The sequence below is a fragment of the Xenopus laevis genome, chromosome 8S (genome assembly GCF_017654675.1).
Source record: "Xenopus laevis strain J_2021 chromosome 8S, Xenopus_laevis_v10.1, whole genome shotgun sequence".
Taxonomy (NCBI): Eukaryota; Metazoa; Chordata; class Amphibia; order Anura; family Pipidae; genus Xenopus; species Xenopus laevis.
In genome coordinates, this window is record NC_054386.1 from 82,120,953 (window position 1) to 82,242,848 (window position 121,896).

General features: G+C 39.0%; 4 protein-coding genes across 8 annotated transcripts; 1 reads left to right on the top strand and 3 right to left on the bottom strand.

Annotated features, from left to right (window-relative positions):
- Positions 1-6,795: 6,795 nt before the first annotated feature.
- flot1.S (flotillin 1 S homeolog) lies at positions 6,796-24,879 on the bottom strand. 2 transcript variants are annotated; one of them, XM_018231907.2, is made up of 13 exons: positions 24,784-24,879; positions 19,908-19,953; positions 18,521-18,596; positions 18,358-18,448; positions 18,037-18,180; positions 16,317-16,436; positions 16,135-16,230; positions 15,860-16,012; positions 14,160-14,341; positions 13,806-13,851; positions 13,566-13,703; positions 9,950-10,114; positions 6,796-7,752 (listed from the first exon to the last, which is right to left on the bottom strand). In XM_018231907.2, the coding sequence occupies exons 1-13, from the start codon at positions 24,862-24,864 to the stop codon at positions 7,720-7,722; spliced, it is 1,371 nt and encodes a 456-aa protein (XP_018087396.1). In that variant the 5' UTR covers positions 24,865-24,879; the 3' UTR covers positions 6,796-7,719.
- Positions 24,880-32,933: 8,054 nt separating this feature from the next.
- LOC108700240 (probable E3 ubiquitin-protein ligase TRIML1) lies at positions 32,934-37,671 on the bottom strand. Of its 2 annotated transcripts, none has more exons than XR_001932967.2 (2): positions 37,089-37,671; positions 32,934-33,491 (listed from the first exon to the last, which is right to left on the bottom strand). XR_001932967.2 is itself a non-coding variant. In XM_041575271.1 (2 exons), exons 1-2 carry the CDS (start codon positions 37,422-37,424, stop codon positions 33,428-33,430), a joined length of 360 nt encoding a protein of 119 aa, XP_041431205.1. In that variant the 5' UTR covers positions 37,425-37,658; the 3' UTR covers positions 32,934-33,427. The 2 variants fall into 2 exon arrangements, 1 of the variants encoding a protein (XP_041431205.1); XM_041575271.1 differs by having other exon boundaries at positions 37,129-37,658.
- A 9,071-nt stretch (positions 37,672-46,742) lies between these two features.
- On the top strand, positions 46,743-96,113 carry ddr1.S (discoidin domain receptor tyrosine kinase 1 S homeolog). Of its 3 annotated transcripts, none has more exons than XM_018233263.2 (18): positions 46,743-47,234; positions 73,825-73,946; positions 74,127-74,229; positions 80,155-80,383; positions 80,576-80,723; positions 83,310-83,412; positions 84,520-84,706; positions 84,910-85,156; positions 86,427-86,576; positions 88,134-88,297; positions 88,412-88,619; positions 89,623-89,724; positions 90,539-90,768; positions 91,351-91,478; positions 92,013-92,213; positions 92,482-92,716; positions 94,198-94,347; positions 95,108-96,113. In XM_018233263.2, the coding sequence occupies exons 2-18, from the start codon at positions 73,847-73,849 to the stop codon at positions 95,264-95,266; spliced, it is 2,844 nt and encodes a 947-aa protein (XP_018088752.1). In that variant the 5' UTR covers positions 46,743-47,234; positions 73,825-73,846; the 3' UTR covers positions 95,267-96,113. The 3 variants fall into 3 exon arrangements, with proteins under 3 accessions (XP_018088752.1, XP_018088751.1, XP_018088753.1); XM_018233262.2 differs by lacking the exon at positions 46,743-47,234 and adding an exon at positions 66,913-67,065; XM_018233264.2 differs by lacking the exons at positions 46,743-47,234; positions 89,623-89,724 and adding an exon at positions 66,913-67,065.
- An 8,082-nt stretch (positions 96,114-104,195) lies between these two features.
- Positions 104,196-121,467, bottom strand: gnl1.S (G protein nucleolar 1 (putative) S homeolog). The gene is made up of 12 exons (XM_018233265.2): positions 120,321-121,467; positions 119,872-120,040; positions 116,483-116,619; positions 114,618-114,769; positions 114,320-114,391; positions 111,420-111,627; positions 111,150-111,245; positions 109,565-109,753; positions 109,072-109,250; positions 107,558-107,708; positions 107,342-107,482; positions 104,196-105,553 (listed from the first exon to the last, which is right to left on the bottom strand). The coding sequence occupies exons 1-12, from the start codon at positions 120,391-120,393 to the stop codon at positions 105,294-105,296; spliced, it is 1,827 nt and encodes a 608-aa protein (XP_018088754.1). The 5' UTR covers positions 120,394-121,467; the 3' UTR covers positions 104,196-105,293.
- Positions 121,468-121,896: the final 429 nt, after the last annotated feature.

The window sequence follows — 121,896 nt, forward strand, 5'->3', positions numbered from 1 at the left end:
GTCAACAAGTAATGGTGGCAGCCTGTTTGTTTATATAAACCTGTGCCAACATTGTAGCAGATGTGTATTACTCTTTTTTTATGTCGTTTAGAGATGTAAATGTAGGATTAATACATTCCCTTAATCCATAATTTTTCCCTGCTGTTAAAAGCTCATTTATGTTTTTTGGCATTTAATCATTCTTCTTCATTGGCATTCAACTATCTTACCTGTGCAAGAACGAGCCTTTTACATCTTGTTACATCAGCCTGCTACTTACACATGAGAAAAGCAGGAAGAGAAAGGTTATTGATTTCTTTGCAGGACAGTTTTTCTCAGTTAGCCTGTGTGCTCGCGCCATTGTTAGTTATACTCATCGTTGGTGAAAGAATTAAGTAGTTGTTCATATACAGTAGGTCTCCATTCAAGAGATGTGAGACCTTTTACTTATGTTCCTGTGCATCGTGCCATCAGCAATCACAGGGTGTCATAAACAAAGATAGCAGGGCACTCAAATGAATAAACAGCCCATTGGTTATCGAGGCAGAGGTTCCTGTCACCAAGTAGAATGTGGCCCCAATAGAAAAAACGTATTAAAAATAAAACTTAAATTAGTTTTTAGACTATGCTGTATTACACGCATGTGAAAATGTCAAATTACAAGGGCCAAACAGTATGGGTAAAAACTCAGAATGTGGCCCCAATTGAAAAAAAAAGTTTTAAAAATAAAACAATACATATATATTGCATAAGGTATTTGGTGTTTTCATTCTTCTTCCACCTCTTTTCATATTGTTTCATATACTATCCTACCCTTTTACCTTTGTAAATATTTTTGGGCAAATTTACTAAAGGGTGAACTGGCTAACGCTAGTGAAAATTCGCCAGTGTGACGTCATTTTGCCACTTTGCCGATTTACTAACGGGTGCTGGCGTAAATTCGCTAGTGAAGTGGACCTACTCTAGCGCTACTTTGCACCCTTACGCCAGGCGAAGTTGCGCTCTGGCGAAGGACGTAACCACGCTAATTTGCAGATTTTACTGAACGTTACCTCTTGCGCCAGACTTGCCTTCGCCACCTCAGACCACACGAAGTGCAATAGAGTAGATGGGAGTTTCTTCTAAAAAAAAGTTAAAAAATTTTCTAAGTCCCAAAAAACGCTGGCGTCTTTTACTTTTTAAGGGGTGATAGGCTGAAAAAGATCGTAAATTTTTTTTGGGGTACCCTCCTTCCCCCCTACATTTCCTAACATATGGCACCTAAACTATACAGTGGGCTCATGTGTAGGGCAAACGAAAAGGCGATGTGGCAATGGCGGAGCTCTTCCCATGCACGCCAGCTCCTGCTAAGCCGCAACTCACGCGATGTATCGGCTCCTTCTGACTGGCTACTACATGAAACCTCTGTTACCGCTGCAGAGCGCCGATCAAAGCATTCTTGGAGTCTGGACTCCAAGAATGCTTTGATCAGCGCTCTGCAGCGGTAACAGAGGTTTCATGTGTAGGGAAATAGAACAACTTTATTTCATTTTAGAAAGGATTCCCAGGCTTGTGTAGTGTAATGTATTTTTTGCAGCATATACGTCCATTTTATTTGAACTTGGTGCCATATGCAAATTAAGCATCGCTAGCCTAACTTCGCTTTGCTTGACAAATTAATGCTAGCGCAACTTCGCTACCTTTCACCTCCCTGAGCGCAACTTCGAAATTTTAGTGAATTAGCTGCGCCCTGGCGAAACTTCGCCTGGCCAAGTGCGGCGAAGTGCGGCAAAGGCGTCGCTAGCACATTTTCGGCGCTTAGTGAATTTGCCCCTTGTGTGAGGTTTCTGACTGTTTTATTTCAGGATGAACGAGAACATACATAGTTTTTGTTTCAGTTAAGCAGCTCAAACAGATTCATTTAGTTTTTAGACTGATATATTAGAGGCATGTGAAACTCAAAATATAAGGGCCAAACAGTATGGGTAAAAACTCAGAATGGGCCACAATTATTCAATGAGGGGCGCATACACAATGGTTACGATAGTGGTAAACAAACTGCTTCGCACCACTGTGAGGTTTCTTAACTTAATGTATAAATGTATATTTTAATATATATATATATATATATATATAATAATATATATATAATATATAATAATATATAATAATATATATATATATAAATAATATATATATATATAATATATATTATATATATATATAATATATATATATATATAAAATAATATATATATATAATATATTATATATATATATATATATATATATATAAAACCCTCTCACAAACCGCACTCCAAGGACTTGTAAGGTGTCAATAATCAAAATTAGGGTCGCCTGCAAGGAGTGATTGGAGTCTATGGTTTCCCCGCAGTTGAAAGCGTTAGTACGCACCATGGTAACGTGGGCGGGGCTAAGGCCGGATACTGCGTGAGAGCAGGGAGCTGTTGTCACTAGGAACCGGAGAGTAAAATGAACGGTCGGGCTAAGCGGCACATTTTACTGGTACGATCTGCCGAGACGGGGGACTGTGAGGGAGAGAGGCCCACACCTTAGATCGCCTGGGGGTAAGTGTTTTTAATCACGATCCCTGACGCGAGTCAGGGGTCGCAGCTCGACACAGCGACGGCTGGTTTTTTAAAGATACACGTTTGGTGGATATGCACTAAAGAAAAGTCACGCGGACACATGGATCAGTTTATTATAGACATGGACATACAATGTTTATCACTTCTTTGTATAATTATCAGCCCTTGTACACACCCACCAATGATGACGTCATTTGGCGCCCTTTTTGCACGTATAAATCGTTTCACATGTGTAGTTTTTTCACTTTCCTGAAGACGGCTCACGAGTGAGAGCCGAAACGTTGAGAAATAAAGGCATTTTGATTATTGACACCTTACAAGTCCTTGGAGTGCGGTTTGTGAGAGGGTTTGATAGTATTATTTTACCAGCACCCAGGCGGATGTTTTTTGGAAAAGAGTGCACCTGACTAGGACTGTTTTATATATATATATATATATATAGAATATATATATATATATATATATAATATATATAATATATATATGTGGATTTATTAAAATATACATTTATACATTAAGTTGAGAAACCTCACAGTGGTGAGACAGTGATCTCCAACCAGTGGTCCTTTGGATGTTGCTCCCAGTGGCCTTAACACAGGTGCTTATTTTAGGATTCCTGGCTTCCAGTCCACACAGGGGCTACCAAGTAGCCAAGCACGCACTTATTTGGCACCCCGGGAACTTTTTTCATGCTTGTGTTGCTCCCCAACCCTTTTAACATTTAAAAGGGGTGGTTCACCTTTAAGGTAACTTTTATTATGTTATAGAACGGCCAATTCTAAGCAACTTTTCAATTGGTTTTCGTTATTTATTTTTTATTGTTATTTGCCTTTTTTCTTCTGACTCTTTACAGCTTTCAAATGGGCGTCGCCAACTCCCTTCTAAAAAACAAATGTATTGTTACTTTTTTATTACTGATCCTTCTATTCAGGTCCTCTCCTATTCATATTCCAGTCTCTTATTCAAATCAATGCATGGTTGCTAGGGTAATTTGGACCCTAGTTACCAGATTGCTTAAGATGCAATTTGAAGAGCTGCTGAATAAAAAGCTAAATATCTCAAAAACCTTCAATAATAAAAAATGAAAAAATTGCAAATTGTCTCAGAATATCACTCTCTACACCACACTAAAAGTTATCTCAAAGGTGAACAACCACTTTAAGGGGCAGATTCACTAAGCTCGAGTGAAGGATTCGAATGAAAAATACTTTGAATTTCGAAGTTTTTTTTTGGTACTTCGACCATCGAATTGGTTAAATTCGTTCGAATTCGAACGAAATCGAACGAATCGAACGAAAAATCGTTCGACTATTCGACCATTCGATAGTCGAAGTACTTGCCCTTTAAAAAAAACTTCGACCCCCTACTTCGGCAGGTAAAACCTACCGAAGTCAATGTTAGCCTATGGGGAAGGTCCCCATAGGCTTGCTAACCTTTTTTTGATCGAAGGATTTTCGTTCGATCGTTGGATTCAAATCCTTCGAATCGTTCGATTCGAAGGATTTAATCGTTCGATCGAACAAAAATCCTTTGATCGATCGATCGAAGGATTAGCGCTAAATCCTTCGACTTCGATATTCGAAGTCGAAGGATTTCAATCCGAGGGTCGAATTTCGAAGTATTTTTAACTTCGAAATTCGACCCTTAGTGAATCGGCCCCTAAATGTGGCTCACGGTTGGAGATATCCAACCAAAGAAGAAAACGGCAGGCACTCACAGATCCCACAAACAGGCTTGTAAAAGAACGAAGATCTTTATTTATGTAGATAAATACATAGCCTTATGCGTTTCGTGCCAGTAGGCACTTAATCATAGGCTACAACACACAGCACCAGTATTGCTCCTGACTGTAGGTAACACCCCCCTTAATGCATTGTCAGAAATGATAACACCAACAATTTGGTATGTCTGCCGTATTACATTCAATAAAACTCTAAAACTGAAATAAAAATCCAACAGTATAAGCACATTGTAACAGTTTTTATTGAAATACAAGTTATACTGTGTTACAATCTTACAAAGCTACAGGAACAAGATTCACAGTGACGGCACAAAATGTAAAGGTTCTTATAATGTAGATTTTGCATACAATAAAACATTTAAGGGCAGATTTATCAAAAGTTGAGATGCCTTTTGACCCTGCTGGATTTTGACTAAACATGGTGTTTGTACTGCACTTTGTAATAAAAATCCCTGCTATTTTCTTTTTCGTGTTTCAAAATTCAAAGATCTGTGTATCCAGGCAAAAACACAAAGTGAAATGAAAGAGGCCATGGTTCTATTTAGCACTCTCACAAATGCATGACAAAAAAAATGGTACTCAATAATAGTCAATGCCCAAAAAAAACAAAAATGTCTAACCTGATGAAAAAACATAGCAAGGAAAGAGGTTGAGTTTTGATAAAACCGTCCCATAGATGGCAGGGATATAAAATCTTTGCTCCAGTTCTAACCCACAGCACCAGAACAATATGTAGCATTTAAATGATGGTGTTTTTGTAAGATATCTAGTATAGGTCAATCTAAAAACAACTGGACTTGCTGAGTAAGTCCAATTGTTTTTAGATTGACCTATACTAGATATAGCATGACCTGGATGAATGAAAATCTTCATAGTCATATTTTTGTAAGAGAAATTCTGTTGATATGGGTAACTAGACCTGGTGCAAACTTCAGGCCTGTTATTAACTACTTATAATTTATAATGGAACAATTCAACAACCATCTAGTGCAGGCAGCATTGGACTGGCCCATCGGGATACCAGGAAAAGTCCCGGTGGGCCAAGGTGCCTTTGGGCCCTCCGCTGCTAAACATTTGACCTATTTCATTGCCATTCCCTATTTCTATGAGAACAAAGAGGCTAAATAGATGGAAAAATAAAGAGTATAGTATGTAAAGAAAAGAGACAAGGAGAATAAAGGTTGAGCGAGGAGAGGAAGAAAAATAGTACTAAGAGTGGGCCCCTGGTCTAAAATTAATTGGTGGGCCCCTGGTCAAAGGTTTTTGGGTGGGCCCATGGTGTCCCAGTTCAACTCTGAGTGCAGGGGTGCCCAAAAGGTAGTTTGGGATCTACCAGTAGACCTTTAGCTGGTGATCAGTACATCTCAAGACATTGTCAACCAACAGCTTGTCTAATTTCATGCTTTTCATTTCAGATATTTATTATGGTAAGATAATATAATAAATAGTAGTTAAATATAGCCATATACATCAATCAGTATTTAAGTAATATTTTCCATGGAACAGAATGTTAACTGTGATATTATGGATCATAATGGGAGAACCTCACTAAAAGTAGACCCCCGCATAAGTAAAGTAGAGGCACTCCTGATCTAGTGACTGGCACATCAGAATAGCCATGTGAAGCTTGGTAGAGGGATGCAAGAAAAGGAGTAAGCAAACATGAATACAGCAGGTATATGCTTTATCAAAATAGCATTCAATATTTGTAAAGTTAGTCTTCATGTCCACAAGAGGAAGTCGTAACATGCATTACAAATAGTCAAATCATCTGCTTTCCTAACAAAGCTACACTGGCTCTGTCTGGACCCACCTGACTGCCGATGCTGCTGTGGATTTTACATTTCTAGGTTACCCTTTGATCTCTGCCATGTACATCTCTGTATGTTTACTGGCAACATGTGGTGAAGCAAGATTAAAGCAGCATGCAAGGGGTTAAACACCTCTGCAGTCTCTATGGACACCAGAACAGACGAGGCGTTTAAGTGGTCAGACACAAGATATATTCCATTTTGGCATTCTATTGTAAAATAGTGCTGTCCAACTGCTCCATATAATGGGCTAATACTTCATTATCCAACATGTTCAGGGGCCAGATTATACAGTGAATAAAGTACCCACTATTGTAAAATATAAGGATATTATAAGTCACCGAGGAGTTCCATGACTTTTATACAGGTCATGGAACTCCAAGTTTACTTCTAATCTCCTCATATTTTACAAGGGGTACTTTATTTATTATAATACACAAGTTTTAGTGAGTCATGTGACAAAAACGACATCACTACTCACCGTTTATAACTGATGACATCACTACTCACCTTCTAGAAGGATATCATTTACAAGATATTCACGGCTTTGTGTATTATAATGAAATAATGATGCGATCCAAAGATTTCAATGGAACTCTTTAGCAGGCTGGGAACCATAAAAGATCTAAAACGACCAGTAAAAACAAACATTTTCTAAAAAAAAATTGTTAGTATGCTAAGAAAAAAAAAAAAAGAAAAAAAGACGCCAACACCTTTAAAATCTCTAAACCTTTATTAAGGAATAACTTACTGAAACTCCCCTTCCGCTACTCTTCCATCGTGCGGCGCTCGATTTCTCCTCCTCTCTCTCCCCGTATATATCATATAAGGAAGGCAGGGAGGATAAATGGAGCACCGCACGATGGATCACCTATTCTGTAGAGGAGCGCAAGCGGAATTTCGGTAAGTTGTTTCTTAATTAATATGTGTTGGTCTCTTTTTTTCATAGCATACTAACGAGTTTTTGAAATTTTTTTTGTTGCTGTTACTGGTCCTTTAAAAACAAAATCTCCAGCCTGCACCAGTTAGACAGACCTAATCTACATGATCAACATGTAGCTCTCTAGTTGGCATTTGCTTCAAAGAATCTGCCTCTAGCTGCACACCATTTTTTTTTAACACACTATATTCTATTACCTATATATCATATATTTCTTCAGCATACAGTGTGATCTTTATACTTAGTCTGTTAAAAAGGAAAAGTACAATGGACTCAGTGTTCAGTGGAAAGAAATACAGGCATAGTCATGTTTTGATAACATCAAAAGGATTTTTCTTTTTGCATTGACATGCTACACATGCATTGTAATTAGGGAAATATTTGGTTTTAAGGCTTATGAGATAAATTACCGAACTGTATACGGTATAGAATAGACATTTTAATAAGATAAAATAATGTATAAACTATAGAATAGCCGTTTTAATATCTACATATGAATTTATAAAACAAATAATTACAGTGCATTTTTATGGACTTTACTAAAAACAAAACTCAGAACAAAACAATCAGGAAATAAAACTGCCGTTTCGTAAACAAAATCAAAACAACGGGCTGAAAGACAGAGGCACAGAGGAACTGTATCATTTTCCGATTCGAATACTATGACATACGGCCTGGTTTTTTCTGCCCAGCCTACAAAACAAGAAACGAAAAAAAAAAATCTCATTAGTATCATGTGCACAGTTAAGATTTGCTTATTTTTTTTTTTTTTTAGCAGGATTGGACTGAATCCGAGTGCTTGACTCTGAACCCTTAAAATCACGTGATTTCAAACTGCGTGAGAAATTTGATTTTTTGCCCACTTCTAATTTTCCCCCCAGGATTTTGGTCATTTACAGATGTTATTTAGAGTTTTATTCAGTTTGAGATTCGGCCAACAACCAACAAGTTGCAGTCATGCACAGGAACCAGGATCATAAGGTATTTATGTGATAACGGTTCACAGGAATGCATTTTTTAATATATAGGAATAATTTCTATATATATTACTTTCTGAAAAATACCTGGTTAAGATGTCTCAAGGTGTTCCCTAGCTATCCCTAGTTACTAGCTTGTTTTCATCTACTGTCAACCTGCTGCAAACATAAAAGAATCCAATGGCACACAGGACTAATGCAACACCTTAAGTGTTTATTGCGGAGTGCGGTGCAACGATTCGGGGCGGACCACTTTGTCAAGCACACGGAGCAAAACTCACAAGGGAAACACCTTCAATTTAGGCGCATAATCACATTCAAAGTCAAAGTGTGAATTAAATTTATTTTATTTCTTTAATGCTGCAGTCAAGGTGAACTTAATAAAGAACTAGGCTAGAAATGCTGCACGTTGTGTTTTGAGATTCTGTACCAGTCAAATAGAGTGTGTGAGTGTGTGTGGGTGTGTGTGTGTGTGTGTGTGTGTGTGTTGAACCTCATTTTCTACTTGATGATGATTTGCACCAACCCCCAAACTTAGTTTCTCAACAGATGCCCAGGGCAAATTGAACTTGTGAGTGTCACCAACACTCCCAACAAAATACAACATGGCGACCCTCAGTGCACAACTTTGAAGGCCAGAATAGATTCTGAAGTCTAGAGAATGGCACACTAAGTTCAGTACATAAAATACAGTCTTTCTACCCATATTTTATTTTTAGGGTTTAGTTCTCCTTTAATGAATGGAAGATGGACAAATTACCCACCTTAAAGGGATACGGTCATGGGAAAAAACATTTTTCAAAACACATCAGTTAATAGTGCTGCTCCAGCAGAATTCTGCACTGAAATCTGTTTCTCAAAAGAGCAAACAGATTTTTTTTATATTTAATTTTGAAATCTGACAAGGGGCTAGACATATTGTCAGTTTCCCAGCAGCCCCAGTCATGTGACTTGTGCTCTGATAAACTCTTTACTGCTGTACTGCAAGCCGAAATGATATCAGCCCCACCAGCAGCCTAACAACAGAACAATGGGAAGATAACGAGATAGAAGCTCCCTAACACAAGATAAGAACAGCACTCAATAGTAACATCCAGGTCCCTCTGCGACTCCAGTTACATTGAGTAAGAGAATCAACAGCCTGCCAGAAAGCAGTTCCATCCTAAAGTGCTGGCTCTTTCTGAAAGCACATGACCAGGCAAAATGACCTGAGATGGCGCCTACACACCAATATCACAACTAAAAAAAAATACACTTGCTGGTTCAGAAATGAAATTTTATATTGTAGAGTGAATTATTTGCAGTGTAAACAGTGTAATTTAAAAATAACAACGACATCATAAAAATCATGACAGAATCCCTTTAAATGGAAAAATTTTATACACTGTTAACTTTCAGTATAAAGTACAAGGCCTCATTAACAGGCTGCACCCCTATGCACATCATCTTTGTAGAAAAGCTGGCCGGGGGAATTCCCCCAAAAACACCTAACTTAAGCCAGAGTCCCATGTATCTGTTCCCAAATGTTCTAAAGTGCAGATAAAAGCACTTATGTTGCATGATGTAAATGAAGTGTGCCGCTACAGAAAGCAGCAATGTTTAAAAGAAAATTCCTGAAACCCATAGCATACACTTAAATAATGGAAACTTACAGTGAGTAAACACCTTACAGCAGAGGGGTCAGAGTTAATCATGGCCTGTGGAGTAGTAGTATTTTAGCACAAGTTGGCATGATCACTACTAGAAAGTAACTACTAAGTAGTATCTGTGGTCTGTATCTTGTATGTAAAATGTACTTGAAGGTATGCCTGCAATACGTATTGCTTGACAGCCAGTTATATAATATTAGTGTATTGTGTTTGTAGGCTTGAGATCTACATTAAATAATCACAAGGTTATTCTATCCTATATACCTGATTGATATTAATGCCAGTCAGTCTCTCCACTGTGTCAGGAAGGCGATTTAGGATGTCCAACACTTCACCAGTAATCTTGGCAGCTCCAACCTCACTTCCACCGCTGGAGACCATCTTAATTTTCTTCACCTGTGTCAATGGCTTGCTTATCTCCTCAGCAATCTGAAACATCATTCAGAAGGTAAGTACAAAACCAAGCCACAGCTTGCAAACTCAGCATTATTCTCTATTTAAACCACTGTTATTACTTATTACTGAGGGTTAATCTAATAAAAATGGCAACGTTTGAACCAGGTCTAGTTGGCAGAGCAAGAAATCGCATGGTAACAGTCATTGGTTGAAAGCAAATCAGAAATCTGAATAGTTGCTATGGCTGATTAGACGTGGTTCACACTTTGCAACTGTTCTTTAAATATTAGTTTTTAGATTTTCTAACTGTATGCATCAATCACTATGTGCCTACTCGGATACAAAGCAAAGCTACGTCACAGGCCTATTTAAAGTTGGACGTAACATACAGGCGACACGTTTCCATAACTAACGCTTCCTTGTTCAGGATCAGCCTTCATATGGAGAACAGAGAGAAGGAGAGTGCAGTCAGAACAGTGACCAAGCTGATGCTCATGTTAAAAATCATTCGCTTTGCTTTTAGTCATCTTTTTCCTTTTGTTCCTCTGTGCTACTTTCTCCCCTCCCTATTTTACCTGTATACTATCCATGCAAGACTGAGAGAAAATGCATTTTGCTATTTACTGTATGCAATAGATTCTCCCTGTACCTCCTATGCGATCAACAAAACACCCCAGAGGGCTCATTTACAAAGCAATGGATTTTTTTCTCCCACAATTCTGCATGTTTTCTCCAACAATTCCAGCCTGAATGTATGCATCGACCGGGTACAATTTATCACAACTTGCACTCAATGCACCAATAAGGGTGCTGATTTTATTGCCACAAGTCAGTTGTGTCTGTATGCAACCCAGTACAGTAACCCAATAAACAAGCACAGTGTAAAATAAACAGGGCAGCACTTAAAGGAAAACTATACCCCAAAATGAATATTTAAGCAATAGCTGATGGTCTGTGTGCTGCAACAGAGATCACCTGCCCAGAAATAATACAACTCTAACTGTAACAGGAAGAAGCGTGGAAGCAAAAGACAAAATTAATTGGCTCATGCAACCTAACATGTATGGTTTGTTTGTGTGCACCGTGAATCCTAGGATCCCAGGGGGTGGCCCTTATTTTTTAAAATGGCAGTTTTCTATTTATGATTACACAATGGTACATAATACTAAAAAAGCATTATTATTGTGAAAATGGTTATTTACATGAAGCAGGGTTTTACATATGAGCTGTTTTATGCAATATCTAATATATATATATATATATATATATATATATATATATATATATATATATATATATATATATATATATATTGTTTGAGGGGTGTAGTTTTCCTTTAAGAGACAGGAGCAGTAGACAAGTTTAATTTTAGTGAATGCACAGAATACTGGATGCCATAAAGTAGCATTTTTAGTAACTACTACAGGTATGGGACCTATTATCGAAAATGCTCTGGACCTTGGGTTTTCCGTAATTTAGATCTTCATACCTTAAGTCTACTTAAACATGGATAGTTAATTATATCTTAGTTTGGCTCAAGTACAAGGTACCATTCTATAATTACAGAGAAAACGGAAGTCATTTTTAAAGGGATACTGTCATGGGAAAAAAAATTTTTTTCAAAATGAATCAGTTAATAGTGCTGCTCCAGCAGAATTCTGCACTGAAATCCATTTCTCAAAAGAGCAAACAGATTTTTTTATATTCAATTTTTAAATCTGACACGGGGCTAGACATTTTGTCAATTTCCCAGCTGCCCCATGTCATGTGACTTGTGCCTGCACTTCAGGAGAGTAATGCTTTTTGGCAGGCTGCTGTTTCTCCTTCTCAATGTAACTGAAGGAGTCTCAGTGGGACATGGGTTTTTACGATTGAGTGTTGTTCTTAGATCTACCAGGCAGCTGTTAGGGTTAGGGAGCTGTTATCTGGTTACCTTCCCATTGTTCTTTTGTTTGGCTGCTGGGGGGAAAAGGGAGGGGGTGATAATCACTCCAACTTGCAGTACAGCAGTAAAGAGTGATTGAAGTTTATCAGAGCACAAGTCACATGACATGGGGCAGCTGGGAAATTGACAAAATGTCTAGCCCCATGTCAGATTTCAAAATTGAATATAAAAAAATCTGTTTGCTCTTTTGAGAAATGGATTTCAGTGCAGAATTCTGCTGGAGCAGCACTATTAACTGATTCATTTTGAAAAAAAAAAATTTTCCCATGACAGTATCCCTTTAAGAATGTTAATTATTTTCATAAAATGGAGTCTGTGGGAGACAGCCTTCCCGTAACTCAGCGCTTTCGGTTTGATCATTACAGAGAAAAAAGAAAAATTGCTTTAAAGAAAATTTGAGTTGATTATAATGGAGTCTATGGAGGATGGCATTCCCTTTATTCTGAGCTTGCTGTATAAACAATCCCATACCTGCAGTACCAAAATTAGCCATTACATGAAAACAATGGATTCAGCTCTGTATATCTGATATAGTAATACAAAAAGCACTTTCATTCCGACGTCATGCGCTACCTCCACCTTATTAAAACAACATTATCATTTACTTCATGTTCTAATGTTGTATGCCTGACCTACATTGGTATTTAACAGACACACCAATTATTTTACTCTCACAGTGCTCTATTTATATCAATGGCTTTTCAATTTCATAAACAATTCTGTTTTAAATGGACACTATGGGCCCAATTACCACTGTAATCTCATTTATTTTTTATTTACAGAAGCAATGTACTTTTACTGAAAAACATTTTTTTCATATAAAATATATTTAAAAAAAAAAAACTTTTTCTTTGCTGCACTTTAGTTAAATAAAATGATTTTCAGTACGTGTAAGCTAGCTGGACAGTCTATATACCATGGACATCTGATGGTTCATTAGTTAGGCAGGTCTAATTAATCTGTTGATGCATTATGTGAACACTAGCAGAAGAGAAAGCGAAGAGGAGGTGCTGCAACTCCTCACTTCCTGCAGTTTTTTTTATTTCGGAGGTGGTACAAACAGAACAAAAGACAGGTTATCATGCCATGTATACTCATTGTACCATATGATCAAATACTGTACAACATTGACCTTTACACTTAGTCCTAACCATGTTACAGTGGTATAAAGGTAAGCAATAGAAAGACACTAGCTCTGTTCTTCTTCACTCAACTTCTTCTATTGTGAAGGATTCAGACACCTGAAGACCCTCTGCTATCTACTGTGGATGGCACAACAATTTGCTAGAAAGTTGGAGGACTTCAAGATTTAGGCCCTTACATGTTCGTCTTCTAGTGTGCCAAGCAAAACAATGTATATTTTATGTAAAATAATATGAAATCTCACAGTAACCTACTGTTACTGTAACATACTGTAGCTGTGCTAGCTGTAGACCACTTTTCCAGCTCCGTTTTCAACGGCAAGACAGACAAATAATTTCAGGCTACATTAAATTCCAGCAGTACTATACAGGACAGTAACCTTAAGATAAAAGTTACCTCAGGCAGCTTCTCCAGCAACATATCCACTATGGCTGCATCCTGATAATCTTGGAAAGCTTCAGCCTTCTTTGCCATTTGCTCTGCATCGGCTCGAGCTTTGACTTCAATAGCATAAGCACGGGCCTCCCCCTTTACCTAGAGAAAGAAATAATAAAGATACAGGATGATATAAGCAAGGTATTAAAAAAAACGTAGCCTCTGAAATTCATTTTTAAATTGGCAGCTATTTAATCTTACCCTGATAGCTTCGGCTTCTGCCTCTGCCTCAGTGACGAGTTTCATTCTGAAGAAAGGAGAGACAGGGGAAAAGAGATATGAAGACACTTGGTTTAAAGCATTGTAGAGAACTCACAGTGAATGAAGGATTGTTGGGGAGAGAGATAAATTATATATATATATATATATATATATATATATATATATATATATATATATATATATATATATATATATATATATATATATATATATATATATATATATATACACACACACACCATTAATACATTCTTATGTACATTTAAAAAAAAAAAAAGAAAAAAAAAAACATTTCAAATTTTTATTTTCCATCAATTCCTATCTAACACATACCTCTCAGCCTCAGCCATCTTCTCCAGTCGGTAACGCTCTGCATCAGCTGGCTTCTTTATTTGGGCTTCCAGCTCCTTTTCTTTACGGTTGATTTCTTGATCCTGAAGCAGAATTTGCTGTGCCCTCTCAACCACTTCTACCTGGACCTTCTGCTCCTCAATCTTTTGTTTGGTTTTTGCCACCTAATATATTACAAAATGGCATGTAACTGAACTGCGTTGTGAAATTCTGGGACTTTCTTTTTATGGGATAAGAAAGACAGCCTTAAATGGCAGGTCAACCCCAAAATAAAAATTTGCCTAATAAAAGAAAACATTGTTCTAAGCAACTTTCCAAAATACATTCATTACAAATTTTCTATGGTTTTTAAGCTATTTTTTATATGTAGTGCTATTGAAAGTAGTGTTTGTCCCTTTCTATTCTCTGCCCTGATGGCTCAGACTGTTTATACAATGTAAGACAAGGCAGCTGATTAACAGACCTGTCTTTGCTGAGAAACCAAGACATTGTTTAAAAAGTAACAACTGGGAGTTGAGCAAATGCTGCTTTCAATAGCTTTTGTTTTTACAGATAGCTTTAAAAGTACAGAAAATTTGTAATGAATGTATATTAGAAAGTTGCTCAGAATAAGGTTTTCTTTTATTAGGAAAATTAAATTTTGGGGTTGACTTGCCCTTTAAGTTATTTCCAATAGCTAAGAAAAGAATTACCCTATTCTTTGCACTAATGTTGAAAAGGGGGTATACTTGGGGTGACAAAAAAGAGACAAACAACAAACACACTATGATATCTTAGATTGATGAAGTTAAAGGGGTTGTTTACCTTCAAACACTTTTTCAGCTCAGTTGTTTTCAGACACTATTTTCTATTTATGACCGTTTTTCTAATATTGAAGTGTAAAGTTTAATTTTTCTCCTTATGTCTTTCTAAAGCCAGTGTGTGCGGGGGGGGGGGGGGAGTCACCGATTGTAAATACATTGATATTTAAATACGATACATTTCTTATCTTTGGCCCTGCTGAACTGAAACCCTGAGTTTCATTAAAGGCAGCTATTAGAATTGATAAAATTGTTGGTAATATTCCTAAAATACTGCTGAAAAATGTATTAACTAATTGTAGCAACTAAATGTAGCAAATTGTAACTGTTCAGAATATGCACAGGGTTTACTGAGCAGCAACAAATAAAAGATGGAAAGCAACTAAAAAAAGGGTCTGTTTCTGGTGATCAATCTGAAAACAACTCAACTGAATAAGTGTTTGGAAGGTGAACAACCCCTTTAAAATTATAATGGAAATGTCTACATTATGTAAATTCCGCCACTCTTCGTTCATTTCTATGGGATTTGAAAGGCGTATTTATCAAAGGATGAACTTTCACTTTCACCCATTGATAAATACTCTTTTAAAAATTTCAAAGAAATGAATGGAGAGTGGTGGAATTTCACTCGAGGACTGTGGCGATCTTGAACTTCACTTTTTGACAAATATACCCCAGTGAATCTTTGATTCCACTACCATATTAAAAATTGAGAATTCAGCATTTCATTTCAATACAAAAACTAAAGTAAAAATGGTAGCAACCCCACCAACACAGTGTGGTATAGTGATACAAACCGTAAAATATATAAATAACGCCTACAATGAAGGATAACATAGTGAAACGTTTGATTTACCTCCCCATGAAATATGTGTAACCTACCTGCAGTTGATAAGCCAAATCACTTTCTGCTTTCCTGGTATTAACTTCAATGTCATATGCTGCTTTTTTCAGCTCAAAGTTTCTCTGAGCTTTTGCCATTTCTATTTCATTCACATATTGGGCCGAAATCTTCTCCTGCATAGCCTGAGCTTCCTGAAAAACAGAATATCCTATTACTACATGACACCAACCAATGCACCCTCACTCCCAACTATTTCAAATAATTTTCTTTGGCCCCTGGGTCTCAAATATTATATTTACTGCTCTCTCCTTACCTTGATGCCAGCATCTCTTTTAGCCAGAGCCTCTCCAATTCTAGCATCCTTCTGCACCTGAGCTGTCCGTGCCTTTCCAAGAGAGTTTAGATAATCCTGATGGAATCAGAAGCCTTTATCATTCACATGCTCTGCTGAGCACCACTTTCCACAAGAAACCCATATTTATATCATTCCTTTACCTGGTCATCATGTATATCTTTCAGTGTATAACTAACCACACTGATCCCCATGTTCACAAGGTCAGATGAAGCCACTTTGAAAACCTGTTCGGAAAATTTCTTTCTGTCTTTGTAGATTTCCTATAAACATAACAAAAGTAAAGGAAATTGGTTATATTAATAATATCACAATGAGATACTTTGTACCGGAGAATGAAACAAAAGGATCTAGGTGTGACTTATCAAAAAGTTTGAAATTCACTGTAGGAGAATGTGCAATTATGCAATTATTAATTCTCAATGATCACATTTTAAGGACATTTTGGGGCTTCCCTCAGCTTAAAATACAGCAAATATGATCAAGAGAATGAAAGACCGACAAAAGAGGAATTTAAAGGTAAGATAATGCAATAGGTAAAGGAGACAAAAATTATGACGGTAGTATGATTTAAATTAAGAATATTAAACAGTAATGCTAAATTGAAAGGTGCATTTTCTAGAAGAGAATTTTGAAACAATTCCTATCAGGAAAGAAAATGGAGGGTGCAATGTTTCTGCACTAAAACAGATAAAGCTAATTATTAATACTTTCCCAACCTTCTTGCCACACCAAATAAATTCTTAAATATAGATTATGTGATTAACACATTATGCCTTTTTATGAGGAACAATCACTGTGCGTTTCTTTAAAGGTATCCTGTCATGGCAAAAAAATTAATTTCTTTCCAGATTTTTTTTATATTTAATTTTGAAATCTGACATGGGTCTAGACATATTGTCAGTTTCCCAGCTGCCTCCAGTCATGTGACTTGTGCTCTGATAAACTTCAGTCATTCTTTACTGCTGTACCGCAAGTTGGAGTGATATCACGCCCAACCTTCCCCCCCACCCCCGCAGCAGCTCATCAGAACAATGAGAAGGTAACAAGATAGCAGCTCCCTGGTAGATCTAAGAACAGCACTCTAAAGTAAAATCCAGGTCCCACTGCGACTCCAGTTACATTGAGTACGAGAAATAAAAGCCTATTTGAAATTAGTTCCATTTTGAAGTGCTGGCTCTTTCTGAAAGCACATGACCAGGCAAAATGACCTGAGATGGCGCCTACACACCAATATTACAACTAAAAATATACACTTGCTGGTTCAGGAATTAAATTTTATATTGTAGAGTGAATTAATTGCAGTGTAATTAAGAAATAAAAACAACATCATAAAAATCATGACAGAATCTCTTTAAAGACACAGATGTAAAATCATGGACTGTTTCAAAATCCTATTCTTTTCTTTAAATGCTGGCAAAAGCATTAAAGGAGATGGAAAGGCTTGGTGCACTTGGGGTGCGAAATGTTAGGCACCCCCAAGTGATTGTATTGATTTACCGGGCCGGTGGTCCTATCGGCAGAAAGCGGCACCGGCCCAGGGTTATACCAGTGAGCATCATGGAGCGATCCACTTCCGTCTTCTTCTTTCTTCAAATTTCCCCAGACAAACACATGTGCAATTGATGAAATAGCCGACTTTTCAGTTAAAGAGAGGCTTTTCATTCTACTGCGCATGCGCAGCCGCACGAAGACAGAGGAAGAAGATCGCTCTGTGGTGCTCACTGGTATAACCCCGGGCCGGTGCAGTTTTCTGCTGATCGCAGCACCGGCCCGGGGTTTCAGGTAAGTCAATACAATCATTTGGGGGTGCCTAACATTTGGCACCCAAGTGCACCAAGCTTCCAATCCAAGCAATCTTACCTCAACAGTCATGTGAGCCATGATGGCACGCTGGTGTCCTTCCAAGGTTTCAAGAGAAATCTGTGCCACTTCATGCTCGGTCTTACCAAGAAACATCTGGCATGCAGCAGCAAGCATTTCCTTATTTTGCCCCTGGATCTTTACCTATAGTTGCCACGAAGAAGAAATGAATGGGATAAACTGAGCAAAGTAGTAAGAATGCATCACAAAGAAGCAGGAAGAAAAGCTGTGGGATGGGGTGCAGATGTGGTTTAGAAACCAAAGCTTTACTGGAGGTGTCAGAATGGATAGGTTATATTATAAACAGTACTTGTCACTTACCTGAGCAATTCCAGTCACAGATATGGGCACTCCATGGCGTGTGTAAACTTTCTCACTCTTAACATTTAGTGTCAGTGTGTTCAGGGAGATCCTAGAAAGTTAAAGATATTGTTTGCCCGTCTAGACACCTTTACACACAAAAATAAAGAAACAGATATCTCACCTCTGTATCTGCTGTAAACATGGAAGGACAAATACTCGGCCACCAGCAACCATTATTGGAGGACTCCGGCAGAAACCTAAACGAGGTATACATGTTGACATACGAATTCTAAATGAAAAGTTTATTGGAAGAATGAATGGTATGCATTTATCTACCTATTCATATGTAGTGGTCTGTAAAGGTAGGTTAACGATTTTTAGTTCCAGGGGAGTTTCTGCAACCAGCACGGAATGGGTCTCTCTAGCATAGGCACCAGGGACCTCATTTATGAGATTTTGCAATAAACCAGACTGCCTATCTGACATACCCGAGAGGTGATGCATGAATCAAGAGCAGAATGGCACATATATATAGCAAGAAAGGTTTAGAAACCCAGGTGCAAGAATCTGCTCTAAACTGCCAAAAGCAACTAGAAACAGGCAGTTATTTCATGGTCTTTTGTCACTGATTAAGTGAAATGGATTCTGTCATGATTTTTATGATGTATTTTTGTATTTCTAAATTACACTGTTTACACTGCAAATAATTCACTCTACAATATAAAATTTCATTTCTGAACCAGCAAGTGTATTTTTTAGTTGTAATATTGGTGTGTAGGCAGAAATCTCAGGTCATTTTGTCTGGTCATGTGCTTTCAGAAAGAGCCAGCACTAGAGAATGGAACTGCTTTCTGGCAGGCTTTTGTTTCTCCTACTCAATGTAACTGAATGTGTCCCAGTGGGACCTGGATTTTACTATTGAGTGTTGTTCTTTGATCTGCCAGGCAGCTGTTATCTTGTGTTAGGGAGCTGCTATCTGTTTACCTTCCCATTGTTCTGCTTATGGGCTGCTGAGTGGGAAAGGAAGGGGGTGATATCACTCCAACTTGCAGCACAGGAGTAAAGAGTGACTGAAGTTTATCAGAGCACAAGTCACATGACTAGGGGCTCCTGGGAAACTGACAATATGTTCAGGCCCATGTCAGAATTAAATATACAAATATCCGTTTGCTCTTTTGAGAAACGGATTTCAGTGCAGAATTCTGATGGTGCAGCACTATAAACTGATGTGTTTTGAAAAAAAAAACATTTTTTTCCCCATAACAGTATCCTTTGAAGCTTTTTTAAAATTTTGCTCAAAGTTTAAATGGGTATATCCATACTGACTGAAATTTTGCCCAGTGTATCCAGTATAGTAGAGACAAGAGGTCACTTTGCTGCATAGTGTGAAGAACTGCCAATGCTGTAATACTGTAATGTGTCATGGGCTGGTCATTGTTGTTCGAAAACTTGGTAGTGTGTAAACACAAATAATAAAAAGTAAATGCGGTGCCGACTCCTCTGCACTATATTTGTGCAAGTATATATCAGTCTTTGTTAGCCAAAAGCTTAAATAAAAAAAACTGTACCTGATACCACCATAGCTTCATTAGGGCCACACGTATAAAACACCATCTGTTTAAAGAAATAGAAGTAGAAAGAACAATGACAGATTATGGATATGTGCAAAGCCATCTGAATGCACTGAAAACAAGAAATGTTCAAAGAAAAAAAAATATTAAATAAATAAAATATGTGTATATGATCAAGATGTTGACCTGCACCAAATTTACAGCACTGACCTCCATAACCAGTTAAATGTAATTCTCCCAGCTAGGCTGGATTGCAGCCTCACTACATCTGAAATTTACCATCAGAACAATCTAGTCACCACAAGCATTTTACAAGAATATATGCCACTATCAAGGGATATTCCAAAAGAGATATTTTTGCAGACTGAGAGAAGAGAATTCGATCCCCTAGCTCCACTGATCTGCACAGCTTCTGTTTAAATGCAGGCACAGGCAGTGAAGGTTGGTTCAAACAACACGAAAGTGGCCATTTTGGCCCCACCTCCACTCCACTACATGTGCCTGCACTAAGGTAAAAGCTATACTGTTCAGTACAGATCAATAGAGCTGGGGCACAGAGTGGATCCGTTTCTCTCAGCCTGCTACAAAAATGCAGACTTAGGGTAAGGCCAGACGAGGAGATTCGGGGAGGTTTTGTCGCCTGGCGACTAATCGCCACGTCTTTTGCGCGACTATCTCCCCGAACTGCCTCAGCGTTTTTCCCCATAGGCTACAGTGCAAAGTCGTCTGCGCTAATGCACACGCGGCGATGCGTTTTCAATAGCCGCCCAAAGTTGCCTCACTGAAAACATTCTGGGGCAGATTTATCAGTTTGAACTTTTGAGTCTTTTTTGTATGGTCAAAACTGTCAAATTCAACTAGGGAGTTATTCAAATTCGATTCGAGTTTTTCTAAAAATTCGAATGAGATTTTTGAGATTTATCAGACACTGGCCCTTTAAGAACTCAAATTCAACTATTCGCCACCTAAAACTTGCTGAATCGCTGTTTAAGTCAATGGGAGACGTCCAGGGATCAATTTGGAGTTGTGTGCTTTGAGTTCTTAAAGGAGAAGGAAAGCTACGGAGGCATTTTATTGCCAATAGATTAGCTGCAATAGTGCAAGCTAGAATACTATATTTATTCTGTAGAATGTTTTACCATACCTCAGTAAAAAGCTCTAGAAACTCTCTGTTTGTTTAGGATAGGAGCTGCAGTATTAACATGGTGTGACATCACTTCCTGCCTGAGTCTCTCCCTGCTCTGGGCTCAGATTACAGTAGAGAAGGGAGGGGTGGGGGGAGAGGAGCAAACTGAGCATGCTCTTGCCCAGGGCAATGAGGTTTAAGCTGAATGAAGGAAGTCTGATACAGAAGCCCATGAGTACACAATAGAAGGAAGGAAATGCAGTGTTTCTTTTGACAGGGGACTCAGAGCAACATTACTTTGGGGGTTTACTGGTATATTTAGATGGACCTTTCTGATAAGGCTTACTTAGTTTTAACCTTTCCTTCTCCTTTAAAATTCGAATCAAATTTGATTCAGAAATGAACCTTGTTGCTTGTGAAGATGGACAATCTACCAGCAGTCCCATACTTGACCTCAGCAAGAGATTTCCCAGTATAGGATTGGAATCAAACGAGCAAGTGAGCAAGTGTGTCCTGTAGTTCTGTGAGTACATTCTTAAAACATTATGGTGGTCGCCTGCAGAAGTAGCTTTTAAGGGCTAACGTCCACAAGCGCTTTTGTAGGAGGGAGTTGGATTGACAAAAAACATCCGATAAGTCAGATGAAGTAGCACGGGTCAAAATATAATGGGACTGATAGGAAAATCTGATGCATAAACTACATGTAAAATTTTCCGTCTGACAAGTCTATTGGATATGAACGTTGCATACTACGTCTTCATCCGACAAGATTAAAACAGATGGTGTCAAAAGGACTTTTTTTTTCTCATTGTAAGGGTAGGGGCACACTAGGCGATTCGGGGAGATTTAGTCACCTGGCGACTAATCGCCTCGTCTTTGAGCGACCAATCTCCCCGAATGCCTTCCCTCTGTCTTGCGCCGGCTAAAATGAAAAATCGCCTGCGCTAAAGCACACGCGGCGTTTCTTTTTCTGAAGTCACCCGAAGTTGAAACTTTGGGCGACTTCGGAATACAAAGTTGAAACTTTGGGCGACTTCGGAATACGAAGCGCCGCGTGTGCTTTAGCGCAATCGACTTTTCATTTTAGCGGCGCACGATAGATGGAAGGTGTTCAGGGAGATTGGTCGTCGCAAAGATGAGACGATTAGTCGCCAGGCGCCCAGTGTGCCCCTACCCTTATGTAAACGCAAAAAGAAAAGACTATCAGACTATCCAACTCTACATTCTAGCCTAGGGGGATCAGATTTGGTAGCATCCTACAAAATGTCTGCTGTTGTGCAGAGTTGGAGGATCAGATAAAATCTGACCAACAAAATTTGTGGGTCAAACTCGTGGAGTTTCTACCCTAAAAGGAAGGTGTTAAACCCTGGCTATTCCTCTAATAAATGAGTTGTGCACATTTTATGACTTTCATGGCAACCTTTCAAATAACCAAATAGGTTTTCATAACTACGAGATTTTTCTTTTCCTGCATATTGTCGCCAGTATTCACACCACTTCCTCCCAAATTAGTTCAGAAAATAAAATCAATCCTATCAACAAGTGACGGCAGGGAAACCCCACATGTGTGACTATAGAACCCACTGTGACAAGGAAAAAAAAAATTTAAGTAAGTACAGGTACAGTACAGTTGTGCAGAATGCTCGGGATCTGGGGATTTCCGGATAACGGATCTTTCGGTAATTTGGATCTTCATACTTTAAGGCTACTAGAAAATCATGTAAATATTAAATAAACCAAATAGGCTGGTTTTGCTTCCAATAAGGATTAATTATATCTAACACGGGGCAAGAAAAGCTGCCGACAGATAGAGACACATTCTGGAAGTCAGCCCATAATACAGTTCACATTTGATGTGACAGCAATTAGCGCAACTTCCTTTCATAAAAAGATCCCTGCGGTAGCTAAAATAATCAATAAAGCGATCTCCCTGTGTATGGCCACCTTTAGTCTGGATCAAGCACCCAAGCTACGGTTTTATTATTACAGAGAAAAAGGAAATAATTTTTAAAAATTTGGATTATATGGATAAAATAGAGTCTATAGGAGATGGGCATTCCGTAATACAGATCCTATACCTGTATATCAATTTTTTTTTCTATCAGAACAGCCAACACCTACTCAAGTTCTACTGCATGGCCCTTTCCACCTTCTAACACATCAAAAACTCATCCTTTCAGTGTCGGACTGGCCCAACGGGATACCAGGAAAACTCCCGGTGGGCCCAGGTGTCAGTGGGCCCTCCTGCTGGTAAACATTTAGTCTATTTCATTGTCTTTGCCTATTTCTATGAGAATAAAGAGGCTAAATAGATAGAATAACAGGTTATAGTATGTAAAGAAAAGAGAATAGGAGAATAGAGGTTGAGTCAGGAGAGGAAGAAAATAATTGTTAAGGTGGTCATGGACACAAAGATCCTATTCGTACGAATCGAGGATTTTCAGACCGTTTGTGGCGAGTCCCGTCATTTTTCGTCCAGTGGCGATCAGTCGTTTGGTCGATTGGACAGGTTTGATTTTGTCCCGACCGTCCCGCCGGAGCCCATTGTGCCCTCATCGTAAATCGATCATTCGGCCATAGGGCTGAACGTTCAGATTACCCCCCATATAGCCATGCCCGTATATTGCGGAAAGATCGGCTTGTTTGGCTATGTTGCCAAACGAGCGGATCTTTGCATCTATGGCCACATTTAGAGTGGGCCCCTGGTCTAAGGGTTTTTGGTGGGCCCTTGGTGTCCCAGTCCGACACTGCATCCTTTCAATTCATAAAATCTTAAAAAGAGCATTTTTTTCTTAGGGCTCTTACACACGGGCGTTTTTCCCTGCGTTGCGCTTTCTTCCGTTCAGCCACAGGGGAGCGCAAGAGTAGACGCACTCAATTATTGTGAAGGGGGCTGTACTCACATAGACGCATGTAAGCGCCAAACGCAGGTGGGACGCAGCATGTTGCATTTCACCTGCGTTTGGCGCATACGTGCGTCTGTGCGAGTACAGCCCCCTTCACAATAATTGTGTGCGTCTACTCCTGCGCTCCCCTGCGGCTGAACGGAATAAATCGCAACTCAGAATGTGTCTATGAACCCTTAGACACATGCTGGAAGTCAGCCCATAATACAGTTCACATTTGATGTGACAGTAATTAGCGCAACTTCCTTTCATAAAAAGATCCCTGCGGTTGCTAAAATAAACAATTCTGCAATCAAACATTTCCCATACAATCCATTAATAGGGAGGCACTGCAGCAAAACACTATGGACAGAATACATTGAATTCCCCCATCATTTACTGTGTAACGTAGATTGTGGACATAAAGCACAATACAATGAAACATAGATGATTACAATTGATAATCTAGTGAATTTGCCATTGCTGGGATGGATTATGGAATATGCAAAGGCTCCTGTAAGGAGGATTATTGAATGCACGGCGGTTAATTAGCAGATAATGAGGCAGGTCTGTTGTTGTGCAACCTATATTAGTTCTCTGAATAAAGACAGATAATAAATATCTAGTCAGCAAGCACACAGCCGTATTTGCAGGAATAAAAGGTACACAACAGGGATGACTCGCCAGAAAGCACAATTCACTGGACGCAATAACGAGCGATCACAATACTACAATTATACCACAAACAAACAAAATATTAACTCAATTGAGCGCACCTTGACTGTTATTTGTAAATTCCTCTCAGCTCCTCCGTCAATCTTTTAGTATGTCGCAATTTTAGCTTTATTTCCTATTTTCTCACCCTCCCTTTTGCTTGTGTTTTCCTTTCTCTCCTCTCGACTCCACCCTGTTCCTCCCCGCACGCCCCCTCCTTCCGAACCATAGAGCCAACCCCCACAGTCCCCTCAGCAATGTAGCGCCATCTTGCTTATTGGCTGGATAAAGGACTCAAGTTTGATGGGGGGAGAGGAGACCTAGGAGGAGACCTAGGTCCGCACACTGACTGACGCATAAATAAATATAACTGTGCTCACACCAAACTATTTAAAACGTTTAATTAACAGTCCATACAGCAGTGCATATGTAGGAACACTCAGGAAGATGACGTTGTGCGGGGCACTATATGTAAAACAAGGTGCACAGTGTGCTTCACTACTTATCACCCATAGCAACCAATCAGCAGGTAGCATTTACTGGTCGCCTGTACGGAACGCATTTTAGGACATCCTGCGGAAAATTCCTGTCCTCCATGCAATGTCCTATGGCTTAGGAATGCCGCATCGAGTGCTTTTGCCATCACTCATCCTCCAAATCTTCAGTCATACCTCCTTCCTCTACCCTCCCTTCTCAGCCGTCAGCCATACGAACTCCGCCCTCAGCCCTCCGTCTTCCTCCCTCAGTCCTTCACCCTCTTCCCTCCACCCTCAGCCTTCCGTCCTCCCTGCTCAGCCCTCTACCCTCTTTCCTTAGCACTCAGCCTTCCGCTTTACCTGTTCATCCCTCCTCTGTTCGCCCTCCGCTCTCCCCCCTCAGAACTCATCTGTCAGTCTTCTCTCTAAGCTTTCAATCCAAGAAAGCGGAAATGTGTTTAAAACATCTCCATAATAATACTGGCGAAGTGCGGAGGGATGAAGAGGTAAAGCGGAAGGCTGAGGGTAGAGGGCTGAGCAGAGAGGTGGGATGGCGGAGGACTGAGGGCGGAGGGAAGAGGGTGGAAGGTGAGGACTAAGGGCGTTGGTATGGCTGACAGCTGAGAATGGAGGGTAGAGGATGGAGGTAAGACTGCAGATTTGGAGGATGGGTGACGGTAAAACCACCCGATGCAGCATTCCTAAGCCGTAGGACAGGTTTTTTGAAGGAGGATGTCCTAAAATGCGTTCCGTACACCTGTTTAAAAGAAAGCATCTTATTGGTTGCTATTGGTTACTGCTGCTGGGCTAACTTTGTGCCTTTTATTAAATATGGGTGTTTCCACGAAAACTGTGAGGGCAGAAACATGCAGGACCGGATTTACATAGTGGGCGCCCCTAGGCCAACTACCGTTCGTCGCCCCTGTCCCCTCCAGGGGGACAGGAGCAATGGGGATTGGTGCATGGGGAATTTAAAAAATGATTGTATCTCCTGTGCATCCCCAGTGTTTTTGAACCAATGTGGGTGTGGTTGGGCAGCATGCCGCCCCCCTAAAATCCTGCCGCCCTAGGCCCGGGCCTAGGTGGCCTTTCCACAAATCCAGGCCTGGAGACATGCTATTTCAGGAGATTAGTCGCCCATCGACAAATTTCCAGCGGGATAGAACTTCGGAAAGCCAAAGCGATCCGACTGCCATCCCGACGGCGATTTACATTCTAGCCGGCGGAAAGACAGTTTGGGGAGATTTGTCGGCCAAAGAAGAAGCGTTATGTCGCGGGGCGACTAATCTCTCAAAATAGCCCTGGCCCTAAATGAGAGCAAGCAGTTAATACTTGCTAAATGATACTCTCTCATATTTCCGAAAGTCAGTGGTACACAAGGTGTTATTCCAGGGCATTTGAATATGTGATAGAAAGCCACACTAACTATTCCCCAGCTGAAATGTCTTCAATTTACCATGAGCTCAAGAACAAATTTCTGTCAAAAGAAATGTTTCCAAGTTCAGGTAGGATAACTAGAATGACAGAACAGTGACTTTTTATTTATCTCATTATCTATGTCATCTCCTCCATGCTTAAAATTCACACTTTAGTAAATCTGTCCCTATCAGTGGAGTTACAAGCAGTCACCAAGCCCCCAGCAAAAAAGTTTGGAAGGGCCGGGCGCACACACCAGTCCTGCTGTCCGCAGGGTCTGCTGTCTCTATAGTTACGCCACTGTCCCCTATGCTGGAGATACCACCTCTATATAAAATTTACTTTTGGGCAACAGTCTTAGCAGGGCTGTTATCAGTGGGGCACAGGGGGTACAGTTGTACTGGGCCAGGGCCCAAAGGGGGCCCATCTAATTCAAGCCTGAACAGCTCCATCGAAGTCCCAAAAGGCATCCTTTGCACTCATGTTCAAGAGAGTTGACCATGTTTCTAAGAAGGGGTTATTTTCAGTTGCACAGCAATTAGGGTTGCCACCCAGCCAGTATTTCAATGGCCTGGCTAGTTGGTAGACTGGATAGGATTGCCACCTTTTCCAGTATTAAATTCCTGAGAAAGGAGTGTGCTGATGACATCAGAAAGGCTGTTCCATGCTGCCAGAGGGCAGTGACATCAGGTGTGTGCCTGGTGATATTAAGGGCATGTCCATGATGTTGGAGTGGCTATAATACACACCAACCTTGTAAAATTGTGCCCGTTTTAAAAAGAAACAGGCTGTCAAGTTCAAAACCAGACGGGTAGCAAGTAGCAACAGTTAAGCTGGCCATAGATGCATAGAATCATCGTACGATCGGACTTTCCCATCTCCCAACCCGCCACTAACCATTCAGATCAAAGTCTTAGTCAGATTAGTTAAAGAACAGATCAGCAATGTTCTGCCCCTGACAGCAATCGTACGATATCTATGTCCAACCAAAGCTAGTGACAGTCTCCCACTGAAAATCGTACGATCGGCAATACACGCAGAGATATTATCGGCAGCCGACAGAAATTTTCTAACCTGTCCGATCGACCAAACGACCGATCTCCGCCAGACGAAAAATGTTGGGACTCTTCACACACGGTCCCAAAATCGTACGAATCGAGGATTCGTACGATTTTGGGACCGTGTGTGGATCTTTGCGTCTATGGCCAGCTTAAGCCTGGGGCCAGTGTTTCAAATTTACCAGCAGCCTGTCTTAAAGGGATTATTCAACTTCAAACACATTTTCAGTTCAGTTGGTTTCAGATAGTTCACTGAAAATAATGATTTTTTCCAGTTACTTTCTATTTGTGACCAGTTTCATTCACCTTCTAAAGCAACTCTGGGAGGGGGGTCACTGACTTTTAACTGTTCTAAATTGATACATTTAGTTGATGCATTTGTTATTTTTGGCCCTACATGCAGAGCAGAATGCCTGAGCTTCTTTAAAGGCAGCTGTTAGAATTGATACAATAGTTGCTGATATTCCACAGATACTGTATCAACTAAATGTAGCAAATTGTAACAGTTCAGAATCTGCATTTGAATTGAGTTGCCAGACTGAAACACTAGAGACAGAAACATTAAACTGTAGACATATACGATAAATGAAAAACCCCTAATTTTGTAGGCAATTATGAGTAATATTTGTTGCTGTTATCGCATTGGGCAAAAAATTTATATTATCTAAAACAGCCCCTTTATTGGTGCTCCCTATAGATGTTCTGTGGTCCCTGTCTGTGTTTCAAATGAGGGGTGGGCATGTCCTAACAGTCCCTGCCAAAAGCACAGTAGAAGGGGGACAGCCAATCACAGCCCTGCAGTCACACAAGCACAGACAGGCTTCAGTTCCCAATCAGGTCCTGCTAGCTGCTGATTGGTTCCTGTCCTACAGTGCAGTGAGCTGAGTGCTGACGGCTCCCCCGCACAGCCTGGGAATTTAGAGAGTGGAAGAGAAGGGATTGACTATTACGATTTTTGCAGAAATATTCAATAAATCAGCCTGAAACACTACTTTTTTAAGCACAGTTCTTCTATATCTAAATGAGTATACTGCACTGGTATTTTTTACACAATATGTCTCCTTTAAACTTAAATTTTGGGAATATGGTAAAAAATAAAAGATGGAAAGCAATTGAAAAATGTTTAATGTTCTAAAAACAACTCAACTGAAAAAAGTGTTTGGAAGGTGAACATCCCCTTTAAAAGAACAGCTTAGTGTAAAAATAAAATTGGGTAAAAAGATAGGCTGTGCAAAATAAAAAAAAATTTGGTATAGTTAGTTATCCAAAAATGTAATGTATAAAGGCTGGAGTGAAAAGACGTTAATAATGACATAATAGCCAGAACACTTCCTCCTTTGCAGCTCTCTACCATATTAGTCCTGGGGTCCCCAACCCTTTTCACCTGTTTACATTCAGATGTAAAAAGTGTTGGTGAGCAACACAAGCATTAAAATGTCTTTGGAGATGCCAAACAAGGACTGCCATCAGCAATTTGGTTGCCCCTGTGTGGAATGCTGGTCTACACCTGGTTTTAAGCAACCAAAACATGCTTCCAAACCAGGAATTCAAAAAGAAGCACCTGCTTTGAGGCCACTGAGAGCAACATCCAAGTGGCTGGTAAGCCACATATTACTAGCAAGCCACTGGTTGGGGATCAGTGTATTAGTAAGTCAGCAACATGAAGGGGGTGCACATAGAACAGCGCCAGTCAGTTAGTTTGCTTTTGAATCTGACTCGTGCTCAGAGGCAATTTGTGTCTTACCCACTCACCCTACTGGGCAGGGACTTACTTTCTATTGTCTTTTTAACACTCAGCACTTAATATTTAATGGAACTGTATTTTGTATTTATTTGCATTTTATTATTGTATTGACTCATTTGTATCTATTATGTATCCCTCTACTGTACAGTACTTTGTGCATGAGTAGTGCTATATAAATATTAAACATACATATACACATGCTCATCTATTAGAGTGCTGGGGGCAGTTGTTTACAAACTTTCTTTCCTACCATGTAGGTTTAGTGTCTCCTTTCCATCTGTATTGCTCGTATGAATGCCAAACAGGAGTTGGAAGCCTGAAATATAATGGTCCCCACCCAAATTGTTGTGGTGAGGAGAATTTAATGTACGTTTGAATAAAATATGTGGCGGAAATATTCCCTTTTAATGGCTTTAATAAATATTTATATTTATTTACTTCTAAAGCAGGGATCCCCAACCTTCTGAAGCAGTGAGCAACATTCAGAAGTAAAACGAGTTGGGGAGCAACACTAGCATGAAAAATGTTCTTGGGGTGCCAAATAAGTGCTGTGATTGGCCATTTGGTAGCCCCTATGTGGATTGTCAATCTACATTGAGACTCTGTTTGGCAGTGCACCTGGTTTTTTTACAACAAAACTTGCCTCCAAGCCTGGAATTCAAAAATAAGCTCCTGCTTTCAGACCACTGGGAGCAACATCCAAGGGGTTGGAGAGCAACATGTTGCTCATGAGCTACTGGTTGGGGATCACTGTTCTAAAGCATTCCCCACCCTTAAGGAAAATAATTTAGTAAAAGGCATGAGCACTTTCAGCCTTAAAATGCTATAGTGCATTATACATGTCAAAGAAAACCATATGAGGCATTCAGTCAATGGAAGTACACTGACTGAAAGGAACCACATGCAACATTAGTCTTGAGGGGTCCTCCACTCAAAAGCTGATTTTTTAAATATAACATACATTAGTTAAACATTTCCAGTGGCAATTTTTAAATGCAATAGGAGTTTAAAGCAGTGTTTGTTCTCCTCTAGGTCTTATAATCAGCTTCAATCAAGTGGCTGGCAAGACTATTTCAGGGTCAGAGCCAGGAGTACAGAGGATGTAAACAGCGAGACATATATACTGCAGTTACATTGACAAATAGCTTTTTTTTGATAATCTATGCATGTGCGGTGGGAGACAAGGTGACCGATTTTGGTAAAAACCCTGGGATATTGGTCATCTTGTCGATCGGGCAGGACTGAAAATTTTGATTGGGCACCTTTGAAGGAGCCCCAACATCATAACATCAACGTTGAATCGTCAGATAGAGCTAAAGAATTTTTTATTTGTTTTTATCTGCATATCTGACGATTCAGCTCTTAACGTTAGTAAAATGGATGAAAGATCTTTCGTAGTGACCAATGGTCTTGGGAAAGATCATAATTATAGCATGTATGGCCATCTTCATAATAATTGTAAAAGACAGCCGATTGGTGTGTAAAACCTCCCCTCCCAGTTCAGCAACTGTTTTGGAGAGTTGCTATTGGTACACAGGTCAAGGTGGGAGGGGTTTGGATGAGCTTGGTGGATGAGTGCTCCTTGCTCCTTTATTATTACTTTTTATTGCATATGCACATGCACTGCCTTGTTCTCTCAACAACTGTGAAGTCTTGGGGGCAGATTTACTAACCAACGAAAATTCGCCAGAGTCCTCTTCGCACCCATCGTAACACTTCGCCAGGCGAAAATTCGCTGGGACATCACTAATTTACTAAAATGCGGTTTTGTCCTGTCTGACGGAAGCTGGCGAATTTTCACTAGGGTTTCTTTGGCAATGCGAGCACATCAAAACGAAGATGCTCTACAAATGAGCCCACTATATAGTTAATGTTCCATATGTTAGAAAATGTATGGGGAAAACCGGTTACACAAAAATATTTTTTTAGGACTTTTGCAGCCTATCACCCTGAAAAAATGAAAAGACACCAGCATTTTTTGGACTTAGATGTTTTTTCCACTCACAGAACATGATGTAAGTAACAGAAGATCTGTGTTCTCCATTGCACTTTGCCTGGTCTGAGCTGGCAAAGGCAAGTCTGGCGAAAGAGGTAACGTTCAGTAAAATCCACATTTTAGTAAATTTGCAGAGTATCGTCCATTCAAACAAGCCTGGCGATTGGAGTGCGAATGTGCTCTAGTGTCTATCTCTTTCACTAGCGAATTGACACCTGTAAGTGATGTCCCTGCAGGCGATAACGCTGGTGAATTGTCGCTAGCTCTTGCCACTTTACCCGTTAGTAAATCTGCCCCTTGGTCTTGGAGCAGAAGCATGGAATTGTGGGATTTTTTAAACAGAACTTAGCGGGTGGGGTTTGTTTTTCTCGCTACTGATCACAGTTGAAAAGTCTGCAGTCAGATTTGACCTAAAGCATAACAAGAGCGGAGGTATGCTTATCAATGCAAACAAATACATTTTTGCACTTGTCTTTTAAAGTTAACAACTAATGGTTTATTTTGGAACTTTTCATACCATGTTCTAAAAATGCAGTATTAAAAAAAAATTTAAAATTGCCCTTAATTGTCTTAATTGCAATCAGTTATGTTAGTACAAGCACGAGTCACGTGGAAGCACATGCATTGTATTTAAAGGAGTTGCAAGAGAAAAGGGGTTTTCAAAGACAATGGATCTGGGGTTCACTGTATAAGATTTAATATGATATGTAACTAACGGTAAAATGAAACGTTTCCAACATTGTATTTTGCAACAGAAAATAAGTTGAAAACAAATACTACTTAAATATTTATGTTTCTCTGACGACTGTAGGTACTAGGGAACAAATCTCACCTGTGAAAGGAGCACCCAAATGGAAAAATGAACATTAAAGGGTTAACAAACATGTCTGTCGGGAGGGTAATGACAGGTTTATATACGTGTAATAGGCCAGGCTTGCATTCCACTGACTGGTTTTCAGGTTCTGCTTTTTACCTGCAGGGCAAGGAACCATAAAAATGCAGATAATCAAGATCTTATTAAGTCTAGTAACATGAGCTGTTCATCATCCGATTTTACTTAGCTAGCAGTCTCTACTGCATATTTTTCTTTTTCAAAAATATTATACATGTATTTACTCTTGTTATTAACATGAAAAACAAGCTCTGTTTCTTAAACCTATATCCACTCATATTGCTGGACTACAACTCCCAGAAACATCTTAATTTAATATTAAGGTAAGAGCATGTTGGACCATGTTGGGGATCCAAAGTTAAGAAATAGTTCACAATATTAATAATACAGATTATCTTTAACAGAACATTCTATACAGAGAAGCCAGGCCATTAATTGTAAGGAAGTACTTAAACTCATTTTCATTGCAGACAGACTTAAAAAAAAACAGCCTAGGGCCATGTAGGAATATAAATTACAAATATTCAGCACATTACCTTCATATGTTGAACAACAATTTCCAGAACTTTTCAATAATCTCCCATGAACAAAGGATACTGTGAGCTGAAATTTCTTCGGAGCTTTAAAGGTTATGTTTATATTTATTTTTGTGGCATGTATGTTTCTGCAAGGAAAATAATGTTTCTTATGATGGTTAAATACTCAAAAGGACTACATATTTAAAAGTATTTATTCTTCAATGACAGATCAGTATACAAAATAACTGATATATACTGTATATTTACACATACCTTAACAAGACAAAAACAACACAAACATTTTTAAGAACAGGTAAAAAATTATATCACAATAATATAGAAAGAAAGAAATATTGTTAAAAAAATAAGGCGCAGGGGAGAGGTGCCAAACTGTCCAGTTTCAAACAAGGCTGTTGAACCATATCTGAAAACCTTTAATGCAGGTCAAAGGGTGTAAGTTAACAGTGTACACTGAATGTAACTAATATCATACTAATATTATACTTTGTCATTTTTAAAGCTTATGTTGGCTATGAGTTAGCGTGATGCTTTGGCTAAAGAGGTGAATATTATCTTCTCATTCTGGAGTGAAATTTGACAGTCGTCCCCTGATATAGTGAGGTAGAAGAAGTCTGCTGTTCCGTTCTCTACAGATGAGGTCCATAAGCGACACACTGCAAGGCTCTGACATATCATGAGTTAACGAGTTTCAGATGGTCTGTGGATGCCTTCTCTTCATTGGGGTCCTTGTGTGTGCTGAAAGTATAAACAAATTATGGTTACTATAGCATATAAATGTACAGCACACCTGTCCCTTCAGTTGTTGGTGGGATTCTAGAGGCTACAGTTTAACAAAATCTTGAAGACCAATTGCTTCCAATGCCTTACATATCTGCAAACATGAACATTTGCTGATTAGCTAACAGCAACCAGACAATTTGTCTTTAATTATTGTAATAGTTATGGACCATGGCTGTCAGGCTGTTAGTGTTTTTATTACTTACCCCATTAATGCTTAAGGACAACGAACCCCATTAATGCTATAAAGATAAGTAAACCTTTAAAATAAGTGAATGTAAAATTGATGAGGGTGCTATTCTAAGAATTTTTGTAATTTGCATTCATTGTTTATTTTCTTTTTTTCCCCAAGATATTCTGGAATACATGTGCTGTTAATATGAATGAATTTTGTTTCATCACCGCCACCTGCTGGTCAGTTTCCCACCTTGACCACCAAGTAGTCAAGGAAGTTGTCAGGAGAAAGAAAGAAGCAGCTCTGATGTTCTTCTGCTTAGGAAAACAATTAGAAACCTTTCGCAAATCTTTGCTAAGCAGAAGAACGTTAGAGCAGCCTCTTTCTTTCTCCTGACAACGTTCTTGACTACTTGGTGGTCAGGCTGGTGGGAAACTGACCACCAGGTGGCGCTGTTGTAACAAAATTAATTAATATCAACAGTACATGTATCCCTTAATATCTTGGAATTAAAAGAAAATTAATAATGAATGTAAATTAAAAAAATTCTTAGAATAGCACCCTCATCAATTTTAAAGTTTTACTTATTCTTAAGGCCAATGACACACAGGAACTATTGGGGATGGTAATACAACCTCGCCTTGTTCCATTGTGAACTGATAGATTTTGGAACTTAAAAAAAGCTTCCATAGTGGGCATGGCACAATTTTTCTGGAAAGCAAAGGGATTTCAACTTCCAGAATCCATCATTCCACAATGGGAAAAGGTGAGTGGTAGTGATGGGCGAATTTATTTGCCAGGTGCGAATTCGCGGTTGCGCGATTCGCCGCCATAAATTTGCGAAGAGCCCGCGAAAATTTGCCTGAAAAAATTCGCCGGCGTCGAAAAAAAACGGACGCCGGCGGCAAAAACGGGTGCCAGTGTCAAAAGCGAGACACCAGCGCCTTTTTGTGAATTTCATGCGAAATTCGCAAACTTTTCAGCAAAACTCGCCCATCACCAGTGATTGACACTGTGAGCCTTAGGAGGCTGGTTTGTGAATTTTTTATGGGTACAATAGTTTTAATCTGTGGAACCAGTTATATCTGTTTAAAGTAAAAATATTCCTTACATATAGTGAAAAATTGTACACAGTTTGGTTAGAGTGGTTGTGAATGAAAATTTCCTAGTAAACAATATATAGTGAATAAAGTACCCCCTCTTGTAAAATATAAGGATATTATAAGTCACCGAGGAGTTTCATGACCATATAAAAACACGAGGCCGAAGGCCGAGTGTTTTTATACAGGTCATGGAACTCCGAGGTAACTTCTAATATCCTCATATTTTACAACTGGGGGTACTTTATTTATTATAATACACAAGTTTCAATGAGTCATGTGACAGAAATTACATCAGAACTCACCGTTTATAACTGATGACATCAGAACTCACCGTTTATAAGGATATAATTTACAGGATATTCATGGCTTTTGTGTATTATAACGTAATAAATTACATAAGTTGGTCAACACCCAATCACATTAATAGATTGGGAGTTAAATGTGGCAGGTTTCAAATTAATTTTGCAATTGAGTCACTGTCTATTGGTAATTACATGCCAAATATGATACAGAACCTACAGATATTTAACATAGAATAATATATCCAAAAATAAGAAATGTTGTTTTACAAGAAGTGCAAGTTTGGGGGATGTTTTTGGGGTTATATCTGGGAAGGAAAGGAAAGGTGATCCATAATATATACAGGGATCTTAGGAAATCATAGGATAAAACAGTTGACCAGAAGGCTGACCAAAAAAGAAAAAAAGACCATGTATCAACTAAGGCGCAAACTCTAAAAAGACTGAGACACTAGAGATAGGAACATTAAACTTTAAACTTAAAAAAAAAAGATTGAAAGCAACTGAAAAAAGCCTTTGTTTATGGTGAACAATCTTAAAAACAACTCAACTGAAAAAGAGTGTTTGGAATGTGAAAAACCTCTTAAATGCTGTGTGCTATCCACCTTTTGCAATGTTCTAGTGTAGTGCAACCTAGGACTTTAGGGGCAGATTTATCAAAGGTCGAGCGATAGAGTTTTTTTTTATACCTAAATGACCTTGAAACTTGAATGGTATCTTATTTAAGAAAAAACATGAACATTTAAAATTCGAACAAATATTACTGACCCGAAAAATTAAATCAAATTCGGACACAATTTGAATGCAAATCAAAACCTTGAATGTCAGGAAGGCTATTAACATCTTCAAATGGGTCAACGGACCTCTGCCATTGACTTCTACTTGAACTTGGCAGGTTTTAGGTGGAGAACAATTGAATTTGAGTTACTTCCAGGGTCGAGGTATGATAAATCGCGAATTCGAGTGGATTATTTCCAACTCAAATTTGTGAGTTTTGACCAGAAATTCAACTCGAAAATTTACTATTGGAATCTTAATAAATCTGCCCCTAACTATATTCCCCGTGAGTGCCTCACCGATGTTAAAGTATAGCTAGCAAGAAAGGTAACTTGGGCAGTTGGAATGCAATGTTTCCCTTTACAAATATGAAATCAAAGCACAGTATGAAATTGTGCAACAGTAAAAAAACTTTCCACTAAATAAAGTGTGTTGGTGGGGTTTAAGGGGGTAATGGATACATTTGTCTTCAAGAACTATTTCGTGCAAAAATTGTGTGTATTGAGCCATTCCCAGGATACGTGCTGTGCCAAATGGGCACACGTATAAAAACTGCGTTGCTAATAGTTTACTGGATAGCAGAATGTGAATATTGCTTTCTAGTACCAATTTTGTAAAATTTTACACAGTTTATCAGCTTTAGAGACTATAGACTTTTCCCCATGTTCACCTTCCCAACACTTTTTTCAGTTCCGTTGTTTTTAGATTGTTCCCCAGAAAATAAAGACTTTTTTCAATTACTTTCCATTATTTATTTTTTTACTGTTTCTCCAAAATCTAAGATTAAAGTTTAATGTTGTGTCACTGGTGTTTAAATCTGGCAGCTCAGTAATTAAGGTGCAGACTCTAAACGGTTACAATTTTGCAACATTTAGTTGATATATTTCCCAGCAGCATCTCTTTAATATTAGCAACTATTGTATCAATTCTAACAGCTGACCCAAAGATTCTGCTCAGCAGGGACAAAGATAAAAAATGTATCAATTTAGAACAGTTTACAGGGTCGACGACTACCCCTCCCAGAGCTGCTTTAGAAGGTGAAAAATGTACACTTAAATATTAGAAAAACGTTGACACATAGAAAATAGCAAGTAATTGGAAAAAGTGGTTATTTCTGGTGATCTATCTGAAAACAACTAGTTGTGTGAAGGTGAACAACCTCTTTAAAGTCCCACCACTCTTCCACCCCTTGTTCTCTCACCTCTCTCTCTCTCTCTCTTTCTCCACACTTAACCGCTCACCTCCCCTGCTCCTTCTGTTTCCGAGGTGGTGGAGCTTGGAGGTTAAGTCTGCGGGCAATGCGAGTAGTCACTCCCAGCCGGACATCAGTGGTCACTGCTTTCCAGCCCATTGTCCTTCCACACTGAGGGCAGATCAGCTGAAATCCTGGGTATGTTCTGCCCCCTGCTTTTGCTACCAGGCATCCCCTGCAGTAACTGTGGCCACATTCTGTGGTCACTGGATCTTCAAAGTAGCACCCACAGAGTGGACACAGTGAATCGTCCCGCAGCTCTTTCACAGGGCCCCTTGCAGTCATTGTTAAAAGTCCTAAAGCTTGATTTCCCGTTTTCCAGCAGCAGAGTGCTATATTTGGAGTTTACATGTGCATATAAATTGCCTTGTCACTCCCCTCTGTGTCATCATTACGCCAGGTACAGTATAGGGAGGAGAACAATGCTGCCTGGCAAGTTATTTCTGTTGTCAGACAAAAACATGCCAAGCGTGATTATAGTGGGAGTCACAGGGAACTCCAGCATTGAAATGTACCAGGTGCCAATATGAGGTTCAGTGGCTAAGGAAGTATGTGTCAACTGAATGATGTAAGCTGGGGAATGTATATCTGGCCTCTAGTCAATTTTATTGTTTTCATGGGGAAGCCTACTTGCATTAAACTTCCTGCATTTACTGAGAAGAACTTTTAGTTTACCTAGGAAAACTGTATGTGTATTATTTTTTAGGATAGCATAAGATTTCTGAATTTGCCTGAAATTCTGTGTAATTACATTTGAGTAGCACGTTATGTGACTCCAAAAAAATTAAAATGATGTATTTGTCATGGTATAAATAAAAATATTTGTATATGCATAAATACAGTTGATCTTGAAAGCCCCATATCTAGCCCATACAAATAAATAGTAGTTTCTGGAAATTCCTGACTTAAATACATCAAAACCCACAGCAACAGATGATTGAATTTCAAGGCAAACATCCTTTGATTGATTCTTATCTTTCACTTGTTATGGCATGTTGCACAAAAAATAAGATATTTTAACTCCTGCTGTACTCCAAGTAAAGAACTTCTTTATGCAACTATTGCTCATCTGCTCCACACCAGGAATAGTGAAGGTGAAGTGTCTTCCAACTAAGTTAGAGCTCTCACACAATTTTGGGCATCAGTGGTTCTGAACAACAAATGTATTAAAGAAATAAAGTTCAAGTACAAGTAGATTAGCAGATAAGCAGTTTTGATTATGCAATACCACCAAGTGTCTAGCCACCTGTATATCATGATCTTTTAGAAGTGCTGGGCCCAGCTTAAAGGGGAAGGAATTTAATTTACACTTGGGGGTGCCAAAATTAGGTCCCCAAAATTACTGTATTTACTTACCTGACACCCCGGGTTGGTATTCCTATCAGCAGAAACCTGCACCGGCCCAGGGTTCTGCCAGAGAGCACCACAGAGTGAGCCTCTTCCTGCTTCTTCTGTCTTCCTTCTTCTTCTCTTCTCAAATTTCCCAGGGCATACGCGTGCGTAGTAGAACAAAATAGCCGGCTTATTTGTTAATGTTCTGCTATTCATGTTACTGCACATGCGCAGGCCCGGATTTGTGGTCACAAAGGCCTGGCCCTGGGGCGGTGAAATTTTAGGGGCAGCATGCCGCCCAGCCGCATCCTTAGGCGCGCTGGGGACGCGAAGCTCCCCACTGCTTCTGTGTATTAGAGCGCTGTGGCCAGCGCTAGGACCCTGTGGCCAAGGGGGCGGGGCGAGCGGAATAGGCTGGCACTTGGACAAAGTGGACCTTGGGGCGCCACTTAGTCAAATCCAGCCCTGCACATGCGCAGCTGCGAGAAGACAGAAGAAGCCAAAAGAGGCTCACTCCGTGGTGCTCTATGGAAAAACCCTGGGCCGGTGCACGTTTCTGCTCATAGGAACACTGGGCTGGGGTGTCAGGTAAGTAAATAAAATCACATGGGGGTGCCTAACTTTTGGCACCCCCAAGTGAACATTTTCTTCTCCTTTAAATGGCACCCAGCCCAGGGCATGCCTCCCTGACCCAGAAATGTGTGGATGACTCCCCTGCTTGTCACCATAGCACATAGCTAGTTCAGCAGAACTAGGGTTAGGAAGAAGAGGTATGTGTCTAGCGACCCCCTCTTGTGGTGTCCTAGGCATGTGCCTCTTCTGCGTTACCCTAGTGGCCGTCGATAGTGAAAATTCATCAGAAATCTCATCCGGAGGAACATTGCCAATTTACTAGCAGGTGTAGAGGACAATTCTCTAGAGAAAACGACCGTTGATAGTGGAGTCTCGCGCCCTATTGTCAGACGAATGTTCGCTCAGGCTCAGTGATTGCTACTCCGCAAAAGTGCGAATTTTACAGAACGTTACCTCTTTCGCCAGAGTTTCCTTTACCACCTTAGACCGGGTGAACTCATAAAATTAAGCTACATCCTCCTCAATCTTGTGTCAATGAAATCATATCCTGTATGCCGAAAAGTCGTAAAAGTTCTAAAAAACGCTGGCGTTTTCTCATATTTTAAAGTGGTATTGTCTTCAAACTATTAAAGATTTTTGTGTTAAACTGATACTGACACAAAAAAATTTTCTTTTCAAAATATTAATCTACATTAAAAGTTACATATAGGTCACGTTGATAGTTTTTCACTCATAGGGCTGCTTTTGTAAGTAATTGTTACTTGAAGTTTCTAAACCTGACTGTTTTGCCAACCCGACTGTCCCATCTCAGTCTGTCAGTTAGAGTTTCTAATGCTAATGGACTCCTGCTGCACAAATATGGCAGCCCCCTCATACAGGAACATGGGGGTAAGAAAGGTAATGTAAAAGCATCAGGGGCATACTTTTATGACAAAATTATAAATAGCATTCAAAGATAATGTTATGATGGATATAAAAAAAAAGGTTATTTCCTGGTGTCCGCATTTCTTTAACAATTTTTTTCCCAACCATTTGAGGGGCATGCTACATTTGTTTTGGGGTGGGCTCATATCTAGGGCATTAGATGATCTCTTTTGTCTTTATGTTGCTTCCTTGGACATTTGTAAAAATAAGTGGCCACTTCAAGCATTTTCACCAACATCTCTAATAAAGACATATATATGACCTATATGTTCACGCACTATTCAAATTGACCTAAGCGTAAGATACTAACGAAGTTTCACTAGGCAGAAATGAACGCTAGCGAAAGTTTGCTAAGAAATACTCTCGCTGACGAAATAACACTAGTGAAACTTCGTAAGCGTTTGGCTACAGAGATACAATTTCATTTAAGTGAATTAGCGTAGTGGTAACGAATTTGCACCTGGCGTGCAAGTGCAAGTGGTGCAAAATGCGGTGGAGCCTTCCCTGGCGAAAATTGCCTCTTTAGTGAATTTGCTCCTTTGTCTCTTAGTTTGCATCTGAAGTGTTACACATTATTTTGGGTTTAACCCAAAGGAATCCCTACAGTCTGGACAGGATCTCCTTATTCTAGCACAGAGCTACTCTTACCATCTATCCCGCTCATCTCTCCTGGAGCTATGGGATCACCTCCCTTTTATAGAATAGGGAATGCTTATAACACCTGAGGGCCAATAGAAGCATTATCCTCACACAGAGCATCAATTACATCTGGATTCTCCAACCTTTTTAACCTATTAGCCACATTCAAATGTATAAAAAATGTTGGGGGGGAGGGGCAATTCAACCCTGAGGGGTATCCAAACAAGGGCTGTAATTGGATATTTGGTCGACCCTATGTGGACTGGCAGCCTACCTATGACAGTAAACATCCAAGGGGTTTGTGAGCAACATGTTGCTCGCAAGCCACAGGTTGGAGATCACAGGATTACACACTCCAGGGGATTTCTCATAGTAGGGAAGGCTAACTCTTCACGCTCCACCCCCCCTCCTAGCCCCCCCTTTAACGATTTCCTTCACTTCAGCCTGGACCTAGGATTACCACCTCTGTGTACTGCAATGCATAAGCAGCTATAGCCAGCATCTGTAGCAGGAATATAAATCGCCGGCGGGATGGCACTTGGAATGCTTAGTTTTCCTAAATCGCCCGAAGTTGCCTCAGCCTAAGCGATCTGAGTGTCATCCCACCGGCAATTTACATTCTAGCCAAAGGAAAGGCATTTCAGAAAGATTAGTCGCCCGAAGAAGAGGCGATTTGTTGCTGGGCGACTAATCTCCCAAATTAGCATCTTGTGCCACTACGCTTAAAACCCACCTGACACTATACTTCTCTTGCATGGATTAGATAATCTCCTAGCAACCTCACATGCAGTAACACCAACTAGGTCAAAAACCCACAATGCCTTATTGCCTTATACTTATGTATACATATATTTAAACTTTCATGCAAAATTACATTTCGGCCACTAAATCTAGATCATCATTATTGTGTGCATTTTGAGACCTTCATCGTTGTGTGCATGTGCCAGAAGTAGGTCACAGTTTAGTGACCAAAGCATTGAATTTTTGCATGAACTTGAAACCTTGCATGATTTTGCAAGACCTGTTGAGTGCAACACCTTACTAGTAGCAGCTTATTAGCACAACGATTAATACCAGGGTGTTACCAGGAAAGTGTTTCCCTGGGGCACAGGAGTAAGAGTACCAGAAAGTTACTTACCCCGAAGTGCATGAAAGGGATGTGTATTCATGTTTGTCTATGAACATATTTGTAAAGGGGGTGGCTCTAAGGTACAGTTTCTGTCACATGCAAAAAAAAAAAAAATACACATACATACATGCACACTTTGGCAAGTTTTATCAAGATCCATTTAACCTGTATATATGTGTGGAAACCATACTGCATCAAGGATTTAAATGACTATATAAAGTCATGATGCCACAGGCCAAGTGATTTTATACAAGTCATTGAACTGAATGGAATTATTTTCCAAATATGCTCATATGTTAAAGTAGGAAATACAATATGTAATATCCTACAGAATTTTCAATGTGTCAGTTGTCAGTGACCATTTTTAAGAATAGATTTCAATATAATACACAAAAGCCATGAATATCTTGTAAATTATATCCTTATAAACTGTGAGTAGTGATGTCATCAGTTATAAAAGGTGAGTAGTGACATGACTCACTAAAATTTGTGTATTATAATTAATAAAGTACCCCCAGTTGTAAAATATGAGGATATTATAAGTTACCTTGGAGTTCCATGACCTGTATAAAAACACTCGGCCTTCGGCCTCGTGTTTTTATATGGTCATGAAACTCCTCGGTAACTTATAATATCCTTATATTTTACAAGAGGGGGTACTTTATTCACTATATATTTTACAGTTTATTCATGCCTCTTTTGTATTATTAAACGATAAACTCTGAGTTTTGTTTATAGACAATAAGGAGTAATAATAATAATATATAAGGCGATCCATGGCAATATAAAGGCATGAGGGCATAGGTTTTTTTTTACCAGTTATGGAACTCTAATATTCTCTGCAGACTTTTGATCAAACACAATAATAGAAAATGAATGTATATAATTGTATTTCATTAGTTGTAGGCTTTGTAATCATAGAAGCTTATGGACAAAGAAAATGTGTTACTTTTCTTCTATAAGCATGTAAATTCATCTAGCAAATAACACATACCTCCCTGAAAACTGGAAAGAGGGACAAAAAGATCTGCCACACGTAGTGAATTTTTTTTGACCACGTACATTTTATGGCCACACCCCATAATTACCATGTACATTTTGAAAAATTTGGCAGGCTATGACGTTTGAACCAGTGGCGAAACTATAGAGGAAGCAGACCCCACAGTCACAGGGGGGCCCGGACTTTGGGGTCTGCTTCTTCTATAGCTAATAAGAAACCCCCCTCCTCCGCAGCCGCTCTCTTACGGATGAGGAAGGGGACGGCAGTCGCAGGCGGGATGTGGATGGAGTCAAGGCGGTGGTGACGGATGTGGCAAGTGGGCGAGAGGATTATTATTAAAATATATTCATATAGCGCCAACATACTGTATTTGACATTGCTGACATATTTCACAGAGTATGGGGATCGTAGTGCACCGAGCCTCTCTGAAGGTTCTTTTGCAGGGGGCCCAGAACACTCTAGTTACTCCATTGGTTTGAACACATTTCTGAGAGTTTTAGGGTTTGTTTTAGGTGTTATAACAGTTTTGCTAATGAAGGTGAAATTGCCCTTTTAGCTGTAAGACCCGAGAGATTTGTACAATTTGTACAATTGTATCTTTGCTTATCTTAAATATATCTCAGTGCAGTTGCAGGGTGTTCTGGGCTCCCTGCTTACACACCTCTTATTTTAATTAAGTTTCAGAAACGTTGTATCTTTTTCTGGTCAATGCAGGAGATTAAAGAGAAACTTTTTAATAAAAAAAAAAAACAAGGACTGCAGGCTGAGCTGTCAAAATCAGGACTGTTTAGCAGAAAACGGGACAGTTGGGAGGTATGATAATATAGTGGTAAAACTATGCAAAGAATGCAGGGGTTAGATAAAGAAATATTTTAAGTGTAAGATCTGTGTTCCATTCTGTAGCTGGGTCTACTGTCAGCACACATCAACTGTGCTTCATATATACACCTCAAATACAGTTTCCTGTTACACAAACAGACCAGCTGCCTCTGTGTATTTCTATTGGGACCTTATGGCTTCAGCAGCTGCCCTGTAGCTATTGTACTACTAACATTACTTACACACATCTAGTGATTCTCTGAATGCACATTTCAGCTGTCCCACAGAGTTATAGATCTTAATTGTACTTATATTTAATGTCCTGCTTCTTTCTCCCCCTCTAAATTGCCCATTCCAATTTTAAAGGACTATAAACTGTACATCATATGTCCCCATAGAGATTGATATGCTCATTCAGTACACACCAACCCTTAAATTTAATGAAATGCACAAAGAGCTCACACAAACTAGTAAAATATAGATACTGACATAATGTCATCCTTCGGCAAACACACACATTTTTTTGATGATTTAAGGAGTTATTTGATGTAACAGTTTATTAGTTATACTCGTATAGATTAAAGGGATACAGTCATGGAAAAAAAAAATCTTCAAAACACATCAGTTAATAGTGCTGCTCCAGCAGATTTCTGCACTGAAATCTGTTTCTCAAATTAGCAAACAGATTTTTTATATTTAATTTTGAATTCTGACATGGGGCTAGACATATTGTCAGTTTCCCAGCTGCCCCAGTCATGTGACTGATAAACTTCAGTCACTCTTTACTGCAAGTTGGAGTGCTATCACCCCCCTCCCGTCCCCCCCAGAAGCCTAACAACAGAACAATGGGAAGGTAACCAGATAGCAGCTCCATAACACAAGATAACAGCTGCCTGGTAGATCTAAGAACAGCACTCAATAGTAAAATCCAGGTCCCATTGCAACACATTCAGTTACATTGAGTAGGAGAAACAACATCCTGCCTGAAAGCAGTTCCATACAAAATCCTACTTGTTGGTTCAGGAACCCAAGGGAACACAAGCCCCAGAAAACGTAATAAAATAGAGTTGTTATATTGCCCTACACATGAGCCCAGTGTATAGTTTATGTGCCATATGTTAGGAAATGTAGGGGGGAAGCCCCTGGTACCCCAGAAAAAAGTTACGATCTTTTGCAGCCTGAAAAATGAAAAGTCGCCAGCGTTTTTAGAAAAATGTTCAACTATTTTTTGAGGAAGTCCTATCTACTCTATTGCACTTCGTCTGGTCTGAGGTGGCGAAGGCAAGTTAGGCGCAGAGTAAAATCTGCATCTTAGTGAATTTGCGTAGTTACGTCCATTCACCAGAGCGCAACTTTGGCAGTTGTAAGGGAGCGAATTGCCGCTAGAGTCTGTCTCCTTCGATAGCGAAATTACGCCAGTGAACGTTAGTAAATTGGCGAAGTAACGAAATGACGCAGACGAATTTTTACTAACATTACTCACTTCGCCCTTTAGTAAATCTGCCCCATAGTGTATCTGCTCCTGTCAGCATCATAATCATTACGATTGCTTTTATTTGAGTTAATATGTGCACAAGGCATTTATCCATGAGCAACCTTTCTTTTTTTTATAGTCCAGCATCTCTGATCAAATGTTCCCTTCAATTTTATTTTTGGTTGCATGGACATAAATATTCTTTGTGTATCCTTTTAAAACCAAAAACGACTAAAAAAAATTGTTCTTTGTTTACACAAAGGTTGATTGATACTTTTATTCATTTCTAAGATTGAGGAAAAAATGTTCTAGTTAGCTAGGGTATTTAACAAAAAAATGCAACAAAATATTCTTCTGTATTGCAGCCAGGGTGACTCACTTTATCAGGTAACCCCCTGACCTCCAGAAAATATTCTTCTAAACACATTTAACTTGTGTCGGTCTTAAGTTGCTTTTAATGTCCCTTAGATCCTTAATATTAGAATCATGGGATGAAAACATCACACCTTAAATTTAAATCCAAGAGCTGTATTTAATGAAAAAAAGGTAATTTAGATAATAAAAAACTCCTTCTATGCCTTGAATGGTAGTATAAAATGTAAAATTTATAAACGTAAATGATATTGCCTTAATTAAGAATGACTGACCTGAAAAATCTGACAAAAGCATAGCATAAAAATAGTTGTGATATGTAAATATTTATGATATGTAGCTTTAAATTGCTGATTATAAGGGGCAGATTTATCAAGAGTCGAATTTCGAGGGGTTAAAACCCTCAAAATTCGACCATCGAATTGAAATCCTTCGAATTCGAACATCGAATTCGAAGGATTTAGCGCTAAAATAGCATTCGATCGATCGAATAAAAATCGTTCGATTGAATGATTAAATCGTTCGAATCGAACGGTTTTTAGCGATCGATCGAAGGATTTTTATTCAATGCCAAAAACTTTAAAAAATGCACTGGAAGCTCCACATAGGCTAATATAGCAATTCAGTAGCTTTAATTTGGCGTATTGAAATCGAAGGATTTTTAAAGAGACAGTACTTAGAATATTCGACCATTCCATAGTCAAACGATTTTTACTTCGAATCTAAGTAAATTCGAAGTCGTAGTATCCTATTCGATGGTCGAAGTATCCAAAAAAATTACTTTGAAATTCGAACTTTTTGGACTTCGAAAATTCACTCGAGCTTAGTAAATCTGCCCCTAAGTATTAGTAGACTTCTTTTGTTTTTCTTCATTTTATATAATGTATTTGTACACGTTTTTCAGTAGTATTGTATTTATGATGTTTACATTACCATTTCAAGTGTCCACGAGAGGGAGCATTCCTCCTCATCTCAGCAACGTGTGGAATTTAGAGCTACTGTAGAAACAAGCACTTTAAAAGTTAACTCCTTAAGTTCCTACTTTCACATATTCTATAGCATATTTGTTATACAATAGATGCTGAACTCTGGAAAATAGTGATTATACCAGTATTAGTTTTACTAGTAATCATATTGCTTTAATACTCCTCATATAGGTATTAATTAATAAATATCTCTCCCCTCACCTAAAGGAATCTCTGCTTACTTGTTCATATCAAGCAGATATCTATCTGATGGGCTGAATGCAACTCACTGGCTTATGGAGTCTCTATATGAGTTATGGCAGCAGGTGGTGAGAGGGAAGGGGGTGTCAGAGACACACAGACTGAGGAGGGGGAATACATTTGGGAACTTAGAGAGTGACATCAGGGTTTGCTTTAGGGGGTGGGTAGGAGATAGGAGAGGCTGGGACAGCGAGAATCAGCAAGGGAATTAGAGAGAAAGACAAACAGAAGAAAATAGGGACAAACTTGTATGAAAGTGGTGGAAAGGCCAACAGGACAGAGGCAGAAAGAAAATATGTAGATGAAATAATGTCTATTTAAAATTGCAGAGTGAGCAGAGATATTTAAAAAAAAAGAGGAAAGCAGAAATGAGTGTTCTGCTGAGTGTTAGTGAAATTAACAAACAAACGTGTACATCCATAGGCGAGAACATCTACACTTATAATTTGTACCATTTATATCAACTTGGAATCACGCTGTTTAGGGAAACGTTTTATGTTCTACTCTCTGTCGCATCCCCAATATACAGCATGGAGTAAAGGAAAAAACGACAAGCATGAGGATTTTCTGGCTGTAATGTATCCTGGACCTTTCTAACACCATTGATGTGAGTAAATCTTTCTTAATTCCAGTTGTTTATGGACATATAGGGACAGATTTACTAAGCTCGAGTGAAGAATTTGAATGAAAAAAAATTCGAATTCCGAAGTATTTTTTTGGGTACTTCAACCATCAAATGGGTCAAATTCGATCGAATCGAATGATTTGAACGATTCGAAGTAAAAATCGTTCGCCCATTCGATAGTCGAATTATTGTCTCTTTAAAACATACTTCGACTTCATACTTCGCCACTTAAAACCTACCGAGCTGCAATGTTAGCCTATGGGGACCTTCCCCAGCACTTTTCTAAGCTTTTTATGATCGAATAAAAATCCTCGATCAAAGCATTTGCGCTAAATCCTTCGAATTCGATATTCGAATTCGAAGGATTTTACTTCAGGGGCGAATTCGAGGGTTTATTAACCCTTGAAATTCGACCCTTGATAAATCTTCCCCTAAGTATAGGTTCATATGGCAGATAGGAATCTCTCTGTTGCACAGGACTTTGTTGTTCATAAAGGTCATGACATTGTTTACTATAGGCAAGTATATTCATTTTCAGTTTACAGCAGTTTTAATCGATAATTCAAACTCAAATATGGTTCCAAATCTTTCCAGCTTCCAGCAGCATAGAACAAGTAATTGACATTTTATTGTAATTATTGTTGTAGGATTTATTGAAAATGAATTGGTGAAAGTGTGATGACTTATACATATCCATGGATAGAGAAGGCTGTTGTCACATGTGTATGGTTAGGGGTTTGTGTGTATTCATTTGATATGTCTGTAGCATATGGGAGGGAGAATGTATGTATTACAAGGTTTCATAGGGATTTTAAGATTTATGTTGCCTGTATTCCTTCATATAAAAACAGAGGGCCGTGTATGCATTACATTGTTAAAGATATTTTACGTTTATTCCTGCCATTTATTTCTGTGTTCTGTGCAATTGTATCAGTTAAACTTTCTGGGTAAAACTTTATCTAGCTTTCATGTTCCAAATAAAAATGATTTTGTAACATGCAACTGCTACAAGTGATCAGATATTGGAAATGGCGGTGCTGTTTTTATGTCTCTGAGAAGGCACTTTATTTCTTTTGTGCTGGTTGGTAACATATTTAGCTCTTAGTTCAACTTTTCTGCTGTGTTGGGCAGTACCATTTCAAGTGTAAACAGGAAGCAGTTTCCTCCACTGATGAACACTATTACTTCCTGAATAACATGAAATCCAGGACATTGTAGATGCTACAAGGAAGTGCTCCTCATATATAAATATATAATATAGCAAATAACATTTTAACACCATTTGGCCAACTGTTCATTTACTGTATTTATTTTTAATGTTTTAGAATTATATTGTTTTTTTTCATTTGAACTATGATGTGGACTCTAGGCCCAGGCAATAGCATACATAGAATGTAAGATCTAGCCTCTCAAACCATCGGCTGCCAGTTCACTGTCCCTAGCAACCACCGTTTCACTGAGAATAGATTCAAATATAAAGAACCACAGCATATGCAAAAACAAAGAGTATTTGCAAACTCAGAGATAATCCAGTGGCGAACATTCTCTTTGAGCCCTGATTAAAGTGTATTAACACAGATATTTGTAATATTAATTGCATTTAGAAAACTATATGAATTACCACTCACCCACAGCAACTTTATTATACCGTATACTGCAATACTAAACTGTGTTTTTGGGGTTAGGTGTTTGTTCCTAATGCTTCTTGCCTTGAAGGAGGTGGTGTGGCTGTAATAGGGAGTACTTCTATTTAGGGTCGGGGCACACAGGCAGATTCGTTGAGATTAGTCGAAAGATCTCCTCTTCTTTGGGGCGACTAATCTCTCCGAACTGCCTCCCCTGCCTTCCCGCCAGCTAAAATGTAAATCGCCGGCAGGATTGCCCAAAGTTGCCTCACAAGCAAACTTCAGGCAACTTGGAAAATGAATCGCGCCTAGTGCCTACAATGTAAATCACCTGCGGGAAGGCAGGGGAGGCAGTTTGTGGAGATTAGCCAACCCGAAGAAGAGGAGATTTGTCACCAGGCGACTAATCTCCCTGAATATGCCTGTGCGCCCTAACCCTAAACCGCTATTCCTTTTCTTGCATTTTGGGCTGGATGAACACAATGGGGCAGATTTACTAAAGGGCGAAGTGGCCATCACTAGCGAAAATTCGCCAGAAATCCAATCGGCAGGGACATCGCCAATTCACTAACAGGTGCAGATGACAATTCACTAGTGAAATAGACTGTCGCTAGCGTTCTTTTGCACTCTATCGTCATGCGACTTTTTGCTCAGGCGAATGGTCGTTGCTCCGCAAATTCAATAAAGTGCGGATTTTACTGAACGTTACCTCTTTCGCCAGAGTTGACTTCGCCACCTCAGACCAGGCGAACTGCTAAAATGAAGCTACATCTTCCTCAATCTTATGCCACTAACATCATATCCTGTCTGATGAAATTGCATTAAAGTTGAAAAAACGCTGAGGACTTTTCCTTTTTTAAGTAGGATTTCCTGCAAAAGTCCTAACAAATTTTTTTGGGTTAACTTTTTCCCCCAGACATTTGAGGGCCATGGAACATTCATTTTACAGTGGGCTCATGTGTAGGGCATTATATGATCTCTTTTGTCTTTATTAAGGTTCCTTGGACATTTGTAATAAAAAGTGGCTAGTTCAAGCATTCACACCAACATCTCTAATAAGGACGTTCATATGACTTTAATGTACCCACCCTTTTCAAATTGACCTACGTGTAAGATCACTAGCAACTTTTCGCTAGGTATAAACGTGCCCTAGCGAATCTTTGCTATGAAATGCTCGCAGTGAAGAAGTATCGCTAGCTAGTCGCCAGAATTCTGTGCCCAGGACGTAACTTTGCATTTTAGTGAATTAGCGTAGTGGTAAAGAATTTGCGCCTGGCGAAGTGGTGCATAGCGGTCGCTGGCAACAATTCGCCCTTTCGGAAATCTGCCCCAATGTGATTGAACTTGCAAGCAGTTACTGAATCCATACTGATTGCAGTTCAATGGTTAGTGGTTCAGCACATAGGCAGCCATATACAGCAAAGATCCATTCATTTCTTGACCGAAACAAATGAAAGGATCTTTGAGGGGCACATTTATTAAGCTCGGGTGAATGAATAGAGGGAAAAAAACTCGAATTTCGAGGAGTTTTTTGTGCTCCTCGACTATCGAATTGGAGTAAATTCGCCTGAGTAGAATGATTCAAATAGATTGAGCGAAAAAACGCTGGGACTATTCGCCCATTTGATAGTCTAAGTACTTTCTCTTTTAAAAATCATTCGACTGCCTACTTCGCCAGATTAAACCAACCGAATTGCTTTAAAAGCCTATTGGAAAGTCTTTTTTATATAGGCTTTTTTTCTACGTTTTTTATCGAATAAAAAGGCATTAGATCGATCATTTGATCGAATGAAAATCCTTTGATCGAATATTCGATCGCTTGACTATTCGCCGGGCGAATATTCGCCCATTCGACTATTCGCCAGCGCGGATATTCGCCTGAATTCCCTATTCGATTCTATTCCCCAGTCGAATTTCGAGGGATTTAACCCCTCGAAATTCGACCCTTGATAAATCTGCCCCTGAGCGTATGGCTAGGTTAAGCAAGAATAATGACATAAAACTGGTGTAAAAGGAACAATATATTGCTAAATACCTTACTTTACTTTCAAGCATGCTGTGTCTTTGTATGTTTTGCCATTAAATTGTTGTTCCTTTTAGGAATTCAAAGTAATCACAAACATTTGGTATAACTGCTTATTACATGTTGAAGATTGTATTCGTTTTTTCGTATTATCAGTTCCTTTTGATGGTGTTAATACAAGTAGAATTCTGAAAAATGTAGTTGAATTAGCAGAGACACTGCTACTCCAACTGTAAAAAAACAACAAACACATTTTGGAATAAGATGTATTAACAGAATACAAAAGGTAAAACGTATACAGAGTTTTTATGTTAACCATTTGCTGGGATTAATTATTTGGGGCTGTTGTCAATAGAGCCAGGGCAGATATATGTGTCCAAGCCAGGAAGAACTTTTATATGTTGATGTTTTGTACTTGCAGACACAGAAACACACAAGGGAATAGTAAGATGAGGGGACAAAGCAAGATAGAGCAAGGCCTACAAGACACACACTACAAGGCTATTATGCTGCATTTTCAATCAGTCAAAGAAAAACGGTGTATTTTAAAAGTTCCTTTCATCAACTGCTTGCATAGATCCATCTGTCAGTTGAATGGGTGTGCACTCATGGCCTTAGTCATCCAGGCTGTTTTCCTCCCAGTCACAGAATCCAGTAAAAAGTTGCAAGAGAGTCAACAGTACTGTATAAAAGTGAGCAAAAGCAGTGGCCTGCCATTTTAATGCTTTCACAATATAAACAAAGTATACATCCATTGTAAGGCTCTGTCACCAATGCTATTCCATGTGCAGTAAATTATATGAATGGTAGAACACACAAGTGTGCATTTTGTAACCAGTATTGATCCTTTCAGGTCAATTACGTCACACCCAGGGAAGCATCTGCGCTATCACCATTTTATCCACCAATGTTTTCTAATGTTGGATCAAACACATGGTTTGACATTATCCTTAAAGAAGAACTAAACCCTAAAGTTAAAAAAACCCTACCTCCCTACCCTACATAAACCCCCTTCCCTCCTCCCCCCCCAGCCCAGCTGTTACCCCGGGCTAATGCCCCTAACTCTTTACTTACCCCTCTGTGCAGATTCTGTCCAGTGGAGTTCACAGGCACCATCTTCAGCCGCTTCGGTAATCTTTGGAATGAGACCGGAGCTTTGTCAATTTTTGTGAGTTTCAACGACTGCGCAGCTATCGTGAAACAGAAAATTGAGCCAACTATGTGCCAATACGCCGGTCTCATTCAGAAGATTACTGAAAAGAAAAAGATGGCTGCCGTGAACTCCGCTGGACAGAATCTGCACGGAGGGGTAAGTAAAGAGTTAGGGGTATTTGCCCAGGGTAGTAGTTAGGCTGGGGGGAGGGAGGGGTGTCTATGTAGGGTAGGGAGGTAGGGTTTTTCTTTAACTTTAGTGTTGAATTCTCCTTTAAAATAAGCCATAAGACTCTTGCAGGGGCGTACCATGTTTACCATACTGTGTAGTGTTATGTGTTTCAACATAAGTGTCAATAGGTTTCATTCTGCCCTTTGGGTCTGTGCCACAAGAGCAGACATGAACACTGAATGCAGAAGTAGATTTGACTCATTTGTCTCTGATCCTGTGGGAACATACCCAAAGGACAGAATGAAATCAACTGACATTAGCCTTGCCGTGCAGTTGGATCCATAAAACTGCTCTGCACAGCAAATACATGTTCAGACATCTGTGGCTAAAAAGCCTTGTAGGGAGTCATTGAAAATCTGTAGTGTGACCCAATATGATATAAACACTGGTGTAAAAACAGATGATCTGCTGCCATCCTCTCATTCTTAGAAATGCACTCACGGGCACTATATTGGCCTTTGTACAGACACACAGAGAGGATGTCTGTGAGAAAACGAAAACCACAACAAAATCTACTCCATGTGTATTTTCACAGGCTGACACTGTGACCTGTCATGCAACTGACAGTTACAGCATGGAGCAAATGGGAGAGAATTAGCTTTTTCTCTATCTGTATTTATACAAAGGAGCAGCAACACCACTAGCCAGGCAGGGCGGTCTGGTTGGAAACAGTGGCATGCAGCGGTCAGGTCTGGCCTGCCTTTTTTCCTGGTGTTCTGCCAGCCTAGCCTGATCCTGTGTACTGGCACAGGTGCATCCAAGTACCAAAAGCAGGCGGACCACCGGGCAAAGCGGTCATGTATAAGACTCAAAATGATTGCCTCCCTACAATGAAAAAAAGTAAATTTCACTATATATAGTGTGCCAATATTACTGTATATATTGTGTGCACCACAGCATGAACATGACTTATCTATGGCCCTTACAAACAAGTTCTATTTGCAGCACGAATCTCAATTGGAAAAGAAGCAATCAGTCATTATGTTAATATCATGTCTGGGTCTAACGGAGAACTAAAGCTTAAAGAAGGAAAGGCATTTTTACTTGGGGGTGCCAAAAGTTAGGCTCCCCCAAGTGATTGAATCTACTTACCTGACAACCCGGCCCGGTGCTCCTAATGTGCTCCGATGTGTTCCCTTCCCTGCCCATCCTCTTCCCCTCTGTTGTTCTCCCCTCTCTTCTCTTCTATTATCAGTTTCCCAGCTGCCCCAGTCATGTGACTTGTGCTCTGATAAACTTTAGTCACTCTTTACTGCAAGTTGTGATATTACCCTACTCCCTCCCCCCCCCCCAGCAGCCTAACAACAGAACAATAGGAAGGTAACCAGATAACAGCTCCCTGACACAAGATAACCACTCCCTGGTAGATCTAAGAAAAAACACTCATTAGTAAAATCCAGGTCCCACTGCGGCACATTCAGTTACTTTCAGTAGGAGAAACAACAGCCTGTCAGAAAGCAGTTCCATCCTAAAGTGCTGGCTCTTTCTGAAAGCACATGACCAGGCAAAATGACCTGAGATGGCGCCTACACACCAATATTACAACTAAAAAAATACACTTGCTGGTTCAGGAATTAAATTTTATATTGTAGAGTGAACTATTTGCAGTGTAAACAGTATAATTTAGAATTAAAAACGACATCATAAAAATCATGACAGAATACCTTTAAATTGTCTCTGTCACAGAATTGGACTTTAGTATAAGTATCATATCAAGAGCAAAATCTTAGGGTAAGAATATATTTAAATCGCCCATGAGTCAGTGCCATCTGTAAAATGAAAAGTTTCACATGAATTATACACCCTTGCTCCTGGTAAAAAATTCATTTAAAATATATTTCCCATTTACTTCCACTCTTTTGATTGCTTTCTGGTTTGTCTCTCTTCTGGTTTGTGCTCACAATCAATCCATTGTATTCTCTCTTTCCTTTATTCCAGGCAACTGCCTGATCCCACCCCTAGTCGCTTCTCATAGAAAGCAGCTGAAACAACTCCTCCCTTATCCACCACTTATATTCCCCAATTTGCTAGCCCAGAGTACACTCTGCTTGAGTCCTCAAGGAGTGTTACTGTGCTTAGATATTGGCATCTCTGTTATTGGCACACTTGGTTATGTAAAAAGCCACTTAATGACTGTGTGGCATTAACAGTATATGTACATAATAGGTGAATGGATTGTGGCATTCATGCCATCCAAATATATACAAGAAATATATGCAGAATTCACAAAAATGTTTGTATTAGCATGCATTTTTATAGATACACATTACCCTATATATTGCCTTTACAGCTGACCATGTATTTGAATGTAGATTTCCATATTGTATAGCTCAAAACTTTAATATCCCAACAGCAGTGTGCAAAGGCTGAATATAATTTGGCTAGTAGCTAGAATACAGAGATTGGTATATTCATGTTACTAGTGCTATGGAAAAAAATGTAACTGGCCATATTGGATATGCAGCTCTAAAATTAAGAAAAACACAGTTCAAAACATTAAACAAGCGGTGCATTGTTATGCTTTTATACTGGCATTAATTACACATCTACAACAACAGAAATGCATTAATGATCTGAACAATGAAGTGGTTGGGTTAGGGCTCTTACTCACTAGCGTTCTGACCTGCGCTCCCCTGCGTTCCGTTTTCTGGCATTCAGCCGCAGGGGAGCGCAGGAATAGACGCATGTCATTATTTCAAATGGGGCTGTACTCACTCAGGCGCATGTAGGCGCCGAACGCAGGTTCAGACGCAACATGCTGCATTTTTCCTTTGTTCGGCGCCTACACGCGCCTGAGTGAGTACAGCCCCATTTGAAATAATGACATGCGTCTATTCCTGCGCTCTCCTGCGGCTGAACGCCAGAAAACGAAACGCAGGGGAGCGCAGGTCAGAACGCTAGTGAGTAAGAGCCCTAATACATAGAGAGCAATCTGAATTGTAGCTCTCCAGCTGCTGCTGAAATTCAACTCCCTGCATCCCACTGGTTGCTTTGAGATTCTGGGAATTGTAGCACAACAACAACAAATACATTTTTATATGGGCCCAAATTGACTAAGGTTTACAATCATTTGCATATTGCTATAGGGTTGCCACCTCACCCCTACAGCCGAATACATATGGAATCCACAGCCTGCATGCCTAATTAGCAATTCATTTAGGGTAGGACTACGCGGGCCGACTTAGATACGTTTCTGTCGGATCCGACGCTGCTTGCTTGCAGCATTTGCATCCCACAGTCGTGTTGTGACAGATCACCGTTGCGACACCATCCGACTTTATATTACTTACCTTGTTCCTGTCGCATTCCGACTTGATGCATGCGTTTTGTCGTCCAGCGTCGGATCAGACGGAAATGCATCGAACGGAAGAAACCGCAATGCAGGGGATCGCAGGAGAAAACGGCCGTGTGTAAGAGCCCTTAGGACTGGACTCCATGATCGTTTTTCATCGAATTGTTGCCCAACGACAAAATGCAGGTGACAAGTCGGACAAGGCGTCAAGATCTAATTGGACTGAACGAAAAGTCACAGGTATAAACTACATGGTCAGATTGTCGGATGAAGATGCTGCTTTCTGCATTCACATCCGACAGTCTCGTCGCGTTAGATGTAATGTAGTTTTTATCTGCGACTTTTCGTTCAGTCCAATTATATCTTGATGCCTGCAACTCCGTCCGACTTGTCGCCTGTGTTTTGTCGCCGGGCACCAATCCCATGAAAAACCCTTGTGGAGTCCAGCCCTTATGTGCAGCCATGTATCATGCATATAAATTAATTGCTGATTCAGGCTGTGGATTACATATGTGTTCGGTTTTAAAGGGGTGAGGTGGCAACCCTATATTGCTACCATAATTCTATGTATTTATTGTGGGCTCACCTCCCCTCTAAGGGCTCTTACTCACGGGCGCTTTTTCCTGCGCTCCCCTGCGTTGCGCTTTCTTCCTTTCAGCCGCAGGGGAGCGCAGGCGTAGACGCACTCAATTGTTGTGAAGGGGGCTGTACTCACACAGATGCATGAAGCCGCCCGTGTGTAAGAGCCCTAATAGATGACACCCATAAATCAGCATAATTCAGGATAGCATTGGAGCCACGATTGCACATTAGGCTGAATTCTTCAGAGGTGTGCTCTTTTTAATGTGAGATGCACAACTTATATATTGTACGAAGCTGCTTCTCTATGTCCATTAACAAAAGGTTAAAATATCATAAACTTGGCAGCTTGAAAGTGTTCACTTTAGGTCTATGGCAGTTCTCAAGAGATTTGGATGCCTAAAATATCAATATAAAAATTCCCCAAATAACTCATCGTGACCCCTATTGACCTCAGTGGGAATTTCCTGGATGTTTTTTTTAGCCAATGGTCACAGTTATGTACTTATGCTTGATTCATGTGTTCTAGATTCAATAAGTGGCAGATTCATCAGAATTTAAAAATGCTTCTTCTATTTTTCTCACCAAAGAGTAAAACTACAACTTTCCACAGTCTGATAAATTCTACTGCAACTCTGTTCATTTTTATGGGATTTTTGAAGGCACATTCATGAAAGGTTGAACTTTCAATTTTATAGATTAAATATGCTAGCCAAAATAAACAAAGAGCAGCGGAATCTCACTCTGACAGACAGAGGCAAGCTATAACTCTAAGATCTTATCTGACCCTTTTCCAGAAAAAGTGTGAAAGCACCCAACAATATTTTTCTTAAATGACTAGCTAGGGTTTGGGTTAGATTGACATCAAAGACAACTTCAACTGCAACTTTTATAATGCACCGATATAGGCATGACTTGATAATGGGGATGACATCAACATAATTTCTTTATATAGTGTCATAAGTCACACTGAACTTTACATTAATTTATGTCAAACAGGGGTCTTACAGTAATGTAATTAAAGCAAGGGTTACAGAATAAGATAGAATGGCTTCCAGCATGCCTTTGCAAATGATAACAGCATTAGCACTGAATTCTCTGGGTGCAAATCAGTTGTGTCCATGAGTGTAGTTTATTAGGAGGAATACTGCAAATACTGCTGGTGGTAATTCCAAGGTTTCCATGCTTGCAATGCACCATAACTTGTTGAGCAGTTGCACTGTTGTTTGCAAACGACTTGGAGCATGCACAAGTACAGTACCTTTGCGAATAACCTCAACACACACTCAGAATTGTTTCCATTCTAGTGCTTTTTTTGTATTTGAGGTTGTAGTGAATCCTGTGCAGCCTTGACCACTGTGTTTTGCATTCAAGGGAAGGTCTAGACATGGGACAGTGTCTGGATCCTCAAAAAATGATAGACATAAAGGACCTTGTATCCTACTGTACCCATAAGGATTAGCACACAGAGTCTGGCACCAAAAAGGCTAGCAGGCACATCATTAGCAATCCTGATACTGAGCTGAAGGATATACATAGCCTGACACCTTTTATAAAGAGGGTCAGGGATATATTTAACTGGGTACCATAATGGCTGGTGAAAGCAAAGAAACACAAACGTATAAAGATATTTTAAGTGACATTCACAACTAGGCAGGTTTATCTGTGGTTTAAGATATGAGTCTTGCACCTGAAAGGGACAGTGTTTTAACGTGAAAAAGTGCAGATATGGGTGTAAATGTTCAGTGCAAAACTATACTTGTTTTTTGTCTACCATCATTCTGTCTAATATTGCTAAAGGGCAAACTTCGAATTTAAAGTCATTTTATCCAACTGTTAAAAAACAACAGTTCACAGCTCCAGGGCATGACAGAACTTACATTACAACACTATTACCGCGAAGGATGCTGGGAATTGTGGATTAAACTGCAGCAGCTGCAAAATGAACTAGGCAGGGCCCTGCTTAGTTGTACAAACTATGTGTGCACTTTTACCTGCAGTTTACATGCAACTGTAGCCAAATGGACATCAGCTGCATACAAAGAACAAGAGCAAGCACAGGTTATACCTGTTAATGAATTTTTTCTGCTTTCAGCAACAGCATATTCACTGTGGGCCTACCCATACACTCAGTCATCAGGAGCGATGGTTCTTGGTTCCCTTTTTAGTGCAGCTGCCACTCAGGATGCCTCTGTTCTGAGTGTGGCTGCTATGGTACATTTGTTACATGTTACATATTTGTTACCGGCTGAGACCATGCGTACAAGTGTCTTATTCCCAAATTTTAATGGGGGCAAAAATGAGGTTTAGGTGTGACATCACAAACAGACTATCTGACAATAATACTTCTGGCATTTCTCTAAAATTGGTGACACTTTTAAAAGAATGCATAGTGTAAGAATTACATATTACACATTTTAATGTTGTATAAAGACTTTATGTATTTGCATTTATCTGTTTATCTTTTCTTGGTCCCTGCACTTGTGCCCACAGACCCACAGGGGAGAATAAAATGAATTAACACTCGGTATGATGGCATACAACTCCAACATATAGGAAAACACATCTGCACATTCTCTTGGCTATGTAGTTGTTGGAAAGAAAAAGCTAAGAATTTCTTTACATTTTGATATGGTCTAATTTTTACTTAGCAGAGTTTGGAATGTGAAGAACTTATTTCCATAATACACAGCTTCTTTTTGCATTTTTGTATCACCTTTGGGGACATGCCACTCAGGCAACTAAAAATTGGCTTAATTATTTTTCTTTGTCTCGTGGACAAATTATGGTATAGACCAGGGGTCCCCAACCTTTTTTACTCGTGCGCCACATTTAAATGTAAAAAAGAGTTGGAGAGCAACACAAGCATGAAAAAGCCCATGGGGATGTCAAATAAGGCATGTAATTGGCTATTTGGTAGCCCCTATATGGACTGGTAGCTAGAGCCTGCAGTGGGTCCTGCAAAAACCTGCGGTACCCTGCAGGTATGCGGATAGAAGTTCCGGGTGCGGTTATAGACGCGGGTCAGCGGTTTTACGGGTCAGGCCGTAGGTCTTCTCACTAGCGATATTTATTCCCCCTTTCTGGCCACGCCTACTTCTGATGACATCACTTCCAGTTTACAATGACAGCACTTCCTGTTTTACTCCTTTTTTTCTGATCACGGCTACTTCCGATGATGCCACTTCCGGTTTACAAGACAGTACTTCCTGATTCTTGATGGTCAGCGGGTCGCAGGTCCGGGTTGCTGATAAGGTGCTTGCGGGTCGGGTAGCAGGTCCAAGCGGGTAAGAATGTGGGTTCAGGTTGCGGATTGCGGGTTGCGGGTACGGGTCGGGTACGGTACGGGTCCCAAAAAATTGACCCGCGCAGGACTCTACTGGTAGCCTACAGGAGGCTCTGTTTGGCAGTACATCTGGTTTTTATGCAACCAAAACTTGCCTCTTAGCCAGGAATTCAAAAATAAACTCCTGCTTTGAGGCCATTGGGAGCAACATCCAAGGGGTTGGAGAGCAACATGTTGCTCATGAGCTACTGGTTGGGGATCACTGATGTAAATATTCAGCCACTTTAATAGAAATTAGTTTCACTGTGTACTTTTTTGTAACACTCGCTTTGAAGTAAAGCAGATAGAATATAGTTACAGATACTGAAAAAAGTGTAATAACGGCAATAGCATAATGACTGACCCCTGTAGACAACATCACAGGTGGCATATGTTGTGAAATTATTTATAGCTAACTTACCATGAATATGGTCTAGATTTTCATACAGGCACCCTGGTACATAACAGATAGGTATATAATATGCATATGAAAGATACACACCCACACATACATCTCCACACAAGTCTCCCAAACAGCTGGGAGTTACAGATCTTATTTCATTTATCCCTAGAGTGATTTCACCAGCCTGGTATTTCTGTCACATGTGTGAGACATGCCCAATGCATTTGTAATTCTTTGCCTATGTATGTTATGCAATGTGTGTTGTTTATGTGCGTAATCCTGAAGGTAGGAACTATTTCTCAGGTAAGGAAATGATTTACAAGAGAATGTCCTTCTGTGATATTGCCTGTCAGTATGAGGTTATCAAGGAAGTGACTAAGGGCAATAGCACAGGTAGGTATTTTGCCCAACATACTATCCTCACTAAAAACAATGCATCAGAATTCCAGAAATCACTCTCCACTTCCCTCTTTAGCAATCACTAGATAGCACCAGTTTGCTGACAGCGGTTTTAAGCCATTATCTTTGAGGCAGCAGAGAGTGACATGGGGCACTTTGATGCCATTGCCTTCGGGGTAAATTTCGGAGGCCATCATCCGGAGCTAACACAAAATTCACTGGAGCTAACACTAATTCACTGAAGTGTGAAGCTGCGTTCTGAGTGCCGAACGATGGCGACTTTTCACTAGTGTTACTTCGGAAGTGCGAGCATTTCAAAGCGAAATTACGCTAGCGATCGCTTCTGCCTAGTGAAACTTTGTTAGTCCTCTTACGCTTTGGTCAATTTGAATAGGGTAGGTACTCCTATGGACGTTTTTTATTAGAGATCTTGGTACAAATGCTTGAAGTGGCCACTTTTTATTACAAATGTCCAAGGAACCTGACTGGGAGTCAAAATAGGCCCTGGCATTCCAAGTACACAGAGGCCCAAATAGTCCTCTGAATAGTCCTCAGCCCACTGAATAGTGATTGTGTATGGGACCTTACAGCAGCCCCTCTGGCATTTGCCAGAACCCACAGATTGCCAGTCCGGGCCTGCATGAGCCCACCCAAAAACAAATGTTCCATGCCCCTCAAATGTCTGGGGAAAAATGTTAACCCAAAAAAGTTTAATAGTTATGACTTTTGCAGGCAATCCCGCTTAGAAAAAAGGACAACTTTAATGCATTTCCGGCACACAGGATATGATGTAAGTGACATAAGATTGAGGAAGATCTGGCTTAATTTTAGTAGTTCACCTGGTCTGAGGTGGCAAAGTCAACTCTGATAAAAGAGGTAACATTCAGTAAAATTCTTTACTGATTATGCAGAGTAACGACCGTTTACGCGAAGGAATGCTAGCGACGGTCCCGTTTGTCGAATTGTCGCCTACACCTATTAGTAAATTAGTCGTTAGCATAGCAATTTTGTTAAAATGTTGTTAGCATAGCAATTTCATCCATTAGTGATTCTGCCCCTTAGACTCAATTAAAGGGTCTATTTCTAAATATGTTCTTGAATCTAAGACAGGTGTACTGCTGAAAATCTTCCACTATTTTTTAATTTTTGTTTTCATCTCATGCTTCTGTGTTGATCAAGATTTATGTTTTAAAGTTTGTATAAGAGTTGCCTTTGTCTGTGGCGTAACTTTGTATAGGCAAACCCTGTTCCAAAACAGGGAAGGTGTCAATTTTGAGATATTTATTAAATGACAACACAACTGTTTACTGATTTCATTCCATTCTGTGGGCCTATGCTCAGTGAATGGATGACTTATGTTGAATGCATAAAAAATAGATTTAATTTATTAATTCAGCTTTGATGTCCAGTCCAATGATTAGAGACAGACAGGGCAGTATGTAATCATTTAGCAATTGTATTGCCTTTTTGGTAGAATGCATAAAAATGCCCTGTGAATTTAGTTAAACCCTTATGGGTATGTCATTTTAGGAGGAAATTCACAAGATAGCAGTATGTTTTACTGAAATGCAGATCTTAATTCCTTGTGGCTAATTTGGAATAAACGTAGACATACACTGCAAATGCAGCTGTGCAGTATGCACCTACATTATTGGCTGATTAGCCCTGAACAATGCTGATTTTAAATAGGTAAAGTTCTATGCACACGATAAGGGGCCCATTTACTAACTATCAAATTGTACATTTTTTTCCCACAAATCTTGAAAATTATGTGTTTTTTCTATATTTCGTAAAAGCTCTATAAATTCAAGATCTATTAAAGGAATTGTTCAGTGTAAAAATAAAAACTGGATAAATAGATAGGCTGTGCAAAATAAAAAATGTTTCTGATATAGTTAGTTAGCCAAAAATGTAATGTATAAAGGCTGGAGTGACTGGATGTTAAACTTAAAGGAACAGTTCAGTGTGAAAATAAAACTGTGTAAATAGATAGGCTGTGCAAAATAAAAAATGTTTCTAATATAGTTAGTTAGCCAAAAATGTAATGTATAAAGGCTGGAGTGACTGGATGTTAAACTTAAAGGAACAGTTCAGTGTGAAAATAAAACTGTGTAAATAGATGGGCTGTGCAAAATAAAAAATGTTTCTAATATAGTTAGTTAGCCAAAAATGTAATGTATAAAGGCTGGAGTGACTGGATGTCTAACACAATAGCCAGAACACTACTTCCTGCTTTTCAGCTCTCTTGGTTTACACTGACTGGTTACCTTGGTTACCAGGCAGTAATAAATCAGAGACTTGAGGGGGGCACATGGGTCATATCTGTTGCTTTTGAATCAGAGCTGAATGCTGAGGATCAATTGCAAACTCACTGAACAGTTATGTCCCGTGTGCCCCTCCTACAAGTCGCTGACTAACTCAGAGTTAGAGAGCTGAAAAACATCTATTTACACAGTTTTATTTTCACACTGAACTGTTCCTTTAAGTTTAAAAACCATGAAAAGCCTCTAATGTAAAGCGTCTCCAAGTAAAAGTTGTTGAGGTCCCATGGAAGTAAGTGGGAGTTGCGCTGATCTTATTGGACCGCTTTTAGCGGTTTTTGGATTTTTTTCGCTAGGAATTGTCAGAAAAACTTGAGTTTTTAGAGGTTTTTAAGGTATTCAAACTTTTTAACGCATTGTTCAGCACATCTTTTCGTTTGTACTTTTTATGTTTGGATCTTTCGATAAATTAAATGCCAATCATAGTTTGTGAGTTTAGTACTAAAATTCGACCTTTAGTGTATAATCCTCCAAGTTTAAAGCCAAAACACACACACTCAAAATTGTGGTGCGAACAACACATAACCAGGACAGTTTGCACCAAAGAATATTTATGCACACACACAGTTTTAAAAACACACACAAGGAATATTTATTGCACACACTGCCAACAAGAAATTAGAAGGAACGTCGACTGGGAAACATATGTCTCTGTTTTTTAGCTGCCACAAGCCAGGATATTCTCATGCACTAGAAAATAGTCTTTCTGGCCCTTTTCAAACAAGGGAAGTCTGATATTTTATATTGAAGTCAGTGTTAAATTTCATTTAAAAAAATGTTACAAACTTGCAACATGTGTATAATACAACCAAGTTACATTGTTTCAAACTGAATAGTTACATTAGCTGCCTCTTGAGATTGGAAGTAGAACTCCTAAGAGCATGTCTTAAAAAGTACTCTTAAAACACATACATACAAGTACAAATACAATGCATTTAACATTTGAGCAACATGGCAGCTTCAGCATTTTAATAAGGCCAGTTCAGAAATATGGCTGCTGGAAATAGTTATTAGTCTGTTGGCATAAAACATTTGAAACTGGCATGACTGAACAATTTACTCTGATTTGAGTCTAAACCCCTCTAAATAGCCCCTATTATCTCTAAATCAAGAAGCCTATAAAATAAACTCTTTGCATAGGTGAACTGTGGGCATTTAGAGCTACAGTTTTTCCTTAGCAAACAAAGCGTTAATAACCAGCATTACAGTGAGGGATCTGTGAGAAAGAGCATTAAAGAAGTTGTTGGTTCCTATAACGTAATAGAAAACCACATTCATTTGGGCTGTCACCAATTAAATGCACAGCTATTTTTGCCCTTCTCTTCTACCCAACGTTTTCACTCCATTTTGTGATATTCGTCAAGGACTTGCTAAATTTTATCTGTCTACATGAATTCATTCTCGTTCCAACTCCATCTATGCCTTTTCCCAACATTAATAATGGAGCTGTGATATATTTTTCTATTTTTTGGCCCAAATCATGCAATAGTAGTATGATGCTATAGTTAACATGACCAGATGGCGAGGGGAGAATTCATCATCAAGGCTCTGTTACAATTGGATACATTAGTTGCTGGCATTTTTAGCTGCTTCATAAATGTATCCAATCGTAAAAGTTAGTCAGAGACTATATGAGTGCTGTATTGATATTTCAAATTTACGTTTGAAACACTAAAAACAAATTCTAAGCAAAAAATATGGGCTCATCATCTATTAGAGAATCTGCAATCACGGTCATGCAACTTTTGCCACAGTTGCTCCATTCATTAAAGGTGCTTGTGTCCAAAGACACTACTCGCATTTCAGTTTACCATAGTTGCACTGCAGTATTTGCCCTTCATCTTGTTCTGAATTGAGTGCAAGTGTTTCTGTTGGTGCAGGGGAACCTCAAAGGTGATAGTAGTTCAAGGATTTAATCTGCTCACACATCAGTTTGATGCTGAGTGCAAGAAGGGACAACTTTCTAAACGTTTTCAGCTCACTTGCTACCATTTTGCCTCAAAACACAATTTAGATGCATCTCTTCCTGGTAGCCACAGTTATGCTAGAATTATAATGAGAATGTTGCATAGTGAGTAAAAAACATGGCCACTTGCACTTAGCGTTGCACTTTGCACACTGCAGTTGGGTTTGTAACTGAACCCTATAATTTGTGGTGTATTATTAAAAATATGGTGAACTACTCCTTTAATATTTAGAATAATGCAGAATAAATATATCAATGTCTAGCAGCTGTAACTATACAACAGTTGAAAGTATACAACTACAACCTAACAACTGTAACACATTGTAATAATAGTTTACATGTAATAAAATGTTTGTAAAATTAAATTTTATGGACAAGGACCTCCCTCTCACATTGGGAATCCAGAGCAAACACTTAGGGGCCCATTTACTCAGTTCGAGTGAAGGAATAGAATAAAAATTTCGAATGTTTTTTTGGCTACTTCGACCATCGAATTGGCTACTTCGACCTTCGACTTCAAATCGAACGATTCGAACTAAAAATCATTCGACCATTCGATAGTCGAAGTACTGTCTCTTTAAAAAAAACTTCGACCCCCTACTTCGCCATCTAAAACATACCGAACCTCAATGTTAGCCAATGGGGAAGGTCCCCATAGGCTTTGCAAGTTTTTTATGGTCGAAGAAAAAACGTTCAATCGATGGATTAAAATCCTTCGAATCGAATGAATTGCGGTAAATCCTTCGACTTCGATATTCGAAGTCGAATGATTTACCTTCGGCAGTCGAATATCGAGGGTTAATTAACCCTCGATATTTGACCATATGTAAATCTACCCCTTACTCTTTCCTTACTCCACCAACCCTAGTCATGGATGACCTTTGGATAAAAACATTTTTGTGATATTCCTAATAACATTTAAGGCTATTGCCAATATAAGCCTAATCACACGGACACTTATTTGAGATATTTGATTCAATCAAATCCTGATTAATGTGAGGTTGAAATATTTATGTGAGAAATAGATGATTAGTTCAAGGTTTAAGAACTATGGGGATCAAAACTGTTTGTGATTCTACAAAATGTATTTTTTCTGTTTCATATAATTGGTCAACATTGATGTTATGCACAGAATTTGGAAGCCACCTAGGCCATATTTATTTCCCTAACATTATAATCATGTCCCATCTGTCCATCTTTTTGAAGTAAGGAATCTGCTTATCTCATTGCATGCTAAGACATTTATTTCCATATGGGGCAATAAGGATTGCTTTAAGGGAGGCGAGCACAGGTGTCCCAAACACATACAGTACAATGGCAGGAACAGTAAGGGGGTTATTTATCAAGCTCCGAATATCCGAACCTCGAATAATTCGTAGTCTTCCGAGCAAAAAAAACAAACTATGAATCTTTCGAGATTTATTAAAGTCAGATGGTCTGAAAACACGGAATCTGAAACCCCAGCATCTAAAAGCTCTCAAGGGTATAAGTCAATGGGGAAGGTCCCAGTGTCTGCGCCGATGTCCAATGATTTCGAGGTTTTGGCGCAAAAAGCAGGAAAAGCTCCGAAGTTTTCAGAGTTTTGCTCGACCCTATTTTTTTCAGGCTTTTTTCTTCATAAATAAGGTCCTTTCAGGAATAAATAAGGTCCATTCAGGAGTTGCTCTGAGTTGGATATTAGAAACACTGAGATAAATTCGGACCTTGATAAATAACCCCCTAAGGCTAAGGGCACACTAGGCGATAGCGCCGCGACTTTTAATCCGCAATCGCTGTGGAAACTTTTGCGCTGGCGTCTATGGGGAATCGCGTCAAATCGCCAGCGTAAAAACACACGCGGCGATCTTTTTTCTATTGTCGCTCGAAATCGCCTAGCGAGGCGATTTCGAGCGACAATAGAAAAAAGATCGCCGCGTGTGTTTATACGCTCGCGATTCCCCATAGACGCCAGCGCAAAAGTTTCCACAGCGATTGCGGATTAAAAGTCGCGGCGAAAAGTCGCCGCGAGTCAAATCGCGGCGCTATCGCCTAGTGTGCCCTTAGCCTAAGTGTTCTGAGATACGTATGCTTTCCACTTCCTATAACTGAATAAGATATCTTGTTAAGGATAGTTTACCTTTACTTCTTTGTTATGTCTAGTCCTCTAATATCAGTTATTATTTACCCGTCAGCCATTGTTTTTGTTATTGCTGCTTTCCGGTATAAGGAGTCCCAAAAATTTTCAGTTTAACAGAAAACCGAAGCCAAAAGTGAAAAGTGAACTAAAAAAAGAAAGAAAGTGTTAAAAAGAATGGAGGGAGGAGGGTGAGACAAGTGAATGCCATGCTAGGTGGGGAGAGGAGGAGGAATTGCAAGGAGTGGGAGGGGAGACAGATTGAAGGAGAGAAAGTTTAGTTTCTGTCTGTCCCTAGGGAGAGAGACCTGGATATGTCAGACTTCTTGTACAACCTGAGCCAAAGATTTAGCACAGTCATTGTGAGAAAGGAGACAAGGGAGGTAAGTAAAATGAGGGAGAGATGGGTGAGTGTTGTATTGCACGTGCGTGTAGAAAATAGGCGGTTAAGTAGGGGGATAAAGAAAGTGGGGTGGGGGGGAGACACACACAATTTCTGTGCCAGAAAAATAGGGCAGGAGGCAAGGAGATTCTTGAAAGAGTGAGACAGAAGTGTTGGCCAGTGTGCAAGCAGCACGTCTATTAAACAGGTGTTTGCACACAAGGAGTGAGAGAAAAAGTGGTGCAGCAGCAACTGAGGGTGAGACACTGAGAATGACAAAATGTAAAAGAAAAAGAGATCTGTGTGTGCGCAGTGTGGACTGAATTGTGTTTGCACTTTCACTAACAAGCCCCTACTTGTGGCTTTGTGAGATTATACTGACTATTTGTTCCCTTCCCCAGAGGTGCCAGTCCCTGTTTTCCACTGTGCTTCTTACTGGCATGCTCTGAATATTCCTGCCAGCCTTTGCTTTATCTTACTCTGCCTATTTTAGTGGCGCCATGCCCTGCATAATTCATTCTGCTACACCAGCCCATACTGTGCCAGACTAATGGCAGCCTTTCATGTTTCAGCATTTCTCTGTGATCTCCGTTGAGTTTATTGCAGTCAGGACATTAACTTTGGCTTCAGGGGCGCTTTTTTGCTTTTTGTTACTGTACATAGAAACTGTTCATTGGCCAAGATATTTGATGACTTTTAGATGTATGTTTTAATTATGCTATTGCTTATCCCCCGCATTAGGCTTAGTGCACCTTGAGCCCTAAGGGATTTACAAGTTTTATAAAGCTGTTGATTCATGCCACTGAATTATATAGGAACTAATATCATGATTATCTTTTCTTTTTTTTTTTAATTTAAAATTTTTATTGGTTTTCATTTGTCAATCGAATTAACATATGCAACGTCATATTGGCATTGATACATAATCAATACAAGAAGTATCAGAGGAAGTCTATCATTTCAACGGCCTATTGTCTTTTCTAATATATTATTTGTGTATAGTTTTCTGATATTATCTGAGACTGATATGTAAAGCTGTTCAAGAGGGCATATACCTTCCACAGTAGTGTTTCTCCACCTTGATATTGTTGGACTACCACTCCCAGCATTTAACAGCATAATATAAAGTTTCAAAGCATAATGAGAGCTTGAAGTGCAGCAACCAAAGAGTTGGATCCCAAATGCTATATTTCACAACAAAATATGGTCAGTAACCCAGTTGATTAAAAACAATCCTCCAGGGTGAATTTTGCCTACTGTGTTTACATTTAACCTACTGTAGTTGTTTACATATGATCATCCTGGAAAGCAGTGATATACTCGAATCTGAAGTTTAAATACAGTGCAATATTGGTAAGCAAAATCGAGTTGGTTGCCGCAATATGTAAGATTGTTAGTGTAATTCTCATTGGAAAATCCTTTTGTATCTGTAATTACGTTTGAACTGATTATTTGTGATAGCTAGGGGGCTCAAAAGAGCCAGATTTAGGAAAGGTATGTGTCCATTTTGCAAAAAGATGATGGAAGATGAAAGCATGTATAGTTTCCATAGCACTGATTAAAAGCAGAGAACAGTGGCGTAGCTAGATGTTACTGGGCCCCATGGCAAATTAATTTTATGATCCCCACCATAACCAGAGGTTGTCCTTTTTTTTGTCAACATAAATGAGTTATTTTAATATTACTGGTGTTTCTGACTCCTGGGATAGTGCACAACTTTGATACAGTGTTGTCATCTGGTTAAACCTGTATTGATTTAACTGATAAAGTGTTTTCTTTAGGTGATATGTGAAGAAATGAAATAATTGGTAAAACACAAGTCAGAAATGTCTGTATTAAAACTGAGAGGAGGTTATCAACCACGGTTAATTGTCAGTACACAGGATTTTAATGTTATGTGTGTATTTACTTGATGAGTATTCTAGGATTTGAAGTCCCTCTCTGTAGTGGGTAGTGCATAAATTCAATGTTAATGATTGTATTTATTACCTTTGTCTCGTTCAGACATAAAAAGCTGTAAAAGAAAAGTCCTTTTTTAAATTCAACCTGAAACCAAAATTCTTTATTTTATTAAAACATCCATACCAGTTGACTATGAAGATTTTCAGTCATCCAGGTCATGGTATATCTAGTATAGGTAAATCTAAAACAACTGGACTTGCTGAGTAATCAATGAAGACGTTTCACTACTCATCCGAGCAGCTTCTTCAGTTCAACTGACTGGTGTTCTCGGTATATAAACTCTTCCACTAATCCAATCACAATGGCTCATTGTAACTCTTCAAAGAGGTGACATCTGAAATTTACAAATCTCCGCTGTCAATCATATCTTGTCTCCTCCTCCTCTATGCCTTAGGCAGGGCAGTCAGTTACTTTCATTTTCCATGCTGCACTTCATAGATGTCCCTTCCCTCCTCACATTCCCTGTCCCTGCTCACCATATAAATGTGTAGCCAGGGTATGGGCCTCGGGTGCCCATTCTGGCACATACAGTAGATTTTGGCATGATGCAAAGTTTGCCTTAATTACAATGTTAATAAAAATGTCCACAAAATGGCACCTGTCAACTTTTGTGAATTCCAAGACTTAAAAAAAAGATTTAATTAATTTCTACAGAGTAAATTAAGTTTATTTTGCTTATTTTTACTTAAAGGAGAAGGAAAGCCAAAAAATGACTTAAGCTGTAAGTGTTGCCTATAAATAGTAGATATAAGTACCAGCAAGCAATCTCCCATTAGATTTTCACTCAATCTTTTAGCTGCAATAGTTTTTTAAAAAAGTGTAAGCATGTATGAAATAGCATACCTTTGTTTCTGTCCACAAATGCTTCTGAATAGGGCACACGCATGCGCAATCGTTTGCATCCGTGCCCTGCGCATGCGCACTAGAATCATTTTTCTTCTATGTGCAGCGATGACGATGCGGTCACTTGACACCTCCACTCGTCATCGCTAAGGAGCTGAGATCAAACATGCGCATTAACAACAGAGCGCAGGGCGGAAGTGACGCACCTATTTGAATATGGCCGCGCCAAACTGATACAAGCGCCTTAACTTCGGAGTGTTAGTGCTCAGATGCAGCAGTGAAATGCAAGTTTTTACCACATCGTTTCAGGAGGGGGCCTCGTGGGACAGGCAATAAAGTAGGATTCAATTTTTTACTTTCCTTCTCCTTTAAGGTGACTTTTAGATGGTAGCTAGAGACCCCTCTGTAGTCATTTATACTGCTCATGACATGATTATAGTTATAAACATCATACACAGTAGTAAAAAAAACAAACATCTGTTTATATCTGTGTCCATATACTTAAAAGTAATATTACACGTGCTTCCACTTTTCCATCATGTTGTCTTGATTTGGCATGTTTTGCCCTAAAACTGAACCACATGATCTATGATTGTTTCATCTGATAACGATTAAGCTCACTACATCGCAGCCACCTATTAATGGCAAGGGATGCACAGTTATGCAGAATCTGATTAGACAATATTTCAGTTACATGTAAATGATGCAGAAGAAGCATATTCTGTCACTCACAGCAAGAATACAGAATTTTTCTAACTGTACAAAATTTAATCTTCTGGGGGATTCTGGGAAATGAAAGCTTAATGTGATACTGACACTAAAAATGTTATTTTCAAAATACTAATCTACATGAAAAGTTACCTATAGGTCATGTTAATTTTGGTTTTTTGCTCATCGTTCTACTTTTGTAAATAATTATTAGTTGAAGTTCCTAAACCTGACTGTTTTGCCAACCCGACTGTCCCTTCTCAACTTGTCAGTTAGAGTTTCTAATGCTAATGGACTCCTGCTGCACAAATATGGCAGCCCCCTCATAGGGAAAAAGGGGGTAAGAAAGATAATGTGAAAGCATCAGGCAGATACTTTTATGGCAAAATTATAAATAGCATTCAAAGATTATGATCGATATTAAAAAAGTTTATTTTCTGGTGTCAGTATCTCTTTAAGTGGCTCAGAAGATTCCTAAGAATATGATGGGTCAAATAAAGTTCCAGTAGCACATGTTGCTGTTATCCTCCATTCTAACAAGCCAATGCTACAGATAAATAGAATGCAAGTGTATATTATGGTATATGTATCCAATACTTGTCATGCTGCAGTTTATTACAGAATGTTATAGGAGCTGCTGAATCAGTACTGTCCAGTCAAAAGGAAGATAAGTTGTTTTCTGACATCAGACTGTAACTTTTTTTTACATCTGTCATACAGCCATTTCACCTTTAAAGTATTTGCCCAATGATTTTACATTATCTGTCTGATCCTGATGTTCCTCTATGAGATGGGTGCCATATTTGTGCAGCAGTAGTCTGTTAGCATTACATACTTTAACAGGTTTAACAGGTAAACAGGTTTAGGAACTTTAATTTAAACAATTACTTACAAAAGCAGACCTATCAGCGAAAAACAATCAACATGCCTATAAGTAACATTTGTGTACAATAATATTTTAAAGAGTAATTTTTAGTTTCAGTATCACTTTAAAGTCACCATCTACCTGGCATAAACTGTTGGTACATGCCAATCAATGTCAGGTGCTTGAAAGCTTTATGTGCATCACTATTACATTCCCATTGTTTTCATGTAATGTGCATGGCCATCAGTTCCATTCCGGTGGCGCATTTTTAATATGGGTTAGTGAAGTTGTGTGCGGTTAATATAGTTCAACTGAGCAGGCATTATGATAAAGGGATGATTGATCGTTTCCGAACTGTTAAACTCTGTGTTAGTGGCACTGTAATGGTATGATGGGCACTTTGCAAAAAAGCAGTTTTCACAGGAACTAGAATCAGCAGATGTGTAACATTATTCTGACTAATATATTCCTAAATGGGTAAAGAGAATAAAAAACTATCCTGTAAAAATATACAGGAGAAAGAAGGACACGACAGCAAATACATATAATTTACTGTTACTGCTGTTTCTAGGAGAAGCTAAAAAAAGCTATTGGATTGATGTTCATCATGCAAATTCAGTCTATAGCTAACACTCTATCCCCCCACACCTTGTGACCAAGGGAAGATCTATAATTTTGTGTTTCTGTGGAAAGAACCTAGCTTACCCTTTGCATACCTCCCAATAGTTCCTTTTTCTGTTGGACAGTCCTGATTTTGACAGTTCAGCCGGCAGTCCCTGGTTTCTTACTTGAAATGTCCCGAAATTTTATTTGATCTCCTGCACTGACACCAGAAAAATTTACAACATTTCTGATTAAAACAAAAGGCTTTTTGTCAGAGACCCCAGAACACTGAGCAGTTGCACTTAGATACGTTTGTAACAATTTAAGATAATTCAATTATAACTAAGATAATCAAGTCTCTGGAGAGAACTGAGACAAACTAGCAGCTTAAAGGGCAATTTCACTTTCATTAGCAAAACTGCTATAATGCCTAAAACAAGGCCATAAAACTCCCAGAAATGTGTTCAAACTTCATAACCTGCCAAATTTTGTAAAATGAACATGGTAATTAGAAGGCATGGCCATAAAATGAGCATGTTCAAAACATTTCCATCCAGATGTTTTTTTTCCTCTTTACATTTTTTAAATGTTGGGAGGTATCTATAGTGGGATTTATAGACTAAGCACATGGGACATAACTGTTCAGTGAGTTTGCAATTGATCCTCAGCATTCAGCTCAGATTCAAAAGCAACAGTTATGACCCATATGCCCCCCCTCAAGTCACTGATTGGTTACTGCCTGGTAACCAATCAGTGGAAACCAAGAGAGCTGAAAAGCAGGAAGTAGTGTTCAGGCTATTATGTTACACATTCAGTCACTCCAGCCTTTAAGATACGTTACATTTTTGGCTAACTAACTATATTAGAAACATTTTTTATTTTGCACATCCTATCTATTTACCCAGTTTTTATTTTTACACTGAACAGTTCCTTTAAAATTCTCTCAATAATGGTTACATATTTGTTACTTAATTCCTTTAATGTTGAAGTGTTTGCATCTTTGTAAGGTATATATTTTGCATAGATTTCTAGCGGTTTTCAGTTGTAACTGTATAATTTTCATGAAAGTTGTGGTTTTCAGTTTTACCTGTATAATTTTCATGAAACTGGTATTTTAAAAAAAACTAGGGATGCACCGAATCCAGGATTCGGTTCGGGATTCGGCCAGGATTCGGCCTTTTTCAGCAGGGTTTGGATTCGGCCGAATCCTTCTGTCCGGCCGAACTGAATCCGAATCCTAATTTGCATATGCAAATTAGCGGCGGCGAGGGAAGTCACGTGACGTTTTGTTACAAAACAAGGAAGTAAATAAATGTTTTCCCCTTCCCACCCCTAATTTGCATATGCAAATTGGGATCCGGATTCGGTTCGGTATTCAGCCGAATTCTTCGTGAAGAATCCAAAATAGTGGATTCGGTGCATCCCTAAAAAAAACAATACTTTTTGCAGTGTACCTAAACAAATATTAAGTTATATTATACAGCTAATTATAGTTGTATATTATGCAGATATACTGGCTCATTATATAAATTGCAATTTAAATCACCCTGTTTAAAAGAGTGTTACTACAAGTCTTGCAACCTTCCTACCTATGTTTTGGCTGACCATAAGGATAATTAACTTCATACAATCAACAGAAATATGATAATAAGGTTGTACAATTTGGTGCTTGTCAACGCGACATAAATAAATACCCATATAAACATTGTATGCTCATTTCAGCAGGACAATGCTGATTATCTTTCTAAAATATGGATTATCATTTTTATGTCTCCGCAGCTATGAAACAGTTTTTCACTGGATGTCATTAATGGGAGAATTAAAGATGGCTTCTCTTCTAGTCTGGTTCAATCTGTTACTTGCTCTCTGCATAGCTGAACCTGATGCTCACTTTGACCCCTGTAAGTTTTAAATGTCTGCAAGATTGGTAAGAGCTGAGTTTGGTAGAGGAAACAGAGCATGTGCACAAGAAAAAGGACTTGGAAATAGAGCATTGTACTCAATGCATATCTATATTGCTCTTGGATAATGAAGCTGTATATAGCTTGGAAACTCTAACCTTGTTTACACAATTCCTACAGCTTCTTGTCGCTATGCATTGGGCATGCAGGACAGGACCATCCCAGATGAGGATATCACAGCATCCAGTGCCTGGTCTGACTCTACTGAAGCTAAACACAGCAGGTGAGATTGTGGAGCACACTTTGTTAGTGATGAAGATTGGCTGAGGAACATCTAATGAACTATCTATCTATCTATCTATCTATCTATCTATCTATCTATCTATCTAACAAAAAGCATTGAAGGTTTGTAAAGAATTACACCACAAATCACAGCCTTCATTTAGTACAGGATTAAATTTAAATATTAATTTAAAAAATATTTGACATTTTTCTGTTTTCAGGTTCCTGTGTATTGTGATCCGTTTTTTTTAAAATTTTAAATATAAAAGGTCACCAAGTGGTAGGTCACAATCTTTTTTATTTTATAATCCATGAAAGGAAATGCGAGCAAGATTAAGATCACTCTCTCGTTTTCTTACAAAGATATACATAAACTGGAAGGTCAGCTAATATTAAATCTGCCCTCTCTCAATAAACCATTTACCGTGTTTAATAAACAGCACAACATTTGCAGCAGTCTTCTGCGCTTCATTGAAGTTCATTGTCACATTATTTTTCTTGCTAAACCATTTACTATGTGATACATTTTAATGGATGCTAAATATGGTCCAGAGAAGATATACGCTATATGATGCAGTTATTATTGTAATGCTTTGTCTCATTGTCTGGTTGTAAGGGTTAATATATCCAGTACATTTGCTGCATGGCAACTGCTACACCTACCACAGCTCAGCTGGGTGTACCGACCCCTATATATCTATTCCCATGGATGTTTCTACAGAATATAATTAATAAAAGAAACATTAGCACACAAGACATTTTTAAGTTTGAAATTATGCTTGAACATCATTCAGACAAAATACTTTTGCAATCAAATTGTAGTCTTCAACTTTCATTGGAGCATTTATATAGATAACGGATGAAATAAAAATAAGTAAAAAAAAAAGTAGCTATAGCTGCAGCTGTTATATTCTTACTGCTCTTTGTTTTTTGCAAACATGAAACATGATAGAAATATTAATTTCACTGCTTTTGCAGTAGCCTATTGTTGCTAAATGGAGTTCTTAAATACAATTGCATGTGAACTTTGAGAACATCATACATGATACTATTGCCGTATTAAGGGGGTTATTTACTAAAATCTGAAAAATTTCTCACTGTTTTCTTAAAACACTTAGACCAAACTCCCATGAATATTTTCTAATTTTACTCGAAAAAATCTGGTGCAGGAAAAGACTTGATAAAACTGTGAAGAAATCCGATTGTGCAATTTTTTTGGATTTGTCACCTGAAAACTCTGATATTTTCAGATTATCGCCCAAAAACCACAAATTATTCAGATTAATGTATGAAACCCCGCTCAGATCATGATTTCTTCCAATTGTAAAAGGGACATCTGCCATTGACTTCGACATGAACTCGACATGAGATGGGGTACTTTTTTATTCTGCCCAAAAAGGCACAGCGTTTTTATGGTTATGGTTTCTATTTTGGGGAGGTATAAGTAGAATTAGGCTCATGTCACATGTATCGTAGTCTTTGCATGGCTCATGACTGGTTTTAGGCATTTATTTCGCAGAAAATACGTCACAACATGAGCATTAGAGAGCATTTCTCCCGCAATCAACAAAAGGAATTTTATATTGGATATAGTATAATAGATTGTACTGCAAATATAGAAATTAGAGGTCCCAAATGGGTTCCATAACTAATCAAGTGCACAAGGATGCAAATAAATACGTTATATCTAATTTTAAGATTGTTTGGAGTTCTTGGGCTGTAGTCCTCAAGACAAATATATTAATTCTTATAGTATATCAGACAGATCCAGTATGTGGGCCATCAGCAATTACCCAAAGCACCCCTAAAATGTTGTTTATACCTTAAAGTAAAACTAAGCCTCAACTAAAAATTGAGCTGGCCATAAAGGCAAAGATAACGTCATATGAATAGAATTATCAGACCATGTGTGGATCGTCCTGACATTTATCGTACCTTGCCGATTGGTGATTAAATGGACAAGTTAGAACATTTCTGTTGGCAAATGATTATTTCTCTGCATGTATTAATCTGAGGATATCAATATGTGACTGTGATTGTTAATTGTCAAACTTAACTGCTGTCACGGCCAGAACATTGTCTCATTTGTTCTTTTACCACTTTCTTACCATTTAATCTGAATGATTAGTAGCAGGTCGGGAGATTGTGCCGTACAGTCGTTCGTCAGATACAAGGTGAAGATCTGTGCCTTTGACAATGTCTCCAGTAGCTCTACATCTTTTATACTGATTCACAATACATTCTCTCAGCTGTTTCTCGACTTACGGATCTAATTCCCAAAATACAGAATATATACAGTATTCAATAAAAATTTCGTAATACAAGGCTGATAAATTGACAGTGTGTTCTGCAGAATTGATTATAAAATGATTCATGTATTATTATTTCTATGTTAGATGCAACCTCACTTTCTGCTAATGTTTTGATGTTTCACTTCATGATCATGAACTTAGCACAATCAGCATGGGCAATGTCACTGACAATCTAAAGATGGCCCAGCAAGATCAGAAGATGAATAGCTGCTGTGGACAGCTTTGAAGGCATGGGGTATTACTGTTACAGAGCTGCTGAACCTTTGGCCAGGGGCAGTTTTCGTTTAAAGGAGAAGAAAAGCTTCCTAAGCAGTACATAGCCAATAGATTTGCCACAATAGTGCAAGTAATAACACTATATTTATTCTGCAGAATGCTTTACCATAACTGAGTAAACAGCTCTAGAAGCTCTCTCTGTTTATGATAGCAGCTGCCATATTAGCTTTGGTGTGACATCACTTCCTGTTTGAGCCTCTCCCTGCTCACTCCTAGCCCTGGACTCAGATTACAGCAGGGAAGGGCATGCTCAAGCCGTAGCCCTGGAGGTTTAGAACCGCACTCGCAGAACTCTTCATAGTGCCAAACAAATTGTAGTTTATTTCTAATTATTAGAAATGAACAACAATTTGTTTGGGACTATATATATTTATATATATATATATATATATATATATATATATATATATATATATATATATAAATATATATATATATATATATATATATATATATATAGATATAGATATATAGATATATATATATATAGATAGATATGTATAAATGATGAAGGGATCAGCACGCTCTTGTAAAGTTGAATCAAGTGTTTTTATTTGTAACACAGCATTGTCCAACTTTCGGTTTCGGTCCCACCTGGATCCTTGATAAAGGTCCCCAGGTGGGACCGAAACATTGGACAATGCTGTGTTACAAATAAAAACACTTGATTCAACTTTACAAGAGCGTGCTGATCCCTTCATCATTTGTATCATTCTAATTGATCGTGCACCTCATCTTCGAAGGCAACAGAGGGCGGACACCCCAAGCATCTTTATAAATATATATATATATATATATATATATATATATATATATATATATATAGACCTTTCTGATAAAGCTTACCCAATTTTATCCTTTTCTTCTCCTTTAAGACTATAGTTCATTGATAATGTAAAATATGTGAAAACTGAACTACATTTAACAGAAATGTCTGCTGCAATCAAAGTTTTACTTTTTACTGGGTGGGTACTGGCATAGTCTTCCAGCGTGCCTTCTATGATTTACTTCTACAGATAATCAAGCCATTGTTTCTTTATGTGAGGATTTTTCTTCCTTTTAAAATAGTGCAAGTTCATGTAGCTGAGTAAGCTCAAGAAAGCAGGTCAGTTATTTGTGCGGTTAACCACACAGCTCTGACAGTGATGCCATCTAGTCAAGACACGTTTGGGAATGTTTCTATGCACTGTGTGTGATATGTAAAATGATTTACTATATTCTATGAATGAGAACAATAGCAAGCTGTTCTTTGAGACTATACCAGCTCTTAATTAAAATCAAGGACCTTACATGGTTTAAAAAGTGCCCTGTGCAATTGCCCTCTTGTAGCATTTCTTTTTTTGCTTTCTGGGCAGCCCAGAACCTTATTTAAAAAGACAGTCAATCCTCAGTTCTGTTCTATGTCATTCCCTTGTGATATAAGTGATGAACTGAATTCTAAATAAATGTATTATTATATAAATGAGAGAATGTTGAGCATAGCTGCAGACAAATATAGTGTCTATACCAAAAGCTGGACACCTTGGATAACATACACTAGTTTGTAATAAATCTTATGGAGAAATTATATTATGTTTGTATAACTAGAAATGTAAATTAAATAGTAATGGTAGATAGAGTTGAAACCTACAGGATGGAATCTTGGATAATTCAAAACATTATTTTAGGAGAATATATTGACTTAAAATGATAGAAAACACGGATATAGACGGTTAATTTTATTAGTTTAATTTTTATTGACATGCAATTTCTAACATTGAAATGTTTAAATCAATAATGTAAACATGTAAAATGACAGTGATAGAAATTTTCTTTTTCTTGCAATGTATCTGAATGTGACCATAGCGCTCCCCTCTGCGTAGGAGAGCATCTATTATCTGAAAGTAAAAATAAAAAAATTAAAGGGGACCCGTCACCCAAAAAAATTATTTAAAATCCTATTTTATCACATTAGTCAAGCAAAATTAACTTTAATTACACTATATAAATTAATTGAATCCTGCTTCCTTCAGTCTGGGATTTTAAAATGATAAAAAAGCAGGCAGGAACCATTTTGTGCAGACTGTTATTAAGGTAAGTCTTGTGTCATCTCAGAATCTTGTTTGTGCACCAGAATGGGGGACCCAATGTCCGTCCCCATGCCCTGGCTACGCAATTAAATGGTAAAGAGAACGAGGGAATATGTGGAGAGCAGTGACATCTAAGAAGTGCTGAATGGAAAGTGAAAGTAATTATCTGCCCTGCCTCTATGCCCAGGGCATAGAGGAGGGGCAGACAATATTTGATTGACAGCTGAGATTTTTAAATGAGTTTACAACAGCTATGAATGCTTTAATGAAAAACAGAAATCGGATTTCCTGTTTAATTTGAAAAGGACTTTTATTATACAGATTTTTGTGTCTGGGTGTCAGGTCCATTTTAAGTTATGGTGAAAGTAAATACTGTATTGCTAATCAATAAAAGAGTTTTGAAAATAAAATATTATATCTGTATAATGTGTAGGAAGTCAGCAATTTCATAATGTTATCACCTCAATCAGTTATTTAGGAAAGGTAACTTGACCAGTAGATTACCTTACAAAAAAAGGTGGTTGTAGGCTGAGGCTGAATATATTTTATATAGCTAGCAGTAATATAAAAAGGCAGGCACTGTTGCTATGGGCTCTAGTTATAAAGCTGAACTGGAACAAACCCTCCCCAACAGCTGCTTCAACATAGCTGAATAGTTATTCTGCTGATACTTCCGACAGTTGTTCCAGTTGGGAGGCCCTCAATGCTCTGATCATTGAAATAAATACATGAATCCTTACACACACACTTAAGGCAATATGCCGAATTATCATGTACTTTCACATGCTACAGAATTCAGAGGAAACCAAAGGGTTAAAAGCTGATTTCAGTTTCATCCTGTTCCACTCCCCTAAATCATTAAATGGTTATTATAGATAAGGTTAAAGTAAGAGAAAATAACAATTCCCAAGGCACATTTATTGGAGCTGCCAGCTGTCTCTAACTTCCAGAGATAGTCTTTTGTTTCTTTTCAAATGTTTGTATCATGTATTCAAAACTGACCAACTACTGAAAGAATATCACTAAGAACAGTAACTGAAATTATGTCTCCTTAGTCATTAACTTATAGTTATTGAAGAGGTGCTTAAAATACCATTATGCCAAGGAAGGAAATCCAGTTTTCCCCTAATATTTATATTTTCATGTGATACTGTAGATAAATTGTAAAAAATGATAACAATCTTTTGGCAATACAACACAACATATTATTACACTAACGTTTGCCATATTTTAGAAACACCCTAACCCTGATGTATCTTTTTCTCCCAGGTTGGAAAGTAATGATGGTGATGGAGCTTGGTGTCCACTAGGCCCTGTATACCCAAATTATGAGGAATTCCTGCAGGTGGATCTACAGAAACTTCATTTTTTAACCCTAGTGGGCACTCAAGGCCGAGATGGAGGAGGGCTGGGCAAGGAGTTTGCCCGACATTATCAACTGCGCTACAGCCGTGATGGGTTTAAATGGTCACAATGGAGGGATCGCTGGGGGAATGAGGTGAGGAAGTTGATTGACTTTTGAATAAGAGACTGCAAGGACACGTAAGTGTAGATGACAGGAAATAATAATTTTGGAAAAACATTAAGATTTAGGTTAAAAAAAAATAAGAAGGCTTCTAAAAATAGGGACGCAATAATAAAGCATGTGTTTGATCATGTTCTTTATTTCTTTACTATTTGTTACCTGCAGGTAATAGAGGGAAATGGAAACACACATGACTCTGTGTTGAAGGACCTGGGGCCTCCAATCATTGCTCGCTATGTGCGCTTTTATCCCATGGCTGACCGAGTAATGAGTGTTTGTCTACGTGTTGAGCTTTATGGTTGTGTTTGGCAAGGTAGGCTGCTGCCAGTTATCCGATTTTTGATAATATTCTATATGATTTTTGCAGCCTGTTGCTAAGCCTCCAGTCAAATATGACTTCTTCGTTCCATATATATATAGCACTGTACAGTTGAGTGGGAGAGAATACAACTAGTAATCCCATATATGTAACAAAAGGCGCTGAGGTGGCTCAGGAGCCCTCTTGCTTCTAAACATTTGATCATTCCCTATTTCTTTATAGGGAAAAAATGCTTACTAATGAAAGAATATAGTAAGTAGACATTAAAGACTAGGAGAATAAAGAGGTTGAGTAAGGAAAGGAGGAATAATAGTTTGGAAAGTGGACCCATGGTCTAAGATTTTCTGGTGGGCCCCTGCTATTCTCCACCACCAGATATAGTAGGCAAATATCCAGTATCAGTGGGGAGAATTTCTTTTTTTTTGCGGGGGGGGAGATTCATTTTTTACCATTTAGGCTGCCTGCCCTGAACACAGGCCCTCAAGTTCCTATATGATAAATACGACCCTGCCAGTAAATGCTACCTGCTGATTGGTTGCTACGGGTTACTGTTCATGGAGCCTTTTATTACATATTGCTTTAATAATTGACATATATTAGAATAAACATAAGCATAGACATGAGGTCAGAGAGTGCTGCTTGAAATAGCTTGTAGTCTAGGAGTCCACTGTATATTGCTGTCCATGCGCCATGACTGTAGAATGCCAGCTGTATTATCTTGGGTTTTGTTTACCAGTTTAGTTCTAACCCATATACACTCCATACCTTACATCTGCTTGGAGCTAATTCCTGTCTAGCACAAACTATCTGAAATCATGCTACCAGGGCTGGACCAACTGGACCAGGCGCCCTAGGCAACCCGGCCAGCAACCTCGCTTCCCCGTTTTGTTATTAGTTAATATAGTATATTTTAATATACTGTAGGTAGGTTAAGTTATAGGTGTCTGCTTAAAGAGATACTGACACCAGAAAATAACCTTTTTTTATATCTATCATAACATTATCTTTGAATGTTATTTATAATTTTGCCATAAAAGTATTTGCAGGATGCTTTTACACTACCTGTCTGATGCCTCATGTTCCTGTATGAGGGGGCTGCCATATTTGTGCAGCAGGAGTCCGTTAGCATTAGAAACTCTAACTGACAGGCTGAGATGGGACAGTCAGGTTGGCAAAACAGTCAGGTTTAGAAACTTCAAGTAACAATTACTTACAAAAGCAGACCTATCAGCAAAAAACCAAACTTGAAATACAGTATATATAACTTTTAATGTTAATATTTTGAAAAGAAAATTGTGTCAGTATAACTTAAAATATATAAATACATCGCTGATGGGGAAAGAAAAACAGTAAACAAATCTTAATAACATGTAATAGAAGAAAAAATGTGTTTCTATTGAATTTTATAGGAGCATTTACATTCAAAATCTGCCACTGTGCACATCAAAAGGAATGCAGGCAGGATTATCTTTTTAAAGTGAATTAAACCCACATTTTGTTGGGGGTGCCTTTCTTTTAATGCCAAGTTGAGACACATTAAATGCTTTGATGATGTTCCTCAGGTGGACCCCATATGTGACCTTTATACTGTCTGTTTTGCTGTATATATTTTTATGAGAAATATGACTTTTAATGTGCGGGTTGACAGAAGATTTTAAACGGATTGTGATATTTGAAATGAATGTTGAAAATTCTTTGTAGTTTGGTATTTATAGGAAGCATGGAATTTCATATTTGGGCACCAGTTCTTTACTACTACTTGTTTACTACTACTACTTGTTTTCACCACTATTTTTTATTCTGATCGTGTTCACTTTAACAATAACTGTGGCCTGTCACTCATCACCTTGTACAAACTTCCTTTTTCTCTGACATTTGTTATGTCATCCTCTCAGTGTCGGACTGGGACACCAGGGGCCCACCAAAAACCTTAGCCCACCAAAGAACCATAGACCAGGGGCCCACTCTCAGTACATTTCTCTCCTCATTGAACCTCTATTCTCCTAGTCACTATTCTTTATATACTATAATCTATTATTCCATCTATTTAGTCTCTTTGTTCTCAAAGAAATAGAAAATGGCCATGAAATAGGCCAAATCTTTAGCAGCACAAGGGCCCCCTGACACCTAGGCCCACCAGGCAGGGCCGGAACTAGGGGTAGGCAGAGTAGGCACGTGCCTAGGGCGCAAAGCTTGAGGGGCGCCAGGCACGTACCTCTCACTGCTACCTGCCCCTAGTCCGGCTGGGTAAGTGCCGCTACAGTCCATGCGCCTATTTGTGCGCATGCGCGTACATGCGGGGGAGAGCGTACCTGGAGAGGAGAGGTCGACGCAGCCGGTTAGTGCGCGTGTGCGCGCCTCATATGTGATCGGTCAGTGCGCATGTGGAGGGGATGGGGCGTCACGGCTGGCTGGGTTGCCTGGGGCGCCCAGCCAGCACGGCCCGGCCCTGCCACCGGGAGTTTTCCTGGTATCCCTGTGGGCCAGTCCGACACTGTATCCTCTTTTCCTAACCACCTTATGTGTTGCCACTGGTATTCCTGTCCTTACTCTAATTCATTTTTTTCATCTTTCTTGTAGATGGACTTCGTTCTTATACATCTCCTCCTGGAAATGTGATGAGTCTCCCTTCAATGATCGTTAACCTCAACGATTCTACTTATGATGGACTTACAGTAGGCGGGTATGGAGGCACTAGCAACCCTATGTTGCACGTCCAGTAACTTTGCCAACATAACATAGCTACCTCCTGATATGTGCATGCAGAGCAAGCAGTGCCACAATACAACTCCCCCTTAAGGGCAAAGACACGCGAAGATTCAGGGAGAGTTAGTCACCTGGAGACAAATCGCCTCTTCTTCAGGCAACTAATCTCCCCCCGAACTGCCCTCCCGCTGGCTAGAATCGAAATCGCTGGCTGGCTGGATGGCACTCAGAGAGCTTTGTTTTCCAAAGTCGCCTGAAGTTTCCTCCTTCAGAAACCGAAGTGCTCTGAGTGCCATCCCACCGGCAATTAAGATTCTAGCCGGCAGGAACCCAGTTCGGGGAGATGAGTCGCCAGAAGAAGAGGCGATTTGTCGCCGGGCAACTACATTCCCTGAATGTGTCTGCCATAAAAGGGTTGTTCACCTTTGAGTTAACTTTTCGTATGATGTAGACTGTGATATTCTGAGACAATTTGCATTTGGTTTTCATTTTTTATTAATTGTGGTTTTTGAGTTATTTAGCTTTTTATTCAGCAGCTCTCCAGTTTGCCAGTTCTGCAATTTGGTTGCTAGGGTCCAAAATACCCTAGCAATCATGCATTGATTTGAATAAGAGGCTGGAATATAAATAGGGGAGGGCCTTAATAGAAAGACGAATAATGAAAAGTAGCAATAACAATAAATCTGTAGCCTTACAGAGCATTTGATTTTAGACGGGGTCAGTGACCCCAATTTGAAAGCTGAAAAGAAGAAGGCAAATAATTCAAAAGCTATAAAAAAAGAAATAATGAAGACCAGTTGAAAAGTTGCTTAGAATTGGTCATTCTAAAACATACTAAAAGTTTACTTAAAGGTGAAACACCCCTTTAATATAACATAACCACATAACAACATTTAATTTTAACATCAATTGCCCCCCCCTTTGCCTACACATTGACACTACTCTACTCTGATGTGTGCAGTACTGGTACTCTCTAGCAATGGATGCAACCCATAGGCCTATGCAGCCACTAACGGGATAACACACAATAATGCACCATGACATATAAATATACCAGCTGTATTTCAATAGTGTTTCCCCACAGGCTGCAATATGGAGGTCTGGGACAGTTGACAGATGGTGTCATTGGAGCAGACGATTTCCTTCAGCACAAAGAACAGGGAGTCTGGCCTGGTTATGATTATATAGGGTGGATGAGCAGCAGCTTCCCAAAAGGATATCTGGAAATGGAGTTTGAGTTTGATGCACTTCGATCATTTACATATATGAGGGTAAGAAATCTTGTCATTTTTCTGTCTCTTGACTTTTTTTTATTGTTTAAATCTAATCAGCTAGGATATAGCCGTATTTTCCCCTGATTTTTCTCTCTCACCCCTTAATCCCTCAATTATCTTCCTCCCAAACTTTGGTTTCACCCCATTCAATTTACAGCCTTTCCTTCATTTTTTCTTTGTCTATTGATCTTCGCTTGCAGGTCCACTGTAATAATATGGGATCCAGTGGCATTCAGATATTCCGTAGGGTTGACTGTTACTTCAAACGCTCTTTGCATACCCCGTGGGATTCTCAGCCTGTTACCTTGTCTCTAGCTCTCGATGTACGAGACCCAAGTGCACGCTCTGTAACAATATCCCTGCAAGGAAGAGCAGCCCGCATCTTGCGCTGTCACTACTTTTTCTCCAGCCAGTGGCTGCTTATCAGTGAGATCTCATTCCTCTCTGGTAAGCATACCATCATCTCTCAGTCCATATTTACTCTAGTATTGGACGATAAATTCAATTTGTTCCTACAGGTTGTGGTATCTAGTCCCAAATCAACTTTAAGCCTAGGAGTATGTTCCTGTACCCCAAGGTGCACAATGATGTCAATATATAAGAGTTGGATGGAAACAGACGAGGAAGACACAGTGCTTTGCTGCAAATTATCCTTCTATTCAACACTACATGTTTCGAGCACAGTTGCCCTTTCTCAAGAGACACTTGATAAAGGGCAACTTTGCTTTAAACATGTAGGGGCCCATTCACTAAGTTCGAGTGAAGGAATAGAGGAAAAATAGTTTGAATTTCGAATGTTTTTTTTGGCTACTTCGACCATCGAATTGGCTACTTCGACCTTCGACTACGACCTTCGACTTCGAATCGAACGATTCGAAATAAAAATCGTTCGAATATTCAACCATTCAATAGTGGAAGTACTGTCTCTTTAAAAATTTCTTCGACCCCCTAGTTCGCCACCTAAAACCTACCGAGGCCAATGTTAGCCTATGGGGAAGGTCCACATAGGCTTGCCAAAAATTTTCTGATCGAAGGATAATCCTTCGATCGATGGATTAAAATCCTTCGAATCGTTCGGTTCGAAGTATTTAATCGTTCGATCGAACGATTATTCCTTCGATCGTTCAATCAAACGATTATTCCTTCAATCGTTCGTTCGATCGAACGAATTGCGCAAAATCTTTTGACTTCGAATATCGAAATCGAAGGATTTTAATTCGGCAGTCGGATATCGAGGGTTAATTAACCCTCGATATTCGACCCTTGATACATCTGCCCCGTAGTGTTGAATTAAAGGATAATTTGCAGCAAAGCACTGCGCCTTCCTGATATGTTTTCATCTAACCCTTATATGTTTACTCTAGTATTGCTCGTCCTTTCCTTTTATGCATTTCATTGTTTTTCCTTTTTGCTTATATATATGTGAAACTTTTCGTACATAATTTGTTAGAACTGTTGCATTATAATTAATAGAAAAGCCAATCAGAGAACTGATTCTGTGTCTTACATTGGCTGATGATTTCACTTTCATTTGGCATTGTTCCTGCAAAATGCAAGGAAGGTGACATCACAGTAGGAAGAGATGGGCACAGGTCTATTCTTTCATAGGCATGCCGGGTTATGGTTGGGTGGTGCAGCAGCGTGTTTGGGTTGAGTCAACTTTTTTCAACCCAGTCATCACTAGTGATGTGTGTCTGATTACATTTGTGTTCCACAGATATCTTGGATGCTACAAATCCAGAAGAACCAAGCCCACTGCCCCCTCCTAAAGAGACACCTCCTCCACCAGTAGTAACAAACGTGCCCCAGGACACCAGTAAAACAACAACCACTTCCACTGGCACTAATGCCAGTCTGAATGGGCATGGTGAGGAGTCTACAAATACCATTAATTACATTTCATTTTTTCTCTCCTGCTGTACTGTTAAAATATATCCCTATATCAATTTGACGAAGACAACAGCTGCCTCCCAGAGTCCACCAACATATGGGTGATTAAGGATGACCTATATCCTTCATAAATAAGACAAATAATGGTCATATCTTTTTTATTTTGTTATTAATGTTTTCAAAAATAGAAAATGAATCTCCAGCACCTATCCTATTTAGGCGCAGTGGTAATTAAGGAATTGTAAACACCGCCACCCCATCATAACAACTTCTAGATTTCACCTAATGTGCATTTCTTTTACATATATTCATGTAATAGGTATGCTTAAAAACAAACACTTAAGACCTCTGTATATGAAAAACAATATTTTATTAAGTATGCACTTATATACAATTTCTAATGTAACATAATCGTACCTCTACAAAAGTGAAATCCTTTGTTTAGATGTGCTGGACTTCCAATAAAAACAATTTTGGAAAAAAAAATATATCCCTATATAAAGGTCTGCCTGATAAAAGTTGTAAGGGGACTACGGTCAAATGTACACCGAGTGGTTTCAGAGGGTGCAAGGAAGAGTATCACACAGTATAGTACTTATTGTAGTATTTTCAGCAAATTATCTGGTTTTATAGGAGGTTGAGTGCATTCAAAATTGAAACAACATAACAAGTTATAATATGGATCCAGGGTTTTAAGAATATGTCCATTTTCTTGCCACACATACAAGTACTGAGTATTGATGGCATGGATTTGTGGCAAATTTCGCCGCCCATGAATGTTTTCGCGAAACTGTGGTGAAAATTCGCTGCAACAGAAAAAATTGCCGAACGTCAAAATTGGGGCGCATATAAAAATGGTTGTGCACCAAAATGATTTGGACGCCCTTTGACTTTAATGCATTTGGACAAAATAGTTGCGAATATAAAAATTGTCGCTCGTTTTTGCAGTTTTGCTAATTTTTGGCGAAACGGGATAGATTTGCCTGTCACTAGTACTGAGCCATGTCTCAATACCACCAACGTTTCTCTTCAGCAAACTGACATTAGTGAACTACAATACCACATGAAATTATGTAAGTTCACGCATCTCATTAGGTATAGAGTTATATTTCCAGGTGTTAAAGGAACAGTTCAGTGTAAAAATAAAAACGAGGTAAATAGATAGTATGTGAAACATAAAAAATGTTTCTAATATAGTTAGTTAGCCAAAAATGTAATGTATAAAGGCTGGAGTGACTGGATGTCTTTATACATTTTTGGCTAACTAACTATATTAGAAACATTTTTTATTTTTCACAGCCTATCTAATTACCCAGTTTTTATTTTTACACTGAACAATTCCTTTAAAGCATGCTGCTTATGCAAAAGATACAGCTGATTTATTTTACCCCTTGCCTTACTCCTTGATGATCAGGCCTCTGCAGGGGAAAAGACTGATAGTTAAAGTTTTATCTGGATAGGGAAGGTTTATCATTGGATTGGTTTAATTTCAGACTGAACTCTCTCTCTCTCTCTCTCTCTCTCGATATAATAGTCCTTGAGGAAGGCATTGACATCAGAATGAACCAACCAATTGCCAAGGATGATAGCGGTGACACCTCTATTCTCATTGGATGCCTAGTGGTCATTATCCTGCTTCTGTTGGTGGTTATCATTCTCATTCTGAGGAGACAAAGATGGAAGAGATTATTGAGGAAGGTAAACAATGATGAATGTTGAGGCAAAAACATAGGAAGGGATAGTATATAAAGAAGGGGAGTATTTGGGCATTTAACATTAACCTTTATCTCTTTTCCACTTTCTATCAACAAGGCTCAGCGACGCCCCTCTGACAGCGATCTTACTGCCCACTTGTCCCTACCGGATACAGTGGTTATAAACAACACCCACAATGCACCAGGGCCACCACGGCATGCCAACCGATATGAGCGTATTTTAACCTCAGATGGGGAATATCAGGAACCAAGCCACAATCCTCGCACAAAGATAACCACACTTACCCTCCCCTCTGATGGAGCAGGTAAGAGAGGGGGTAATGGATTTATATTATCGCCTTATTTTTCTGCTATACTTTAGCTCCCAAATGTATGTGAATGCTTAAAGGAAAACTATACCCCCAGGTCTCTATAAAAAGATATTGCATAAAGCAGCTCATGTGTAAAACCCTGCTTCATGTAAATAAACCATTTTCATAATAATATACTTTTCTAGTAGTATGTGCCATTGGGTAATCATTAATAGAAAATTTCAATTTTAAAAAATAAGGGCTGCCCCTTGGGATTGTACGATTCACGGTGAACACAAACATACCAACAAACCGTATTTGTTAGGTCACATGAGCCAATTAACAGACAGAGTTGTGTCTTTGGCTTCAACACTTCTTCCTGTTACAGTTAAAGTTGTAGTATTTCTGGTCAGCTGATCTCTGGGGCAGCACAGAAACCTTCACCAAATAGTGGATCAAGGCAAGATTTACTTAAATATATTAACCAGTTTGTTATGATTCTTTAATATGCCACTTAATATGATGTAAACTATCTGTTGCTTAAGTGATCATTTTGGGGGTATAGTTTTCCTTTAAAAGGGGAACTTCCTGCATGTATAAAATTCTGTATAACATGTTTTATAATCATAAAGACATATTCTTTGTATGCATGTAAATAAAGGTAACCGATAGCTGTGTCCTTAACATGCCTGTGTAATTTATTATAATGTAACTAAAAGTTACTGCATAGTGTGTAATTGTAATGAAGTAAAACAAATAACACATTATCTTGCTGTCATCTAATTTACTTATTAGTTTAGCTTGCTAGCATACGTATGTAAGACTCAGCTTGTTTATAGGGAATGTAATACAAATGTATGAAAAAGTCTATTGTCTGTTCAGGTACTATGTGCAGAGACGGGTGTCAGTGTCTATTTGTGTGCATGACCATCCATTAGTATGTACTTTCATTTAAGTGTACCCTGTCAGTGCATGGATATAGAGGTGTACACTGTCTACTCTGCATGTGTTTCTCCAGCTCTGCTGTTAAACAACCCAGCCTATGAGCTCCTACTCACCACCTACAGCAGGCCAATCACAGAGCACGGTGGCCTCCAGGCTAAGCCACTCAACAACCAGGGTAAGGGGCGGCCATAATGGAGCCGATAACTAAAAATATATTGGCCGCCTCTTGGCCACGTCTTTTTCCATTCTATTTCACTCTCTCTCTCTTTGTGGTGTCTCTAGAACTGGGAACATGCTGGCCTGTCACCTCTGTGTTCTGTACTATCAAATGTTCGTAACAATATATACTGTGTACTTGTGTGTGTGTGTGTGTGTGTGTATATATATATATATATATATATATATATATATATATATATATATATATATATATATAAATTGTATAATGGGTGGCACACTTGTACTTGTTTGTATATATGTATATTAGTGGTGTGGGTCGGGATTTCTCCGACCCACACCCGACCCTAACCCTTAGCCCGTGCCACCAGAATTTGTGCTTCCAGGTTGCTTTTATAGACCCGCGCCGACCCACCCCCACCGATGTCGTCACAAAAGGGGCGGGGCACGCAGGCGCAGCGTCTATAAAAGACAGACCTGGTAGTCGGAAGCTGGCATTTGACGGTGGTGGGCGGGGAGAGCAGGAGAAGAACTCAACCCACCCGCAAAGAAGCGTGTGAGGTCTGCCCGAATCCGCCCGACCTGCGGGTCCCGTGCGTATCGTGCTGGCCTGCACATCACTAATGTATAGATATGTATAATTATTGTATAATGGGTGGCACACTGCTTTCAATCTTCACCTGGTTGCATGGTTAGATATTAGGTATACATTTTACTTCACTTCACTTTTCTTCCTTTTTCTCACTTTTTTCCTTTATATTTGCTTCTTTCCCCTTCCTTTTCCCCACCCCTTTCTCTTTGCCACTTCACAGAAGGTGGATATAGGGAACTGGAGACTCCAAAATTACCAGTTTTCCCCCCAAGTGTCCCACACTATGCTGAAGCTGATATCGTTACCCTGCAAGGAGTAACAGGGGGTAATACCTATGCAGTGCCAGCACTAACTGCTGACTCCCTCGCTTCCAAAGACCTGCCTCTTTGCAAATTCCCCCGGGGACACCTCCTTTTTAGGGAGAAGCTGGGTGAAGGGCAGTTTGGAGAGGTAAGTGCTGCTTCCGTTTGCTTCAAAAATCCTCTTCACATAGTGCTTAGATGTACTCACACTACTTTCCTTCTTCATCCTGTGCAGTCCCACAGATCATAAATCATAAGGCCTGCAGGACCATACAGCTCTGTTGATGTGCCTCTTGCCTCTATCATTAAACCTCATTCACTCAGAGCCACTTTAAGTTACCAGTTGGCCTAGAGTATTTCTGCCATTTCTTGGGGTAACTTCAGTTAAATATTAAATCATATGAAAAGTCTGAAGGTAGGCCCGGGTCCTGGACAAATGCCTCGTTTGCCCAGTTAGTAGATGGAGTGTTAACTTATTTTTGATATAAACACTTAATTATTTATTTAAATTAATTTATTGATCAAGTGCATAAAATTCATTGAGGTAATCAAGAAGTGGCTAATTGATATCTGGAATTAATTAATTGGTCCTCAGGAGAATTTCATCCAAGTGTTATTGAAAATTGTTGGTTGTTGGTGATTAAGAGAAACCAAACAGTCATAAACAAGGTTTCTTTTCTTATCTCTCTTTTTAATTATGCCATTCATGTATCGGTTTTATTTTTTTCAGGTACACCTGTGTGAAGTAGTGAATCCTCATGAGCTCCCCACTTTACAGTTCCCTTTCAACATGCGCAAGGGGAGGAGCCTGCTTGTGGCTGTTAAATTGCTGAGAGCTGATGCCAATAAGAATGCCAGGTAAAGTGATTATCATCCCCCTGAACTGATCGTGGATTCATTTTCCTAACCATTTATCGGCCCTTATTTACCAGCCAAATTCTAATTTAAACTATCCTGTGCAATTCCAGTAGTATATTATGCTTTTGTACCACCCCAGAAACACTGTTCATACACAGCAGGGGTCCCCAACCTTTTTCACCCGTGAGCAACATTCAGATTTAAAAAGAGTCGGGGAGCAACACAACCACGGAAAATGTTCCTGGGTGGTGCCAAATAAGGGCTGTGATTGGCTATTGGTAGCCCCTATGTGGACTGACAGCATACAGGAGCCTCTGTTTGGTAGTACATCTGGTTTTTAAGCAACCAAAACTTGTCTCCAAGTCTGGAGTTCAAAAATAAGCTCCTGCTTTGAGGCCACTGGGAGCAACATCCAAGGGGTTGGAGAGCAACATGTTGGTCACGAGCTACTAGTAGGGGATCACTGATACACATTATACATATGGTTGTCAAGCAGAAAAGAGACCTTCTTTTCTTTGATTTCCTTCCATACAGAAGCGACTTTCTGAAGGAGCTTAAGATCTTGTCCCGTCTAAGTGACCCTCACATTATCCGTCTGCTGGGTGCTTGCCTGGATGAAGATCCACTCTGCATGATCACAGAGTATATGGAAAATGGAGATCTTAATCAGTTTTTGAGCTCCCATCACCTGGACGAAGGAGAGGAAAATGAAGCACATTGTCTGCCTGCTATCAGGTGTGGGAAACACACAGAAATGACTCCCTGTCTATATTTGTCTACTTGCCCTCTGCTCATTCTGTTGTTTCTGATCTGACTCAGATGCATGGATGAAAGTGTCAGTGCACAACCATTCTATATTACTGTTTAATAAGAACTGCTTTGAAGATATACTCACAGTAGATAACTTAGATGTAGCCAATTACCTACTTTATCAGATATGATTGATTTCCTTTACTTTCCACCTTATTTTCTCTTTACATCATTATTTTCGTCTCCTGTGTAGTTACCCCAGCCTATTGCACGTGGCCCTGCAGATATGTTCTGGAATGAAATACCTCTCTTCCCTTAACTTTGTACACCGGGACCTGGCCTCAAGAAATTGCTTGGTGGGGGAGAACCTCACCATAAAGATTGCAGATTTTGGGATGAGCCGCAACTTGTATGCCGGAGACTATTACCGAATACAGGGCAGAGCAGTACTACCAATAAGATGGATGGCCTGGGAGTGTATACTTATGGTGAGCATGGTTATATTAGAATTCATTTATCAATATAATAAAAACTTAATGTTACATAGTTACACATTTAATTTTGGGTTGACAAACAACAATAGTCCAACAAATAAGCTTCCAAATAAAATATTCATACATGAAAATATAAAAATACCTATACTAAACTTACTGTAGATATTGAGATCACTGTAGCTTTGAATATTATGGAAATCCTCCAAGCCCCTCTTAAAGGGATACTGTCATGAGAAAACATGTTTTTTTCAAAAAGCATCAGTTAATAGTGCTGCTCCAGCAGAATTCTGCACTGAAATCCATTTTTCAAAAGAGCAAACAGATTTTGTTATATTCAATTTTGAATCTGACATGGGGCTAGACATATTGTCAGTTTCCCAGCTGCCTCCAGTCACGACTCCTTATTTTGCTGCCCTAGGCCCGGGCCTTTGTGGCCTCGCAACAAATCCGGGCCTGCCTGCACAAACAGAAAGATCTGTGCTAGGACTGCTTGCAAAATTAACCCCCAGAGCTGGAGTACATGGTTAGTGCTGGAAAAGTCAAGCAGGCAGAAAAGGGACACACATATATAACCTAGTAATTGGGAATGAGTTAAGCACAATCTAAAAAAATAAAGGAGGCTTTTATTTTTTGCAGGAGTGAGATGAGAGAGGCTTTCCTTCAGGAAGTAGTATCCTTCACCATAAGAGGAAGTGGTGTTTTTTTTATAAACAATATATTTTACTAATTTGTGGGTTTACATCAGTAATTTTTGTGTAAATTTTAATAGTTATTATTGCCATCAAAGTAGAGATCTAAACACAAAACTAGCGGCATCACTATCACTTTAATGGCCTGCGTATGGCTCTACAGACTGATGTGTACAACAGTGAATTTGTAACGTAAAAGGAATGCTCACGTAGTATTGGAGTCAAACACCTTCCCTTATTAAATCTTTTTTTATTTGGGTGCCACCTGTAACTCCAAACACCAGTATCCACAAGTAGTCCATGTGACAACACTGAAATATATGGATAAAAATGCCTTTATTTAGCAGTTTGGGGCAGTATGTGGTTCTTTGTCACAGGTTGGTGTTTTCTGTGCCCTAAACAAGGCATTTTTATTGGATTACTGGAGTGCTGGCACGTGGACATTTATATATGTAAAAGGAACTGATCATTTCAAATTGCCTTTCTAATATTGTGTGTTAACAGTTTAATAAGCTTCTTAGGGGGAAAAAAAGTTGGCAACTCATTGTGAACCCCCACCCCCGAATATTAGTCATTGACACCAGAGAATAACATCTCTATTGAGCTTGATTCATAAAATACTTCATGGCTTCCTCTTGGCTCTTTATTACTTTTAATCCCCCTACTTCCACCCCTTCTCCCTCCCATTGAGCCTTCTCTTTATCCCATGTCTAATCACTGTATGCGTATTAGTGTGTGTGTGTGCAACAGTAATATGAACTGATCCTGAATATAATTTTCATACAGGGAAAATTCACCACAGCCAGCGATGTGTGGGCCTATGCTGTGACGCTATGGGAAGTTTTAATGCTGTGCAAGGAGCAACCATATGGTGAACTAAGTGATGAGGATGTGATTGAGAATGCTGGGGAAATCTTCCGTGACAGCAAGAAGCAGGTGAGTGAAGGGATGGATGCTGACAGCTGTAAGTGCCCGATCCTTACAGATAGAGCAGAATGATATACTGTACATGCCAGATGCAGGATTAGTAACAGCTGGGTGAACTGGGTTTTACAGGAATAGCAGGGAGGCCACAGAACAGAAACATTTCCTGGAGGCCAAACTCATTAAAGGAATGATGTCATGAAAACATGTTTTTTTCAAAACACATCAGTTAATAGTGCTGCTCCAGAAGAATTCTGCACTGAAATCCATTTCTCAAAAGAGCAAACCGATTTTTATAGATTTAATTTTGAAATCTTACATGGGGCTAGACATATTGTCAGTTTCCCAGCTTCCCCCAGTCGTGTGACTTGTGCTCTGATAGACTTCAATCACTCCTTACTGTTGTACTGCAAGTTGGAGTGATATCACCCCCTCCAGCAGCAGCCTAACAACAGAACAATGGGAAGGTAACCAGATAGCAGCTCCCTAACACAAGATAACAACTGCCTGGTAGATCTGAGAACAGCACTTAATAGTAAAATCCAGGTCCTACTGCGACACATTCAGTTACATTGAGTAGAAGAAACAACAGCCTTCCCGGAAAGCAGTTCCATCCTAAAGTGCTGGTTCTTTCTAAGCAGAAGGTGGCACAGCCATGCTTGTTGGAGGGTTTTATGAAATTCTGCAGTGCAAAAGGTTTAAGACTGAGATTAATAAAGGAGTAACTGATTAAACTATTATCACATGACATTGTTTCTCTCTAAACCTGCAGATATTCCTCTTCCGACCGCCGCCTTGTCCTCAGCCTCTGTATGAACTAATGCTTCAGTGTTGGTCCAGGGACTGCAGAGAGAGGCCCTCCTTCCAGGACATCCATGCCTTACTCACTTCCCATCTCCTCTGCTGTTCCAGTGATGAGCTAAAGGAGTAATGTCAGCAGAGCAAGGAAGAAAGCAAGAACTCACCATAACAATAGTCCTGTATTTCTCTGCTGTTAGACAGCCAAATCATCACCAGTAGTTGTAGGTCACAATAAGGGATAAAATACAGTTTAGTCATCACAATAATAATATTATAATACATCTCATTACTTTCCAAACACAGGACTGCTTTCAACTCCTAGCACCTCTCCTACAGTCTTATGCACTGTATATGCTGCCCACACTTACCTCCAGCTAGAGTCCCGCACGGAATCAATTTCTAAGTCCCGGACCCGCAACCCGAACCGCAACCCCCATATTTACCCACTTTGATCCGCTACCTGACCCGGACCCGCAACTGCCTTATCCCTGGCCCGCAACCCGCCGATCACCATCAAACAGGAAGTGATGGTGCTGCAAACAGGAAGTGATGTCAGTGATGGGACAGAAATACGTCTTGTAAAACTTTAAAAGGAGTAAAATATAGACAATATTACATAAAATAAGAAATTTAGATGAGACCTGCAACCCGACCCGCCACTCCACAGACCCGCACCTGAAAATCCTCCCCTCATTCATGGTGCCCGCCTTTTTTGCGGGTAACCTACGGGTACCCGACCTCCATTAGTGCACACAAGAGAAAACGTAGTCTTTCTGTGAAGTTCTTAACACTGGATGTGTAGTAACCACCCCACTGCTACAGGTTTAGAACAGACATGCACCTTATAATTGTACCACTGTAAACATTTCTTTTCCCTTTGTCCAACTACCTACTGTGTATGAAAAACATCTGCTGTCATGGGCCAAATTGCCACAGAAAACATTTCTTCCTAATAGCACAACACACTGTAAGCTTCACCCTGTGTCTATATTTTATGGGGCTGTCAAGTATTTCTACCTTATGAATGCTTTTTGTAGTTCCACACAGAACAGAGAGAAACCGAGAGAAATTGTGGCAGCACAGTTGTACAGTGATCTGTAGAACTTCATCTTGTGCCAAAATGCAACTGGCAGAAACCCCGGCAGTTAGATGGAGTTCTGCTGGAATGTCCAGGGTAGAATTCATAAATGTGGAGTTAACTCAGAATCATGCCAAAATGGATTATACATGTTCTTTTACTCTAGAAAATCATCTAATATCTAGTGCACGAAGGTCTTAACTACGGTAGAAGAATTTGCCATCCTATGCCAAATTTTTTTATGTATGCCAAAAAATTGTATCAGTGGCATTTCTGCTATTTTTAGGAATCTGAGATACAAACCTATTTCTGAAACTTAAAGGGATACTGTCATGGGAAAACATGTTTTTGTCCCCCAAAATGCATCAGTTAATAGTGCTGCTCTAGTAGACTTTTGCTCTGATATCAAAACTAGGGATGCACCGAATCCAGGATTCAGTTCGGGATTCGGCCAGAATTCGGCCTTTTTCAGAAGGATTCAGATTCGGTTGAATCCTTCTGCCAGACTGAACCGAATCCAAATCCTAATTTGCATATGCATATGGGATTCGGCCAGAATTCGGCCTTTTTCAGAAGGATTCAGATTCGGTTGAATCCTTCTGCCAGACTGAACCGAATCCAAATCCTAATTTGCATATGCAAATTAGGGGCGGGAGGGAAATCTCGTGACTTTTTGACACAAAACAAGGAAGTACAAATGTTTTCCCCTTCCCATCCCTAACTTGTATATGCAAATTAGGATTCGGTTCGGTATTCGGGGGTTCGGCCGAATCCAAAATAATGGATTCGGTGCATCGCTAATAAAAACAGATTTTTTTTTTACATTTAATTTTGAAATCTGACATGGGGTTAGACATATTGTCAGTTTCCCAAGTGCCCCCAGTCACGTGACTTGTGCTCTGATAAACTTCAGTACTGCAAGTTGGAATATCACTCCCTACCTCCCCCTTCTCCCCCCAGCAGTCCATCAGCAGAACAATAATATAGATATAAGACCAGCACTCAGTAGTAAAAATCCAGGTCCCACTGCAACTCCTCCAGTTACATTGAGTAGGAGAGACAATAGCCTGTCTGAAAGCAGTTCCATCCTAAAGTGCTGGCTCTTTCTGAAAACACAAGACCAGGCAAAATGATCTGAGATGGCTCCTACACTTCAATATTATAACTGAAAAAAATTCACTTGTTGGGTTATGAATTAAATTTTACATGAAAGAGTGAATTATTTGCAGTGTAATTTAGTTACATAAAAATCATGACAGAATCCCTTTAACTAGGCCTCCAAATTCATAAAAGTAGTGTCTGGACCATCTTCAGTACAAATGGATTGAGATAATTTTATGGTCATTAGTAATGGACTCCTTTGTGTATATCCCCACTGAAAGAACATCAACGGCACAAACATAATAGGTACACTTTTGGTACATTGTGGAACGTATACGAAAGAAAACGTGTGCAACTTATACTCCCAGCAGCTCATGAATAACCTATTGTTGTTGAGTCGCTGGTAGTTGCAGTTCATTAACAGTTGGATGTAAATGCAGAAGGCAGAGATCCCATTTATAGATTTATCACATTTTCCTACTTGAATTCCATAACAATTTACTTTCTCTTCCCTGTGATTGTATCTGTTTTGCTATAGAATTGAAGTCTTATTATTATTTAAACAAAGAGGCAGGCACAGAGGTAGCCAATCCTTCCCCTCCATGTAAATATTTACAGAACGCGTCTCTATCCATCCATATTATATCCACGGCACGTCTTGTGTAAGGTCGTTTTTATTTCTCTTCCAATGCACTGGATAATGAAAGCTTTTTTTTTTTTTGTCTTTTATTCAATTTGTGTCAGCTATTGAGATGTGTTTCCTAGAGTACAAATTCATTTCAGAGCACTCCTTAACCAGAATGGCCACACTTTACAATGGCAAAGACTAGTAGCACTTTTGCAGACAGTTGGGGGCAGATTTATCAAGGGAATTTTTTAATTCAAATTTTATAGTTTATTTTAGTGTAATTCGACTAGGGAATAGTCCAAATTCGATTTGAATTATAGAAAAAAAAAATCGAAATTCTAATTTTTCAATTTATCATGTACTGTTCCTTTAAGAATTCAAATTTGACTATTCGCCATCTAAAACCTACCGAATTGGTGTTTTAGCCTATGGGGGACCTCCTACGATCAATTTGGAGTCATTTTGAAAACTTTTGATAGGACTTTTTTTTTTTTTGGGGTGAAAAACCTCGAACCAAATTCAATCGAATTCGATTCGAATTTGCGGCTTGATCCGATTCACCAGTTTTTAAAAAAGTCAATTTTTAAAAAAAATAAATTTCGATTGGTAGGTTTTTTTTTCGAATTTCGAGTTCATAAGAGTTGAAAGTTGAAACTTGAAATTCGACCCTTGATAAATCTGCCTCCTATTTTATATATTTAGGGGCATATTTATCAAAGGACGAATTTGAAAATCTTTGAAATTCGAATTCAAAAAGACCAAACGAAGTTGAGTCTAAGTTTTTTTTGCCCGAATAGGTCCATTTTCGATCGAATAGGTCCTTATTCGAATCGTACGAATCGAAGTAATAGCGCATTCGATCGAATTCGAAACAAAAAGTCCACCAATTGACTCCAAATGGGTTCTAGGAGGTTCCCCATAGGCTAAAACAGCAATTCGGCAGGTTTTAGATGGCAAATGGTCGAAGTCGTATTTTTAAAGAGACCGTACATGATAAATTTCGATATTCCCTATTTGAAGTACACAAAAAATAGCTTGAAATTCTAATTTTTTAAATTCGAAAATTCACCTCGACCTTTGATAAATCTGCCCCTTAATGTTGGACTCTTGGTTTCACTTTTTTTAATCTCTATCAATTTCACAATGGACACTTCAATTGCTTTGAGAATCTGTACAGTAGATGATTAGGATTTCCTGGATTCTGCACCTTCCTGTCAACGCAGCAATGATGGCAATATTTCTCTTAGGAAAAAAACTGCCATTATGAACGGTTTTCAAGACTTTACAATGTGACTGGTACAGAACAGATGAATAACCAAAAGAGATGAATCGGGAATAGCTTTCCAAAATCTAACCCACCAGGAATGGACCATGAGACTAAAGAACATTATTTTGATCATAAAGTCTGACTTTTTGGTTAAAACAGGACAGTCATTTTTATTTTTTTATTTTTTTTTTGGTCACCTGACTGCCCTATGCCCCTGTGTGTGTATATATAGTACTGCTAATTTAAATCTATAAATGATGTGTTACAATTTTTATATGACGTTAATATATAGAGATTCGATAAGAGGTTGTACTAAATTTGCAAAAATAAAGACTGCTTTTTTTTTTATACATTCTTTTAGAAATGAAAACTCTTGTTTTTTTTCCCCCTAGTGTTTTATACCATATATGACTGAAAGGGGGAAGATATTTTAAATGATAAATGAAGGGATGTGAAATATACTGTGGAAGATAGGTTAGAAAGGACCTGGGCATAGAAGGGGAAAATAAGGGGCCGATTTATCAAAGGCCTAGTTGAATTTTCAAATGAGAAAAATTCGAATTTCGAGCTATTTTATGTGTACTGCGACTAGGGAACAGTCCAAATTGGATTTGAAAAAAATTAGAATATCGAAATGTAGTGTCGCTTTATAAATTCGACAGACCATTCGCCATTGCGAATTGCTATTTTAGCCTATGGGGGACCTCCTAGAACCTATCTGGAGTCAATTGGTGGACTTTGAAAAACCGAAGTTTTTTTGGGGAAAAACTTTGAATCGAATTCGCACCTATTCGACAAAAAAAAACAACCATTTTTGACTTAATTTCGGTTTGTCTTTTTGAATTCCAATTTCGAAGTTTTTTTCAATTCGAACCTTGATAAATCTGCCCCTAAGTGTGAAGAGAACAAAAACAGCCAAGGAACCTTATATAAATAATTATACACCCAAGTCCGTTATTATGGAAGTGTTTTATTATTAGGCGTTAGGGGGCGTTTCCAATTTCTGTAAAAAGATGGGGACTGGTTGTAAACTCTATTTTAGACTTAAACATCTTTTGTAAAACCTTGGAAAAGAGCATTTTGTTTATTTTGCTCCAATAGATTGTTGCAAAAGTCATAAGGCAAATTTTTAAAGGCAGAATTAAAGCTTAAAGGGGTTGCTCACCTTTAAATGAACTTTTAGTATGACGTAGAGCGTGATATTCTGAGACAATTTGCAATTGGTTTTCATTTTTTTTTTTATTTGTGTTTTTTTCCAGTTATTTAACTTTTTATTCAGCCGCTTTTCAGATTGCTATTTCCGCAGTCTGGTTGCTAGGGCCCAAATTACCCTAACGACCATGCACTGATTTGAATAAGAGACTGGACTATGAATAGGAGAGGCCTAAATAGAGAGATGAGTGATGAAAAATAGCAATAACAATACATGTGTAGCCTAACAGAGCATTTGTTTTCGGATGGGGTCAGTGACCCCTGTTGGAAAGCTGGAAAGAGTCAGAAGAGAGCAGCAAATAATTCAATAACTATAAAAAAAGAATGAGGTTGAAAAGTTGCTTAGAATTCGCTATTCTATAACATATTAAAGTTAACTTTAAAGGGACAGGAACACCAAAAAATGAAAGTGATTTAAAAGAATGACAATAAACAGTAAGGGTAGGACTACACGGACATTTTCAGCACGATCCGATGCGTTGCGCCAAAACGCCGGCGACCAATTGCATGCAACGGAAATAAGGTAAGTGAATGCATTGTTGAATGAAGTCGCAGCGTTTATCCGGCGAAACACAACTGTCGGATGCAGCCACAGCGTGCAGCGTCTGTATCCCACGGTCGTGTCGGATCAACGATACAGAGATTGGACAGAGACAAGTTTTTTCTAATTTTGGTTCTGTACCACAATGAATTTTAAATGAAACAACTCAGATGCAGTTGAACTGCAGACTTTCAGCTTTAATTCAGTGGGTTGAACAAAAAGATTGCATAAAAATGTGAGGAACTAAAGTCTTTTTTTAACACAATCACTCTTTAAAGAACTGCAAAATTAGAAAAAAAGTTGTCTCTGTCCAAAGATTTATGGGCCTAACTGTAATTTGCTGCACTGGTACAACTGGGGGCACATTTACCAAGGGTCGAATTTTGACGTGGTAAAAATTCGAAATTCGACCATTGAATTGTAAAAATTCGATAGTCGAAGTTTTTTTTTTAATTTAGCAGTTTTTCGATCAAATTCAAATCGTTCGATCGAACGTAGAAATAGTTCGAATCGACTGATTGAAACGATTTAATCGATCGAACGGTTTTCAAAAAAAAAATTCGACTTCTAAAAACTTCTAGGAGGTCCCCATAGGCTAACATAGCAATCCGGCAGGTTTAAGGTGTCAAAGTCGAAGTTTTTTTTAAAGAGACAGTACTTCGATTTTCGAATGGTCAAATATTCAAAGTTTTTTCAATTCGAATCGAATTTTGGTCTATTCGATCAGAATTTAATTATCAGCCCTGTAACATCAGCTTATATTACAGACCAACCTCATTTTCTGCTGGATAATTAGTGACGACCCCTAAGCTTAGCTTCTCAACAGCTGCTCAGAGCCCACTGAGCATGTGAGTGTCACAGACACTCTTTACAAAATCCAAGATGGGGAATTTCTGTATAAACTAGATCATTACTACTGTAGCAATGCTGACCCTCTAGGCTGGCATTTCTCTAGCCATAATAATTTTTAGGGTTTATTTCTCCTTTAAATATTGACTGGACAAAATATTTAAAGAAAAGAATCTTACCAAACTGGAATATATATTTAAGTAAATATTGTCCTTTTACATCTCTTGCCTTGAGCCACCATTTTGTGATGGTCTGTGTGCTGCCTCAGAGATCACCTGACCAGAAACACTAACTCTTAGGGGGTTATTTATTAAAAGTCTGAATTTATCTCAATATTTTTACAAACTCCGATCAAATCCGCTGGGGTTTTTTGCGCTTATTTATTATTATATTTCCCTGAAAATTTGCTTTGCGGAAAAAAAAAAAATCTGATTTTCTCCGTTTTTTGGGATTTTTCCCATCCGATTATCACGATTTTTTCCAGATTTTTAACCCGAAAACTCTGGGGTACTGCACGAAACCCAGCGCACATCAAAAAAATCATTGGAACTTCTCCCACTGACTTATATAGAAACCTCGACAGGTCTGACATGCCGGATTTTTGATTCAGACTTTTCCATCCTCGGGGGTTTAATAAATTCCGAAAATTTTGTGATTCTTTTTTAAAAGTCCTATTTTATATATATATAAAAAAAAAAATCATGATTTTTTTTGTGATTTTTGCATTAAGAGTTTAGTAAATAACCCCGTAACTGTAACAGGAAGAAGCGAGGAAGCACAAGACAGAATACCTGGAATCTTCCAGACTGAATAACAGACTAGTCATGGATCAGTAAATAGATTTGCATTTATTATGTATACAGCAAAATAGACATTTGATGCAAATGAGAAGTGTAGGCTGGGAGGGACATGCCTGAGACGCAAGTTCAGATAAGGAAAAGCTGGAAGCGACAGTTTGTGCTCACACTGTATGACAGTCTCAGCTGCCCCATTTATGGAATGTCAGTCGAATTTGTTGCATTGTATTCAGCAACTAAACATCTTCCATAATAAAATTACTTAAAAAATAGATCTTATGTGGAATACTGAGAATTGTTTTTTTTGTTTAAATTGAGCTAAAGCTCAGATCATACGTGGTACAGATGCTAACTGGTCCCTTAACTTGTACCCACAGTATTTCCACTTCATGCCTCAGAAATGGTGGAAAGACAAAATATATAAGATGCCCAACAGTAACATTCATAAACATATGTGCAATGGATTCAGGAGATTGTCAGAAAATATATATTAGATACAGAGAGTCGGGTATGAGAACAGGAACTGCACTCACTTCTCATAGTAAAGCAAGTTCTTTGCCACTTTATTTTTGTTTCTTAAGGTCATAGACGTAACAATTACAATCTTTCCAAGAAAGATTGTTTGTTTCAATACACACGTGTAGAGCTGAATCGTCAGATATCCAGGTTGAAACAATAGAAATCTACCTGTATCTGATGATTCAGCAGTGGCCGATGTTCGGGTGTCTTCAAAGGAGCCCAATCAAAATTCTTCGCCCGGCCCAATTGACGAGCCAACCAATAGCCAAGTCTTCTGCTGATATCGGTATAAGTGAAGTAGAGCCAGACACTTGCAGATTTACTGCAAAAAGTTTTATTTCACTACATGTTTCGGGCAACGCCCTTCTGCTTTGCCCGAAACATGTCGTGAAATAAAACTTTTTGCAGTAAATCTGCAAGTGTCTGGCTCTACTTCACTTATACCGATATATTTGCCTTTTATGGACAAAGGCAGGGCAGAAGGCACGTAAAAGGCAACACTTGGAACCAGTTATTTATACAAAATTGACTTCTGCTGATATCGGTCGGCTCATCTCCCATCATATACGCACAGAATATCATAAGAAAATTTGTTTTGTACGATATTATCCGTGTGTCTATGGCCACCTTTAGGACAGAGACACACGAAGATTCGGGGAGATTTAGTCGCCCAGCGACAAATCACCTCTTCTTCGGTCGGCTAATCTCCCCGAACTTCCTTCCCGCCGGCTGGAATCTAAATCTCTGGCGGGATGGCACTCGGAACAATTTATTTACCGAAGTCGCCCGAAGTTTCCTCGTGAGTCAACTTCGGAAAACGAAGTGCTCTGAGTGCCTTCCTGCCGGCGATTTAGATTCTAGCTAGTGGGAAGGCTTTTCAGGGACATTAGTCGCCCGAAGAAGGGGCGATTTGTAGCCAGACGATTACATCTCCGCAAATCTTTGCGTGTCTCTGCCTTTACCCGCGGCTAAGCACCTGCTTCTGTTTTACTAAAAGAATTAAGTGCAGTTCCTATGCTGTAATGGGGATACCGAGCTGAATATCCAAGGAACAACGACACTGAATATTTCATCATATTTCATCAATTTACTTTAACCTCCTGCCATGACTACAGCCTAAATGAGCCTCTATCAGCCAGAACACTGCAATATACTTGACAGCAAGGTGATGTAGCCATAGGAACTATGATTCACATGTATAATCCACTGACATTTTGTGTTAATTGGGCCTTGAAAGAGAATGAATGGGCCGTGGAAATGAAGTGCTTAGTTTGGTCTGTCAGAAATAGTGAAGAGTTAGTAGACAAGGCAGAGGCACTGCAATACACATTCTTTGTCCTTACACTGCAATCTCATCAATTGAATCCCACACAGAATTACCTCAGATTCTCTAAATATTTGGAGTTAAAGCCAAAAAAAGGCCCAGTCAAGCAAAAGCCGCAAAGAGCACAAACACATTAGTGGGATTCTGAACGACACAGTTCTCAAATAGTCATTCACTGCTAGAGAAACTTTTTTGACCTTCAAATTAACCCAAAAAATCCTTTCATGGCAATGTATTATTCATGTAGAATACAAATCATTTGTCTTCAGTCTTTTACTGACACTTTCCCATTTTCGGATCTGAGGAAGCTGAAGAACAAGACGCTTTGATTTTGTTGCAAAAAGAAAGGATTGTGCTGAAAGTGAGCGGCATCTACATCTGATTCTTCACACTCTCAAAGCAAATGGATCAATTTATCATTAGCAAACTATTAGACTTACTCACACCACACTCACTTGTCTGTGCTCTATGTGTGAAAAGGGCCCGAATGAAGTAAGGAAATATTCTAGAATACAAAAATATCAGCCTATTGTTTAAGCCATTCTCCAATATAAATAATAATGAGCCGATTCCTTGGCTACTGAGATGAAGCAGAACATCACATTAATGGCGTATTGTAAAAATGACCCCTAATCCTTATCCAGTGGGAAAACTATAATGACTCTGGACCCACAGCGGAATATTATTAGAGCTTCCAATACCTTCAGCAAAATGACCTATTTCACACAATTGTACTGAAACTGCACAGCAAAGTCCCTTACGCAACTACACCTCAAAGCTTTGCTGGGCCCACTACCAGGATTCTCAAACATCACTGACCTTGCACTACACAAGCCCAAATTTAACACTCATCTTCCCCAAGCAACTCAAAGGGGTTGATGTCAGTGATTTTGTTTTTGTTGCCCCTTTTATGCGGAGACTGTGTGGGGGCCTCTTCTTCGTCCTCCTCTTCATCAGCATCACGGTCTTGTTCCTCTTCTTCCTCACCCGAGCTGGAGATCTCCTCCTCTTCCTCTTCTCGACCAGATGAAGGGTCATTATTGGCCTGGGCCTGGGCCTGGAAAGCCATTTCCTTGGTCTCAGGATGCTGTTGCCAGGCCTCTAAAAGAAAGAAATTTGGTGCCCAATAGTAAATATACAGCTGTGTTCAGAATAATAGCAATTCAACATCACTATCCTGGTCAATCACTGTTTTTGGTAGAAATTAGATTTCTACATGGCAAATAGTTTATGAGTAGGAGGAGTTATAAAAACCCAAACGACCCAACAGTCACAACATGCATGCTGCTGATTCTGTGTAATTGAATCATTAATTGAGGCTGGTTTAGAATAATAATAGCTTGTTCCAAATAATAGCAGTGTGGAGTTCAATTAGTGAGCTCATTTATTCTGTGAAATAAAACAGGTGTCAATTATGACTCTTATTTAAGGAAGGAAGGAGCAAATGTTGTGCATGTTGGTTATAGTGTATTTCTCTCTGCAAATCTGAGTAAAATGGGTCGTTCCAGACATTGCTCAGAACTGCGTACTTTGATTAAAAAGAGGAGAGGAGAAAACATATAAAGAAGTGCAGAAAATGATAGGACGCTCAGCTAAAATGCTTTCAAATGGCAACCAAATCTGAACGTGGAAGAAAATGGAAAACTACCATTTGAATGGATAGAAGAATAGACAAAATGGCAAAGACTCAGCTCCAGGAAGATCAAAGAAGGTCTAAAGTTCCCTGTGATACTGTTACAATTAGAAGTTGACTATGTGAAGCCAAACTATCGGCAAGAAGCCCCAACAAAGTCCCTTTAAAAAATATATGCTGAAGAGGTTACAATTTGCCAAAGACACAGTGACTGGCCTAAAGAGAAATGGTGCAACATTGTGTGGACTGATGAAACAAGATTGTTCTTTTTGGGTCTAGAGGCCACAGACAGTTTTTCTCAAACACTGAATTCAAGTCACAGTACAGAGTGAAGACAGTGAAACATGGTGGCACAAGCATCATGATATGGGGATGTTTCTCATACTCTGGTGTTGGGCCTATTTATCACATACCAGGGATCATGGATTAATTTCAATACATCTAAATACTTGAAGAGGTCATGTTGCCTTATGCCGAAGAGGAAATGTCCTTGAAATGGGAGTTTCAACAAGACACACCAGTAAATGAGCAACATCTTGGTTCCAGACCAACAAGATTGACGTTATGGAGTGGCCAGTCCAATTCCTGGACCTTAATCCAATAGAAAACTTGTGGGGTGACATCAAAATTGCTGTTTCTGAGGCAAAACCAAGAAATGCAGAAGAATAGTGGAATGTAACAGGTGCCAGAAGTTGGTGGACTCCATGTAACACAGATGTGCAGCAGTTCTCAGAAACCGATTATACAACTAAATATTAGTTCAGTGATTCAAAGGAAAGCGAAATCTTGTAACATTATTCAGTTTATACAGTGAATGTCGGAGTTAGTAAAGAAGAATGCAGACAACCTAATATTCCCTTTTCTTCACTTTCTGTAAAGGAATGACACAAATTCGATACATTTTTTGGAATAGAATGTGCAGTGTTCCCAATGCATTTTTGTGTATGGAAATAAAATATATTGGCAGGATTTTGAGCTTTAAACACACTGCTATTATTCTGAACATGTATGTCAGTGCCTCAATCAGTTGACACTAGCAACAGTGCCAATTTATAGAGTGGAAGAGAACAGTACTATGTAAGTTAAAGATTCCTTCAGCTTAAATGATGCACAATACCATCCGCTAATAGATACTGAAATAATGTAAAAGCTGTTAAAAAGCGTTCAATGCAGGCTAAACACAAGGACAGGACAAGCAAGAAGGATATGATGAAGGTTGAGTGTGAAAGCATAAAGAAGAAAATGACAGACTTTACCTTTTTGCTGAGAGTATTCTGGTGGTCTCATGCACAAGCAGAGACGCCCATCTACAGCAAGACGCAGAAGACTGTTAGCGGCCCGGTATGTGTCACTGCGAGAGGCCTTTGCTGTCTTGTAGCCACGCTTATCTGCCCAGGCTGAAAAAGAGGAGTGTTAAGGGAAAGTCCCAAGCATTACATTGTAATCGTTATTCACTGAGCAAAGAGCCAAACCTTCACAGATGTCCCACGCAGTCCAGCCTCCCTTTCCCCCGCTTGGCTGGGGTAATTTAAGCAGCTGAGGAACAGGTATATGACAGGAAAGGTAACCAATAGAGGTATAGGGTTCCTGAATCTGAGCAATTGGGTATATGCCTGCAAGGATCTAGGAAAAATAAATTAAAGCGTAGGGGAGTCAGTCTGAGGAAATTAAAAAAAAAAGTTTAAAAAAAGTGCGCTGGCTTTCCCCCCGTTTCCACTTAACCCCCCAGAATAGCACATTTGTAGTGTAGCACCGAGGGTGCGGAGTACTTTATCTACATGCAAACCTGCACACTCCCCCCCCTATGTTGCATACACAGAACTCGGACTCCTGATATTCACAAGAGATGCACCAGTGGAATCCACAAGTTAAGTATGGGTTTGCAAAGAGTTGTAGCATAAGGGTGCAGCCCACACAGATGGCACACAGGTCTGCAAGAAATCTTCAAATATTTTTTTAAGCAGAGTGCAATGCAACGTTTTGGGGAGAAAACCCTTTTGTCAAGCATGCAAACGTTGCATTGCACTCCGCTTAAAAATAAATATTTTTTTTGACAAAGGGGTTTTCTCGCCGAAACGTTGCATTGCACTCCTCTTAAAAATAAATATTTGAAGATTTCTTGCAGACCTGTGTGCCATCGGATCTTTCTTGCTGCAGGCCATAGTAAACCGCACAGTAACCAGAATCTGCCACATAAGCCTAAAGTTGGCCAGACACTTAGATCAGCTCGTTTAGGGAGGTCGCCAATCGAGCAAATCTTAACCCGATATGACCACTAACGGCAGGGTGATACTGGATTAATCTGTTAAGCCCTGGGACAATGATGTGAATGGGTGTCGATGGGTCGCAGTCGATATCTGCCCGATCTTTGGCCTGATATAGATCGGGGGGACCCTCGGAAGCCCCACACACGGGCAGATAAGGACCAATATCACCAGCTTTTTAGGCATAAAGGCCATGTTATATCCGGGCTTTACTTTAAGATGAGAAAAACTGCACTTTTAAGGTTAATATAGTAAATGAGATTGAATGTTACAAGTTTAATCATTTGCTAAATAATTGCTATTGAAGCTCAAGTTCATAGAAAGGTGAAAACACAATTCTAAAGCTGCCACCCCTCAGAAGGGAAATATAAATCCAGATTGGAGTAAAGCTGGCCATAGACGCACAGATTAGAACGTACGAATCCTCGATTCGTACTATTTTCAAATCGTGTGTGGAGTGTCCCGACATTCATCTTGCCATGCTGATTGGTCATTCAGTCGATCGGACAAGTCACATGACCAGGGGCAGCTGGGAAATTGACAAAATGTATAGCCCCATGTCAGATTTCAAAATTGAATATAAAAAAATCTGTTTGCTCTTTTGAGAAATGGATTTCAGTGCAGAATTCTGATGGAGCAACACTATTAACTGATTCATTTTGAAAACATTTTTTTTTCCCATGACAGTATCCCTTTAAGGAAAGATTCTAACATACAAATACCTGCTGTTGCCGATCTATCAGTGATGGAAAGATGAGTCCAGGACAGTCACAAAGCCGCACGGTAGGTGTTAGGTAATACGTCTGAAAGTATTTGGTGTGTCCTGGAGTCCGGGAGACACTTACTATCTTCTTGCCAACAAGCCCATTAATTAACGATGACTTACCCACATTAGGGAACCCTGTAAATTTAAGGAGATATTAGGAAACCCGAATCTCCGGCCAAAAGTATATACTCTGTATAATAATAAAAAACAAAAAACAAAACGTAGCAGATAATTTTATGGGAATTGATAGCAGAATTGTAAGGACCAGCTGTTGTGGGGAACTTACCCCCCCCCCCAAAGATCAAATCAAGTGCAACATTTTGATGGCTTCAGTCCTATCAAAGAAAATGAAGTAGCGGCAGATATTTGCAGTTTAAAATTTAAATCACATGAAAATGCCCTTGTGATCCCCCAACAGTCCTGTGTTTGTCCCATTCGGTGACACTCACCTATACAGCCGATGCTTAGCACTCCATCTTTATACAGCTCACTGCTGGGAGCCCCCAGTTCTGCATCAGTGATTTGATGGGACACAGCAGCATTTGATTTCTCTATCTCTTCATCTTGTTCCCTCTCCTCACTATCACACAAGGCTGAAGCGTCTCTCTCTATCTTCTCTCTCCAGCTTGTCAGGTCAACTGATGAACCATAAACAAACAAAAAAAATGTACCAAATCTCTTATCACCTCTTGTAATTAAATAGTTGTAATATGGTAATAATACATTTCCAAAATCAGTTTACCCCACATCCCCCCCCCCCGTTCTTTTCACCATTTAATTGTGTAGCCAGGACCTGGGGATGGACATCAGGTCCCCCATTCTGGTGCACAAACAAGATTCTGAGATAATGCAAAGTTTGCCTTAATAACAGTGTCTACAAAATGGCTCCTGCCTGCTTGCTATAATTATGAATTTCCAGACTGAAGGAAACAATGTATTAAACAATGTATTAAAATGATGTTACGCCGAGGACTGTTCTATGCAGAATGTGGAATTCTGTGACTTGCAAAGTACATGGTTAACACATGTAGTAACACACTTATAAAACGAAGAAGCCTCTTTTGGAGATTACAGTGCAGGACCCAGTATCTTTAAAGCACTTGTCCCCAAGTCAAGGTAAATGTAGTGATCTTCTTTTTTTAGTCTCCTGTTGGCAAGGTTACCAATCAAATCAACATTGCTTAATCTAAACGAACACATTCAAATGCTACAAAAGGGACACATCAATGGGTCAATGCAGTTTTCATCCAACTGTATTTTTAGATTGGCAGGTTGAATATTGGTCAGTTAGAATATGGTTTGACAAAATAAGGCAATAACCTGCTTCTTTAGGTAACAAGAAAATCCAGATGTCAGAATATACAATCACAAAAATACACCAGATTAAATAAATTAATACATTAGGGTGGTTAAAGTACTGTGGCCACATATATGGTGGAATAAGCTACCAATAGTCTAGAGTTGCTTATTAGCCACAAGGGGAAGAACATTTATCAAAGATCCATTTTCGAATTCTAGTTGATAAAAAAATTTGAAAATTCAGATTTCCAATTCGACCCTTAATAAATCTGCCCCAAAATGTAGATTTTAAAGGGGTATGGCAAAATATAATGAACCTGATCTAAAGAGTATGATATTCCACCAGACTGGCCCAATATTTCTATATAATAATCTTATAGTAGTAATACGCAGGTACCATCCAACCATAGCTATCAACCATGAAAAATTCCAGCAGGAAAAAAAAAGCAACCATTAGGCAAAATACTAAATCTTCCTCTGTAATGGATCTAATCTAAAGCGTATGATATTCCACTGGAGTGGCCCACAAGCAGTAGTATATAAGTAGAATCAATATTTCTATATAATAATCTTAATACGCAAGTACCATCCAACCATAGCTATCAACCATGAAAAATTCCAGCAAGAAAAAAAAAAAAAACACCACATTTTTTTTTTATTAACCATCTCACCGCTCTGCTTAATGGAGTTTATTATAAAAAAAATGTTACAGAAATGAGACCTCATCACCATTACCTTTCCCAGCTGTGATAACCTCACAGGCTCGCAGAAGCTGACTGGGACCCAGGGCTGAGCTCCAGACCCTGCGTTTCCTCCTACGTTTCTTAAATACTGAGAGGCAGAAGAAAAAACAATAAGATATAACCATGTTAGTAGAAAAAAAAATTTGAAACATACTACACAAATACAAGAAATGATGCAGTTTAACACTCAAGTTTTAAAACTATGTGTTAAAGATAGGGCATGTGTGGTGACTAAGGATGTAAACAAAAATCATTTAGGTACCTGCAGAGGGGTCCTGTTCCTCTTCGGGATGCCGGGGGTATGAAGTGAAACACACCACATGGACCTTGGGGAACTTGGCATGAAAGTAATGCTTCCAGGCTACCACCAGTGATGGAGGTGCTAAATCTGTTTTATTCAGAACCAGGACAAGAGATCTTCCTAATTCCTGCGTCACATAGTCATAAAGGGCAGGAGAAAAATGCAGAACCTGAAATAGGCAATTAGAAAAACTATAAAGTGCAGGCTAACAGGACACCTGTTAATTCCATATAAATAAATCTATAATGTCTCTATAAATCGACACACTCATTACACAGGTTGTTATGAGATTATATATATATATATATATATATATATATATATATATATATATATATATATATATATATATATATATATATATATATATATATATATATATATATATATATATATATATATATAAAGTTTCACATAGAGCCGCACACCAATTTCTTCATCATAAATCAAGTGATATTTATTTGCATAGATTCGTTTTCCAACGTTTCGGCCCTCTTTAGGGCCTTTATCAAGGATATATATATAGACCAAAAATACTGTACAAAAACCGCACTCACAGGACTTTATACAGGTGCAAAAAAGATCTGTTTATTTTTTACGACGTTTCGGCTTCTTTTACTGAAGCCTTTTTCAAGTGGTGTGCACAGTGCAAACAACAAACAATATTTAAACACAAAAATGGCGCCAAGACACATCCCGTGACGTCATAGCATCATGTGGGCGTCACTAAGTGAAGGTGTATAAACATAAGCATAATGAAATCTCTTTCCTCCTATAAGGGAGTGCTTAGAGTGTCCAGGAAAAAACAGTTTAGTGGCATTCTACACGATTGCCTCCAAATGTGCTGAGGATCGTGTACATCATAGTGCTAAAAGAAAACCCTCTCCGTGACCTTGGTGCGCTAAGTGCTGATCATCACTTACCCCAGAGACCCGTGAGTAGCAGAAGGAATCCGCTCTGTATCGCCTTAATGCGAGGAGGCGCCATCCACAGACGCGGCCAGACACCCCATCCCGCCACTTGCGAGACCCGCCAGGTTTCCTGCTGCCGGTGCACACCGATCTCCCGTTGTGTCTCCATACTAGGATCCGCCTCCTTTCAAAAGGAGGGCGGGGCCTTCACGCAACATCTGTGGGCCCTGTAGTCAATGTACAGGATGCTTCACTCACTGTAACTGCTCGCCCAGCCTGTATATATTGAGTCACGCCAGGGAGTTAAAGTTAGGTAGAGAATAAACCCCACTCCGCTTATCCCCCCTAGCACGAACATTCCAGTAGGCAGTAGGGCTCAATCGCAGTATAGTGTTAGTTCAAGGCGATACAGAGCGGATTCCTTCTGCTACTCACGGGTCTCTGGGGTAAGTGATGATCAGCACTTAGTGCACCAAGGTCACGGAGATGTACACGATCCTCAGCACATTTGGAGGCAATCGTGTAGAATGCCACTAAACTGTTTTTTCCTGGACACTCTAAGCACTCCCTTATAGGAGGAAAGAGATTTCATTATGCTATGTTTATACACCTTCACTTAGTGACACCCACATGATGCTATGACGTCACGGGATGTGTCTTGGCGCCATTTTTGTGTTTAAATATTGTTTGTTGTTTGCACTGTGCACACCACTTGAAAAAGGCTTCAGTAAGAGAAGCCGAAACGTCGTAAAAAATAAACAGATCTTTTTTGCACCTGTATAAAGTCCTGTGAGTGCGGTTTTTGTACAGTATTTTTGGTCTTCATAATCTTTGAATACTGCACCCAGGCAGCTATTTTTGTGCATGAGTGCTCCAGTATTGTGAGTATATATATATATATATATATATATATATATATATATATATATATATATATATATATATATATATATATATAGTGAATAAAGTACCCCCTCTTGTAAAATATAAGGATATTATAAGTTACCGAGGAGTTTCATGACCATATAAAAACACGAGGCCGAAGGCCGAGTGTTTTTATACAGGTCATGGAACTCCGAGGTAACTTCTAATATCCTCATATTTTACAACTGGGGGTACTTTATTTATTATAATACACAAGTTTCAGTGAGTCATGTGACAGAAATGACATCAGAACTCACCGTTTATAACTGATGACATCAGAACTCACCATTTATAAGGATATAATTTACAGGATATTCATGGCTTTTGTGTAATATATATATATATATATATATATATATATATATATATATATATATATATATATATATATATATATATATATATATATATATATATATATATATATATATATATATATATTACACAAAAGCCATGAATATCCTATATAATATCAATATATATATATATATATATATATATATATATATATATATATATATATATATATATATATAGAGTAAGAAGGATCATTATTCGACGTTTCGGTCCCACCTGGGGACCTTTTTCCTTGAAACGTCGGATTATGATGTAAAAACAAATTTTTCTTCACATGAATATAGTGAGTGCTGATCCTTCTTACTCTATCCTGAATTTGATCATGCACCACGGACCAGTTCAATGATCAGAGTGCTGGTACTGCGGGATATATATATATGGACAAACAATCCCTGTTTTGTTTAAAGGGTAAGGCATTTTTCAGTAGCAGTATGCACAAAATGTCTCTGTCTTAAATATATTGATAATGGGTTGAGTGCTGAGGACTCTTGTAATTGTCTATATGTAAAGAAGAGGAGGCAGAGCTGTAGGTACCACAGAGGTATTTATTTCTGGCACATTCCAGTACATACAGGATCATGTCTGGCATATTATTCTTTTTCCTTCTTCTTACCAAATAATATCTGCGTTCACCAACTAATGGTATGTTTAACATGAATAAATACTTACTGGATGTCTAATGTCTGTTATTAGTAGGATTATATCGGACATCTCTAAAACCCTCCAGAGTTGACGCCATGTCTACAAAAAAAAAATGAAATCCAAATAATCTAAAGAAATGGTGTTACAGAAAGGAATGCAACAGAAGCACACCAGAACAGAGAGATAGATATAGAGGAAGAAAAACAGGGCAGATAAAGCACAACCAACAATAAAGCTATACTTCAACAAACTATTATAGATACAAAAGACAATGGCTTGTGCAACCCCTGAGCTTTCTCTCCTTGGCTGTGGGTTTGTATCATACCTCTAAATTGTGATCAAAGTAACTAAGTTCTCGTGGGTTGTGACTTTCATAGATTTTCTGCAGGTATTCCTTAAAAGCTCTCTCTTCACGGGACTGCACTGCCTCCTTGCTCATCTCATAAGTCCAAGGTGGTCGTTTAGGAAAGTCCAGCGCTGATGAAAGGAAAAAGAAAAAGGATTTCGCATTGCCCTTCATTCTCAGCCACACTTTATAAATATCCTGCTAAAATGGTCTCCATCATTTGTGGAGAGAGATCCTGAAACATGTTCTAAAGACACTTGAAAGTAAAGATTTCTGAGAAAAGGTAAAACATGGTTGGGGGGCAGTACTACCCTGAAGAACAATTAGGATGAAAGCTTTTTTCATATATCAGATATTACTAGAACTGCAGGGTGACTGGCAATACCATGGTTTTTTTTCCCCCCCCTTTTTCTCTTGCCTAATGCTCTTCCAATTTTTCTCCATAACCATCATATCCCGTAACCAGCCCTCATTTTCTTTTCACACCATGTTTGTTGTTCATCTCAGTCCTCCTCCTTCCCCACTGTGACCTTATATGCAAAAATATTTTTCTCTACCAGCATCTTCTGCTGCAAATACTGTTCTTGACACAAAGTACTCAGTGGTTTGTCGGAATAAGACTCAGTCACTGCTCCAACATAATAAACGTCACTTTGTTTAGGAGAGAGCTGCTCTACTGCATAGTTTATGAATCCCTCATGTGTTGTCCAATCGTAGAGCAGTTTTCTTATGCTCTTAGAAGTTTGCCATAAAGTAAATTACAACTGAAATTAAATATGCGGGAGGCATAACAAATGTCTTCCAATGTCATTCATAGACGGGTCTGTTTTATAAAGTACTTTGTTTTTCTCTGTGCTGTTAAAGGGATTCTGTCGTGATTTTTACAATGTAGTTTTTATTTCTAAATGACACTATTTACACTGCTTTATGGCAGGCTGTTGTTTTTCCTTCTCAATGTAACTGAATGTATCTCAGTGGGACCTGGATTTTACTATTGAGTGCTGTTCTTAGATCTACCAGGCAGCTGTTATCTGGTTACCTTCCCATTGTTTTGTTATTAGGCTGCTGGGGGCGAAAGGGAGGGGGTTATATAACTCTTAACTTGCAGTACAGTAAAGAGTAATTGAAGTCTATCAGAGCACAAGTCACATGACTGGGGGCACCAGGGAAACTGACAATATGTCTAGCCCCATGTCAGATTTCAAAATGAAATATCAAAAAATCAATTTGCTCTTTTCAGATTTCAATGCAGAAGTCTGCTGGATCACTGTAGAACTGTACTGGCACAGTTTCTCTCTGTTACGGAGCTGCTATCTGGTTACCTTCAAATTGTTCTGTTTGGCTGCTGGGGAGGGAATGAAGGAGGGTGATATCACTCCAACTTGCAGTACAGCAGTAAAGAGTGACTGAAGTTTATCAGAGCACAAGTCACATGACTTAGGGAAAAAGACAATATATCGAGGGCTGGATTTCATGCCCGATCGCCCTTAGGCCTCCCAATACCACGTGGCCCTAGTGCCCGAACTCCCCCCTCCCCTGAGTGGACACGTCGAAGCACTGGGGAGCTGCGCGTCCTCATTTTGCCGCTCTGGGCCCGGACCTTGCCGCAAATCTGGGCCTGCACATGTCTAGCCCCATGTCAGATTTCAAAATTAAATATATAAAAAAAAAAATCTGTTTGCTGCTGGAGCAGCACTATTAACGGATACGTTTTCAAAAAAAGAAATTCCCATGACAGTATCCCTTTAAGTATAAGGCATTACAAGGTTATATTGTGGGTGGGTTATAAGGATCGACAATGAACATGTATAAGCTATTTAAAAAAAAAATGAAAAATAACTAACCTGAGCCTGGTCTGTAAATTTGATCTATGTGAACTTCCAGTTCAGACTCTGGAACTGGCTCAAGGATTTTCTCCTGAGCTATTTTCTTCCTTCGTTCAATTTCATCTTTGCTCTCCTTTTCAAAACAAAGTCTATATCTGTAATTTAAATACTGGAGTCACATTTGTTACACTGTAACCACGGAAAACTTACACAGCACTTACACAGTACAAGGGTAATGGAACATGGGGCACATTTTTAAAGGGGTGGTTTTTCTTTAAGTTACCATTTAGTATGTTACAGAGCTGCCAATTCTAAGCAACTTTTCAATTGGTCTTCATTTTTTTTTATTTAGTTTTTGAATTACTTCTTCTGACTCTTTCCAGTTTTCAAATGGGGGTCACTGACTCCATCTAAAAACAAGTGATCTGTAAGGAAACACTTTTATAGTTATTGATAATTTGTATTACTTATCTTTCTGTTCAGGCCTCTCCTATTCATATTCCAGTCTCTTACTGAAATTAGTGCATGGTTGCTAGGGGAATTTGGACCCTAGCAACCGGATGGCCAAAAATTGCAAATTGGAGAGCTGCTGAATAAAAAGCAAAATAACTCAAAATCCAGATATAATAAAAAATAAAAACCAATTGCAAATTGTCTCAGATTATCCCACTCTACATTATACTAAAAGTTAATTTAAAGGCTTACAAACCCTTTTAATAGTGCAGAAACATGGCACCAAAGTGTCTAAAACCAACTCTATAGCCTTGTGCTGATATTGTCGGACAGCCTTTGTCAGGTTATAGGTGTCTGGAAAAGCACGCTGATTTGTTTCTAGACAGTTATTGCCAGACAAGCACTGACATAAGCATAGTCATGCAATCTTAATGAAAATGTATTGGGGAAGGGTGGTTATAGGCATTTTGGAGCTAAGTTGTTTGGCTATAATGTAGCACCCAAAGCACCTGAAAGAAATTTCCCAAACGCTTGAGATGTTACCTATAACCCTGGGAACCATTGCAGTAGGAAGAAAACAAATCAGGGTAACATTTAATTGAATGATTATTTATTTTATTGGATACGTCAGGAAATAAATAAGTATGAAAAATGTCTTGTTATGAGCGAAGGGGGCCTGTCCAAATGGAGGATGGCCTATTGGGGGAGAAGCATAAACCCAAGTGTAAAAACCTGTAGTATACAGCACTATCATGACAGATAACTGCTGCTGTTTTTATTGACCTATTAAAGAATGTAAACATCGTGCCATTAAATTTTAAGATGTACATTTAATCCAGATTAATACATACTTTACGCATACAAAAATGAATTGCCATCAGCTTTACACTGCCTTTATTCCAGAGTGAGTACCTCTAGAAAAAAAAACTTAAATTTAAGACCACTGACCACTAACCTATGGAAGATAATACAAGTAAATAAAATAAATCAGCCAGTTTATGGCAGTGCTTATCATTGCAAGTCAGCAGTCACTAGGGTTGCCACGTTTTCTGGAAAGAAATACCGGCCTTCCTATATATTTATCTTTTTTCCCTATTAATTACATTGGGATCGACCATCATTTTTACCGCCAGGACAGTAAAATACCGGCCAGGCAGTCACACAACTATGTTATCATGACAGCAGCCAAGACAACTGAACTAACCTGCGGCCCTCAAGCTGTTGCTATACCTTTAAATTTTGTACCCTGCAACAGCCATTATGATCATTCACACTGATAACATAAGGAAAAGTAAAAGCTTACAAATTGGCCTAATATAGGTGTGTACTTCTAGGATTAGGATGTATAACACTACAGGGGTCATTTACAACCACAACGTTAAAAGTGTAATTTTGTCATAATGCACCATTTTTTTTTTAATACAATTCCAGTGTAACTGTGGCCACAAGTTGCACCGGACACATTTGTAGCCAATGGATTAAAATAAACAGTCTCTGAAAATCTTTGGTATCAGGATGTTAAAATGATATGCGCACCTTAAGAAAAGTCTTTAGGCACAAGTTTACTATGGCAACTGCAGAAAGCCACTGTGGTGCTAAGGCCACCTGGTGTTCTCTGAAAATGATATCCTAGTGGAGGTCGAGATGTAAAAAGCATTGTCTTTTCTGGTTACTGCATTATTTCCTGTCAGGTAATTAGTGAGTGAACATCCAAAATGGTGGTTCAAGGCAAAAGGGCAATATTTATTTTATGTTCAGAATGTATATCAGAGTACAGTTCTCCTTTAAGCAAGTTCAGCAGAGAGTTTTGAGGATGCATTGTAATGGAATAAGAAATCATGTTTTTATTTACAGGGTGGTAAATGTAGAGCTAATACGAAAAATGATGGTTGAAGGTAATACAATAAATGAATAACTAGGATAGAAAAGTATAAGCACATTAAGAAAGACTTACCATAAATGCAGTATGGGCATAAATAGGCCTTATTGTTTTAAAAATCACATTTGATATTTGTAAATTACTGTTAACTACCATAGACATAATGACATGCTCTCACACAAGAGTCACTATATATACATACATATATGTATTACTGAATCCCCGGGGCATAATGGGTAGATAGGTTAAGCCTTATGTTGCTGGACTGAATTCTGGGCTATGATAATATCCGAGTAGCAGTGCATAGAGAGTACGCTAATGGATAAATTATAATAAATTAACATAAAGAAATGAATTATGACACTTATCTTAATTACCAATAACTCGATAATCAATTAATGTTTAGTTAGTTAAAGGTGTGGTACATTTCAAAGAGTCCATTATAATGACTTGTGGCCTTGTACAATAGTGTTAACAATCTACTCAGAGATCGATACATTAGCAACTATGTTTCTATTTAGTGTTACAGGACGGATCAATTTAAGATTGCTATTTTGTGTCTTGTTTTTAACTTATGTGTATTTGTTGAATTCTACTTATATTGCATTTTAATGAATAGTATGTGTTTGTATAGTATATATATCTACAGTGACATTATTGAAGGGGGTCGTCCCAGTATGACGGTTAGATACGTCAGGGGGAATGCAGCTGTTTTTTCCCGCCATAGGTTGTATTTAAGGCATGTTCACTGTTGATTTGGCACTTTGAGATAGGCCTGTATTTGGGCCGAAACATCAGTCTTCTGCTTTTTAATAAAATAATTAGTTTAAAGTTAAGTCCTGAGAGTGTGGATCTTTCTAAAGGGATGAATAGATAGATAGATAGATAGACACACATAAATAAACAATCAAGCAACAAATTTGAGAGAGTGATTGTTCAAAAAGAAAAAAAAAAATTATGAATTGAAGGAGCAGCGCACCAAAAATAAAACTCTCATGCAGACCACCCCTAAACTACCCATAAGCCTCTGGGAAACACCGTCAAAAAGCAGAATATGTTTGTAACACCCACAGACCTGTTTGGGTCATAATTTTTCTCTCCTGGTTTGATTATCTGGGGCTGTTCATTAACTCCTCTGATTTGGGGTCTGAGGCTCTCACTGTCTGAAGTATCTGTGTTTTCCTCCCAACGATCTCTGCTCCCACTCCGACTGTTCGACTCAGCTCTGCCTTGCTCTGATGGCCCTGGCAGGACAGAAGAAAATCAGTATATCACCAGAACGCTTTATCACTCAGTTTTATACAAGTTTTTCATTTAACTACTACAAATTGTGTTTAAAGCAAATATCACCTTGAATGCTTTGCTTAAATGCTTTTCTATAAAGTGGACAGATCGCGATGCAAGTGAAATAAACGGAGGGACGTCGGCACACTAAAGCATAATATTTACGGACTTATTACGAAAAGCAAACACATGGGCCTTCTCTGGTATAGCGACGTATACAGATACAAAAGGAAAACTCACCTCTCTTTCGTTCTCGTTTATCCTGTAGCTGTTTTTTCTTCTGCTTGTTACTAAATGGCTTTTTGCGGGGCATGCCGATTTTATATAAGCCTGGAGTGAGCCACTCTAGGTACAATTTAGTAATTAAGATGCAGCACTTAAGTTTCAAATAACTGCCTGATCAGCACCAATTGCCAGATTGTCCTTTAGAATACTATTGCAGATTTCAGCTAGATGCTCTCACAATATTATTATTATATTGTGTGCTTCATACTTTGTACCAACATTCTCCTGAAACCTCACAGCCCATAAAGTGCCACAAGATCTAGAAGAAAGTTTGCCCTTGAATTCCTTTCAGCTGACAAGTTAATTCAAACTTTCTTCATTGTTTTCCACTGTACACTTTGCAGAGCACTCAGCAAAACAGCTTTGCAATGATACTTGTTTCTCTATTAAAATCCCCTTTCTTATGACAAGGTCTTTTTGCCCAAATTATGTTTAAAACGTCGGACAAGTATTAAGCACCCTTAAAACATTCGATTATTCTAAGCGCCTACAAGAGGAAAATACAAATATTGCTGTATTCGTTAAGGTTTTACAAATAAGTCACGACACAATGTGCCTCTATCTGCCTTGTTGACGAGCAACTGTCCTGTGCCTTCCACGCCTCGCTGTCCTGGCAAGAGTGCCCAATCGCAGCAAGAACATGTGTCAACCTTCCTTCCAGCGAGAGAAATACCCAATCAAAAGCGGCCAATAAACGTGTGAAGCGTTTCAAGCCTCGTTTTAGCCTCGCCTACATAAATACTACGTGTGACCAATACGAAGTAAGAATTTCGAACCGAGACTCGGTTCCAGTTCAGCGTTTCTCCAAAAGGAAATTGCGTTTCAAATTCTGGGCCAATAATAGGCAAATATTAACTATATCCGTTTGTGATAAGCACATAGCCAATCATAAAGCACAATACGTCCAACCATGTTAATCTCGCTAGACTCCAAACCATTCGCTTCATCCTTGTAAAATCCAATCCTATTGCTCGGCCCGCTTGAAAGAGGCGTTACTTCCTGGTTTTTCTGTTCGCAGATCTTTGGCATCTCTATGACACGTGAGGCTGCAGACCGGCTTCTGACATCACTGGCCTGGTCGTGACGTCAAAACGTCAGCCTTCCATTAGAGTGGTGGGAAGCCTGAGGTGGAACTAGGAGGAGGAGGTGAAGTAGAAGGAGGAGGTGAATGAGAAGAGGAGGAGGAGTAGGAGATGAATGAATGAGAAGAGGAGGAGAAAGGGAAAGAAACAGGTAATTAGAGGGATTGTAGTGCAGAGAGAAAAGGAATTGTAAATAATGGGAACAAGAGGACGATGATATGGTCCATATCTGTTATAAAGGACTGAGATGGGACAGTTACATTTGGGAAGGAATTGACTTCTAGAATTTATCTGGTCTCTATCAGCAGGGCCCGACTGGGAGAAAAAAAGCAGCCCACTTCAGGTATGGGATTGGTTATCTGGAAACCCATTATCCAGAAAGCTCTGAATTACGGAAAGGCCGTCTCCCATAGACTCCATTATAATCAAACAGACCAAATGTTTAAAAT

Excerpts from the sequence above, each read along its gene's own strand:
- flot1.S (XM_018231907.2), bottom strand. The coding sequence starts at position 24,864 with ATGGTTCGGAAGGAGGGGGCGTGCGGGGAGGAACAGGGTGGAGTCGAG. Across the intron at positions 18,597-19,907 it reads TGAAGCTATGGTGGTATCAG|GTTTCTGCCGGAGTCCTCCA; the intron begins GTACAGTTTTTT and ends TACCTCGTTTAG. Across the intron at positions 14,342-15,859 it reads ATTTGGCTTATCAACTGCAG|GTGGCAAAAACCAAACAAAA; the intron begins GTAGGTTACACA and ends GTAATATATTAG.
- LOC108700240 (XM_041575271.1), bottom strand. The coding sequence starts at position 37,424 with ATGACTGCAAGGGGCCCTGTGAAAGAGCTGCGGGACGATTCACTGTGT. Across the intron at positions 33,492-37,128 it reads AAACAGAAGGAGCAGGGGAG|CACACACAAGGACCCCAATG; the intron begins GTGAGCGGTTAA and ends TTATACTTTCAG.
- ddr1.S (XM_018233263.2), top strand. The coding sequence starts at position 73,847 with ATGTCATTAATGGGAGAATTAAAGATGGCTTCTCTTCTAGTCTGGTTC. Across the intron at positions 88,298-88,411 it reads GGAAGAGATTATTGAGGAAG|GCTCAGCGACGCCCCTCTGA; the intron begins GTAAACAATGAT and ends TCTATCAACAAG. Across the intron at positions 91,479-92,012 it reads GATGCCAATAAGAATGCCAG|AAGCGACTTTCTGAAGGAGC; the intron begins GTAAAGTGATTA and ends CCTTCCATACAG.
- gnl1.S (XM_018233265.2), bottom strand. The coding sequence starts at position 120,393 with ATGCCCCGCAAAAAGCCATTTAGTAACAAGCAGAAGAAAAAACAGCTA. Across the intron at positions 114,392-114,617 it reads ACTTTGATCACAATTTAGAG|ACATGGCGTCAACTCTGGAG; the intron begins GTATGATACAAA and ends TTTTTTTTGTAG. Across the intron at positions 107,709-109,071 it reads TGATAGATCGGCAACAGCAG|ATCCTTGCAGGCATATACCC; the intron begins GTATTTGTATGT and ends TATTTTTCCTAG.